The sequence below is a fragment of the Cupressus sempervirens genome, chromosome 6 (genome assembly GCF_028749045.1).
Source record: "Cupressus sempervirens isolate cs-2001-9-10 chromosome 6, ASM2874904v1, whole genome shotgun sequence".
Taxonomy (NCBI): Eukaryota; Viridiplantae; Streptophyta; class Pinopsida; order Cupressales; family Cupressaceae; genus Cupressus; species Cupressus sempervirens.
In genome coordinates this window covers 520105282-520249460 of record NC_143123.1, presented here as the reverse complement: position 1 = coordinate 520249460, position 144179 = coordinate 520105282, and positions in this window count along the sequence as shown.

The following is a 144179-nucleotide window of genomic DNA, read 5'->3' as shown; positions in this document are numbered from 1 at the left end:
TGCTCACCGATATAGTATGTTGTAAATATTGATGATTTTCATGTGAACATATTGCGACGATGTTGGGTTTTCTTTCTAGTTCTTTCCTAGTTGAGCTCTTAAACCAGCTTATATATATATATATATATATATATATATATATATGGCTCATCCACTTTTGCCAATAAAATAATAATAATATAAGCCCACCAATTATGTGCAACTCTTATTTTAATATCATTGATTAAATATTCATGATAAATCAATATTTAATCTTTAATATTTTAATTTATACTTTTTTCAACTTTCACATTTAGACTTTTTAAACCAAGTCTTTTAAATAAGAAATAAATATTTAAATAATTTAATTTCCCAATTAATTAAATATCTTGATATTATAATTCTTCCTTTTATTTAAATAATATTTAATAATTCTAATAATATGTGATTGATCTAAATATCATAATTAAACCTTTTACCAAATACATAACATAGTCAAATCCACATAAGCAAAACAATTCAAAACCCAAACTCAAACAACACATGCAAAGATAAATTCATGGTTTAAAAAGGGGTAGAGACTTAGACACGAGTCCTCCTTGTAGGACAAGCATGAACACACACACACACACACACACACACACACACCAAATAGCCAATGATAGGGAGTGATACATCATGTAGGTCCTAACTAGTAGGTGACTACAACTCCCTCCCTTAACCACATCAGACACGTCAAATAGAAAAGTAAAATAGACATGCACACCATACACATGCAAGTATGGGGTAAATACCACAATGAATCACAAATCAACTCATCAAATGCTCATATATAACAGTGCATTACAATGAATGTTAAAAAATCATCATTAAATGCATATCATCTAGCATTGTTATGAAAGCAATCACATTTACTAACTAAGAATCATTAAAGCAACATTAACATGTAAGTAATCATAATAATTAGACAACATGTGGAATATAATCAACTATGTAATCATATATGATATTCTGAAGTCATGAAATAACATCATACCATATATCTTTGAAACTAGCACATGTATGAATTAGGCCTAAAAGAGTTCAACACATATAATATAAAGCAAACTATGGGTGGGCATATTACTACAACCACAATTCAAAAATTATGAAAACTAATGGTTTGTAAGGTCTAAATATGTACATTGAAATTTTGTAATTATTTTTGTTGCCACTTCAAAAGGCCATTTTTTGCAGCGAGCCCTAAGGCTTGACATCTCTATGTTGCATGCTGGAATTGCATGAATAGTGGTGATTAGGAGACATAATTGAAGATAGGGAGGGAGTTGAACACCTTTGACACATTATGTGGGATGTGAAAAAATGTTAGAAGTAATAGCTATATTGGGTTGCAAGGATAAAGCCACTAGAATGCTTTACTATTAGCATAACAAATAAATTAGGCCTTTAAGCCTAATAGGTGTCCTAAAGAAGCAACTCTGATCAAATGGTGTGATCCAAACTTGAAACCTTGGAATATATTAGAAAGGCCAAATTGGTCACGAAATCTTTGATTTGTTTGAGGAGATTACTTGTTAAACAAAAGTGGCAATCGTAATATCTATTAGGAAGGCCTAATTGGCACTCACAAACCTAATAGGCCATTTGGGAGAAATTGGGTGTTTAGAACACATATGATCTTTTAAATGACCATAGTTTGGGTTCATTTGGACCAAGGAAAGTAATCCCAATTGTTGAAGTGTTGATGGGAAAACCCCTATCATGCTACTAGAGGATCTTCAAGTGCTTGTCATTAGCCCTTAAATAGTGTATAGGTCTAAGGGCCTAATGTAAGGTGAAATACCATTAAAAAACCTTGTCTCATTAAATTGGTATCAGACTAGGTTGATTTTTGGGGGAAAATAGTAAAGAGGTTTTTATGTCAATAAAGGAAATAGAAGGAGAATTCTCAATCATGGCGATAAATGTAAAACTTGCAAATAAGTTACAAGAACAAGAAGGAGACAACAAGTGGCTTAGAGAGGAGTTAGAGAAATTTAAGGACTAGATGAAGGTAGTGGAAAAGAACTTAGTGAGAGAAGAAATATATGGGGATAAAGAAGAGACCCCTTGGAAGGAATAAGAAGAATAATTAATGTAGAGAAAATGTCACTTTTTAATTTTTTCCTTAAATCTGTGGGAGTTAGAGTCATGGAAGGTAAAGAAAAAGTTGCCACATTTAGTGGAAAGATGGATGCATATATCATAATGGATTGGTTGGAAGCCTTGGAGAATCACTTTGAATGTGAAGGTACACTTGAGAGTCAAAAGGTGAAAATTTTCAAGTCTATGTTTAGGGGAGAAACCCTCACATGGTCAAACTTTGTTCAAGGAGAGAATATAGAGGCAAGGAGAAATATGATCATTCTTGGGAGGTAATGGTCTCCACAATCAAGTACACATATGTACCTAAATAGTATGAGGTACAGTTTCCTATGAAGAGGCAATATTTAAGATAGAAAGAAATGGATGTAGATACTCACACTAAGGAATTTCAAAAGTTGTGCATAAGATCTAGAACCGTAGAGGAACAATGTGTGAAAGTGGTCAATTATTTTAATGGCCTCACAATGAATATTTAGGAGGAAATAAATCTATTATGTCTTGATACCATACATAATTATTCTTAGTTGGCCTTAAAAATAGAAGAGAAGACAAAGAGAATATAGGAGTAGAATAGTAGAGGAAGGGTAAGAAACCACAAAGGTAGATTTGGAGGAAGAAGTTTAGGCTAGAGGTCCTTTGGTGAGTCTTGTTAAGGAAAGAAAGAAGAGGGATCAAGAAGAAAAGGAGGATAGAAGAGAAGAAGACCAAATGGTAGATGTTGAACAAGTAGATTAAGAAGAGGGTCTAGATGTTCCAATATAAAATGTTTCAATTGGAACTAGTTGGGGCATCCTACATATAGATGTCCAGAGAAGGCCTCTACATCCCATGATGGTGAAAGGAAAACCACATTAATCCAAGAGGATGTTAGCAGTGTGACATCTCTTAATATAGATGTGGCTTTCAAGGTAGGAGAAGCCTTGATTATCTAAATGACACTAATCAAAATCCTATTGGAGCAAAGAAGATTGGTTCACCATTAAGGAGAGATCTATTTAGAATTAGTTTCAAGATACAAGGTAAATTTTGAATTTTTTTTATAGATTATGGTTCTACAAATAACATAATATCAGAAGAAGTTGCAAATAAATTGAAATTTGAGACATTGCCCCATACCATTCCATTTAGGATTTCTTGGCTCAATAAGGAGAATCACGTGATTCTAAATAAGATTTAGGCATAGTATAGTTCAGCATTGAGGGGTATAAATGTAGGATTTAATGTGATATTGTCCATTTTTTCTTGTCATCTTCTTCTTGGAAGACCATGGAAATTTGATACGAAAGAATACTTAGATGGGGATAAAAATATCTACTCTTTCCAAAAGGATGGGGCAATATTAAAAAATGGAGTCTCTAGTAGAAGAATAAAACACAAGACAATTGGGGGGATGCGATTGTAATAGGAGAAAGGGATTTTGTAGAAACCTTGAAGGAAGAAGGGTTGGGTTATGGCTTGATCCTATACTGTAAAGAGGAAAAGGAAAAAAGAAGTATGTGAGGTAGATCCTAAAGAGGTTAGGGAACTTCTAGAAAAGTATAAGAATTTCATTACAAGAGATGTAGCTAATTCCCTACCCCTTTCTAGAGATATAAGCCATCAAATTTAACTCATTCTAGGAGAAATGCTTCCTAATAAGGCCTCATATAGGTAACCACACAACAAAATGTGAGGATGGCTAAATAGGTCCAAGACTTGTTAGACAAGAGCCTAATCAAACAAGGTCTTAGCTTATGTGTAGTGCCCATTGTTTTGGCACCAAAAACAGATGGAACTTGGAGGTGATGTATTGAGTCTAGGGAAATCAATATGATAACTGTCAGATATAGGTTTGACATACCTATAATGGAAGATCTAATGGATTGTTTAGGTGCAGCATCATATTTTTCTATGATAGACTTAAAAAGTAGGTACCATTAAATTAGAATAAGAGAAGGGGATGAGTGGAAAATGACATTCAAGATAGATGAAGGTATCTATGAATGTCCTTAATTCCATTTGGCCTATCCAATGCACCTAGCACCTTAATGAGAATAATGAATGAGGTTTTTCATAATTTTATTGGCCTGTTTATGGTAGTATATCTAGATGATTCATTGATATATAGTAGAAGAAAAGATGAAACCTCTAGACTTCGATAATGGTGATAAGAAGGTTGCATGAATAGAAGTTTAAATTAAATCCTAATAAAAGAGAGTTCATGAAATAGGAACTAGTTTACTTATAATTTTTGATATTCAAAAGGGATTTGAAAATGGATCCTTCTAAGGTGGAGACTATCTTGATCTGGCCAGCCCCTAGGAGTGTAGGTCAAGTAAGGATTTCTCATGGCATGGCTAAATTCTATAGGAAGTTCATTACAAATTTCAATCACATATGTGCATCTATTCTTGAGACCATCAAGGGAGGAGGAAAAGTAAAATTCATGTGGACTAAGGAGGCATATTAGAGTTTTGAACTACTAGAGTAGAGAGTGTCCAAGTACCCAACCCTAATATTGGGGTATTCACCATCGAGTGTGATGCAAGTAGCGTAGAAATAGGTCTAGTTTTAAGCCAAGAAGGAAGAGCAGTGGCTTTCTTTAGCTAAATAAGTCCAAAAGAAAATACTCATCTTATTTATGACCTGGAAATTTATGCCATGGTTCAAACCCTTAAGAAGTGGAAGCATTGTTTTATTCCTAAAGAATTTATTATATATACTAACAATCATGCTTTAAATTTATTGAATGGGAAAGAAAAGATTAGTCATAGACACATGAAGTGGGTGAAAATCCTTCAAGCCTATACATTCACTATAAAGCATGAAAAGGGTCAGACTAATAAGGTACCAGATACCCTTAGTGCAAGGGTATTGATAGTGCCAAAATCACATCTATAGAATAATAAGGTAGTTTTCCACCGATCTCCTTCTCGTATTTGTATCTGGTGATAGCCACTCTTGAGATCTATCTTTGTGAAGTACTAAGCTCCACTCAAGTAGTCCATAAGATCATCCATTCTTGGCAAAGGAAAATGATACTTGATGGTTATCCTATTTATAGCTCAAGAGTCTGTACACATTCTCCACTCTCCATCCTTCTTTGGTGCCAGTACTATAGGTACTACACATGGACTCAAGCTCTCTCGAATCAAACCCTTCTTCAATAGCTCTTGAACCTATCTGTTTAGCTCCTTAGTTTTAGTAGGAGTCATTCTATGAGCAGCCTTGTTAGGAAAACTAGCTCTAGGGATTATATCTATTTGATGACTGATTGGCCTTACTGGTCTCAATTCTTCTAGAACATTATAAAAAATGATATCTCCAAACTCACTTAATAAATCTGAAACTTCAAGTGGTATTTCACTACTGCCTTCCTTATCTTTTCTAGGAATCAAAGCATAGCACATATGCTGATGTTTCATGCCATCTAAAAACTTTCTTCCATCAACAAGACAGATCCTAACACTGCTACATACCTTTTCACCTTCCTTTACCATGGACTTTAGTTTGTGGTGAACTCCATCCTTTGTCAGAGAGTATGTGTTTGCATGACCATCATGTACTGCATGCCTATCAAACTACCACGGTCTTCCCAACAATAGATGGTAGACATCCATTGGAATAATATCATAGAGAACTTCATCATGGTAACTCCCAATTTTGAACTTTACTAAACATTGTTCACTTACCAGGACCTTATGATCATCCTTCACCCAAGTGATTCGATAGGGCTGGGGGTGTTTCTCCCTCTTGAGCTTCAGCTTAGAGACCATTGCTTCTGACACCAAGTTGTCAATGCTACCACCATCAATGATCACATCACAACATTTATTCTCACATTTTCACCTGGTATGAAATATACTCCACCTTTGTCCCAGTTCAATCTCACCACTTAGTAGGACCCTTTCATTTACTAAAGTCTCTCCTCTTTCTGCATCCTCTAGATGTGATGACTGTGCATCCTCATCCACATGAGCAACCCTAGCTTGGCCCTCAGCTCTCCTATCTATCCTTCCTTGTTGTTGAGGGCACTCAAAGGCATGATGGCCTTGTTCATTAAAATGGAAACATGTACCATAGAAACCTCCTCTTCCTGAACCTTGTCCACGTCCTCTACCTCTTCCTCTCTGATCTCCAAAGTTTTGATTCTCGTTCCTCTGGTTCTTGCTGGTACCCACATCTTCATTTTTCTTTTGGGTCTCATTTTAACCTTAGATGACCTACCACTACCCCTTCCTCCTTGATCATGCCCTCTTTGTCTCCCTTCAAACTTTTAATTTAGCTTCTCTTCAACTCGTAGGGAAAACTGATATGCCTCTTCAATAGTGGTCATTCTTACCAGACTTAATTCCTTCTGGATGCTAGGTCGTAACCCACTGATATAATGAGAAACCTTCTCCTTATTTTCTTTTGCATGCCCTGCTCTAGTCAGAAGTCAGTAAAACTCCTCTATATATTCCTATACTAATTTTCCTGCTTGCTTTAACCCATGCATCTTCTTAAACAAATCAAGCTCGTAGTCAATAGGAATAAACTGCTTCTTTAGTTTGTCCACCATGTGATCCCACCTTGTGATCTTCTCCTTTCCTCTTCTATTTCTTTCCAATTGAACCTCTTGCCACTAGATTTTGTCATGGCCTTTTAGTTTGGCCTTTGCAAATTTAACCCTATCTAGATCCCTGATATCCACATACTCAAAGTACTCTTCCAATTCATTGATCTAGTCGATCAACTCATCTGGTTTCAGATTTCCTAAAAATACACCCACATCAATTGTAGGTCTTTTCCAAAACTTAGTAATGGCCCTAAAAAGCCTCTCCTCTACCTGATTCAGAACTTCCCCTTCTGGTCCAATTTCTTCTTCTTCATTGTCGTCCTAACTTTTGTCACCTGCAGCAACATTTGTTCCTCTATGGAGCTCCTCCTGCAATGCTTGAACCTACCTTTGGAGGGCTCTAACCTCCTCAAGATTAATAGCTCTAGCCCTTCCACCATGCTATCTTCATGGAGGCATCTTCTTAACTCAAACCCAAAACCACATAGTCCTGGTGCAAAATGCCTCATAGTCGACACTCTGTCTACACACTCAGGAAAACCCGCTCTGATACCACTTGATGGGGACACAACCCAAGCACAGAATGGACACAACAAGAAAGGGAAAATTTTATTAACTATGAAAATATGCTATGTGATGTCCCCATATTAGTATATAATTTAAATAATAAATAAATGTTTTATATAAATTAATATTAATAATGATATTAAAATAATAATATTTTTATAAAGTAATATAATCTAATAATATAGTTGATATATTATTAAATTAATACATATTATAAAATAAATAATTTATATTTTGTGATATTAATATAAAGTTAATATAAATAAATAATTATATAATATTATAAATATTAATATTAATATTAATAATAAATAAATATTAACAAGTAACATTAAATAATAAATAAAAATTATATATATTTATATTATCAACAAGATATCAAATTGATATAATATTATATCAATTGACATAGTAGCAAAATGTAAATTATATAAATAACGAATATATTATTAATATGATATATTATATTATTATAATATATTATATTATTATATTATATTATATTATATTTGGCTCAATAAAACATAATAACAATATACATTGTAAGTGTATTACTCAAATTATTATTATATCATAAACATATTTGGTTAAATATGTAATATATATATATATATATATATATATATATATATATATATATATATATATATATATATATATATATATATATATATATATATATATATATATATATATATCTTGAAACTAATATTGATACAATTAATTGTAAATTGATTTGATTATGAATTGATTGATATAATATCAATCAATTCTCCCTTATTATTATATATCAAATACTTTATATATCAACTAATTAAACTTCAAATACTTTTCAAATAATATAATTGATATAAATTATATTGACCATTGAATAACTTCCAACTATGTCATGGGCACCATCGAAGAGACATGTTAATAACCATACATATCGGCATGTTGGTTCATCATGTTGCCTTGAATGATATTTGTATACTTATTTGAGTCTGATTGGACTGAAAAGAGGAACAACACACAGCTCATTAATCTTTTACGAATCATAGAGATTAAATTAGACATTCGACCGAAATACACCAGACAAGGAAGTATGAATAGCAACATAGAGTATCCCATTCATAACAAAGAAGTGGGATCAAATGAAATGAATTGAATTAGATGGAGGAGTATATCATCTAATGACATGGAATGAGAAAAGTCATCTATAACAGGGCAGACAATTGCTGCATGATGCTGGCCAAAGCACATTCAGCAAAAGAAGTATGAGCATTCAGATAGGATCTCACATCGGTATTAATGGAAAGGATAGGAGAGGTCATCTAAAGGAGTATATCAATATTACATGTATTGAGAAGTAGCAGTCTCTTTGAGACCCATCAACCCCTTAAATCAAAATCATGGGACATTATATATATATCATAGCTTTCGCTAAGTGAAGACAAATGGAGTGTTAACCAACATTAGTGGTAAAGCTCAATTTAATAAGGAGGACTCATAAGTTAAGAGGGAATTTCTAATAAGTTCCCAAGTTGATATATTAGGGGAGATTCCTAATTCCAAATATATCTTATATACAAAGTGATCATCAATTATCTCTAAAATGCACATTTATGCTTATTGGATTGCTCAATTGATTGAGAACTTGCCTTCATCAAATCAGGTTGCATATAGTTTAGTTATCAAGAAGAGCACTGCCATCTTGTATATTATAATATTTGTGAGTGTTAGATCAGACACTAATATGATGGCTACAAGCAATATTGGAGACAATTGCATACATAAAATCTACACATCAGAGAGAGAAATTATTGAAGTAATTATTTAAGAAAAAATCATAAATAAGTGAATGACCTAAAAGGGGTCATTACATGCGATTACACTTAGTGTAAAGGAATAGACTCCAAAACATGCCCTATGAGCTTACAATAGTATAAATCTGGAGATAATTTCTTCTTCTAGTACCTTCTCTCAAACTCCACTCTGAATTGCCTTTTACAATGCCAGAAATATCCTTAAATAGACCCCAAAGGGTTAAGGATTAGGAATACATTCTAGAAAGTCCTAGTTGGGATCCACCGCCAAAATGGAAGGCTCCAGAAGTCACTTTAGAAGTTGGTACAAAATTAGGAGAATCCAAAAATGGTAGCCAAACTTTTGGGAGGCATAACTTTTGAACCGTAGCTCTAATCGACGAACCGTTTACATTTTTAGAAAGCTCTCAGAGTGTTGTATAGCCTTATGGACCAGATTTTCTCATCCCCCATTTTTTGGCCCTATACAAGGTCATTTAATGCCTCAAACTTGACTTTGAAGATTCTTAGGAGGTCTCCAGAAACTAAAAAACTGCAATAACTTTCAAACTATGTAGCCTTTTGACCTGATTCTTTTTCTGTAATGTTCTAAATTACAATTTTAATACTCCCTCCAATTTACACCTTCTGATTCACCATAATTATGGCTCAATTACATAGTCCTATTTTTTTTGCATTTACACATATCCCAAGGTGCCTAAATACTCTAACCCAGAACACTAATAGTGGAACTGTGAGAGTTGGAACCTTTATTTGGCTCAAATGGGTATCCAAAAATGAAAACACATGAAATAGAAACTATGTCTAGGTACATTGTTTTTTGGGTGACACAGGGTTGCCCTTATACCTCTGGATGCTTATGCATCAATGATGTGCAGAATTGAACTTCAATTCTTTAGTCAAGTTCATCCACAAAGTCCTCTAGAAATACCCAACAAATTTAGTATCATTATTAGAAACAATACTTTTTAGGATACCATTTAGCCTTACGACTTCTCTGAAAAAAAAATCTGCAATATGTACTACATCATGAGTCTTGTGGCATGGAATGAAATGTACCATCTTGGAGAGCCTATCAACCACCACAAATACCTAGTTATTACCCCTTTGTTTCCTTGGCAATCTAAGAACAAAATCCATACTTATGTCCTCCCAAGGCTTCAATGGAATAGGCAATGGTTGATAGAGTCCAGTATTTTGACTAAATCCTTTGGCTATTTGACATACTTGACAACTCTACACAAACTTCTTCACATCTTTTGACAATTGAGGCTAAAAATAATGTTCTCTAATAATGTCAATGGTCTTCTCTTGACCAAAGTATCCTACCATCCCTCCACTATGCTTCTCCTAGATCAAGTTCTCCCTCATGGAACTCCTTGGGAAACACAATTGACTTCTGTTGAATAGCATACCATCCTGAATCATGTAATATAACCACTTGGTCCTAGCTAGAGTAATAGGTTCTTTACAAGCCTTCCAAGCCTTTGCAAAGTCAAGATCCTTAAGGTATAGATTCTTGAGTTCATCAAACCCAACCACTTCAACCTACATTACTATCATCAACAACTATCTCCTACTTAATGCATCTACAACCCTATTAGACCTTCTACTTCTATGTTTCAATACAAATGCATAGCTTTGCATGAACTCTACCAATTTCAAATGTCTTTGATTCAATTTACCTTGGCTATTTAGGTACTACAATGCCTTGTGATCAGTATACAAAACAAATTCTTTTGGCAACAAATAATGCCTCTATTTCTTTAAGGCCTAAACTATTGCATAGAACTCTTGATCATAAACATAATACTTCTTCTTTGCATCATTCAATTTTTCACTAAAATAGGCAATAGGCTCACCTTCTTGGCTTAACATAGCCCTAATAACACTTCCACTAGCATTGCAATGCACCTAGAACACTTTGTTGAAATCAGGAAGTGACAATACAGGTTGCTCTATCACCTTCTTGTTCAACAATTCAAAACTCGTGGGAGCTCCTATAGTCCACTTGAACTCTTTTATATCTCCCCTCATTTTTTCAATTAGGGGTGCTACTGAAATTCCTAATGAATTTCCTATTAAAACTAGCCAAACCATGGAATGACCTCACCTTAGTGGCAGACCTTAGACTAGGCCATTCCAAGATGACCTTCACCTTCTCTGGGTCCATTTTGAGACCTTTAGCTTATACAACAAACCCCAAATAGACTAACTCCCTTTTGAAAAAGCTACACTTCTTCAAATTAATCAACAATTTCTCTTCCCTTAACCTTTCAAGGACACTATGAATGTGCAATAAATGTTCATCCAAAGACTTACTAAAAATCAAAATATCATCGAAATAGACAATAACAAATTTTCCCAAAAATTTCTTTAGTACCTCAATCACAAGCCACATGAAGGTGCTTGGTGCATTGGTCAGTCCAAAGGGCATGACTAACCACTCATATAAGCCTCCTTGGTCTTGAATCTAGTCTTCCACTCATCTCCCTCTCATATCTGTATCTAGTGATGACCACTCTTGAGATATATGTTTTTGAAATACTGAGCTCCACTCAAGTAGTCCATAAGATCATCCATCCTCTACAAAAGGAAATAGGTACTTGATGGTTATTTTATTTATAGCCCAAGAGTCTATACACATTCTCCACTCTCCATCCTTCTTTGGTGTCATCACTACAAGTACTGCACATGGACTCAGACTCTCTCAAATTAAACCTTTCCTCAAAAACTCCTAAACCTATTTGTTTAGTTCCTCTATCTCAGTAGGAGTCATCCAATGAGCAGCCTTGTTAGGAAAACTAGCTCCAGGGACTAAATCTATTTGATGACTGATTTTCCTTATTGGTGGTAACCCTTCTAGAACATTATCAGAGATGACATCTCCATACTTACTTAATATACCTGAAACTTCAAGTGGAACTTCACTATTACCTTCCTTATCCTTTCTAGGAATTAAAGCATAACACATATGTTGATGCTTCATGTCATCCATAAATTTTCTTCCATCAATAAGACATACCCTAGCACTACTGCATACCTTTTCACCCTCCTTTATCAAGGGCTTCAATTTGTGGTGAACTCCATCCTTTGTTAGAGAGTATGTATTGGTATGACCATCATGTATAGCATGTCTATCAAACTGCTATGTCCTTCCCAACAATAAATGGAAGACATCCATTGGGATGATGTCACAGAGAGCCTCATCTTGGTAACTCCCAACCTTGAACTATACCAAATATTGCTCACTAACCTGGGCCTTACGATCATCATGCACCCAAGCAATCCAATAGGGTTTAGAGTATTTCTTCCTCTTGAGCTTTAGCTTTGAGACCATCTTTTCTAACACCAAGTTGTTAGTGCTTCCACCATCAACAATCACATCACAACATTTACCCTCACACTTGCACCTAGTACAAAAAAAAACTCCTCCTTTGTCCAAGTTTAATCTCACTACTCAACAAGACCCTTTCATTAACCAGAACCTCTCCTCTTTCTACATCCTCTAAATGTAATGACTATGCATCATCATCCACATGAGAAACCCTTGCTTGAGCATCAGCTCTCCTATTTTCCCTTCCTTGGCATTGATGGCATCTATAGGCACGATGTCCTTCTTTTTTGCAATGAAAATAGGTACTATGGAAGCCTCCTCTTCCTAAACCTTGTCTATGTCCTCTACCTCTTCCTCTCTAATCTCCAAAGTTTTGGTCAAGGGAGTTGTTGAAACCCTTGTTCCTCTGGTTTTGACTAGCAGCCACATCTTTATTTTTCTTCTAGTTTTCATTTTGGCCTCCAAATGACCTACCACCACCCCTTCCTCCTTGAAACACCCTATTTTCCTTCCATCAAATGTTTTGTTTAACTTCTCCTCAACTTGCAAGGAAAATTGGTATGCCTCTTCAATGCTAGTCATTCTAACTAGACTAAACTACTCCTAAATGCTAGGTCTTAACCCCTTAAGGTAATGAGAAACTTTCTCCTTGTTTGCTTTTGCATGCCTTGCCCTAATAAGGACTTAGTAAAATTCCTCTATGTATTCCTGGATAGATTTTCCTGCTTGCTTTAACCCTCACATCTTCTTGAACAAATCAAGCTTGTAATCAACAATAATGAACTACTTCTTTAGTTTCACCATGCAATCCCATCTTGTGATTTTCTCCTTTCCTCTTCTATTTCTTTCCAACTGTATCTCTTGCCACCATATTTTGGCATGGCCTTTAATTTTGGCCTTCACAAACTTAACCCTATCAGGGTCCCTAATATCCTTGTACTCAAAATATTCCTCTAGCTCATTGATCTAGTTGATCAACTTGTTTGGGTTTAGATTTTTCAAAAACATGCTGACATTAATTTTAGGTCTTTTTCATAGCTTGGTAATAGCCCTAAAAAGCTTCTCCTCTACATAGTTTAGGACTTCTTCATCTCCTTCCCCTTCCTACCCTCCCTTCTTTTTCATTTTTTTTCTCACTTCCATCACTGATGGAAATGTTCATCCCTCTATGGATCTCCTCTTGCAATGCTTGAACTTGTCTCTGGAGGGCTCTAACCTCAAGAGGAACAACTTTGGCCCTTCCACCATGCTCTCTTCATGGAGGCATCTTCTTGCTATATCAAATACCACAACCACACAGTCTTGTTGCAAACTACCTCACACTCGGTGCTCTGTCTACACACTCAAGAAAACCCTCTTTGATACCACTTGGTGAGGGCACAAACCAATACAAAAATGAACACAACAAGAAAAGGGGAATATTATTATTAGAAGAGATATGATATTACATTAAATAAATAAAAAATAGACTCTACGGCATGCCCTATGGGCTTACAATGTTATCAAATTCTGGAGAAAACCCTTCTTACAATACCTTCTCCTAAATTCCACCAAAAATTGCCTATACAATGCCAGAAATGTTCTTAAGTAACCCCAATTAGGTTTAGGGTTAGGAATAAATTTTAGAATATGTCATTTGGCATCCTTAAAAAACAAAAGGTTCTAGAAAACTCATTAAAGTCAGTGTAAAATTAGAAGAATCCAGAAATGGTAGTCCAACTTCTGGGAGGCATGACTTTTGATTTGGGACTCTGATTAATGAACCATTTATATTCTTGAAAATATCTCCAAGTGCTCTACAGCCTTATGGACCATATTTTCTTGTCTCTCATTTTTTGGACCTATACGAGGCTGTTTAGTTCCTCAAATTTGACTATGAAGCTCTCTTAGGGGGTCTCTAGGCAACTTTAAACTATAATAACTTTCAAACCAATTCTTTTTCTGTAGTTGTTTAAATTACGAGTATAATCATCCCTCCAACTTACACCCTCTAACTCATCATAATTATGTCTCAATTACAAAATAACCTATTTTTTACATTGGCACATATCCCAAGGTGCTCAAAAACTCTATCATAGAAAACCAATGGTGGAACTATGAGAATTGGAATATCTAATTAACCCAAGTGGGTATCCAAAAATGAAAACACATTAAACAAAACCTAACACTAAGCATATTTTTGGGTGGTACAGGATTGTCCTTACACCAATAGATGCTCATGCATCACTATCATAGGGTGAAAGACCATAAAAAATCATTACCTCCTCATCTTGACACAACCAATTGAAGCGGAGGTTTCTATGAAATCTTGCCAATTTTGTAATAGATGTGTGCACTGAGTTAGAGAATGACCTTTAAAATCTAAGGAAAATGGTTACAAAGTGAATCTCTTAAAAATATTATGGTAGAAAAGGAAGGTTATCTTGGAATGAAGATCAAGATTTATTTCAAGTCATAGACTTAGAAAATAGAAATTCTTTGGGATATGAAGAGAATGATCAGTTGAGTGTCCTAGATGACTAATGAGAGGACTAGAACAAGGATAATAGTGACAAAGCTAATAATAATTACACAAATGGATTTGATGCATCAAAGAGGCAATGATGAAGATGAGGAGTGGACTAAGGCCCTGAAGGTTATCTCTTCCCCTAAAAATTACCCAAAAAGATCATGAAATGAAGGTTCATTGAGGCATGACTTGGGAGGATAGGGATAACCTATAGCACAAAAAGATGAATCCTTATCCTTTAATGTACTTAGGAAAAGGGCATCACTTGAACGAGGTTTAGGAAAGGAAAACTTTATTCAAGGTAGAGTATTTTTGGAGACACAAACACACATGGGTACAAATGAAATAAAGATCCAAGAGAACCTAAGAGATGATCAGGGATATCAAATGAATCAATAAAAATAGATTAAAAATGGAACCCATGAGACTAAAAATGTGGTTTTTTTTAATGGCATCCCAAAGTCACTAACAAGGAACTTAAATAAATAACTTGAGGATGTAGATGGTAAAGGAGAAAGCTACAACTATGATTTTAGATACACAATAGATGATGATTTGGGTGGAGAAGATTGCCTAACACTAGATGTTTCTATAGCCATCATTGGAAAAGGATTTATTTCATAATCCATCTTAGAGAAATTTCATAGTAGAGTTGGTGGGAAGAAAAAATAAGGAAGCAAGTCAGTCACGACCCAACTTGAGTTAGATGATTATGCAATAGGTCAAACCAAACATAGGTAAGGAAAAGGGTACCCCCTTTCCCAAGGGAAATAAAGGTCCTTTTGTGTAATGTCAAGGGATTGAATTTCCCTAATAATATTCATTTGATCAAGTGATGTCTTATTCAAATAAATTAAAAAATAGTCACACTATAGGAATTAAAACTAAGTGGTGATGAAATTGGTTCTTTAACTAATCAATTTAGAAAATAGAAGTGTATGGAACTTATTGTTAGAAATTCTATAAAGGGAGAAAGATGGAAAAAATGGTTAGGTGGACTTTTTAACTATATCATTAGACATGAAGATAAATAGTGGGAGGGTTAGGGTGGGTGAATGCAAACCAAATAAACTTTATTAATTTTTAATGCATAATGGATAATGTGAAATGTTAGAAATATTTAGAATCATTGAGGGCGGGGGGGAGGGGGTGTGAATCAATTACTCAAGGTCTATATGTACCACTTGAATTATTAAACATTAAACACATCAATGTTTTGTTGGTCTTGCTTAAGTTGTTGTTGTTCATTCTATAATGTAAAATTTTCATAAACTTAACTTGTATTGCATAATGCAAAACATCAACACATGTAAAACATTCATCATAGTTTAACACAAGGATTTTACATGGAAACCCAATTTGCAAAAAACCACCAACAACTTGTTAGTCTTTTTCACTCTTTCAAAGTGAGCTCTATTAGGAGCCGAATTTGTTAAAGGTTTACAATACACACTGTTAAATGTGACCTAGTTAGAGGATTTAATCACCCTATTAGGAGTGGACTTGTAAGAGGACTTTGATGATTTCATTTAGAATGACATCTAATTAAAGGATCTACATAGACTGCTAAGACTTTCAATGATTGTTAGGTCAACCTCTGTTAAAAGGATTTCAATATAAACTATTCGCAATGAAAAGAAAGAAAACAATAGATTTTGATCTATGAAATTAAAACTCACTTTTTTTGGTTCAAATCTCTATTCAATCCTTATGTTGGTTCACTGATAAGCCTTTCATTGTCATCTTTGATCTTGATATGCTTGGACACCCTTCAAGAAATCCATCTACACTTCTCATCAACACTTAATCCTTTTTCTCAAAATCACTTATCAATAACAACATCACATCTACAAGCTTTCTCCTTTAGCTTTACATTCACAATGTTGTGTACTTTTGATCAACCTTTCTCTATACATGAAATTTCTCATACACACTGGTTGGGCTCATCTAGGCTTGACTGGACATGACACCAAAAATTTGATTCAGTCTCCCTTTCTATAGGAAATTATTGCTTTACCATTTTCTACATCCACTGTGGATCTTAGGGTTTATGATCAGCTTCAACTCGATTCAATGTATATGTACAACTTCTTGATCATCCTCTATTAACTTCTCTAGAATCCTTCTATTAGGTAGTTACCTAATCTTCACCTTGAATTTAATGATCTAACTCATAAATCGAATCTTCAACACATTTTACATCTCCCAAGAAATTAACTAAGTTGGATTGATGTTACAATACCTTTGAATTTTATCTTTTAATATCACTCAACAATCATTGAATTATGACACTCAGTCAACACTAAAATACTTGGATGTTCTTTATTACTTTCTAGCTTGGCATCAACTAACTTTCTTGGTCAATGCTAATGGTTAATCAATAATGGATTTACTCAGCACTAACTGTGGCTTAGTTGACACTAGCATTACTCAACACTCCTTAGTAATTTAGTCTTTTTCTTGGCATGCCTTAGCTTTCATGACATAAACAATTACTTTTCCTTATCAAAGTCTATCTAATCAAATATCCATTGTAGCTTCCTTTTCATAACTTCAACCTTTTCTCTAGGTTCTATAATTATGAGTAACTCTCAAATCCTCTTCATCAATCAACTAGATATGACATTTAGATTAGGTAGCAATATGTCTCATCCATATCTTTGACATCAATGAAAAAATAACAACTTTCCCAAATGTAAGTTTCCAACAATCTCCCTGTTTGGCATTGACGGAAATATCTCAAATATCCAAAGTACTAATAACTTAGTTACCATACAATCCAAAATATTTTCACTTCCATGAGTGACCACTATTCTTAGTTTGACTATGATTCTCATCCATTCAAACTATCAAACTCCCTTTGTTAGTTTTCTCTCTATCATGATTCTATAATCTTGTGACTACTTAGTCATTTCTCCCTCTTTCATCTTAGTTTCATTATAATCTCTTCCTCTTTGACAATAACTGATGGAGACACAACCCAAGAACAGAATGGACACAACAGAAAAAGGAAAATTATATTAACTGAGAAAATAAGCTAGTACAAACAGTACAGGAAAATAAACTTCAGTACATGCCCTAAGGGCTTACAATAGCATAAATCTGGAGATAATTTCTCCTTTCAGTACCTCCTCTCAAACTCCACCCCGAACTGCCTTTTACAATGCCAAAAATCTCCTTAAATAGACCTCGAGGGTTAAGGACTAGGAGTAAATTCTAGAAAGTGCTAGTAGGCATCCACCGACCAAATAGAAGGTTCTAAAAGCTATGGTAGAAGTTGGCACAAATCTAGAAGAATCTAGAAATGGTAACCGAACTTTCGGGAGGCATAACTTTTGAACCGTAGCTCTGATTGACGAACCGTTTACATTTTCGGAAAGATCTCAAAGTGCTCTATAGCCCTATGGATGAGCTTTTCTCATCCCCCATTTTTTGGCCCTTTTTGAGCTCATTTAATGCCCCTAACCTGAATTTGAAGCATTCTTAGGAGGTCTCCAAAACCCAAAAAATTGCAATAACTTTCAAACTGTGGGGCCTATTGACCTGATTCTTTTTTTGGAATTCTCTAAATCATGATTACATTCATTTTGCCGATTCGCACCTTCTAGTTTACCAAAATGATGGCCCAATTACATGCTCCAATTTTTTATAGGATTTTCAAACACACTGATAGTGGAACTATGAGAGTTGGAACCTTTATTTGACCCAAATGGGTATCCAAAAATGAAAAAACATGAAAAGAAACTAAGTCTAAGTACATTTTTTTGGGTGACACAGGATTGCCCTTATCCCTCTAGATGCTCCTGCATCAGACACCTAGGGTAGATTGAAAAGTGACCCTGTCACTTTATGAATGGTAGAGGAAATCCCAAATGGGAAACCTCAGCTGCTAAAATCCAAGTTGAGTCCTCGATCGATCGTCCTTTCCATTTGACCAAATACTCTTCATACTGCCTGTTTCTGGTACTCCTACCCACACAATGATCTAGAATGTCTTCTATCTCCTCCTTCTTAGAAGTAGGAATCGAACATGGCTCTAACACCAGCTCCTCATCTACACCATCATCATGATACTTTGTTAAATCTGCAATGTTGAAAATGGGAGAAATGTGAATACCATCTGGCAGCTCCACTTCACATGCATTTCCTGAGTCATGTTTCTTCAAAATTTTGCAAGGGCCAAATTTCTTCATTTTCAGCTTGTTGTAAGTACCAGATGGAAATCTTTCTTTTCGCAAGTGCACCATGACTAAATCTCCTACTTGGAATTCTTTATGTCTTCTGCTTTGATTAGCTCTAGCTTTATACTCTTGATTCATCTTGGTAATGTGTGCTTGAACCTCCTCATGTAGACGCTTGATATGTTCAGCAAATTCTTCCACTTCAGCACTTGTCCTCTCCCCTTGCTCTATCTTCCTCAATTCTGGTGCAGTCCATGGGCTATTCCCATATACAATTTGGAATGGTGATTTTTTAGTACTCCTATTTACAGAATTATTATAAGAAAACTCTGCTTGTGGTAGAATCAAATCCCATCCCTTGGGCTTATCCCCAACTAAACATCTCAGCAAATTGCCCAGACTTCTATTTACCACTTCTGTTTGGCCGTCAGTTTTTGGGTGATGCGTGGAACTGAATTTCAAGTCTGTTCTCAACTTTTTCCACAATGTCCTCCAGAAATACCCCACAAATTTAGTATCTCTGTCAGAAACTATACTCCTTGGGAGACCATGTAGTCTCACCACCTCTCTAAAGAACAAGTCTGCAATATGGACAACATCATGAGTTTTGTGGCATGGAATGAAATGTGCCATTTTGGAGAACCTATCAACTACCAAAAATACTGAGTCATTACCCCTTTGTATCCTTGGCAATCCAAGAACAAAATCCATACTTATGTCCTCCCATGGCTTTGATGGAACAGGAAATGGCTGATATAGTCCAGTATTATGGTTGAATCCCTTAGCAACTTGACAAACTTGACAACTCTGTAAAAACTTCTTCACATCCTGTGAAATTTGAGGCCAAAAATAATGTTCTCTAAGAATGGCAATGGTCTTATCTCGACCAAAATGTCCTGCCATCCCTCCACTGTGTTTCTCCTTAATTAGATTTTCCCTCATGGAAATCCTTGGAATGCACAATTGACTACCCTTGAACAACATGCCATCCTGAATCAAATAGTCTAACCACTTGGTTCTATCTACAGCAATAAGCTCTTTACAAGCTTTCCATGCTTTAGCAAAATTAGGATCCTCGGGGTACAAATTCTTGAGTTCATCAAACCCAACTACTTCAACCTGCATTACTGTAAGCAACAACTATCTCCTACTTAGTGCATCTGCAACCCTATCAGATTTTCCACTTCTATGCCTCAACACAAATGTATAGCTCTACAAGAACTCTACCCACTTCATATGCCTTTGATTCAATTTACCTTGGCTATTTAGGTACTGTAATGCCTGATGATCAGTATACAAAACAAATTCCTTTGGCAATAAATAATGCCTCCATTTCTTTAAGGCCTGAACTATTGCATAGAACTCTTGATCATAAACATAATACTTCTTCTTTGCATCATTCAATTTTTCACTAAAATATGCAATAGGCTTACCTTATTGGCTTAATACAACCCCAATAGCACTGCCACTAGAATCACAATCCACTTGGAACACTTTTCTAAAATTTGGAAGTGCCAAGACAGGCTGTTCTGTCACCTTCTTCTTCAGCAATTCAAAACTTCTCGCAGCTGCTGCAGTCCATTTGAACTCTTTTCTATCCCCTCTTATTGTATCAGTTAGGGGTGCACATATGCCACTGAAATTTTTAATAAACTTCCTGTAGAAACTAACCAGACCATGAAATGATCTTACCTCAGTAGTAGACCTTGGAGCAGGCCATTCCAAGATGGCTTTTACCTTCTCTGGGTCCATTTTGAGACCTTCGGGTGATATAACAAACCCCAAATAGACTAATTCCCTTTTTGCAAAGATACACTTCTTCAGATTAATTAATAGTTTCTCTTTCCTTAGCCTTTCTAGGACACTGCAAATATGCACTAAATGTTCTTCCAAAGTCTTGCTGAAAATTAAAATATCATCCAAATAAACAATAACAAATTTTCCCAAGAACTTCTTAAGTACCTCATTCATGAGCCGCATGAAGGTGCTTGGGGCGTTCGTCAATCCAAAGGGCATGACTAACCACTCATAAAGACCCTCCTTGGTCTTGAAGGTTGTTTTCCACTCATCTCCTTCTTGAATCTATATCTGATGATAGCCACTCTTGAGATCTATCTTTGTGAAGTACTGAGCTCCACTCAAGCAGTCCATAAGATCATCCATCCTTGGCAAAGGAAATTGGTACTTGATGGTTATCCTATTTATAGCTTGAGAATCTATACACATCCTCCATTCTCCATCCTTCTTTGGTGTGAGTACTGCAGGTACTGCACATGGACTCAGGCTCTCTCAAATCAAGCCCTTCCTCAACAACACCTGAACCTGTCTATTTAGCTCCTCTGTTTTAGTAGGAGTCATCCTGTGAGTAGCCTTGTTAGGCAAACTAGCTCTTGGAATTAGATCTATCTGATGACTATTTTGCCTTACTAGTGGCAATCCATCTGGAACATTATCAGAGATAATATCTCCAAACTCCCCTAGTAAATCTGAAACTTCAAGTGGTATTTCACTACTACCTTCTTTATCTTTCCTAGGAATCAAAGCATAGCACATATGCTGATGTTTCATGCCATCTAAAAAATTCCTTTCATCAACAAGACAAATCATAGCACTGCTACATACATTTTCACCTTCCTTTTTCATGGGCTTCAATTTGTGGTGAACTCCATCCTTTGTCAGAGAGTATGTGTTTGCATGCCCATCATGCACTGCATGTCTATCAAACTGCCATGGTCTACCCAACAATAGATGGCAAACATCTATCGAAATAACATCACAGAGAACTTCATCATGGTAACTCCCAATTTTGAATTTCACTAAACATTGTTCACTTACCAGGACCTTATGATAATCTTTTACCCAAGCAATCTGATAAGGCTGGGGATGTTTCTCCCTCTTGAGCTTCAGCTTAGAGACCATCTCTTCTGATACCAAGTTATCCATGCTACCACCATCAATGATCACGTCACAAAATTTATCCTCACACTTGCATCTGGTACGGAACAAACTCCTCCGTTGTCCTGGTTCAATCTCACCACTTAGTAGGACTCTTTCATTTACCAAGGTCTCTCCTCTTTCTACATCCTTTGAATGTGATGATTGTGCATCCTCATCCACATGAGCAACCCTAGCTTGGCCCTCATCTCTCCTATCTATCCTTCCTTGTCATTGAGGGCATTCAAAGGCACGATGACCTTCTTCATTGCAATGGAAATAGGTACCACGGAAGCCTCCTCTTCCTTGTCCACGTCCTCTACCTCTTCCTCTCTGATTTCCAAAGTCTTGATCATGGGAGTTATTGAAACCCTCATTCCTCTGGTTCCTGCTAGTACCCACATCTTCATTTTTCTTTTGGGTTTCATTGCGGCCTCCAGATGATCTATCGCTTCCCCTTCCTCCTTGACCACGCCCTCTTTGTCTTCCTTCAAACCTTTTATTTAGCTTCTCTTCAACTCGTAGGGAAAATTGGTATGCCTCTTCAACGCTTGTCATTCTTACTAGACTTAATTCCTCCTGGATGCTAGGTCGCAACCCACTGATATAATGAGCAACCTTCTCCTTATTTGCTTCTGCATGCCCCGCTCTAATCAAGAGTCGGTAAAATTCCTCTATATATTCTTGGACTGATCTTCCTTCTTGCTTTAACCCATGCATCTTCTTAAACAAATCAAGATTGTAGTCCATAGGAATGAACTACTTCTTCAATTTGTCCACCATGCGATCCCATCTTGTGATCTTCTCCTTTCCTCTTCTGTTTCTTTCCAATTGAACCTCTTGCCACCAGATTTTGGCATGGCCTTTCAGTTTGGCCTTTGCAAACTTAACCCTATCTGGGTCCCTAATATCCTCATACTCAAAGTATTCTTCCAGTTCATTGATCCAATTGATCAACTCATCTAGTTTCAGATTTCCTGAAAATACACCCACTTCAATTGTGGGTCTTTTCCCAAACTTAGTAATGGCCCTAAAAAGCCTTTCCTCTGCATGATTTAGAACTTCCCTATTGAATTCCCCTTCTGGTTCCATTACTTATTCATTTTCATCCTCACTGTCATCACCAACGACAACATTTTATCCTCTATGGAGCTCCTCTTGCAATGCTTGTACCTGCCTTTGGAGGGCTCTAACCTCAAGATTAATAGCTTTGGCCCTTCCGCCATGCTCTCTTCATGGAGGCATCTTCTAACTTGAACCCACAACCACACAGTCCTAGTGCAAACTGCCTCATAGTCGGCGCTCTGTCTACACACTGAGGAAAACTAGCTCTGATACCACTTGATGGAGACACAACCCATGAACAAAATGGACACAATAGAAAAGAGAAAATTATATTAACTGAGAAAATAAGCTAGTACAAACAGTACAGGAAAATAAACTTCAAAACATGCCCTAAGGGCTTACAATAGCATAAATCTGGAGATAATTTCTCCTTTAGTACCTCCTCTCAAACTCCACCCCGAACTGCCTTTTACAATGCCAAAAATCTCCTTAAATAGACCCCGGAGGGTTAAGGACTAGGAGTACATTCTAGAAAGTGCTAGTAGGCATCCACTAACCAAATAGAAGGTTCTGGAAGCTGTGGTAGAAGTTGGCGCAAATCTAGAAGAATCCAAAAATGGTAACCGAACTTTTGGGAGGCATAACTTTTGAACCGTAGCTCCGATTAACGAACCGTTTACATTTTTGAAAAGATCTCAAAGCGCTCTATAGCCCTATGGAGGAGCTTTTCTTGTCCCCCATTTTTGACCCTTTTTGAGGTCATTTAATGCCCCTAACCTGACTTTGAAGCATTCTTAGGAGGTCTCCAAAACTCAAAAAACTGTAATAACTTTCAAACCATGGGGCCTATTGACCTGATTCTTTTTCTGGAATGCTCTAAATCACAATTACATTCATCTGGCAAATTCACACCTTCTAGTTTACCAAAATGATGGCCCAATTACATGCTCCTATTTTTTTCGAGATTTTCAAACACACTGATAGTGGAACTGTGAGAGTTGGAACCTTTATTTGACCCAAATGGGTATCCAAAAATGAAAACACTTGAAATAGAAACTAAGTCTAAGTAATTTTTTTTGGGTGACACAGGATTGCCCTTATCCCTCTGGATGCTCCTGCATCAATAACGCCAAAGATCTCTAACTGTCTCAACTACAAATTCTTCATACATCTTAATTATGTATATTTTCCATGTTTGGTTGATAGTATTCATTTGACTATGACTGATCTTTGTATGTTGTACTAAAGTATTCTAACTTAGGCATGTCCCAAAGTAGAGTTGTATTGTACCACTATGTAAAATATGTTATGTAGCACATCTGATGTAATGCACCTTGGCTTCTTGAGTAGCCTTAGTTAGGGGAATGGTCCCTAATTTACCTCTAATATATTCATGAGCATCTTTGGGTAATGGTTTTGTGAATATGTCAATAATTTGTTCCTTTGTATTCACATATTCTAGCTTCACTTCTTTGTCTTGAACTAATTCTCTCAAGTGGTGATACTTGATAGCAATATGCTTTGTCTTAGTATGCATCACTAGATTCTTTGAAATGTTTATAGCATTTGTGTTATCACAATAAATAACTACTAGATCTATAATTCTATCTTTTATGTCTTTTAACAATTTCTTAATCCACATTATATTTGAATAGTTCACTGTAGCTGCCACATACTTGGCTTTATTTTTTGATTGAGGAATTCAATTATGTTTTGTGCTTGTCCATGACACCAATCTCTTTCCTAGAAAGAATGCACCTCCACTTGTGCTTTTCCTATTATCAATATTTCCTTCCCAATTAGAGTAAGTGAAAACCTTCCATTCAATTTTATCACTTCTCTTGTAGTATAATCCATAAGCTTTTGTACCTTTTAGATATCTCGTTATCTTTTTATAACCATCATGTGATTATGTTTAGAATTTTCTAAAAATTCTAGCAACAATACCAACTGCTAATGCAATATCTAGTCTATTGTGAGCAACATATTGCAACTTTCCTATCATGGATCTGTATAGGGTTTGGTTCACATCAGTAGAACCATCAGCCTTAGATAGCTTATGTCTTGTAGACATAGGTGTACTCACTAGTCTTGAATATCCCATACCAAAAGTCTTCAATATCTCTATGATGTATTTGGTTTGTGAAATGAAAATACCAAACTTCATTTGGCACACTTGTAAACAAACAAATAATTTGATTTCACTAGACATTTACCTTTTCATTTCATTAGCAAATGATTTACATAACACTTCTCTTTCTCTAAATATGATATCATCAACAAATATCTCAGAGAAAAATATTTCATTATTATTTCCATTCTTCAAGTATAGATTGTTGTTATCATCTATTCTCTCAAAACCAATTTTCACTATATAGTTATGTAACATTTTGAACCATGCTCTTGGTGCTTTCTTTGATCCATAATGAGATTTGTTTAGTTTGCATACCATGTTCCTCTTGTCTAGATCTACAAATCCTTAAGGTTGTTCAATGTACACTTCTTCCTCTTGTATACCATTTAGAAATTCAAATTTGACATCCATCTAATATTCCTTAAAGTTCTTGTAAGTTGAGTATGCAAGCAGAATTTTGACTCCTTCAAGTTTGGCCACTAGAGAAAAAATTTCTCCATAGTTGACTCCTTGTGCATAGCCCTTGCATTCCAGCCTTGCTTTATTTCTTGTCACTTTACCATTTTCATTGAGCTTGTTCCTAAAAACCCACTTTGTCCCAATGACATTTTTGTCTTTAGGTCTTGGCACTAAAGTCCAAGTATTATTCTTTTCAATCTAGTCAATTTATTCATTCTTGGCATGTATCCAATCTTGATTATCTAAATCATCTTTTATTGAGTTAGGATTGAACTCACATAATAAGAATGAGCCATCTTCGAGTTTTCTCCTTTTCATAATAGTTGATTCAGCATCTCTAATTATTTGATCAGGTTTATGATGTCTTCTCACTTTCTTCTTGGCTATTCTTTAGGTTCTTCTAAAAAAAAAATATCAAGTTCATTTCCTCTTCTTTGTTCTATTTCAGGTTCAAGTTTTGAATGCTCAATATTCACTATCTAATGATTGGTATTTCCTCTCTATGACTCAACATCCACAATTTGTTTCTCAGGACCCACTCTTTTTTGCTCAACAATTTGTATTTACACTCCATCATTTCCTATCTGATGGGAACTTGCAACTTGATTTGTCTATTCATTTTGAGTGTTGGGAGCATCATCATCCACATAGATGAATGCACTATAGTCTTCGAGTTCTTCATTACATAAAGCATCACCTTTTTTTTGCAAACTCATCAATTCTCACATTTTCACTTTCCACAACTTTGTTAGTGTTAGAATTTAAACACTTATAAGCTTTTCTTTTTGTGGAGTAACCTAAGAATATGCCTTGATCACTTTTTCCATCAATTTTTCCATCTCTATTATCTTTCAATATATTATATCTACTTCCAAGTATTTTTGAAATATTTAACATTGAGAGCATAACCAATTCATAGTTCATAAGGTCTAGCATTTGTACTTTTCTTAACTTGAACTCTATTTAGTGTATAGATAATAGTACTGTGTGCTGGAAAAATGTAAAAATTGTTGGAAGCTTAAGGAATCAAGCTAATCTAAAAGAAATTCACAAAAGCAACCAACAAACCAAAATTCCAACCACCTCTAATACTCAACAAGGGCAGCTATGTGTAGCCATTGTTGGTGTATCTTTGATGGAGGGTATGTTTGGTATGCTCTTACAAACACAACAATAAGTAAATCCCTTGTGTGGAAGTGCAAATGTGAGTATGAGTGCAAAGTGAATGTGCAATATGATCCTAGACTATATGAAAAGACAAATACATTCAAGATATGACTATGGAGGAAGTCACACTCAAAGGTATTCTATGATGCAATGAACATGAAATGATGAAAACTATCAATGAATGCAAGGTATAACTAAAATGAAATCTAAAACTAGAATGTAAACTAAATATGCATGCACAACAAAAACTAAAATGCAATACAAAATGTAAATCTTACCAACTATCAAATCACTAAGATGCAGCCTATGAACTCCATATGAAAATGTACCTATAATGCAAGCTCTCAATGTGGTGATTCTAGACTCAAAGCGACGACGTATCAATGCAATCCAATAATCCTCTCTATGCAATGCTTGATACAAGGCTTCTATTTAAAGACTCTTAGGAAACATCTAGCGGGTGTCTAAAAGATAAGGGTAAGGATAAGGATAAGGATTAAGCACCTTATCTCCTTATCTCATATCCTTAATTGGGAGGATAAAATGATGAGGTGGCACATGTGTGTAGAAAGTTCTCAAGTTGTAGACACCATGTGCTTAAAAGAAATGCAAACCCTTATGATGACAACTCATAAGAGTACACATACTCTTAGGCTTATAGATTAGGATAAAAGTTAAATTAAATGAAATTTAATTTAATTTAGGTCTAGAAGAAATTAATAGGATATGGAGGATTTTAAATAAATAAAATTTATTTAAAAAAGAATATGTGGAGAATCATGTGTTAATTTAAATTAACACATTAGAGCTAAGAAGTATTTAAATTAAATTTAAATACTTAGGCCAAAAGTGAACCTATTTAATTAAAATAATTTTAATTAAATAAGTAGAAGAATGTGAGCATTATTAATTAAATTAATAAAGTCATTCGGGACAATTTTTAGTGTATACATTTTGTCCCTCTTTGATGTGGTGTTGGCACGACATCATATCAAAGAAAATAAAATGCAGGTTGCCTCAGAGAAGGAAGGAGAATCCTAATGCCCCCTCACAGAAATTGTGCAAAAAAATACAAATTTGGGCAATTTTCGTGAAAAGGTTGCGGAACAGAAAGAAGGGAAAGAAAGAAATGAGAAAAACAAGATGAGTATATGGAGAAATCATGAGACAGACAGGGCACGGAGCGGAGAAGTGCGCAAACGGGGTCCACGGGGCCTACATAAGCCACCAAGGGACCCATAGGAAGGTTATTGTCACACCATGAGAAGAGCATCCAGAGCAGCTATGGACCCGATCAAGAGATTGCAGCTTCGTGAGTGCATTCGGGAGCACCAGAGACCAGCCGTGATGGGGGCACCGGTGAGTCATCTAATCCTCCTAGTAATTGGATAGGTAGACTAGGTTAGATGCATTTATGAGGCCCTAAATGTGGCAAAAATCGATCACGGGAAAAGACGACAGTCTCCACCTTGTCGTCTGCGCAGACGACAAAAAAGGGATACTGGTGCCTACGGAGACGACAAGGAACATCTCGTCGTCTGCGCAGACGCTAAAGCTACGACAAGACCAACAAAGATGATAGACTATAGTCTATCATCTGTGTGAGGGATGGCAGCATCGGAGATGACAGAGTTTGCCATGTCATCTTCGAGAGCAAAGCGAAGACAAAAACACAGGTTTTGCATAAGCACAGACCAGCGTCTCTGCGAATTGGCGTCTACGCTGATCAGCGTCTCCGCCGATCAGTGTCTTTGCCAGACACAACAAAAATAAGAAATGGCGAGCATAAGATGCCCCATTCTGAAAATGAAAAGACTGACTTACTGCATGTCCATGCTGCAGGAGGGCACGGTGCTTTTTAGGTCACGGGAGCACTATCCACTGACTATGGTGATACAGGAGAGACTGACAGACATAGATTGGGGACACGTGCGATTGTGTGGACTGGAGCATGTCCACAAGTGGCCAGACTTGAGAGCTCACACAGCACAGCTATCCGCTCTCATAGAGCGATGGCATACACCCACAGGGAGCTTCCATCTACCGACAGGGGAGGCCACCGTCACTCTCCTGGATGTATGGCGAATCCTGAGAGTGCCAATCAGAGGCACATATCCAGAGTATGTAGTTGAGGGAGCTGATCCCTTCCTGAGAGAGTATTTTGGTAGGCGACGATAGAGATTATCGGTACAGCGATCCTAATTATCCTAGCGAGGAGCTTTGGAGCAGAGACTACCGAGACTGGCAATATATCTAGCCTCTTTGATATGGTGGATGCTACCAGATCATGCAGGGCATGGGTGGCCTATTGGCTGGGCACGGTTGTTGAACACCCTATTACAGGGGGATGGCGAGGTCTACTACTGGGGACAGACCATCCTAGCAGAGTTGTACCATGATCTACATATGTGTGCATACCGGACACAGCGCACTATGGGACCAGGTCTGACACTACTGATGGTCTGGTCTTGGGAGCACATCGGGTTTACTCGACCCATCACATGGAGAGAGACTAGGCAGCTTGAAGAGCCATACGCATGCAGATATCGACCTCCTTTCTAGTATACATCGACAGAGTTAGTGGGATTCTGGCGCAGGTGCCTAGATGAGATCATCATGTTTGACTGGACTCCTTATGATGGAGTGGACCACTGGGGGAGAGTAAAAGAAGTAGGGGGTGAGGACGATATAGAGGATCAGATGTATCTCCCATTTACTTAGACCGATTGCTGGATTATTGGTCGATCTACGCACGTGATTATGCGATATATGCCTTCTCGGGTGTGACGGCAGTTTGGGCATATCCAGGATGTAGTTCCAGACAGATTCCTGTATCCTGTAGTGACCCATGAGTATGGTCAGCTATGGGGTCGGGGGATGACACTATGATTTTCTCGGGCATCATGGTTACCGCTAGATAGAGTGCCATGGGTTCATGGTCAGGACAGGGGAGATGCTGGTATGACACCGGCATATGCGCAGTGGTGGGAAGCACACCAGCCAGTCAAACTAACAGTGCCTAGAGTAGTTCCACCAGAAGAGTAGGCACAAGGAGAGGGAGATGGTGTAGGAGATGGGGGACAGGCTGCTATGGTAGTAGTTCCAGCTCAGGGAGCACAGCAGGGAGCACATGGTCACAGGGCAGTTGCAAGGAGGGGTGCCGTACCAGCATAGGTGCCACCACAGAGGGGAGCTCAGATATAGGCACAGGGATAGGTACCGCCACAGAGGGGACCTGAGGTGTAGGCATAGGCACAAGTACCACTACAGGCGCCTCCACAGAGACAGGTACCAAGAGAGGAGCCGGACATAGTCAGGGCTGAGCGGGATAGTCTGCGGGTAGAGGTTGCCAGGCTACAGGCAGAGGTACAGCTGCAGAGAACCAGAGAAAATAGCACACAGGAGGCACTAGCAGCCTTATAGGCACGAGTGGATGTCAGGGATTTTGCGGGTATGGCTGTGCGTGCTGATGCTGAGGAGCGAGCAAGGTTACAGGGAGAGGTGGCTACCTTGCATGCCGACCGAGCGACATATTAAGTTCAGGTTGATGAGTACTACAGGCAGCGTGATATAGCGAGGCAAATGGTTACACCGACGGCCAGCATGACAGTGATGTAGGAGACCATCTCAGCCAGATGATCTGAGGCATGGGTAGTACGAGAGGTAGCCTATTACAGGTCACTCTATCATGATGTCATACCTACCGACCAGCGGCAGCCTGATTTTGAGAGAGGGGCTAGTTCCTGGACCACGGGTGGTAGAGCTAGATCAGAGCAGTTAGTAGGGCAGAGCCGACCACCTTGAGGGGGTGACACAGGAGGAGAAGGACCCTCATAGCATGGCTCCTGGATTTTGTATAGAGATCTGATAGTTTGACAGATATGTGCAGATGATGCATTTGTACTATATGATTCTATATGCATTTGGACTATACAGACATTGATTCTTTTGTGATATATATAGATGACATGAGTTGATGATTCTATATATTTATGAGTATTTATGATGCATATGTATGGATTTTATATGATGCTTATAAGACTGACGTTTATGATGCAGGATGTGATGTATCTTTTCTATTTACTATTTGATGCTTAACATGTGTGATGCAGATTGGCTAGCGATTATGAGACTTATGCATTATGATATGTATGTGCCCCTAAATGTAATGGTGATGCTAAAATGAACTAGATTATCTAATGAGCACTGAGAAACTTAATTTGACGAATAAACTAATGCAATCTATACTAAACAATTAATGTAACTTAAAAGGATGAAAAATGAACACTCTATCTAAAGATGCAACCTAATGAACATCTGTCAAAATCATCATCCATAAAGATCCAGGAGCATAGCATAGGAGGAGGACATAAATAGAACCTTGTCTCAAGCATGACTCGAATGAAAACCTATACTACATGGACCCTAACTAAGTGAAAACAAGGGATTCTGTTGTGTTTATATGGAGAGCACACCATTATTTTTATTTTGCAAAAGAGTGTATGCATTATATGCTATAGAAGCATAAATGTTCAAAGCCCCTTTGCGTAATTGCCCCCATTGCGGCAGGCATTAATATCTGAGACATACACATAGTAAAACCATAAAAGACATAAAGAAAATACGAAAAACCAAACAAAAGAGACTTCATGACCAAGTAGTCATTTATCTCACAGTTCCTGCCAAGAGCCTTAAGTCTGGAAAAGTGAAAGTCCCTATATCGCCTATAGGAAGGACTCAACCTACGAGGAAATGTTGAATCAAGTGTTTTGTGATAATGTGATTGTGTGATTCTGGTAGGGGTTTGTGAAATGAACAAACTTCTCGAATCATAAGCCTCCAAAAAGTGATTTTATGTGTATCCAAGTGTGGTTACTATCGTAAGAGTGTGCAACAGAATGCGATTAAACAACCATTTGACAGGAAGCATTCAAAAATGGAAATGGAAAATGAGGCCTCGCAAACAAGAGGTCTTTTGTTGGATTTAGCAATAAGCGAAAGACTAAGAACTACTCTACACAAATGGAAAAGGGAATAATGGTAGGACATGAAAGGAAGGGTTCGGATAGAGAAATGGATTGGCATTTTTTTTTTTTTTTTTTTGGAGTTTTTTCAGGACTTTTAAAGACTGTACAAGATCTACAAATGCTCAAGCATAAAAACGCTTGAGATGCTGAATATTTACAGGTTCAGGAAGTGGATCACCCTCAGGTGTAGAAATCTAATATGCCTGAGAACCATACTTGGCTGTAACAACGAATGGACCTAGCCAATTTGCTTCAAATTTTCCTTTCCTTTCACGGTTCTAGAGATTCCTCATATTATGTTGTAGCACTAGATCACCCACATCAAATTCTCTCGGCTGGACCCTCTTATTATATTGTAGTTGGAGGCGATGTTGATACATGCAGAGGTGGTTAAGGGTGCGGAGGCGTCTCTCATCAAGGAGTGCCAACTCTTGCAAGCGAGCAACTCGGTATTCTTCATCGTATATGAGGTTTTGTAGAAAGACTCTAAGGGAGGTTAACTCAATTTCAATGGGTAAAATGGCTTCAAAACCATAAACGAGGGAAAACGGAGTGGCTCCTGTGGGGGTGCGGATGGAGGTTCGATAGGCCCAAAGTGCGGGAGCAATCTAGAGATGCCAATTATGGCCAGCTGCATCAACAATTTTCTTTAGGATTTTTAGGAGGGTTTTATTTGTGGCTTCAGCTTGGCCATTGCCTTGAGGGTAGTATCTGGTGGAGAAATGATGGATTATTCCAAATTTTTGGCATAACGTGGCTACCTCTTGGTTTTTAAATGGGGTTCTATTATCAGAGATAATATCTTGAGGTATACCAAAGCAGCAAATAATATAGTTTAGGATAAATTTAGAAATTTGCTTGCCGGTGATGTAGGTTAAGGGAATGGCTTCAACCCATTTTGTGAAATACTCAGTTGCAGACATAATATACTTGTGGCCATTAGAGGAATTAGGATACACTTGACCAACAAGATCAAATCCCCAGCAGGAAAAGGGCCATGGTGTGATGGTAGGTTGCAAGTCTTGGGCGGGAGCGTGTATCAAATCGCCATGCTGTTGACAAGGGACACATCTTTTCACAAAATGGTATGCATTTGCTTCCATAGTGGCCCAATAATAACCTATCCTAAGAAGCTTTTTCACTAACATAAAGCCACTAGAGTGGGCACCACAAATCCCTTAGTGAACCTCTTCTAACATCGTTTTGGCTTCATCTGAATTGAGACATCAGAGGAGGGTTCCATCAAAGTGTTTCTGAAAAAGGGTATCACCTATAATGGTATAGCGAGCGGTTCGGCGAATAAAGGTCTTACTTTGGTTTGGAGTGAGGGTTATGGGAATAATTTTATGATGTAGGTAGGCAAAAATGTCAGTGTACCATGGAGACTCAGGACCAACAATCTAGCACACCACTTCAGAATCATTTTGCTCATAAGCAGGAGTAACAAGATTCTCAACAAGAAACTCACATTTTGGACTATATTCTGGCATGGCAATCATAGAAGCAATAGTGGCCATGGCATCTGCTACTTTATTGTCAGGCCTTGGAACTTGTTGAAAGACAATTTCTGTAAAGTGTTGCTTAAGATTCTCAACTATTCGGCGGTAGGGCAACAATTTCTCATCTTTGGTGTGATATTCATCAGTCACTTGTTTAATAACCAGTTGTGAGTCTCCAAAGACAAGAAGATTCTTAATATTCAATTTAATGGCTTGACGCATTCTTGTCACTAATGCTTCATACTCAGCTATGTTATTTGTACAAGGGAATGAAATTTTGTAGGACTTAGGAATTAAATCCCCTTGTGGTGTTACAAACAAAACTCCTGCCCCCGATCACTTTTGTGTAAAGGATCATCAAAAAATAGTTTCCATGATATACTAGGGGCTATAGTCATAATGGTATCATTTGGAAAGTCTGCCACAATAGGGTGACTGCCTGGAAGAGGTGCTTCAGCTAACTGATCTGCAATGACTTATCCCTTAATAGCTTTACGATCCCTATACACAATGTCAAATTCACTTAGAATTAAGAACCACTTTTCTGCTCGACCAGTGAGGGCGGCTTTTGACAATAGGTATTTGAGTGGATCAATTTTGGCAATGAGAAATGTAGTATGATTAAGTATATAATGGTGTAGCTTCTGTGTACAAAAGACTACGGCCAAACATGCTTTTTCAATAGGAGTGTAATTCAACTCATAACCAACTAGTGTTCGACTAAGGTAATAAATGGCTTGTTCATTTCCATTATCATCTAATTGTGCCAAGAGTGCTCTTAAGGCAACAGAAGTAGCTAAAATGTACAAGATCAATGGTCATCCTGCTACTGGAGGGACTAAGACTGGAGAATTAGTCAAATATGCCTTGATTTGTTCAAATTCTTTTTGGCACAAGCAATCCCATTGAAACTAATTTCCTTTACGAAGCAAATGCTGAAGGGGATGAACTTTATTAGCTAGTTGTGACACAAATCTTCTGATTGATTGTAATCTACCTTGAAAACTATGAAGCTCTCTTAATGTGGAAGAAGGAGGCATATCCATGATGGCCTTTACTTTTGTAGGGTCTACTTGAATTCCTCTTCTAGATACAATGTAACCTAATAATTTACCAGATTTGACCCCAAATACACACTTTTTTGGATTAAGGTGCACTTTGTATTTTTCCAATCTTTCAAAAATACTAGTAAGGACATCAATGTGGGCTTCTCTAGTCTTGAATTTTCCTAAAATGTCAACATAGTCCTCCATTATGATGTGTAGAAGATCATGGAATATGGTACTCATCGCATGTTGATATGTGGCACCAACATTTTTCAAACCAAAGGGCATGACTTGATAACAAAAGGTTCCCCAAGGCGTGATAAATGTCGTCTTATGTTTGATCTTCTTCTGCAATCTTGATTTGGTTATAACCGAAAAATCCATCCATTAAAGACAACATCTCATGTCCAACTGTCAAATCCACTATAATGTCTATGTTGGGTAGTGGAAAATCATCCTTGGGACATGCGAGATTTAAATCTAGAAAATCAGAACAAACACAAATGCCCCCAGACACTTTTCCTATAGGAACAATATTAGAGATCCACTCAGGATAGTCAATGGGTCGAATGAACTTTGCTTCTAGCATCTTTTGTAATTCTGTCTTGACTAGAAGTGCTACCTTAGGATGCATTTTACGCAACTTTTGTTTTACTGGCTTAATTTTGGGATCAACTGTCAAATGATGTACCACTAAATCTATATCCAATCCAGGCATATCCTTATAGGTCCAAGCAAAGTTGATATTTCCTTTCTTCAAGAATATTGTCATAGCTTTTTGTTCTTTAGGACTCAAGGTGGCAGCAATGTAGGTAATCTGTGGATTATCTTCTGTTCCCAAGTTTATTGCAATGGTGTCTTCATTCAAAATGGATGACTTTTTTGGTGGCAAGGATCTGAATGGAAAATTCAACTCTCCCTCTTCTGGCACCTCTATGAGGTTTTCACCAAAAGATGCATCCTTTATTTTATCTTTTTCCTCATCCAAAAGCGCCCTAGAAGGGTTTTCACTAGAGGATGTTTCTTTGATTTTTTTATTTTTATTTTCCTTTTCATTTTTGTGACTAAGAGAGTTGATTTGGCTACCAAAGTAGGCTTTTTCATCATATTGGATCTCATGCTCGTAATCTCGAAGATTCTTAAGGCCAAAAAGTGCCATCACTGCCTCATCAGACTTACAAATATCTAGATTTGGTGGCGTATCTTGAAGGTCCCAGTCTATCATGTCAGGGTTAGTGAGAGGTAGATCAATGGATGAAAGGTCATTTATGGTAATGGTATGGACACGATTATTTAGGTCATCTTCGACGTATTGGAAAGGCACTTCAAAGAATTCCTCCTCTTCAGTCTCAGATTCAAAGAATTGCTGGAAGCCTAAGGAATCAAGCTAATCTAAAAGAAATTCACAAAAGCAACCAACAAACCAAAATTCCAACCACCTCTAATACTCAACAAGGGTAGCTATGTGTAGCCATTGTTGGTGTATCCTTGATGGAGGGTATGTTTGGTATGCTCTTACAAACACAACAATAAGTAAATCCCTTGTGTGGAAGTGCAAATGTGAGTATGAGTGCAAAGTGAATGTGCAATATGATCCTAGACTATATGAAAAGACAAATACATTCAAGATATGACTATGGAGGAAGTCACACTCAAAGGTATTCTATGATGCAATGAACATGAAATGATGAAAACTATCAATGAATGCAAGGTATAACTAGAATGAAATCTAAAATTAGAATGTAAACTAAATATACAAGATGCAAGCTACAACTAGAATGAGAGCTAAACTAGAATGTAAACTAAATATGCATGCACAACAAAAACTAAGATGCAATACAAAATGTAAATCTTACCAACTATCAAATCACTAAGATGCAGCCTATGAACTCTATATGAAAATGTACCTATAATGCAAGCTCTCAATGTGGTGATTCTAGACTCAAAGCGACGGTGTATCAATGCAATCCAATAATCCTCTCTATGCAATGCTTGATAAAAGGCTTCTATTTAAAGACTCTCAAGAAACATCTAGAGGGTGTCTAGAAGATAAGGATAAGGATAAGGATTAAGCACCTTATCTCCTTATCTCATATCTTTAATTGGGAGGATAAAATGATGAGGTGGCACATGTGTGTAGAAAGTTCTCAAGTTGTAGACACCATGTGCTTAAAACAAATGCAAACCCTTATGATGACAACTCATAAGAGTACACATACTCTTAGGCTTATAGATTAGGATAAAAATTAAATTAAATGAAATTTAATTTAATTTAGGTCTAGAAGAAATTAATAGGATATGGAGGATTTTAAATAAATAAAATTTATTTAAAAAAGAATATGTGGAGAATCATGTGTTGATTTAAATTAACACATTAGAGCTAAGAAGTATTTAAATTAAATTTAAATACTTAGGCCAAAAGTGAACCTATTTAATTAAAATAATTTTAATTAAATAAGTAGAAGAATGTGAGCATTATTAATTAAATTAATAAAGTCATTCGGGACAATTTTTAGTGTATACATTTTGCCCCTCTTTAATGTGGTGTCGGCACGCCATCATATCAAATAAAATAAAATGCAAGTTGCCCTAGAGAAGGAACGAGAATCCTAATACCACCTCACAGAAATTGCACAAAAAAATACAAATTTGGGCAATTTTTGTGAAAAGGTTGCGGAACAGAAAGAAGGGAAAGAAAGAAATGAGAAAAATAGGATGAATATATGAAGAAATCATGAGACAGACACGGCACGGAGCGGAGAAGGGTGCAAACGGGGTCCACGAGGCCTACATAAGCCACCAAAGGACCCATAGGAAGGTCATTGTCACACCATGAGAAGAGCATCCAGAGCAGCTATGGACCCGATCGAGAGATTGCAGCTTGGTGAGCGTGTTCGGGAGCACCAGAGACCAGCCGTGATGGGGGCATCGGTGAGTCATCTGATCCTCCTGGTAATTGGATAGGTAGACTAGGTTAGATGCATTTATGAGGCCCTAAACGCAGTGAAAACCGATCCCAGGCAGAGACGACAGTCTCCACCTTGTCGTCTGCGCAGATGACAAAAAAGGGATACCAGCGCCTACGGAGATGACAAGGAACATCTTGTCGTTTGTGTAGATGCTAAAGCTACGACAAGACCAACAAATATGCCAGACTATAGTCTGTCATTTGCATGAGGGATGGTGGCGTCGGAGATGACAGAGCTTGCCATGTCATCTTTGAGAGCAAAGCAGAGATGAAAACACAGGTTTTGTGTAAGCGCAGACCAGCGTCTCTGTAAACTGGCATCTGCGCTGATCAACATCTCTGCCAATCAGCGTCTTCGCCGGACACAACAAAAATAAGAAATGGCGAGCATAAAATGCCCCATTCTGAAAATGAAAAGACTGACTTATTGCATGTCCATGCTGCAGGAGGGCACAGTGCTTTTTAGGTCACGGGAGCACTATCCACCGACTATGGTGATATAGGAGAGACTGACAGATGCAGATTGGGGACACGTGCGATTGTGTAGACTGGAGCATGTCCACGAGTGGCTAGACTTGAGAGCTCACACAGCACAGCTATCGGGAGAGTCCCAAATACCTTTCTTATCATTGTTTTTTAAAGAAACAATAGACCACCAAGATAACTAGGTTGGGGGGGTGGGGGGGAGGCGGGAGGGGGGGTGGCGGGGGCGGGGGCGAGGGTTGGGGGTGCGTGGGTGGGGTGAATCAGTTATCCAACAATTAAAACATTTATCTTCTTTAAAAAAAACTTAACCATTCAATCAAAGTAAACAACAACCATAATAAGATGAACATAGACAATTACACCAGATATGTTAACTAGGGAGTCCCTTGATTAGAGGGAAAACCCATGTGGGAATGATGCCCACAAGATGTTGTACTAATATAAATATTCCTTGTTAGAGGATGGACCCTATTAGGAATCTATTACAACATTTACTACATATGATTCCCCATTAGGAGACTTTGAATCCCTATTAGGAGATTCCAACCTTGTTAGGAGTTGTTCCAAACCTTTTAGGAGTTGTAGTACAATGTATGCAAGAAGAGCCCACTACCCAAACATGCAATTTCAACTACAAGAAGAGCTCACTACTCAAACATGAAATTTAATGTTATTTTTCTCTTTTCTTTATTCTTTCAACTGAACTAATCACTTTTTGACCTTGTAAAGCAGGTCACAAACCTTGGATCTAAATATTAGACCCTGGATCACACAATAAAACCTTAGCAATGAAGTTTCCTTCACTTCCGCTTCGCTATGCTCAACTTTACATTCTGCTCTTTGCTGCTTACAATCACTTTTGATCAATATGATTCCACACCACATGATAAAGAAAAATTTTCTTCCTTTATACCAAGTCCATAAAATAATTCTTGAGTCTGTTATTAGACCTCATCAATTAAACATTATAGGACCATATTAAGAACATGTTACACTTAGTGATAACATTAATCTTCCATCTTGAAACTTGAATATCTTTGTAGATGCATAATATTATGATGAGAAAACTTAGCCACATCATCATCAACATGTCTTCTTCATATCCTCAACCTCGATTCTCAAAATAACAACTCTTCTAATAAATATAACAATTTGACAAGAACATGCCTTTGCAAACTCTATCTCAAAATAGACATCACCAAAAACTTACACAACGTCTTCTAGACTTATCATTTTTTTGTATGACATTAACTACATATACTAGATACTTAGAAGTATCTCTCATAACTTCAAATAGTGAGAATACTCAACTGGTCATCTGTACCAACTTGATCTTTTCATTGTTATTCTATCAAATACCATAGAAGACTGCTATGTTGACATCAATAAAAAACTTAGTCATGAATGTAACATATCATCATAGTAACATATCTACAATACTTGCCCATAGGAATATCATCAACATTCATGCTTTCAACAATCTCCCCCTTTGACATTGATGGCAACATAGATGGAAAACATCTAGCTCCAAGAATACCAAAAAGACTATTAATATTTCTTTTTGAGTCCTCTTCATCAATCATTCTCCCCCATTTGTATACCTCAATTTTCTTTCCATCACACTATCATTCCATGCTATACTTCTTCTTTCTTTTGTTTTCTTTCTCCTCATGATGTTCTTCCTTATGTTCTTCTCCTCCGTGATGTTTTTCCTCATAATGTTGTTCATGTCATACTTCTCCCCCATTGACATCAATGTCAAAGGTTTCAACAACAACTGATCATTACTAGCTCAAGTGTCCAAATACACTATTCAAACAACATCCAACAAGATTCCTAGATGATTTTTTCCATCATAGATACTCCCCCATATAGGAAGCATCAACATTTAGTGTAGAAAAATAATGGTGCTTTGTTACACTAGACTGATGCACTCTTGCATCTTCTATTCTGATGTAGGAAGGGGAATAACCCCTAGCATACCTTGCAAATACTCAAAAGTCTCTTTAGGAAGAGGCTTAGTGAATATATCTACAATATTCTCTTTAGTGCTCACATACTCCAATCTAATTTCCTTTTTTTCAACTTTCTCTCACAACATGTGATACTTAATAGATATATGCTTGGTCTTCAAATGCAACACTAGATTCTTAAACATATTTACTGTGCTTGTGTTGTCACAATGTATGACAATAGGGTTCACTAATTTCTATCCTTATATCTTTCAGCATCTACATCATCCAAACAACTTGATTGCAATTGTTTGTTGATGCAACATATTTTTCTTCCACTATACTTTGTAATGTACAATCCTTCTTCTTGCTTGGCCAAGAAACCAATCTTCCTCCAAGAAAGAAAGCTCCACCAATGGTGCTTCTTTTTCATCCATACTACTTGTCCAATCAACATCAGTATAAGAACTTAGAGTAAAATTATTAGATCTTTCATATCACAATCCAAACTCTAGTGTTCCTTTCAAATATCTAAATATCCTTTTGACTATTGCATAATGTGCTTCTCTAGGATTAGCTTGAAATCTTGCAATGTTTCCAACTACATTTGCTATATCTAGCCTTGTGTGAGTCAAATATTACAAACTTTCAATCATAGATCTATACTTCTTCTGCTCAATAGTAGGTGTCTCATCCTTTATAGATAACTTGTGTCTAGTTACAATAGGTGTTCCAATGGGTTTACACACTTTCAAACCAAACCTTTTCAATAAATCTTTCAAATACTTAGTTTGAGAAACAAAGATTAATTCTTTATTCTATACAACCTATAATTCTAGAAAATATTTCATTTCTCCTATCATACTCATATCAAACATTTTTCATCTCTTCTACAAACTTGTCACATTCATCATCATTTCCTCCAAATATGATGTCATCAACAAATATTACCAAAATCATCAAACCATCATCAATTACTTTCCAATATAGATTAATATCTATCATACCTTTGCTATATCCAAGCTTTGTCAAATTCTTGTCCAACCTTGCATACTAGGTTCTGGGTGCTTGCTTCAACCCATACAATGCTTTCTTTAGTTTGTATACTATGTCCTTTTCATCTGTCAAAAGACAATCTTCAGGTCGCTCTATGTACAATTCTTTTTCAAGTTCTTCATTTATAAATGTTGACTTGGCATCCATCTGATATACTTTGAATTTCTTATATGTTGCATATGCTAAGAATAATCCTACTACTTCTATTCTATCCACTGGAGCATAGGTCTCATCATAGTCTATTCCTTCTTGTTGTGAGTAACCTTTACATACCAAAATTGCCTTGTCCCTTGCAACTTCACTTTGTTCATTCATCTTCTTTTTGAATACCCATTTAATTCCTATCACATTTTTGTTTTCTAGTCTGAGGACCAATTCCCATGTCTCATTCTTTACTATTTGATCCAATTCATCTTCCATAGCTTTCTTCCAATGATCATCTTTACATGCTTCATCTACATTCTTAGGTTCAACTTGAGATATCAAGCATAGTTCTTCATTGACTCTACCTTTTTTCATCACACCTTTATCTTTTCTTCCGATGAACTACTTGGATGGGTGATTCTTTATCATATTCTTTCCCAAAGTATGAGTTTCTATCTCAACTCTTAGCTCTAATGAAGGTTCCAAGTTTTGCTCCTACCTTGGCTCTCCTTCATTTTGAAAATCATTGTTAGTCTCAAGAAACACTTCATCATTCCTTGGTTTAGTAATACCATAATCATTTGAATTGTAATCAAGTATTCTTTCTTGTATCCTAAATTTCTCATCAATTCTCACATTTGCACTTTCCACAATAGGCTTAGTTCTCAGATTCTAGCATCAAACTTATCAATATCATCATCTCTTTTGATATAACACTTACTAATGGAAATTCTAAAATACTTAACTATAGGTGATTGACCAAACCACAGTTCATAAGGGGTCATGTTTGTGTCATGTTAAACTCAATTTCTTTACAAAACATGTTAAACTCATTTGAATTAAATTATCCTCCTCTATCTAATCTTAAAAATTTAATCTTTATACCATATTCATTCTCAACTATATTCTCAAATATCTTGAACTTATCAAATGCCTCAGATTTCTCTTTAAGAAATGCAACCCACATCATTCTAGAAAATTCATCAACTAGAATCATAAAATATCTTTCACCATAGAATCCTTTAGTCTTTGTAGGACTACTAAAATCTATGTGTACAATCTCCAATTTTGTTTTAGTAGCAAACTTCTTGCTAGGAAAAGAAGTTCTTTTATGCTTTGACAAAACACACTCCTTGCAAATTGTATTAGTAGGTTTCACAGTCTTACACAAATCTCTAACTACAAGCATACTACTAGTCTTCACAAAACTGTTAAAGTTTATATGACAAAATATCTTATGCCATAACCAATTTTCATCTACCTTTGCAACTAAACATGTCATTTTAGTAAGATTCAACTAAAATACATTACCTCTAGATCTTGTTCCCATTCCAATTACCTTTTCATCTTTATCTTTGATCATGCATGTCTTTTCTATGAACTACAACTGATAACCTTTATCCACTAGTTGTCTAACACTCAAAAGATTGTGCTTCAAACTATCAAAAAAATATACATCCTCAGTATTAGTTTTACCATCAAGAGTTTTAGATCTAATACCATTAACTTGGCATGTTGAATTGTTTCCAAATCTGACAATGCCTCCATCCAGTCATATGATATGAACAACCACTATCATTCATCCAATTAGATTTATTTTCAACCTATGACACTAAAGCTACTTTCTCTAGACTTTCTTCTTTAATTGCTAAAAATCCAATTTCATCAACACTAGCACTTACTACTTGTTCATCAAAATCATTCTCTTCATTTTCATACAAACACTCTCTATCTCTTCTAGGTTTGTAATTTCCTTTATTTGTTTTCTTTCTTTTAGGAAATAGATGCATAATGACCATAGTCATAACAAGTCCAACATTTAAAGATCTTCTTACAACCTTTTTCTCTTCTTACTAGAAGGGCTACTCCTTCTTCAATTTTTCTGTCCTCATCAAATCTATTGCTGCTAGAAAAATCTCATCTAGTACTTGTGCTCCTTGATAAACTAGCTCAAATATTCAAGCCACAGAATGTTGTTTTAGTTCTGGTTAGTTCTTTGAACTGTCTAAGCTCATTCTCAACTACTTCAAGTCTTCCAAGTAATTTCTCCTTTGTGAAATCTTTGGCACAAGATATCAACAATTGTATCATTTGAACTACTGACTTAATTAAATGGTGGTGTTAAAATATTCAATATTTTCTATATAACCTCATCATCTTCTTTGGTTACTCCTTGAGATTTAATACCTATAGTAATTTTTGGTGTCCTGCCTACTTATGTTCTTACAAATTCATCTTCCATCATTTTAGCATCTTGAAATGCACAAATCCAACTTTGTAGCCTCAACTTCTTAGAATGTGCATCACCTTCAAAACTAGTTTCCAAAGCTTTCCAAATAAAATGTGAAGTAACAAGTGACTTTACTTGATTGTATTCAATTTCAAAAAGTGCAATCAATAGTGTTTCTCTTCTTTAGCTCTCATGTTGCACATAAAAAGATCTCTTTCTTCATCATTACAAGTTTCCAAATCCTTTTCAGCAATTATTGTCTTTGCTGATTTTGTCAAGATCCGATATCCCAGACCCATACACAATAGATGTGTCTTCATCTTTTCCTTCCATCTATCATAATTTTTTCCATTAAACTTTGGACTATCTTTCTTGAATATGCTCACCATGGATCTCCCAAACTTGTTAAATTTTATCTTCAAGGACCTAATGCTCTAATGCCAATTATTAAAAACAATAGTCCACCAAGATAACTGAGGGGGGTGAATCAATTATCTAACACTTAAAGAAATTATATTCTTTAAACAAACTTAACCATTCAACCAAAGTAAATAGCAACCATAATAAGATGCACATAAACAATTACATCGAATATGTTAACTAGGGAAACCCTTGATCAAAGGGAAAACCCTGGTGGGAATGATGCCCACAAGATGATGTACTAATATAAATATTCTTTGTTAGAGTATGGACCCTATTAGGAGTCTATTACAACATTAGTACATATGAGTCCCTATTAGGAGATTCCAACCCTATTAGGAGTTGTAATACAATGTATGCAAGAAGAGCCCACTGCCCAAACATGCAATTTCAACTACAAGAAGAGCTCATTCATCAAACATACAATTTATTGTTATGTTTCTCTTTCCTTTATTATATCAACTAAACTAATCATTGGCAGACCTTGTAGACCAATTCACGAACCTCAGATCCAAATATCAAACCTTGGATCAAACAATAAAACCTTAGAAATGAAGTTTCCTTCATTTCCACTCTGCTTTTCTCAACTTAGCATTCCACTCTCTCTATTGCTTACAATCACTTCTAATCAATACAATTCCATGCCACATGATAAAGGAAAATATCCTTCCTTTATGCTAAGTCCATAAAATAGTTCTTGAGTTAGCTATTAGACCTTCTCAATTAAACATTATAGGACCACATTAAGAATACATTACACTTTGTGATAAAATTAATCTTCCATCTTGCAACTTTTATATCTTTACGTACACATAATATTATGAAGATTGAACTTAGCCACATCATCCCCAACATTTCTTTTTCACATCTTCAACCTTGATTCTCAAAATAACAACTCTACTAAGAGATATTCTTTCTGTTATTCTTCTATCAGAGACCACAGAAGACTACTATGTTGACAACAATGGAAAACTCTATCATGAATGTAACATATAATCATAGTAACATATCTACAATACTCCTTTATAAGAATATCATTAGCATTCATTCTTTCAATATTTTTATCTTTAATTATTCCATTTGCTCCTTAAATAATATTAACTACCTCTTTAACTCTTGTGCAGTATTGTACTATGTTCTCACCTTCCATCATTCTCATATCATCAAATTTACCTCTCAGTGTTTCTACTTTGGCTCTTAGTACATTTTCATCACCTCTATATATGGTCTTCAATCCATCCCACATTTTCTTTGTATTTTCACAATCTTTTAGATCATCAAACTCAGCATAGCTTAGGGCTGAGGCAATCTCCAACATTTCTTAGTTGTGATCTAACTTATGTCTCACTTCTTCAACAATCAGAGGAGTATTTTTTACCTCTATATATTCATTTCTTAGAAAATTTACAACATCATAACTAATACTAGATATGTGTAGCTTCATCAAGGTTTTCCATGCATGAAAGTTCTCCTTATTCATCTTGGGTACATATCTCTTGTTTGCTATGATCTTTATCTTTAAGTTCCTTCAAAAATTTCTCTGTAAACACTTAGGTCTAATACCAATTGTTAGAAATGTTTAGAATAACTGAGATTGGGCAGGGGGGTGGGGATGAATCAATTACTCAAGGTCTATATGTATCACTTGAACTATTAAACATTAAACACATCAATGTTGTATTGATCCTACTTAACTTTTTGTTCGTTTATCTATACTGTAAAATTGTCGTAAACTTAACTTGTATTACATAATGAAAAACATCAACATATGTAAAACATTCATAAGAAATTCATCATAGTTTGACTCAATGATTTTTTGTGGAAACCCAAATCAGGTAAAACCACTAGCAACATGTCACTCTTTTGAAGTGAGCTCTATTAGGAGCCAACCCCGTTAACTGTTTACAATGCACACTGTTAAATGTGACCTGGTTAGAGGATTTAATCACCTTGTTAGGAGTTTCCTTGTAAGAGGACTTTGATCATTTCATTTATAATGTCACCTAGTTAAAGGATTTACACAGACTATAAAGTCTTTTAATGACTATTAGGTCAACCTCTATTAAAAGGATTTCAATACAAACTATTCATAATGATAAGAAAGAAAATAGTAGGTTTTGATCTATGTGATTAAAACTCACTTTTGATAGTTTGAATATCTATTCAATCCCTATGCTGGTTCAATAATAAGCCTTTTATTGTCATGTTTGATCTTGATGTACTTGGACACCCTCCAAGAAATCAGTCTACACTTTTCATCAATACTTAAGCCTTTCTCAAAATCACTTATCAATAACACCATCACATCTACAGGTTTTCTCCTTTAGCTTTGCATTCACACCCTTGTGTGCTTCAGATCAACCTTGCTCTATATAAGAACTCAATTATACACACTAGCTGAGCTTGTCAAAGCTTGACTGGACATAGCACCAAAATTTTGATTCAATCTCCCTTTAAATAGGAAATTTTTTCTTTACCATTTTCTACATCCATGATAGATCTTAGGGTTTATGATCAACTTCAACTCGATTCACTATATCTATACAACTTCTTGATCATCCTCTAGAAACTTCTATAGAATCCTTCTATTAAGTCTTTACCTAATCATCAGCTTGAATTTAATGATCCAAATCATCAATCTAATCTTCAACATGTTTTACATCTCCCAAGAAATCAAATGAGTCATCTTGGTCTTATGGTTCCTTTGAAATTGATCTTTTACTATCACTTGGCAATCACTAAATTCTGACACTTAGTCAACACTAAAATAGTAGGTCTTTATTTATATGTTTCTAGCTTGACATCAACTAACTTTATCGGTCGATGCTAATGCTCAGTCAATGCTAGATTTTCTCAACACTAAATATGGCTTGGTTGACACTAGCATTACTTGACACTCCTTAGTAATTTACTCTTTTGCTCAGCATATCTAAGCTTTCTTGACATAAACAGTTGCTTTGATTTATCAAAGTCTATCTAATCAAATATCCATTGTAACTTCCTTTTCATAACTTCAACCTTTCCTCTAGGTGCTATAGTTATGAGTAACTCTCAAATCCTCTTGATTAATAAACTAGATATGACATTTAGATTAGGTAGCAATATGTATCAACCATAGATTTGACATCAATGAAAAAACAATAGTTGTTCCAATGGTAAGTTTTGAACATGAATTTATTTCCAATCATGTGAGTTTTTAGTTGGACTAATAGGCAAAGAGGAGTTCTAAACATAGTATAGAATTTGGACATAGTCCCAACTAAAGGAAATTTGGACCATTCATAGGTTCAGGTCATTTTTCATTTAGTTTACAAATGCAAGAAGGTATAACTTCTAAGAGATGTCCTTTTAAATTTAAAATAACTTGGATGTTGATAGAGTATTACAAATGCTTGGTAAAGGATGAGAGGCTAAAATCTACAAAATTTGGAAAGGGAATAAGGATTTCATTTTTTTTCAAAAAGATATAGTACTTAAAGAATCTTAAAAGATGGAATTGAGTAGTGTTTAATAATATTTTCAAAGAGAAAATATGAATAGGACAAGATCTCAAAATATTGAATGAATAATTTATAATTGATGGGATGGAAGAAATTAATTTTTAAAAGGATAAACTATTGAATGGTTAATAAATAGATATCTTACATAGAGAAAAAACTTTTGGAGACAAAAAACTATTAGATCTGGATTGCTCCCAAGTAAGTACTTAGGTATTCCTTTTTTTGGTGGCTTGTGTAGAATTAACATGTAGAAAAATCTAGAGGATGAATTTTTTGGGAGGATGGTGTTTGTATAGTTAATGTTTAAGATTATTGGGGGGAGGAGGCGGGGGGGGTGGGGAAGGCGGGGGGCGAGGGGGGATAATAATCTATCAAATTCAAAACTTTCACCAACTTATCAAATAATGATCAACCAAAACAAATCTTAACCATTTAACCATACACCATATACATACAATGAAAACTTGTGAAGTTATCAATAATCCATACAAGTAACACAAACTCACTAATGTTTTTTACATGGAAATGCTTGGTTAGAGGCAAAAGACATGATGTGCATTAATACCTACAAGTATCTTCACTCTTCTAAAATGTACTTGGTTAAAGTATTAGCCTTATTACAAGCTTGCAACAATTCCCATTTAGGAGAAGACCTTGTTAGGATTTAATCGGTCAAGGAATTTTCTTCTAAATTTGTTAAGAGATTTACCCTATTAGGGGTAACCCAATTATTATTTCTAACTCTAGATAATGAGCCACTTGATCACACACACCATCCATGATCATCACACTTGCAACTATAAAATTCTATCATATAAATACACATCTCGATCTCTATGGTGGCCAATCCTTTAACCAAAAATGTGTTACATTTGAATTTCATCTTACCCCTACCAATATATATTACCAAATCCTTATCTATCCTTTACTAGATCCTCTTGATCACCAATTTTAACAACACATTGATTTAACAAAGAACATCAAGCCTTATACAATTTTCCAATGAACATACATAACTTGAAGAAATTTGACCGCAATGAAAAATGTATGAAAAATTCAACATATGTAGGAGATAATTTCCACATAAAGTCAAATTGTGATATTTCTATCAGGATTTAACTGGGTATTTTTTTGAGTGAAACTCATTGACCCATATTTAATGCATAGTGACTCAACACAAATCCATATCTCATGAGAATAAATGAAACACTTAGAACTCATTTAATCTAGGTGATGTTCATAGAGGTGAAGTATTGGGAATTCTCTAGAGGTCACCTATCCTAGTACTACTCCAACTTGAGCGCACTTGCAAGAAGAGTGAGTTTAACCATGGAAGAAACTCTGTAGTTAAGTGTGCTCAAGATGGAGTATTACTAAGATGGGCAACCTCCTAGTAATTCTTGGTGCTTCACCTCTATAAGCATCACCTAGATCCAATGAGTGCTAAGTGTTCCATTTATTCTCATGAGAGATGGATTCATGTTGAATCACTACTCGTGAAATATGGGTCAATGAGTTTGACTCAAAAAACTACATAGTTAAATCCTAATAGAAATATAAAAAGTTCAACATAACCCATTACTACCACATCATATGTCAACTTTACATCTTGAAATATTTACCAAAGTTTTCCAAATCCTACTAGTTGAGGATCAAACTTAAACTATTCTAAGAGCTCTTATACTCCTGAACACACTTTAACAAGTCAAAAAAAAAAATTTCCTATAAATAAAATCATGCAAAACTATAGAAATGACCACATAAATGAGTATAGATCATAAATCCTAAAATATAGCATCTGAAACACCGTAGATTTGATAGACCTATCTCTATCTATCACAAACTATCAAACTTGGTAAAAGTGTCACACTACAAGAAATCATAACTTTCTCCATACTTGTGTGTAATACATGATATCACACATACATCATCTTGAGACATTTTTTACTCTCCCATATCAACTATGCACTCTAAATAGAGACAAATAACAATCGTACACTTTATTTGTACATTGTGGAGATGAGAACAACATTTCCCAATTAATAGTTAATAGACAACCTTTAAGTTGACATCAATGAAAACACAATAATTGATCAATTCACCATCAAATATGCACTATATCATCTCTATAACATAATTTTCATCAGTTATTCCAAAATATGGATGGTTGGAAGAGAAGATGGATATCCTTGGCTTGAAGGATTTTAAATGCTAAAAATGGCTAATTTCAACAATCATAGTAAATTCGATGATGTGCTTGAAAATCCCTAATAAAGTTATTAAAATGATAGATAATAAAATGTTCAAATTCTTAGAGAATAGAACAAATGAGAAGAAAAAGATACCATTATTGGCATGGGAAAAAATTATACCTAGAAACAATGTGGTGTAGCAGGATTAAGGGACTAGAACTTAATGAACCCATAGAAGCTAAGATGGTCTAGAACATGTATAGAAAACTAGAGCAACTAAGGGTCAGAATTATAAAATACAAATATTTGGATTCAAGGGAAAATGACATAATTTTCACTATAAAAAATCCTCCTCAGGGTCATTTATTTGAAACTTCTTAATTTCTTGTAAGGAGGTTATGGTAGATCACTTGACTTGGTAGAATAGTAATGTTCAATAGGATAAGTTTTTGCAAGAATAAATAAAGTGTTATAAGGCTTTGCAATAACAAGGTGATATAGTTAAAATAAAGAACTAGTCTTAGAGAATTGGGGTGAGAAGGTGAAAAACTACATAAACATGCATACAAATTGTTTAGGAGATTTGTAGTGATGGAAGGATGTAGAGAACACGAATCCACCAGAGCATAAAAAATTCAACTCATGGAAATATTTGGAGCAAGGAAAGTTACTTCAAATACTAAGAAAGACAAAGTGGTTTGCTATGTGTGATGGATGGAATATACTTAGTAAAATTGGGCTACCATTTCTTGGAAAGAGCTCAAGTAGATGATAAGTAGTCAACAAATATATTCTAGGGGGAAATAATGCTTACCTAAGGATGGATTATTTTTGTAGTTGGAAAAAAGGGTAGAATTTTAACTAGAGAAAGAAGGAAAATATTGGGCCTTTATGTCCAACTAAATGTGTCCTTTGTGAATAATTAAAAGAGAAAAGTGATAAACTATTCCTTACATGCAATGTTATAGAATAAGTTTTGCGAATAGTTTAAAATATGCTAGGGTGTTAAGACCCCCTATAGAAAAAAGTATACAAAATTTTTAAGGAGTGACTACAATAGATGGAAAAATTGACACTTTAAAGCATCTATTCATTAAGTCCATCATTAATAATTTGATAAGTGTGGAAGGAGAGAAATAGACAAATCTCTAAATACAAAAATGAAGTGAGTAATAGATATAAATATAGAATTATTAATTTCATATATGAAGCAATAAGGGTTGTGGCTTCAAGGTAATTCAACTCAAAAATAATCTTTACATTGAGAGACAAAAAGAAATCAACTGAAAAATACTTTTTGCTAGAATTAAAATTAGGCTTGTGAATGTGTTGATATGGGTTAATCCATCATCTCAAGTGGTTGAAGATGTGTGGGGAAAACTAATTAAGGGTTGGTGTAAATTCAATCTTAATGGTGCTTCTAAAGGAAACCCATTCCTTTAGGAGTGATATTTCTCATTTGAGATTGGGAGGGTAACCTAAATGCATGCACGGGTGAAAGACTAGAAAATAATGTAGTTAAGGTTGAATAAATGTTACAAGCCATCCAAATAGCAAAAAGGTTAGGAACTTGAAAACTTCAAGTAGTAGGAGATTCACAAATAATAATAAATCCAATAGTTAAAGGTGGCATGCAAGCTTAAGATCTTCAGTATTAAATTGAATGAATAAGTGAGGAATTAGCTACCTTAAAATATTATAATTGCACATGTTCAAAGATAAGGTAATAAGGAGGAAGAAACTCTATCTAATTGTGCTTTATCATTTAAAATGGAAGAGACTAGTATTGAAGATTTCAAAGACTTATTGATACGTGATGGAGTCTTAATTAAATAACTATTACTTGTCCCTTACCCTTGAAAGACATTAAAAGAGGTTACATGGTTTGAAAATTACCTACAAGGATGGTGAAGTGGTTATGGATGAAGGATGGAGTAACATGTAACCCTCTAATGGACATCACATTTGTAGTGGGGGAATTCTAAAAATTTTGCCTTTAAAACTTAGCATTTAATAATTAAACTCATAGGTGTTCAAGTCTTTTGGAATGTGCATTTTGGCTTGAGTATGAAAGAATGGAGACAAATTTCAAGTTCACCTCCTCCAAGAAAATTAACCCATTTCATAGCTAGATGAGTAGACAAAATATTAATCTTTGAAGAGGAGAAATTAATAGATATTGTGATGATTATTTTAGGAGAGATGTTCAATGAAGTGGAGCCATAAAATGAATACATATGTTTGATAAATGATTATGGCTTGGGAGTTACAGTTAGGAGAAAAAGAGTACATTATCAAAGAGGTGATGTAGACCATTTTTCTATGATAATTTCTTAGGGGAATGGATAACATTCTTAAGTGATCAATTCAAAGCTTGATGATAAATACATCTCATCAAAAAAGAGGTCTAGAGAATATCAAAGGGACCAAATACAACCCATTTTGTAGTGGTTTGATAAGAAAATTAGGAGGAAAATATTAAAGGAGGTTCATCAGGGATATTTAGCACTAAAACTATTTGTAATGATTCACTTATTGGATAGAAACATTATAGAAATAAAGTTGGTAGTTAGGTGGATAGAGGAGGATGATGTGAGACAAAAACAAATGACTCCAAATGTGTAGAGAAGTATGACATGAAAAAATATTGGTAGAGGACCTAAATTTAGTAAGGAGAGATTGAATGAATGGATTTGTGAATAGAATAGAGAAATAAACTAGAAAAAATAGCTACCAACAAGATGAGGAGGCATGGAATGCAATGGATATAATGGATTAGTTTATATTTGTGTGGTTCTTTTTCTTTTTGAAGTTAAATCTTATGTAAATTATGGGTTTTATCTCTTTTTTGTAAACCATGTAGTTATATTTGGGGTTGACACCATGAGAGAATTCTATATTTTTTGTTTCTAATAAATTCAAATATGTTATTGTAATTTATGGGGAAGGGCTCATTATTGGTAAGGTAGGTGAAGTTTGTAGAGGTTTTGAAGAGCTGTATTTTGGAAATATTAGCCCCAACTAATGATGCAATTGAGAATGCAATAAATGTATGTAAAAGAGTCCTAATAGTTGTTTTATTGTCATTGTTGTTTTATCATCATTGATGTCATTGTTATTGTCATTAGTATTAGTCTTAGTTTATTAGACATTATTCTAATTTAGTAGGGTGCCATATTAATTGATTGATGAAGAGGATTTGATTGGTGAAGAGGATTTCAAGAAGTGTAAGGCCCCTCCTCCTATGTACTTATCAAATATGAATCCTTTGTTAAAACTGTTATAGGAGATTGTATCGGAAATGAAGTAATGTTTTATGTTGTGAATGTCCTAAAAGAAACTAAGATTAGCTGATTCATTCATGTTTTAGATACTTAGTGATTCAAGAACTACTACATCACCTCAATTGTTTAAAACATTACTTTTTACTAACGATGGTACGAAGTGTTTTCACCTTATAATGAGGATGTTGATTTTGATACCATGATGATTAAGTTATATGCAATTCAGATGGTACAGTATGCCCTAGTGGTGATGTTATGATGTTTAGGTATATGCATACCTAATGATGATTATACTAAAATTTTAAGTCTGAATCAATGAATAAAGTTATGTTATATTGATTATATAATTACTAATGACTAAATGTGTGTGTGCCAAAATGATGTAGGAGCATCCAGAGGTATAAGGGCAATCCTGTGTCATCCAAAAAAATGTACTTAGACTTAGTTTTTGTTTCATGTGTTTTCATTTCTGGATTCCAATTTGGGTCAAATAAAGGTTCCAACTCTAACAATTCCACTATTAGTGTTCTGGGTTAGAGTTTTTAATCACCTTGGGATACGTGTAAATGTCAAAAAAATAGGAGTATGTAATTGAGCCATCATTTTGATGAATTAGAAGGTGTAAATTGGCCAAATTAATGTAATTGTAATTTAGAGCATTCCAAAAAAAGAATCAGGTCAAAAGGCCCCACAGTTTCAAAGTTATTGCAGTTTTTCAATTTTTGGAGACCTCCTAAGAATGCTTCAAAGTCAGGTTAGGGGCATTAAATGACCTCAAAAAGGGCCAAAAAATGGGGGATGAGAAAATCTTGTCCATAGGGCTATAGAGCACTTCGAGAGCTTTTCAAAAATGTAAACAGTTCGTCAATTGGAGCTACGGTTCAAAAGTTATGCCTCCCGAAAGTTCGGTTACTATTTCTGGATTCTTCTAATTTTGTGCTGACTTCTAATGTGACTTATAGAGCCTTCTATTTGGTTGGTGGATGCCAACTAGCACTTTATAGAATGTATTCCTAATCCTTAGCCCTCTAGGGTCTATTTAAGAACATTTCTGGCATTGTAAAAGGTAGCTCGGAGTGGAGTTTGAGAGAAGGTACTGGGAGAAGAAATTATCTCTAGTTTTATGCTATTGTAAGCCCATAGGGCCTATTTTGGAGTCTTTTTCTCAGCACTAAGTGTACTAGCATATTTTTACAGTTAATAAAATTTTCCCTTTCTTGTTGTGTCCATTCTGTGCTTGGGTCGTGTCCCCATCACAAAATTAGAAAAGAGATTATTTAAATGAAAGATTTATGTTTGATTTATGTGACTATCCAGATAAGTTTTGAATATATGCATGTGATTTTCTTGAGCTACTGATGTGTGCAATGAGTGTGTAGGATATTTGAGTCAAGAAATCTAACAAATAAATGAAACTAAACCCTATGTACCATTTGTGGAAACCAGGGTTGAATTTGATGAAAGATGTAAACCCCGTTGTTTGTGTTTTATTTGTATCGTGGATTGAATGAATGCATCATATTGTAATCATTAAATGTAATGTTCGTAACAATGTTTTTATGGTGTCACTTTATACTCATGAATTGTATATGCATTCCAGCATGATAATTAAGGTTAACTGAGTAACCTAAAGATCTGAGTTAGACTAGGTTAGTGACCTTTTTGCTAATTAGTGAGTAATTTACTTTTTGAAGGTTGTTAGTAAGTCCTAAAATATTCTTAGCTTTTGGATAGGTCCCTAATTAATCCTAAAGGCCTAAAATCATGAAATCTAAGCACCCAAGGGGTATGGGTATGGGTTGGGGATATTTTCCACCCCCTTAGCCCCTTTTGTTGACTTTTATGGTCACTCAAAAAGTCCATTTTTGCTTTAGTGCAAAAATTGAATTTTTCACCATGGGTTGAATGACTTTAACTCCACCTTGAGGTTAGCCTTAGGTTTAGTTGAGTTAGAAGTCTCTAGAACTTTAGGCAAGTGGGGGCGAGTTATTGCATTTTAGAGGTAGTTGAGTTTTGATCTCTTTTAGAGGCATTTTTGAGAGGGTTTTGAGTGTTCACCCAACCTCTAGTTTTAGAGGGGAATCCAAAATTGAAGGAGAAGGAGAAGGAAGAGAATGCTCTTCTCAAACTTGTTCATTTGTCATAACCTGATTTTGAAGGTAGGAATACTTCATCTCATGTTATTTATGTTTTGTTCATGCTTAAGATATTGTGTTTTCAATTGTATGTTGTATGTGTGTTAAGTTTGTTTTGGAAAAGATTGAAACAGGTTTTCTTGAATGTCTTTTCTTTTTGTTTTGCTTTGAATTTTGAAGCGATTGTATGGGTTGTCTTGGCAATGCTCATCCTCAGATAGGGAAGAAGTGGCCATGACCAAGGGAAGGGCTTTAGTTGGACTCCAACAATGTAGAGTCTCTTCTCAAGATGAGAATAGGGAGAAAGGGTAGGGTGTTATGGCCCCCTACTCTTCAGCACAAACCATGTATGAGTTTTGGAATGTAAGAATGGAAATCCTTGTGATATTATTCTCGAAAGGGCATTTGTGGAAGAATTGAATTTCTTTAGATTTTATCCCCAATTGGGCATATGTTATGGTGTTGTGGCCGACGTCTCCTGTTGGAAAAATTCACCTTCTCCCTAGTCTAGTTCAATATCGAATCTGTTGTGCAAACCTAGGATGGGAGTGAATGTTTGATTGGTCTTCATGATTTGTTTGTTTGTTAGCTAGTTAGTTTTCATTCTCTCCATGATCTTTGTGATGCTTTGCAGAAAATGAAATGGATCCCTTGTTAAGGGCCAAGAAGAAAATTTAAATTGATTGTTGAAATTCAATTATGTTCGGGATTGAAATCCTGTGTAAAAATGTATTTTGAAGTTATTGTTGAAGTGGCAAGGATGTTAGGTTTTCTTACTAGTTCTTTCTTGGTGGAGCCTTGAACCAGGTGGTTTAATAGATAATAAAATAAAATTGAGTAGTATTCTCACTTATGAATTTTCCCTTGTAATTCAGTTTTATGTACGTGTGTATTGAAAAATGGATAACATGATGTTTCACTCTTTCTGCGGTATTTTTATGTTTCAAAATTGCATTCATTTGATTAGTATTAATTAGATGAAATGATGATAGATATAAGTTATGCAATTTGAATTCGAATTGCATCAAGTAAATTTAAAACTACATGAATTAAATATCCTCTCATATTTTCATATTTGATTTGGAAGGGAAAATAATCCTACGTTATTGTATTAACAAGACATTTAAACTCTATGTTATAATTAAATTTTTTATAAAAATAAATTCCCCTTGGTTATATAAATAAATTTGAAAATCCCATCACTTCAAAAAAAAAAAAAGACATTGAAAAAAAAAATGGGTCTTGAGAAAATTGTTCATTGTTAGACCCAAAAGGCTCTCTGCCTTTTGTATGAGGAAAAGTTTAATTTGTTTTTTTTACAACAGAGCATATTCTCAATAAAATACCTTTTGTAAAACCTTTATTTAAATTTAATCAATTTTAAAATAAATAAGTATAATTAAAAAAAAATCTAAAATATCCTATGACTCTTACCTTTACCCACACCTAGAAAACTTTAAATCTTAATTCCTAATTCTCTTCCCTCCTATGCCAAGAGTTGAAAAAGCCTCCAAGGTCAGAAAAAGTACCTCTCACATGGCCCTATGTCAGACTTGACATGACAAGTAGGCCAAGCTAGAAGAAAATGGGAATCATTGAAGTCTAGCATGTATTTAAGAGTAATGAAAAGCACCTTTTTGAAACTCTTTTTACCTCCACTTGACTTGGGAACTCAAAACTCTTAGGAGATCATGTTGCTGCATTTTTCAACCCTTGGGAAGAGTGTGGAGGCATGGGGAAGCACCCATTTCCTTGGGGTTAGGTAAAATGTTAAAGTGTTTGAAGGTTGGTGGGGTTAGATAGAAGGTAGGGGGTTAGAATAGTAAGTCAAGTTAGGAATTGTTTTATATTAGTTAAAAGTTAGTGGTTGTGAGGTGTTAGTAAAGGTTAGTTAAGGGTTAGGATATTTTTTTAAGTTTTAATGTTAGTATTAGTATTGGAGTTTTAACTGTGATAGTAACAAGAGGTAACCCATGTCCTTCGATGTATGAATATGTGTATAATTAGATTTAAAATAATGAATGAACCTAAGCTTTATATTATTTTATTAAATAATTAATTAGATCTGATTTTATTGTTATTAATATTTTGATTTTAAGGTGTTATCAGGACATGTTAATGTGTGTTTAATGTTTAAAAGGGGTTGTAAGATGAAATTGACTAGACATCTTGAGTTGGTAAATTGGATTATGTTTGAAGATGGAATGCACATTTTAAATGATTTAATAATAATTAATTAATTATTTTACCTAGTTTAAAAGTTCGTTTAAATAATGGACACAAAGTATTAAGGTAATTAGATGAATTTTTTTGAAATGATGAGACTATTCCACCTGAGAGATTGAACCAAAACACAAATGAATATGAAATAACTTGATAACCTAATAGAAAAAATGAAACTTTATAAACTAAAATAATGTGATTTATGGAAGGTTAAAATTAAGGTTTACTTAGTCAACAAAAAGGGTTTAGTCAACCCAAACTTTATGTTTGTATAACACCATGATTTGAGTGTCTCGAACCTGTACAGTATGGTCAGAATGTTATTTTTGCATCTTACTAAAAAATTAACCACTTCTCACTCTAACGCTTGGTCAAACCTTTCATAACTTTCAAGGTAACATGTATTAAACATAGTGGATTAATTAACTTAATTTTTTTTAAATAAAAAATAAAAGATAAAAAAATTGTTGGTGTGTTTTTGCCCCAAATTTTGGGCATGACAAGAAAGTATGTTGATGATAGAGTTGATAAGTACATTGTTCAATGGGTACTTTAATGAGTTGTATAGTGATAATGTAATGTTGTTGTTTTTTAAAATTTTGTAATATTTTAATTTATTGAGTTACACAAGCTATATTTAGTGACAAGGTTAAAGAAGGAAGACAACGTTCATCGAGTGACTATAGTTGTCATCGAGCATTTGGAAAAGCTAGTGAAAGTTCAATGCTACCCAAGTGAATTTCGTATTAACCAAGTGAGGTTTTAATCGAGTGAAGTATTATGTTCATTAGGTAACATAAAAAAGAACATGTTTGTAAATATGGAATCTAAGGGCAACTTTTGGAGGAATTAATGAATGTTCAAGAAGTTCAAAGGCATGAGTCAAAGTTTGCCACAAGATCTACAACTAGAAAAATGCAATGAAGATCTGATGATGGAGATTGAAGAAGAATAAGAATGAGCACAAATTTTAATGAAAGTTATATTTTCTAAGTGACTAAATGTAAGGAATCAAATATTTATGATTGTGTTTAAGTAGAAAAATCTAGAAGAATCCTAAAGTTGAGTGACTACTATTTAAGGAGAAGTTGGAACAAGTTTTAGTTACTGGTTGAATGTTGAATTTTTTGAAGATGAAAGAAGAAAATGAGAACTGAGAAAAGTTAAGAGAAGGTAAAAGTAGAGTTGAGGAAGAAGTGGAAGAAAGGAGAGAATCAACCAGACAAAGATTAGAAAGAGAGTTGTGAGTAGAACAAAGACTTAAATAAGAAAGGTAGTGCTAAACCTAATAGATCAATTTGTACTGTTAATTTCTAACAATTGTAGAAAAAATTCTCATAACTAATTGGACCTATAAAGTTTGTTAAATCCTATATGGAAACATTGATCAGTATTTTTTGTAGTCCTATAGAGCAGCCCACTCTTTAGACAAGATCAAGGAGTGATAATGTCTAGATGATGTTTTGGTGTAAATCCTCTAACTAGATCACATTAAAAATGTGTATGTAAACCTTTAACAAGGTTGGATCCTAATGGAACTTACTTTAGAAGAGTGAAAAAAATTGGGTTTCCAATCCCGAGCAGTTTTTCCCTTTATAGGGTTTCCATGTTAAAACTATTGGTGTCAAATGTGTGATTGTTGTTATGTTTCAAGTTGATTTTCATGGTATTTAGTTTTTCTGGAACTCAATAACAACTAGATAATAGGAAATTTATATTCTAATATTCAGTAATAACAAAGATAGTGAAAGAGTAGTTTGGAGTAAAATTGATTATAAGTGTTAATTGAGAAGTTGAATGAGATCATCGAGTAAATGCTTATGATGATTATATAGTTTTATTGGTATTGAAATGTTTGAAGCGACTACAAGATATCTAAACATGACTGATTCACCCCCCACCCTAGAACCCTTCTTAGTTATCTAAGATGTTGGGTATTGTAGGGTTTATATTTTTTTATGAAAAAAATACTATGTACTCATGCTTTTCTATCAATTAAATAAAATATATATTATCAAAAAAAAATTAGATGATCAAAATGAGTGTAATTTAATATCTTTAACTATAATTTCATAGCAATAAATCACATAAATGTATCTCATTAGTGTTGATGTAATATGTGGGGAAACACATATATAAGAAATTATTAATTTAATCTACAATTCCCAAATAATTGAGATAATATAATTGTAATTTAAGCTATGATTCCAAAAAAGATAATATTATAACCAATAGGATTAGCTATGTACATAAATAAACACATAAAATGAGATATTTATGGGATCAAGGGAAATTAGGATAATACATGGATAAGACAAATGAGTTGAATATACATAAATAGAAGAGTGACATGATGAAAGGAGACACCTAGCTAAAGTAGTTGTTGCCTACCATGGGCTACTTCTTGCCTCACAATTAAATTATTAAAAAAATTAGTTTGAAGGATACTCTAGTAATATACTAAAATATTTTTAAAAGGTACAAAAACTTAGTTGAACCATTTAATCTTGGATTAAAAATTTGATGGACATTATAATCATCTTTGATAACATTTATATCTCCCATATGGTTAAGGAAGAAAATGAGGTTTCTTAATCCCTTCCTAATATTGGGGCCTCCAGTAAATCATTAAATAGAGTAGTGAAGGGGTGATGCCAACGCAAATCAAAGACTTAATTATCTATGATAGACAACAAACTCTACCAATGAGATTAACTTTGCATAATGATGTGTGAGCTTGTCTTTCCTTTACTTCCCATCATTACTATATAATTTTAGTATTTTGTACATTCCCTTCAATGCATAATTAATAACATAAATAAATTTAGGGATCCTAACAAGGTTGTTAACACTATAATGATTAGGTATTTTACATGGGAAGAACTAGAAATAGATTGGATCCACTCACCTATGATAAGGTGGAAAAGAAAAATATTATTTGGTGAATTATTTTTAAAGGTGGGGTCTCATCATATTTAGAAGGGTTTCATGGTTTTGACTATAACCTATCAAAAATGTTTTTTAAGGGGTGGAAGGATAGGCCTATCAATTTGTATGCAGAAAAAATCAACATTATAGAGGAGTTGATAGTGAAAATGATATGATTTCCCATGAAAGGGAAGAAGTTTTTCAAGGATAGAAAATAATTTAATGTGGAGGTTCATGATTTTATAAAAGAAAAAGACAGAAAATGACTACTAAAGAAGACCAGTGGTGGTTATGAAGTGAAGTTCACCAAACCTTTGTGGGCTATGAAATTGAAGGTAATCTTTCAATACTTTAACTTGGATAGTCATTACTTTATTTTTTATGGGCATTATTTTTCTCTTTTGAATTACTTTAGACATAAGGATGAAATATTTTTTTTTGTTTTTTATATTCATTGGGGCTATGTATTAGAGATCACATACAAAACCCAAAAAATCCTATCTTGCAAGAAGGTTTAAGCATGTTGATGATGAACCATTTTAATTTTTCAAAGGGGAAAGCTAAGTTACCCTCTATTATTAAAAAATCATATAATGAAAACTCTATGGAAGATGGCTTAGATGATCCCTACTTTGAGGAGGGTGGATGTGTTGGAAAGAGATTTTATCAGAACATGGTATGGTGTTATTAATGGAAACTACAATTTCATTTTACAACTAATTTTGGTTAGAAGATTATTTACCAGAGGATTAACACTTAGATATATTTCAATTTAGGGAAGTTATTTTTAGACAATCATATAGTTTAGTTTAACTAGAATTATAGGATCAGAATTTGTGATTATAGAGCATTGATATGGACATATTGATATGTTTAATCTAATAATTTCAAGGTCTATGGAGATGTACTTATGAGGATACTCACCTTTGAGTATCATGTTGATAGTTTTTGTGTAGACAAAATGGTTCATTATTAGCCTACCAATTTGATGGTGTGTATGGAGGGTAGTTCCTAGTAAGTGTTACACTTTGATTAATCTCACACCAGAATATATTATTCTTTGGTTAGCATGCATCATATTCATATTTTGGATTATACTTCTTGAAGCTAACAAAGTTATGTTTTAGTTAAAGGATCATAAGTATGATCAAGATATGGATTACGGTGGGAAATATGAATTTATGGATGTGCTGGAATTCTTTAGAATAACTAAGAGGGGAGGTGAAATAGTTATCCAAGGTCTAAATTTACAAATAAAACTTTTCAATTCTTGGTAGACCCACATCCATAAAACCTTATCATGCATGTATCCATTAGATCGTACAATAATTAAACTTTGTAAGTTATTGTCCTAGGCCAAAACTACTTTGCAAAAATGTAAACATGAAACAACATAAGAAAATTCACACAATTTGACACAAGGATTTTACATGAACAACCAATTTGGGAAAAACCACCAGTAACATGCTACTAATTCTCACTCTTATGAAGTGATCCCCTATGAAAGACCAACCCTATTAAAGGTTACAATACACACTATTAAATGTGACCTGGTGAAAGGATTTCAATCACCCTGTTAGGAGTGAGCCTTATTAGAGTATTTTAGACCATTCCATTGGAATGTCACCTTGCATATTATAGATATTTGTTTCAGTCCTCCATTCTACTTGGCATTCACACACTTAAGCTCTAATAGCTTTTTCACCCTTCAAACATTCATACTCTTAAGCCTTCTTGCTTTGCATACCAACTATTGTCACTTCTGTTTGGTAGTGCTAAATAAAGCAATACCCTAGAGTCCTTGTCTTTCTTAGGTTCTCACACATGATAACCTTATCTTCTGACTAGCTATCTCTATAAATAGATAATTAAGATATTTTTCTGCTTAACCACAATCGTCCATTCTAGGATTAGGTAGGGTTAGGTAGGATACAATTAATCTACCCACTTTTCCATTTGGTTCCTCTAAAAGCTTCTTTTACAAAATTCCTTGAATTTTGTGCCACCAACTCATAATAGTTATCTTCCACACACTCCACACAATTCAAGAAAACAAAATAGTCAGCTCAGATTCATCAAATCTTTGATTTAACACATTTACTGGCACTAAGCATCAACATGTTGTCACTTGAAATTTATACTATTTAGTCACTTGGCCCAACACTAGTTCACTCGATAAACACTAAAGCTCATTGATGCTCGAAACCAACTAAACTTTACTTAGTGTACACTAACAATTGCTCAGCTTGCACCATTTTTTATCTTTTCTCAGGTACCTCTTGTTTTTCACTTGACTTCAATTGATTTTTTCTTAGCTTGCACTGACTGATCAATAAGGCTTGGTAGACATATTTCTTACTTGATCTTCTTTCATTCTTAACTTGAGTAATCTTTCATTCCAAACTTTAAGTAGATAAACAATACACTATAGTAGCAATGTCTTACTTGGTCTTAACACCTCTTTTACATACCAAATAACTCAACCTTTCTCTAGGTGTTATTGTTATCTCCTGTTTTCAAATCCTCTTCATCAATCAACTAAATGATATATTTAAGACCAAAATGAAAATTTCTCACCAACAGGTAGTGGGTTTGACATCATTGACGAAATAATGTGTGTTCTATTATAGATTATTCTCTTCAAAAAAATCTTATATCAATAATCTCCCTCTTTGGCATTGATGACAAACCAATACCAAAACAATCTTTGAAAATTCTCCCTCTATCAATGTAGTATATGTCCTTCCTTTGTGTAAGGTAATGTGAGCTTTTTCAAGTTCCTTTACTACTCCCTCTTTCTTATATCTCCCTCTTTAGAGTATCTCTTACTCTTTCTAATATTTAGGTATCTATCTCTCTTTGCTCTTATATTTCCCTATACTTATCTTCAAGTATTCTATCTCCTTCAATACTTTCTCCCTTTAGTACTATCTCCCCCTTTAACAAAAATGCCAAAGACTCGTCATCTTTGTAAGCAGATATAATCAATTCCAGATTCTCCCTCTGTCACTTTTTATGTGACTTTAAATCTTCTAATTCAGCTCCTTCATTACTTTAGGTAGCTTCTAAAGTAATATCTATTGCATCAAGTTTTAAGATGAAACATTTAGCTCAGTTAATGTAGGGCACTAATTATGCTTCTTAAGTATCTTTGGATAGGGGTATCACCCCTAGTTTACCTCTAAGATATTCATTTGCATAGTTAGGTAAAGCTTTTTGAATATATCAGCTATCTGTTCTTTTGTAGTCACATATTCCATTCTCACTTCTTTGTCTTGAACTAACTCTTTGAAGTAATAATACTTGATTGCAATGTACTTAGCCTTTTTGTGCATCACATGGTTATTTAATATGTTTATAACACTTGGATTATCACAATACAGTACCGTAGGTTCATTGATTTCCTCCTTCATACCTTTGAGTAGCTATTTGATCCATACCACATTTGTACAATTTACTATAGTAGCCACATATTCAACTTCAATAGTAGATTGAGATATGCAATTTTGTTTCATGCTAGTCTAGGTGACCAACCTCTTTCTTAAGAAAAATTATCCACCACTTGCGCTTTTTCTGTCATCAATTTTTCCAACCCAATCAACATTTGTATAGGCTCTCAACTGAAATTTTTCATTTTTCTTGTAGTATAGACCATAATCTTCTATTCCTTTCAGATATCTCATTATTCTCTTAACAATCATCAAATGATTCTCCTTAGGATTTTGAGAGAACCTTGTAAAAATCCCAATAGATAATACAAAGTTAAGTTTTCTATGCACTACATATTGCAATTTTCTGACTTGTACAATGTTTGATTCACATTAGCAAAATCATCATTCTTTGACAGTTTGTCTCTTGTCACTATAGATGTGCTAACTAGTTTTGAATCTTCCAATCCAAAAGTTTTCAATATTTATTTTACATACTTAGACTGAGTGATGTATATACCATACTTCATCTTATATACTTGCAAACCAACAAAAAAATTGATCTCTCCAAAAATAGACATCTCAAATTCTTTCTTCATTTCATTCACAAATGTCTTACATAATCCATCTTGACCTCCAAATATGATAATCCATCTTGACCTCCAAATATGATATCATCAACAAAAATTTCAGCTAGTAAAATACCTTTACCTCCTTCTATCTTCAAGGACAGATTGATTTTATCATTAGTCTTCTCAAAACCAATCTTCACAAGATAATTGTGAAGCCTTTCATACCATGCTCTTGGGGATTTCTTTAAACCATATAAATCTTTATGTAGTCTACATAACATGTTCTTATTTTTATCATCAACAAATCCTTTTGGTTGTTCTATGTAAACCTCTTCTTGTAATTTACCATTCAAAAACGTTGACTTCACATCCATTTGATAAACTTTGAAACCTTTGTATGCAGAATAAGCAAGAAAAGTTCTCACTCCTTCCAATCTTGCAATAGGAGAAAATATTTCTCCACAGTCTATTCCTTCTTCTTGTGCATACCCCTTGCAAACTAATCTTTCCTTATTCTTTGTGACTTCACCACTTTCATCTGACTTGTTTCTATACACCCACTTGGTTCCAATCACATTCTTGTCCTCTAGTCTAGGAACTATAGTCCATGTCTTTTTTTTCTCAATCTGCTCAATCTCTTCTTTCATGGATTTACTCCAATCCTCATTTTCTAAGGCATCTTTCACTGTCTTAGGCTCATGCATGCTCAAAAAACATGTATCACTTCTCAAGTTATTCCTTTTCATTGATCTAGAATCTTTATCTCCAATGATTTGTTCAATAGGGTGATGTCTCTTGATATAGTTTGGAAAACTTGGTTCTACTCTTCTTTCATCAATACATCTATCAACTTTAGAATCACTATGTATTTCTCTATCAGGTAATTCAACATCTCTTTCATGTACACTTATCTTAGAATCAAAATGTGCCTCATCTTTTATCAACAACTCAACTGCTGAATGTAACTCAGTTCCTTAGTGCAACTCAACATTCATTGTATGTGACTCAACAGTCACTGAAACTTGGTGTTGAGTATAAATTAGTTTACAACATCTTCATTAGTAGGCATACCTTCATAAAAGTATAAAAATGATTTTTACTCTTCAAGTACCTTCATAGGTTCAACTTCATGTACCTATGTATATTCATCAAATTTTATATTTGTACTTTCCACAACTTTTTTAGTGTTAGTATTTAAACACTTGTAAGCTTTACTTTGTGTGGAATAGCCAAAGAATATACCTTCTTCACTTTTAGCATCTAATTTATAATTCCTAAAATCCTTAAGAATGTAGTACTTGCTTCCAAATACCTTAAAATATTTTATATTAGGTGAGTATCCATACCATAATTCAAAAGGTTTTGAATGAGTACCTTTCTTGACTTACACACAGTTCAAGGTATAGACAAATGTACTTACAACTTCTCCCTAGTATTACAAAGAAAAGTTCTTCTCCGTCATGAGCATCCTAGTACAGTCCATTATAGATTCGTTCCTCCTTTTAGCAAATTCATTTTATGGAGGGGTCTTAGGAGCAGAAGTCTATCTTTTGATTCCTCTATCATTAGAAAACATCTCAAACTCATTTGATGTAAATTCTCCACCTTTGTCAGATCTTAGACATTTCAATCTTTTGCCTATTTCCTTTTCAACTCTAGCTAAATACCACTTAAACATTTGAAAAGTATTAGATTTCTATTTTAAAAACATAACTGTCATCATCCTAGAATAATCATCAACAAATAGGATAATGTACTTGTCAACTTTGTAGCTTTGCACATCAATCAGTCCACACAAATTAATATGAACAATCTCCAAAAAAATTTTAGAGGTATGATTCTTACTTTTAAAACTATATTTTTTCATTTTTCCTAACTAACATTGTTTTCATGTCATATTTTCATGTTTCTTTAGTTTAGGAAAACCTCTGACTCTTTTCATGTTACTGTTAGGATAAACCACAGACAGAAATAAAAACTACATGCAAATATAACCAATAACAAAAAATAATAGATCATACAGAAATGAACACAAGGCACCAAGATTTAACATGGTTCACCCAATCCCTGGGCTACATCCACCAAATATCAAGTCCGATCTTATTACAATCTAGTGATTACAACCTAATTACAATCTGTAATCCCTTACAGCTCAATACCGCCGCAAGAACTAATTTTGCATCACAACATAATTAAAAAATACCCAACCCTAAACCCTTTTATACAAGTATTAAACCATTGTAGGGTTATAACATGTTGGCCATAATTAGCCATAACTTTAGTGGTGAATCTACGAATCGTGAATAGTACCAAAAAAGTTTCTACGAATGGCAAATAGTACGAAAAAAAAAATTTGGTATAGTACTTTCATGATCAATCACCACAATCTAACAGTTACTGATATTAACTAAGTTATCAAAGTTAACATGACACAACCTCTTATGTCATAACCACACATCATCAAATTATACAACAAGACAAGTATAATAATTCATATCAATATAAAATAGATTACCTCTAGTCTAATCACCTTTCCCAATTAGTTTCCCATCAGTGTCATAGATCTTTGCTATCTTGTTCTCAAAATCAACTTTTCAACCTGAACTATTTAGTTGTGAGACACTCAAAAAATTATAGTTAAGTCCTACATAATAAGCATTCTCACACATGATCTTTTCTATGAGTTTGACTGATCCTTTTCCTTTATCAGATAGAGTGCATCATTACCAAATCTTACATTATTTCCAACATAATAATCAAGGGTTATGAACTTACTTTTTTCACCAATCATGTTATGTGAACACCCACTATTAATGATCCATTTGTTGCTCTTGTTTACATAAGACACTAGTGTATTTACCTCATCCTCATCAAAATTGTCCTTCATTACAACATACACACTTTATCATCATGGTCGTTAGATCCATCTTTGGTTTCCTCTTCAACAATATAGCAAGACTTCTTGCCTCTGTCTTTGTAATCTTTGTTGTCCTTGTCTCTTTTGCTTCTATAAATGTCTCCACTTCTTCTTCTTTTTTTGTTTGGACATCTAAAGGCAAAATGACCAACCTAATTGCAATTAAAACACATGATAGGTAGCTTACCTTTGAATTTTCCTTTGCCTCTATGAAATCATCTTGCAAGCAATGCTTCAAGCTATTCTACATCCCCCTTATCTTTATCACTATCTCTTGTTACAAGTACAAAGTTGTGTCCCCTTTCAGGCTGACTTATTAGAATGACTAAATTTGAGTATTTCTATCTAAAATTCATTTTTTTTAAAACATATGATCTAGATAAATTCATTCTAGCTAAGTTATATATGGTCTCACACTTTTCCAATTGGAAATGTCTATTAAATGCATGTTTTATACTAGTTTGTATCCAATTACTAAAGAAATCAAAATATTTTAGAAAAGTGATCTTTCAATAACTCTTACTATTTTTTATGATTTTTTTTTAATAACATATAAACACCATCCTATAGAGCTCAGAGTCAAGAATATCCTCATGTAGACTTTATAGTGTTTTAATTAGATATAGTATATTGAAATTAAAAAATTCCACAACTATGTATTTTAACACTCGAAAAGATGTCAGTTTTGAGAAAGAAAAAAAATATTAAATCATATCAAAAAAATCTAAAAATTATATGACATTCTAGAGGAGAGAGTTCTCTTCTAGAATGTACAATTTTTCTCTTGGTTAAAATAGATTTGTTTTGAAAAATGTGGTGGGAGATGAAAACTATTGATTTCAGGTGAGTTGAAATTTCAATCCTTATAAAAGAGAAAATATAGTTCTAAAGTCAATTTTAATTTTTGATTTTTCTAGATATATATGTTAGCTATATCATAGTTTGAGATTAAAGGTAAAAAATGTTTATTTGCATATAGTTTTGTGGTGGGAACTAGACCCCTAATTTTTAGCATTTTTCAACACCTAAAAATTTATGCATAAAAATTAGGAAAATATATCAATTCTTACTCCAAATAATTATTAAAAATTATAATCCTAAAATTCATCAATTTCTACAATTTTCATTAGTTTACTTTATTTCCAAATTCAAAATAATAATACCAATTTTATATCATTGAAGGTGAATAATTATACTTTTATTAGCCTTTTCCTTTACAAAAGGGTGACACAGGTTTGTGCTTTTACCCCACTAAAAATACAGTTGACCTTTTCCTTTTTCTCTTTAGGTTCTTTTAATGATAATTTAGCTTTGAAAGAAGATTAAACATTCTCATATTTTCAAGTTATCATAATTATAGAGTTCAAAGGTAGTGTGCATACCTACCAAACCTTCAAGGGATAGATCAGTACCAAGTATACATCTTAGTTCTTGTATGGTAGAAAATCTAATAGCATAGATGGGAAGAATTTTCCTCAATACAATATCATCATCAATGATACCATTAGCTCCTCTTATAGAGTTAGCAACATCTTTTATTCTACAACAATATTGAACAATGTTCTCAACTTCTTACATCCTTGTGTCATCAAACTTACCTCTTAGACTTTCATATTTGGCTCTCAAAACATTTTTTTCTCCTCCATAAATGGTGTGAAGAACATCCCATATCTTCTTTGCATTGCCATAATCCTTAATGCCATTGAACTCATAATAACTTAGGGCAGATGCAATTTCCAACATTTCTTGATTGTATTCTTTCTTCTTTTTCAAATCATCAAAAGTTGAGGCTCCAGAAGGGTCAACATGTTTAGTGGTGATGGTAGATTGTGCATGGTCTCCAAGACCTCCTAGGTGTAGTTTCATCAGAATTTTCCATGTAGGGAAGTTCTCCTTGTTAAGCTTGGGTACTTCTCTTTTCAACATCTTGATCTTTTGCTTCTAGTAGCTTCAAACTAATCATCTTTAGCATTATGACTCTGATACCAATTGTTAGAATTCTTTAGAATAACTAAGAGGGGGGTGAATTAGTTATCCAAGTTTCAAATTTACAAATAAAACTTTCTAATTCTTAGTAGACCCATATCCATAAAACCTTATCATGCATGCAACCATTAAATCATAAAATACTTAAATTTTGTAGGTTACTATCCTAGGTCAAAACAACTTTGCAAAAATGTAAACATGAAACAACATAAGAAAATTCACACAATTTGACAAAAAGATTTTACATGGAAACCCAATTTGGGAAAAACCACTAGTAACATGTTATTAATTCTCACTCTTCTGAAGTGATTCCCTATGAAAGGCCAACCCTGTTAAATGTTACAATACAAACTATTAAATATGACCTGGTTAAAGTATTTTAATCACCCTATTAGAAGTGAGCCTTGTTAGAGGAATTTAGACTATTTCATTAGAATGCCACCTTGGAGATTATAGATCTATATTTCAGTCCTCCAATTTGCTTGGTATTCACACACTTAAGCTTTGATAGCTTATTCACCCTTCAAGAATTCATACTCTTAAGCCTTGTTGCTTTATATGCCAACTATAATCACTTCCATTTGGTTACTAAATGAAGCAATACCCTACACTCATCTTCTTTGTGTTCTTGCACATGATAACCTTTTCTTTTGACCAATTATCTCTATAAATAGAGAATTAAGATCATTTTTTGCTTAATCAAAATTGTCAATTCTAGGGTTACGTAAGATTAGGTAGGATACAATGAATCTACCCACTTTTCTATTTGGTTCCTCTAGAAGCATCTTCTACAATATTCCTTGAATTCACCTCAAAATGGTTTACCTTGAATTTTGTGCCACCAACTCCTCATAGTTATCTTCTACACACTTCACACAATTCAAGAAAACAAAATAGTCAACTCAAATTTTTCAAATCTTCGATTTAAAACATTTACTGACACTTCACATCAACTATCAAAGTTGATGAAAGATCAACCCCACAGCTCCCAAGAATCACCTACATGCAAACACTTGTCACATAAGAGAGAAGAAAAAAGCTATGGAGGCAAGAATCACCAAATCCATAAAGGAGACATTCTTAATGAGAAAAAAAGTAGATTGTTATAATCAACAATGAATTAATCTCAATTGAATGTTTACAATGAGAGTGTGTCCTTATAAAGGAGATCAAAACCCTAAAAAGGTCTAATCTAGGTTGCATCATAATAATTAAGAAAATAATTAATTATTAGATGCCCAAAGTTTAGCTTAAGAGAACTAGAGTTAATTAGAAAATATCTAATTACTCTAACACCCCCCCTTAAGATAAACTTAGGGAGTAGCTAAAAACTTACAAAATACTACTGAAAGTAGATTTGGGTCCTAGAAAACAAGGCTTGATGAGGTACCAAAGCACAACCAAATCTCTAAAAAGTGGAGAAATAGAGAGAACCACATGGGAAAACCCCAACTCCAAAAAGAGATGGAAATAATGTTGAAAAGAACTACTGAAGGATTGAAGAAGCCTCCAAACTAGGGAATATCCCATAAGATATGAACAAACCACTAAAACATGTAGAAGCTACAAAGCTTTGTCAAAAGTAATTGTTGATATGAAGAACCTCCATTGTAATAGAACTTGACCAGGTAGAGAAGACTATAATTTGTATCAAATCAGGAGACACACAAAGGAAAACAACTGAACTCAAAGATATAGATGGCATGAAACACAAAAGCCTAAAGAGCTAACCAATCAAACCAAGGAAGTATGAGAAACAATAGAAGAACCCCACTAATGCAAACAAGGGTGAGGTGACAAGAAACTAGAAAAGTGGGGCAATAGAACTGCATGTCAAGGAACCATGATTAAGATGCATAAAATATTACATATGTGTATATTGAGGTGATCAATCTTGGACATGTCATGAGGCTAATGTCACAGAAGGGACACTCACTGGTGAAAGGAAGATGGAAAACAATGGCAAAACATCAACCCCTGTGGTACTTTATCATGATTAGTGCATGTATAATGAGGCACAAGATATGGTTAATCCGAAGAATATAGAAATTTGCATGAGTGTCCTCAAATGACACTGCTTGAATCAGAAGGCAAAATAAGGCAAAAACAACTAAGACAAAAATACAGATGTAATATGGCACTTTATCTTAGTGCATTTTTAAGAATGCATACAAATGATGTATAGCCCAGAAGAGATATAAGAATAATATAAAAGATAGTATAAGTCATGAAGAATCATTTGAAGCAAAGAAATTGATCCCCAGACCTGAAACAACCAAGATATCCACTAGAATGCAAAAAAGTAGAAGACTAAATAGAATGTACCTAGAGAAAAATTTTAGAAAACAACCAGCATCATTGGAAAATTCTTAGAAATACCTTTCCAACAATATAAATAATTCCCAAATCAGATATCAAATGCTCAAGATATGTCTCCTAGAGTGCAAAAAGGAACTCTAGACTTTGACAATAGAAAAAGCCATCAAAACAACATCAAAATTGAAAGTCTATTGTACCACTATGATAGGTTCAGAACCAACTTTCTAATGATATCTCATTTTTTTAAAATAGATTTTGTATGCCCAAGATATGTTCAAAAATGTGAAGGTCGGTCAAAGCAAAGCTCGAGAAGGTGATAGGAATGCTGGTGCAATATTGACATGGCATTGACATCCACAAGAGATGAGCCCAAATTTGATGGTCAAACAACCGTCGAGGCAAAAAAATGCCATAAAATGACCCTAGCCAGAAAAAATTCTAGCCACCAAAAACCTAGAGCCGAGCAAAGGGTCTATGCTGGATTAAAAGTTGGTGGCCAAAAGAGTATGTCTAAAAAAGTCCACAATCCTCTAGAAAAAGGCATGTGATTGAAAAAATAAAGTCAAATCACATGGGAATATCTAAGTCATTGATAATTAAGACTTGCAAGAGGCCAGTGCCAGAAAAAATTACCTGGTGGCCATATAATAAACATGTGGAAAAACCATCTATTCAAATGTCAATTAAACAAAACCTTGCCAAAACAAATATCATAAACTCCAGATGATATGGCAGGTTGAAGTTGCACACAACCTAAAGGGAAATAGGTGGACATCAACCTCAGGAGTAATGCAACGTGGTTAACTCACAGTTGTGCTTCCAAACCACTCTTGTTCACCTTGAAGTAGGATGCTCCCCAACCATCTACTCCATAAAGGATCAATGAGAAATCACGGCATAAGAGAAAAAATCACATACATGTATTTTATAGGATATGTGACCCAATCAAGGTATAGGCACAATCAAGCTATAGGACTCCAAGCTGAACTCACATTGCAAATTGCAAAGATTTGGAGAAACTACCAATGCACCACAATCCACCAAAGTAGGTGGAGGGAGCTAAAGATTGTGTGATGTGTGATAGGCATGTGGGAAGAGGTAGGCCTAGCTTGCAAAATGAACATCATCACCAATTACCACAGCCAATGGCTGTTAAAAACCAAAGGATCTGATGCAAAGCACATGTGATTGCAATGAAGGGACTGTTAGAGCCAAGGCAGGGTGAACCCAAGGTCGTCTTCTTTTTAAAAAAATTCCAACAATGATCTCCCACCCTCATCTATAAGAGCTTATGGAAAGGCCGAGGTGGAGAAAGATAAGTTGGGCCTAAGGTTGACAAACTTTAATGCACAACAAAAACACCACCAATCACACCAAATCTCCAGTATGATGAAAGCCCAAAACAAACAAGTGCTCCACCCAAAAAAAAAAGGTAACTAAAATGCAAATAGGAAACCATCGTCGCAAGTGAAGAATCCAAAATCTCCATATTAGTTCCCCCAAAAACTTTGTTCAATCCACAAACTCTTTCTCCACATAAACACCAAAAATCATGCCATAAGAAAGCTGATAACTAAAAGTCAATTTTTAAAAAAAATCTATCATAAGCCAAAGAATCACTAATGGGGGAAGACTTGATGAGGGTCATAGTAAGCATGGGCACAGTAGGGAAGATGCTACAAAGCTATCAATGCTAACTCTAGTAAAGTCTTTTCCCATTAAAACCACCTGCAATCATGGGTCACCGTTGTGTCCAAGGCATAAGCACAAAGGACATGCATCAAGCCTGAGAGATGCTCACCATCATCATCAGTTACTCAAATTGATAACAAGAAGAAAGATGTACTCTATCCAAGAAAACATTCGCAGAACCCAAAAAAAATGGGTGTAGATGCCAAAAGAAAATGTGCATGTGTGGTCTCCAATAAACTACAGGGTCTACAAAAAATAATAAACACATGCCAAAATCAAGCCATATGGGATCCAATGAAGACACCCAACAAGAAGATGCATCTCCCCATTCAATGATATCCACAAATGAAATGAAAAAACTTCCATAGCCTTGATTTGTATGCCTAGGTCAAAATGGCCTGGGTGCAAAATAATTTTGCCTCTGATTTCAACAGTGTACAAACTAGATGTATTTTATATGCAAATGGGGGTTTTTGAGTACTCTAAGCTCAACGGCAATGTTTTTATGTGCTCATAATGCTCCAAAAAATAGGTCCCCCCAAATCTAATACAAAATCCTTAAAAAGCCATAGATCTAAAAAATGGATGCCAAATCTCTTAAGAATAGAATAGGGGCATGAAGATTTGGACCTATAATACCATGTCAAAGTTGATGAAGGATCAACCCCATAACCCCCAAGAATTACTCACATGCAAACACCTATTACAAAAGAGAGAAGCAATGATGCAAGAGCATCTAGAGGTATAAGGGAAATCTTGTGTCACCCAAAAAAATGCACGTAGACTTAATTTTTGTTTCATGTATTTTCATTTCTGGATACCCATTTGGGTCAAATAAAGGTTCCAACTCTCACAGTTCCACTATTAGTGTTCTGGGTTAGAGTTTTTAATCACCTTAGGATATGTGTAAATGCCAAGAAAATAGGAGTATGTAATTAAGCCATCATTTTGGTGAACTAGAAGGTGTAAATTGGTCGGATGATTTTTAGTGTAATTTAGAGCATTCCAGAAAAAGAATTAGGTCAAAAGGCTCCACGGTTTGAAAGTTATCATAGTTTTTCAATTTTTGGAGACATCCTAAGAATGCTTCAAAGTTAGGTTAGGGGCATTAAATGACCTTGAACAGGGCCAAAAAATGGTGTATGAGTGATGCTATACATAGAGCTATAAAGTACTTTGAGAGCTTTTCAAAAATGTAAATGGTTCGTCAATCCGAGCTACGGTTCAAAAGTTATGCCTCCCAGAAGTTCGGTTACTGTTACTGGATTCTTCTAATTTTGTGTTGGCTTCTAATGCAAATTTTGGAGCCTTCTATTTGGTTAGTGGATGTTAACTAGCACTTTCTAGAATGTATTCCTAATCCTTAACCCTTCGGGATCTATTTAAGAACATTTCTGGCATCGTAAAAGGCAGTTCAAAGTGGAGTTTGAGAGAAGGTACTGGGAGAAGAATTTATCTCTTGATTTATGTTATTGTAATCCCATAGGGCATGTTTTTGGAGTCTGTTCCTTTGTACCAAGTGTACTAGCATATTTTCACAGTTAAAATTTTCCCTTTCCTGTTGTGTCCATTCTGTGCTTGGGTTGTGTCCTCATCAAGAAAAAAGCTATGGAGGCAAGAATTGCCAAATTCATAGAAGAGACATTCTTGATGAGAAAAAAAGTAGTTTTCCATAGTCAACAATGAATTAATCTTAATTGAATGTTTACAATAAGAGATTTTCCTTATAAAGGAGAACAAAACCCTGAAAAGGTCTAACCTAGGCTACATCATAATAATTAATAAAAGAATTGATTATTAGATGCCTAAATTTTAGCTTAAACAAACTAGATTTAATTATAAAATATCCAATTACTTTAAAATCAAAATGTTTTCACTCAAAATTTATACTATTCTATCACTTAGCCAACACTAGTTCAGTCGAAAAACACTAAAGTTCACTAATGCTTGGCACCAACTAAAATTTACTCAACATATAATAACAATCACTTGGCTTGCACTATTTGTCATCTTTAGTCAACACAAATTTTTGCTCGACTTGCATTGACTACTTGGCAGACACATTTCTTACTCGATCTTCTTTCATTCTTAACTTGAGTAATCTTTTATTCCATACTTTAAGTAGATAAACAATAGTAGATAAACAATACACTATAGTATCAATTTCTTACTTGGTCTTAGTGCTTCTTTTAGATACCAAATAACTCAACCTTTCTTTAGGTGCTATTTTTATCTCCTCTTTTCAAATCCTCTTCATCAATCAACTAAATTATAGCTTTTAGACCAAAAATGTGAGGCCTCACCCTGACCCATCATAGCATAGTGATACATTATTATTTTGATACTCATGACTCAATATGTCAAGACACTATTAGATACACTGAATATTATTATGTTATCTTATGTTATGTGATGTTTTACTTTCAGATATTTGATTTCATCATTTAATGCTTAATCAACATGTATATTGATGAAGTAAGTGAATGCAAAATTAAAACTTTAATTATGCAATTTTAATGATTGAGAATATGAGTAGAATGAGATAAACAACTGATTGTTTGAAAGATGGATGTTTTAATTTATGTGATTTCCCTGATACATTATATACATATATGCATGTGATTTTCTTGAGCTACTGATGTGTGCAATGAGTGTGCAGGATATTTAGCTAATAAATCTAACGAAGAAATGAAACTGAACCCTATGTACTATTTGTAAAAATGAGGGTTAAATTTGATGAAAGATGCAAACCCCATTGTTCATATTTTATTTGTATCATGGTTTGAATGAATGTATCATTTTGTAATCTTTAAATGTTAATTTTTCATAACAGTAATTTTATAGTGTCACTTGACACTCGTGAATTGTATATGCATTCCAGCATGATAGTTAGGGTTAATCGAGTAACCTAAAGATCTAAGCTAGACTAGGTTAGTGACCTTTTTTCTAATCAGTTAGTAATCGAGGTTAATTACCCTAATCAAGATTAGTGAGTAATCTGCTTTTTGAAGGTTGTTAGAAGTCCTAAAAGTTTCTTAGCTTTTGATAGGTCCCTAATTAATCTTAAAGGCCTAAAATCATGAAATCTAAGTACCCAAGGGGTATGGGTATGAGTTGGGGCATTTTCCACCCCCCTAACCCCTTTTGTTGACTTTTATGGTCACTCAAAAACCCCATTTTTGCTTTATTGTGAAAATTGAGTGTTTCATCATGAGTTAGATAACTTTAACTCCACCTTGAGGTCAGCCTTATGTCTAGTTGAGTTAGAAGACTCTAGAACTTTTAGGCAAGTGGGGGAAGTCATTTCTTTTTAGAGTGGTCGAGTTTGGGATCTTATTTAGAGACAATTTTGAGAGGGTTTTGGGTGTTCACCCAACGTCTAGTTTAGAGTGGAATTTAGAATTGAAGGAGAAGGAGAGGGAAGCAAGCTCATCTCAAATTTGTTCATTTTCAACTCAATTTTGAAGGTAGGAATCCCTCAGCTCATGTTATTCATGTTTTGTTCATGCTTAAGTTATTGTATTTGCATTAGTATGTTTGTATGTGTGTTGAGTATGTTTCTGAGGGATTGAAATAAGTTTTCTTAAATGTCTTTCATTTGTGTTTTGCTTTGAATTTTTGAAGGGATTGTATGGGTGTATTGGCATTACTCACCCTCAGATAGGGAAGAAGTGGCCATGTATGGGGGAAGGTCTTTAGTTGGACTTTGACAGTGTAAAATCTCTTCTCGGGACGAGAAGAGGGAGAGAGGGTAGGGTGTTATGGGCCCCTAACCATTAGCTCAAATCATGTTTGAGTTTTGGTATGTAAGAATGGAAGAATGAAAGTTCTTGAGTTTTAGCCCTAAAAGGGAACCTATTTTCGTGTTGTGTCTGATGTCTCCTATTGGAAAAATCCACCTTCTCCCTAGTCTGGTTCAATGTCGAACCTATTGTGTAAACCTGAGATGTGAATGAAATGTCTGATTTTGTCTTCATGTTATGATTGGTTGTCTCTTGGTCAGTTTTCATTCTCTCCTTGACCAATGTGATGTATTGCAAAATCTAAAATGGATCCTATGTTAAGTCCAAGAAGAAAATTCAAATTGTTATTGAAATTTAGTTATGTTGAGGAGATTTCTCCTTAGGATTGGAATCCAGTGTAAAAATGTTATTTAAACTTATTGTTGAAATGACAATGATGTTGGGTTTTGTTCTTGGTTCTTTCCTAATGGAGCCTTTGAATTAGATGGTCAATGAAAACAAAAAATGATTGAGTAATATCCTTTCTTATGAGATTCTCATATTTTCAATTATATGTATGTGTGTATCGAAAATGAGATAAAATGATGTTTTACTCTTCCTATAGTAATCTTATGTTTTCAAAATTTTACTTATTTGATTAGGGTTAATTAGGTAAAAATGATGATATAAAATTTTGCATTTTAAAATCAAAATATGATAAAGAAGATTCATTGGTATAATCGTATCTCATTTAGTTATTTTCATAAGTATTAGGAAGTTAAAATGTTCAACTCGATTATTCATGTTTTACATTTAATCCTAAAATAAACGTAGAAAAAAGTATAGGACCCAACAAAAAAAAAAATTCCCTTTGGTAAATTTATACGACTTAAAAATTCCATACTTAGTCAAAAAGATGACCTTCAAAAAAAAAAAAGTATTCCCTTGAGGTAGATAGTTCTAGATTTTGTATGGGAACAAAATTAATTTTTCTCCCTACAATAGAGAATCTTCAAATTCCTTAGATATTCTTTTCTTGACTTTATTTGATATTAAAATATTAAATTTTAAAAAAAAGGAAACAACAAAAAAATAGATATATGTATATTAAAATAAATATCCTAAATATCCTAGCAAACCTACCTACTTAACTTTTTAAACATAACTTTTACCAAGAAAACTTTATTCACGTTATATCCTATCATTATTCCTTCTTTCTAGGCAATTTTTTCAAGTGGTTTGTCATATAACAGATGTACTAGCAAATAAGAAAATATGTCGGGGGGGGGGGGGGGGGGGGGGGGGGGGTGGGGGGGTGGGTGGTGGGTGGCAAGATTTTATATGGGCTTTAAAACCAAAACCCACGCAACTCATAACAAATTTTTTTTTAACTTTAACTTCTAAGTCAAATTGAATTTGACTTTGCCATGCCCATTACAAACCTTGGGCAACATGTCCTACTTGAGAAGGAGGGTTCAAGTGAGCCTAGGAGAGGGTTAGTTAATAAAGTAGTTAGTGTAGGTTAGTGTAGGTTAGTGTGTTTATTAAAATATAGTTTTTATTTTTTTTTAAAGTTTAGTTTGGTTTTAGTTAAGTTTCATGTGATATGTATTTAATTTAAATGTTTTATTTTAAATATTAGAAACTAATATGTTTTAAATATTAGCTTGCTTTAATATTAGAATTTAATTTAGTTTTAGTTAGAATGTAGTATTAGTCATTTTCTTTTTCTAGTTAGTTTTACTATTTAGGATTAGTATTAATAAAATGTTAGTTAAGGTTAATTGTTAGTATTTAGTTTAAGAATATTAATTAGATTTTTTTTATTTAAAAGTTTAAATTCGAATTTAGTATAATTCAGATGGTGTTAAAATATTAATTGACATATTATTTATATTATTATTTTATCCTAGTTAGAAGTAAAGGATGTTTTATTGTATTAAGTTAAATAAAGTTTATTTTTTCGTATGATAGATGTGATTTTATATTATTTAGTGAATTCTTTTTATTTCGAATGTTTTGAATAATTAGAGTTAGGGCTATGACTTTAATATTTCGAAATAATTAGATTTGTATTTATTTAAATTATTATAAGAATAATTTAAAATATATTGTTTATTAATATTTTAAAAAGAAATGAAAACAAATGTCAAAATTGATTTGATAATGAAATTTTAATTTAACGATCTAGTCCTACACATTGGTTTTAAAACAAAAGGAAATGTCAAGGTACTGATTTAAGAACCTATTTCTATCAAAACAATCTTATTGAACCTAGTGAATTTGATTATTATTGTTTTAAAAAAAAATACGTGTGTTTTTGCCCTGTATTTTTGGGCATGATAAAAAAGAAATTGTTTCACCAACAGGTAGTTGGTTTGACATCATTGACAAAATAATGATTGTTCCATTATAGATTCTTCTCTTCAAAACAATTTTATATCAACATGGATGATGGTTATGATGCAAGAATATGAGTTTTAGTATGTTTGATGTAGAGACTTTGTTATATATTTTTCAATATTTTTCAAGCATTATAGATATATGCTAAAAGTCCATTCATTAAAGGATAGTAAGTCCAATTTTTTATTGTATTTTAATCAATGAACTTGATTGAGGGTTAGATCATTTTTGTACTTTATAAGTAAGCTCCAAGTGAGTTTTGAAATACTTGTTCATTCTCAAAACTTTTTATTTTTACTTGGGCCTTTAATAAAGTACTTATTACTGTAGTAGTGAGATATTTGTTCATACCATCCCCACAAGGGTTTTTACCTTAACTAAGTTTTCCTCAAACACATATGCTAGTGATATAAGTTCTTTGATTCGTTATGTGCTATGTTTTACTTTAATTTTCATATGCTTTATATGGTACCTGTTTAATCATTTTAAAGTTATTTAAAGTGATAGAATACTAATCCACCCACCCTAGTATTCTTTAATCCTAGCAATTGGTATCATAGATTTGTGCCTCAAAAGAAGTCTAACAACTTGATTAGAATCCTAATGGGATCTAGTAGAATTAAAATTCAGCTCTTAATTTCACTTGAAGATGTTGACAAGTAAAAAGTAGAGGACATTGAGTTGAAATAAAAATAAAAGAATTAAGTTGATGGATTTATCAAGACATTTACAGACCAAATGAACAAGTCAATATCTAAAAGAAAGGAACTTGTGGATTAGATGAGATTTTATGGTAGAATTGTTATAGAGGTTGAAAAATATCCTTTCAAGATTCTTGAGAAGGTAATGCAAGAAAAATAAGACATAAAAAATGAGATGAAAAATATAGTTCTGATGTTATCAAAGGAATTGAATGAAAGATAGGAAAATCAAGAAAAACTTGAAAAGAATCTAAAGACAAAAACTAGTGAATGCAATAAATTGAACACTCAAATTGGGAAGATGAAACTTGATTTAGATGAGATAAGGAATAATGACTAGGAATTAGAAAAAGATAGATGAGGTATTGAAGAAAAATTTGGCAAAAGCTAGGAAATCCAAGGAAAAATTCAAATTAAGAATTGAAAATATTGATAAAAAGTTGAGAGGAAAATACTAGTTGAAGGTAAGGAAGGTGTGGGTTATGATAAAGGAGAATGTTCAAAAATAGTAGAAGATAGATTATATCTAACTAAGAAAACTAAGGAGACACTTCTGAATTAGACTCAAGAAAAAAAAATCAATGGCAAAGGATCTACATGAAACAAACTTGACCATAAAGAAAAGAAATGCCAAAGTAATTAAAATTTCATACTGTTTTATGTATATTGTTTCACATGGTAGTAGTATGGAAATAGTTTTAAATATTACTAATCTATCTCTAGAATTGAGATAACATCTAATGCTAATGGAAAAAACCTTATATGTCACAAATAAAACAACTTTGGACACATTACAAGGAATTGCAGATTAAGGACCAATCTAAACAATCATAAGTATGTAAAATCAAGACTATTGGAATATCAGGATTACTGAGACAGGGGTGAATCATTGATCTATACAATTTCTCAAATTTTATCTTTAAACCAAAGATGTATATATAATGACTACTTCAACATCATTATTATGTGTTCTTTAAATGAAAGGTAAAATTAATAATGAGAAAAATGTACATAATCAGATCATGGACACCTTATTTGTAGTAGAAATTCCCTTAGGGAAAAAAACCACTTTATCAAACTACATAGTTAAGGTTACAAAATCTTAAAAAGTGAACTTTTCTACTATCTACTGATTCACCCGCTTAGCTCTAAACCATTGCTCCTCAAGTCTCCTTGGATTTTAAAACCCTCAATGGACAATTAGGATTACAATATCTTCCCCATATCTCTACTCCTCTCTTTCTATACACTCCAAATTTTCATGGTTTTGGGTGACCAACAAATTTTGGAAAAGGGATCTATTCTTCTTGGCCAAAAGAAATATTTTGTACTCAAAATTTCAAGGAAGTCGATCATGTCCCCCAACTATGACTAGATAAGAAAGGTGGCATCATTCTAGAAAGATAGGGAAGTCAAGGCTATAACTCTTGATCCCCCTCAACCTGTTACTTCTGTAAAGAATTGATGGTATGTGGGAAATACCACTATCTTCCTCCACCCTCCCATTTTTCTACCAAGAAAAATTTAATCCCCTTAGGAAAAAATCAAATTTTTATTCCAAATGACAATCCCTTGGTGCCTAATCTAGGCAATCCCCCCAACCCCAATTGAATCCCTTCCCTTTCCTACTCACAAATCTTGAGTAGATGATCTCCCAGATCCACCTTTATCCAGGGCATCACACATCTCTTTTAAACTCTTTTCCTTTTGGAGTGGTAGCAATGCACATGGAATGATCATTTGTTGGAATTCATCTTTCATAGAATAGGTAAGTATCTTACTCATTGATAAAAAAATATTATTGTGGACTATAATCATGAAGAATCCTTGAAATAATACTTTATAGAAAAAGGGAGAATAATAATTGAAACTTAGCCTTTCCTCTTTTCTGAATGGCCCCCTGAATTCAATCCCCTTTCCCATAAAATGAAAACCAACCCTACCTGGTATAATTTGGGTAGGCTTCCTATTTTTTTAATTAATTGGGAACCACTCTTATGCATTGAAAATTGTTATGCATCTTTCCTCATACATGAATCATCAAAGTCTTTTGAGGATGACTATAAGATCCTCCTCCTCATTAACTCTCTTTTTACCCCAGGCACAATGACTATTCATAATGATAATGCTGAATTTAGTTTCTCCCCCAAATTTTTTGATGGTGCTCCTGATCTAAATCGGTTGGTTCTTGTAGAGGGCTTCACTTCTCCTAAAATCAGCTTGCAAACCCTTAATTTCCAACCAATATCACCCTCTCAAACTTCTTATTCCATCTCTATTAATTTCCATAAGGAAGCTGGTTTTTATTTCAAGGCTCTCATACCGTCTGGTATGGATCCTTCTCTTATTACCCCTACTTATCATCTCTCCTCTCCTCCTTGTCATCCCACCTTAAGGCCAGTTATTATACCCAATGTCAACCCTAAATCTAGTTCCTCATTGTCCCCATCCCTCATTGACCTTGATTGTAGTGAATTTTCTATCAATGACATTGCTCAAAAATAAGATCTTCCCTTTTGTTTATCCCTTGTAGATAGAGTTAGGATTCAATCTCCTTGTTTAGCTCTATCAATCTCTCATTTAGTCGCTATAAATAAAAATTTGAACACTTCCACTAAAGAGGATGCTAGAGCTATCATAAACCCACTATAGATGAAACTACTCTAGATAAATTATTTAATTGGGAGAATTCACCTATACCCAATAGAAGGTTCAAAATGAATTATTAATTAGTAGGAACTAGAATTCTACATGCATGTTGCTGAGCTCAAGGCTAATGTAGTCATCTAGTGACACATAGATTATGAGAAAATTGTGATGGAACTAGAATCTATCTATGATATGATCAACATTAACCAATTGGTAGACATAAACAATCTCATATGCACTAGCCCTAAAGGGCCAAATTCTAACCCATGTCACCTTGTAATAGAGAACTCTTTAGATTCATAATCAAGCATTGACAACTTGGTTCATAGTTCCCCTATATCCCCACCTTTTCTATGCATACAAGACAACATACAAGGGAAGAAATCTCCTAACTATGGTAAAATTCCAAGAAGAAGAGGCAAGAGATCCAAGTCAAATCTGAGACAATTAGATGGTGAAGTTGGGAACTGAACTAAAATAACCTCACTATTTCATAATAGGAAGGGGAAGGGCCTCCCACCCTCTCAATGAAGATAATGCCATGGAACATTAGGGGTTGCAATGCCCCAAGCAAGAAATTATTATTAAAGTGTTTCCTTAAAACCCTATCTTCATATATAATCCTCATACAAGAAAAAATATGAACTTTGAAGAACTAGTTAGGCTTGATAGAAAGTTGGGCATTTGGAAGGTTTGGGACTACCCAGTCATATATGCTATTGGTGGCCTTGTTTTTAAGTGGAATCCAAAAGTGGTTCATTTCACCCCCATCTCAAGCCATCTAAACTGGGTGAGTGGTTGGGCAAAAAACTACTCCTCCTCCCTTTGCTTTATACACATCAACATCCATGGTCTCATATCCTCCTTAAGGAAATGTGAGTTATGGAGAGAGATAAAAAGCTTCCTACCAACACAATAAAAAAACAATGTCATTTTAGGTGGGGATTTCAACATCATTTCAAGTATGGAAGAAAATATAGGTCCAATTAGGAATTAAAATCAAGCCTCTAGAGATTTTAACCAATGGATCATGTCATGCAATCTTTTGGATATCAAAACCACTAATGGTGTATGTACTTGGAATAACAAGAGGTCTAGATTGGATCACATCTCATAGAGACTAGATGGATTCCTTTTTATGGTGACCTAGCTTCTTTAAACCATTTCCTTTCAATAGAGATAAGGCCTCTCTTGGGCTCACATTACTTCCCCATCAGACTTTTGTATCACTGAGGAAGATAGACCCAATAGAAAACCTTTCAAATGTGAAAACATGTGGTTTCAAGACAAAAAAAATTAATCTCCCTCCTAGAAAACTATTGGAATGAGGTTTCATTTCAGGGTTCCATGATGTTCTATTTTGTTTATAAATTGAAGAACCTTAAACTAAAAAGTAAAGAATGGAATAAACTTTTCTTCAATAACATATTTTAAGAGCTCAATAAAGTGGATATTGATATCATGGAATTAAATGAATAACTTTTGGTTAAAGGTATGGATAATGATTTATACTTCTAGGAAAAATAGCTTCTAAGTAAGCAAGTTGGCCTCCTTAGAAAAGAAGATTTTTTTTGGAAGCGGAATTCCAAAGAAGCATGGCTCTTTGATAGTGACAGGAATATCAAATTCTTTCATAACTCCAATATGAGAAATTAAATCAATAGAATCATGAAGATTATAAACCACCAAGGAATCATGGTTGAAGAACCTAAGGCTATAGTCTTGGAAGCCATCAATTACTTCAAGGATGTTCTTGAAAATTAGAATTTCTTTGATCTAACTCCATAATTAGCATTGTTGAACAACATTCCCAAACTGGTAACTAAAGGCCCCAAGTCCTTATGGCTTCCAAGATGATTTCCTTAAAAAATGTTGGCATTTATTGGGCGATGAGCTCTAGAATGCCATTGAAGACACCTTAAACTATGGAAATCTCCTCAGAGAAATTAATCACACTTTCCTCACTCTTATCTCAAATAAAAGATAAGAAATTCTTTTTGGAGACTTTAGGCCTATAGCCATATGAAACATGGTCTATAAGATCCTTAATAAAGCTTTGGCTAACAGGTTGAAACTCATTCTCCCCATCATCATCTCAAAGGATCAGACATGTTTCATCCTCGCTAGATCTATCATGAATGGGATTATCATGATTTAAAAACTCATTCACCCAATTCAAATGAACAAAACCTCATGCATGTTAGTCAAACTTGAGACTCAAAAATCATATGATAAGTTGGACTAGAGATTCATATGAAAATGTTTGGAGCCATTCAATTTCTCTATGTGATGGATCCATCTCATCTTCAGCTACATCTACTCTCCTAAAATTTCAATCCTCTTTAATGGAGCTCTAGAAGTATTCTTTGACATATCCAAAGGCCTTAGACAAGGGGACCCTATTTCTCCCTTCTTGTTTATAATTATAGCAGAGGCCTTTGGTAGACTAGTCAAAGTCTCTCATGGCTAGGGCATCTTACACAATATTAAAGTCACTGATGGAGTATTAAATATCACTCAACAATAGTTTACAAATGATACCATTATGCCTTCCCATTTCTCTATAAATGAAGCAATCTCACTTAAGACTACTCTTGAGTTTTATATAAAAGCATCAGGCCAAATTATTAATAGTAATAAATCAGAAGTCTTCTTTATTAACTAAGATTTGAGGCTTGAGGATAGGATTTGCAACATCTTGGGATTCAAGAAGGAGCATTCCCATGAAAATATGTGGAAATAACCCTAAACAAAGGTACTAGATTGAATAATACACGGTCCCAAAAAATCTTAAACATTAATAACAATATGGACAACTAGAAAACAAGATGGATATCTAATGTAGGTTGTCTAATCATAATCAAATATGTACTTTCTGCCCTACCCTCTTATTAAATTTCATGCCTCCCTCTAACCACCAAAGCTAGCTCTAAGCTAGAAAAGAAGACTAGAACTTTTTTTGGCAAGGGATCTCCCAACAAAAGAAGTTGGCCCTTATCAAGTGGGATAATATCTACAAACCCACTAACTATGGGGGTCTTGGTGTCAAAAATATTTTGTGGTAGAGTAAAGATTTTGGTGTTAAACTATTGTAGAGATTATTCAAAAATTCCAACATAAAATAGGCGCAGATAGCTTGTCATAAATATATTTATCCTAATGACCTACTTAGTATCTTCAAAATGAACTCTCCCCCTAGAAGATCTAGAGTTTGGAATTTTATGCTAGACAATAGACATATCATTAGTCAACTCCTAACTTGGGACATTTGGAATGGTCACTCTTCTTTGTTTCAGGATGATTTGTGGGGATGATACCCCCACCCCAAAATCAATTATCCCTACTAACATTGCCACCACCCTATTAAAAATATGGGGGTCCCACCTCATTAATTATATAATAATTTCTAATAACAACCATGACATTTAATGGAGTTGGAAATCATAGGATGATTCTCCCATCTCTTGAAAGGGAAAAAATATCTTGAATACAATTCATAAGGAATGGAAAAATTTTCCCAAAGCCAAATCTAGCAATTATAGTGTTCAAGATGGGTATAAAGTCATTTCATCCCAAATGCATTGGTCAGCTAAATAGCTTCCCTTATATTTATGTTTGGATATATCATGCTTACCTTGGGCTAGAATGTTATTTTGGACTATAGCTCAAAATAGAATCCCCACAATAGATTGGTTTAGAAATATTGGTTTTGAAGGACCATCCTAGTGTGCCTTATGCAAGGACTATGAAGCATCAATGGATTATGTACTACTATAATGTTTGTATGCTCACCAATCCTAGACATGGCTCTATAAAAATTGAATTTCCAATAAACCCTTCACTATAACTTATGAAGCTATCTTAAAAACTTACCAACTAAGTCCAAAAAAATACTTATGATGATTTTTGGAAATCTTCCCTGTCAATTTAAATATGGGAGCTTTAGAAGAAATGTAATAGAAGAATCTTTTAGGATTTCTTAAATGTGCATCTCTTCCTGATGTAATAAAATTGAAGGCAGTATCATAGAAAATATTAACAATAAACTTCATTTCATAAATAATCATGAGGGAAAATTCATGGATCAAGACTCTCTCATGAAAAAAGAATGGTTTGGTATAATTACCTCAACTTGTGTGGGGAAAGGAGAGCCCATCTCCAAGTTAAGTTGATAAAACTATGTTTGGGTTACCCCCCCCCCCCCCCAACCTTCTCAATTCAAACTAAACTTTGGTGGAGCCTCAAAAGGTAATCTTGAGACTACTAGGAAAGGTTTCATCATCCATGATTGGACTGGAAAGATAAGTGATCAATGTGCTAAGTAATCAATCCCACCACCAATAATGTAGCTAAATTAGAGGCTCTTGTAGAAGGTTTAAAGGCTTGTAGACTCCTCAATATAAAAAATTTGATGACAAATGGGGACTCCAAAATCATTTCAAATTCCCTTAGGAAAAAATAAATCCTATGCTAATTGGACCCTTAATTCTAGATTAGATAGAGCCCTATCATTCCTTGACCTCCTTATTACTTAAAAAATTGCCCAAAAATATAGAAGGAAATTCCAAAGCAAATTCCCTAGCTAACTTGGGTGTTGATGGCACCCTCATCCTTAAATATTTGCAAAGAAGTTTATCCCATGCTCATTTTTCTAATTCTTAAAACTTTTTATTTATCCACCCTTCATTTCATCCCTCTATACAGTCTCTTTATGATACCTTCCCTCATAATAATTTCCCATAATCATTAACTTGAGTTGTTTATCTACTCTTAGAAATTATGAATATATACCTTCTCACCATGTGGTATAGAGACATGTGTGATCCTTCTCTTCATTATTAATATCATCATTTAATGAAATACCTAATGCCCCATTGTACTTCTCTCCCCTATGATGATATAGAAAACCTACATGTTTTATGGGTCAATCTTTCTTTATATATCTCTCCCCTGACTATTATATAGTCATTGAACATCATGGACACCAACATTAGAGTGACAAGGAAAGAAACTACTACAATTATGTGGAAGGATCTTATAAAGTAGACTAAGGTTGATGTTATATGACTACTTTGAACATAACTTGATAGTGCATTTTGTGAGGAAAATTGTGGGTAATGACTTCTCTATGCTAGAAGAAATGCCTAAATCCAATTCAGAGATCATAACAATATTCATGTCCACCATTATGCATATTGGTGGAGACAGAAGGGAATTACTTGAATTGTTCAATGGCCTCTTTAAGGCCCATTTTGTGTTTGACCTTGGTGTTATTTTGGATAACATTGATGCAAACATCTGCATTCTAAAAGTGATGATTTCAAGGTGGTGGATAGGATAGTAGAATTTCAACCTATCCTAATTATCAAGAACGAAGCATAATTTAACTTGAGGGTTCCCTCCATTGGTTTGAACTAGTGGTTTCTCTTAGATGTCATGAATATTTGTAACCCTCCAGAATGACATGGTATTTCTTGGTTCCTACTTACACGCCATTTGGATGATAGAGAATACAATGTCAACTCTTCTTTTGATGAAGAGTAATGAGGATTGGTCATTGCTTTTAATTTCTTTTGGTTTCTTACTCTCATTGTAATGGTAAACTCTTGATTATTTTTATGATTCTCTAATACTTATTATAAATGTGTGTGTGTGTGTGTGTGTGTGTGTGTGTGTGTGTGTGTGTGTGTGGGTGTGTGTGTGTGTGTGTATCTATGTGTGTGTGTGTGTGTATGTGTGTGTGTGTCTTTGTGTGCGTATGTGTATGTGTGCATACACACATGCTCATGTGTGTGTGTATGTGTGTGTGGACCCCTTAAAACTATCTTCTACTTCTTTTTAGCTTCTCTAGTATATTATCATGTAGCTTATTTCTTTTGAGAGCACAATTATGATGGTTTATTAATTTAATTCTAACTATAAAGACTTTTATTGGCTATTATCTAGTTTTAGACCTTTAGTATTAGAAAGGGTTTCTTTCCACTATAACTATTTGGTTACATTATTTTGGGGGAAAAGAAACTTTATTTATTTCAGTTATTTCATTCTAGTGATAACTAAAAACCCATTTTATCATATTCTCATCCCGTTGAGCTAATTCATCTCTGCTCAAAGTTGGCCCACCTCCATTTGTCTTTGTAGAAGAGATCCTATGGAAATTTTGAAGAACTCTGGGGAAGGTGAGGTTTCTCTCAATATTTAATGGTTTTTTTGTATTCTCGTAAAGGATACCCTATAACACCCTACTCGAGAATCCAAAAGAAATAAACCTAACATGCTACAAAGTTTACTAAAGTATTTTTTAAGTTTAAACAACATCATAGTAACAATACAAAAGAAATATACACAAACAAAATATTTAGACATATGAAATTACAATATAGATTTCATTCCTCATGGGTTTCTTCATGTTGAGTCACATTTTAGAAGTGTTATTAATAGTTTGTCTTAATTAAAATGTCTATAATTATAAAATGAATAAACAAATATGTAATCTCATTTACATATTTAAGAATAATTGATATGATAAAGTACATCCAGATAACATCATCTATTACACATGTCATAGGTAAGAAATAATAAATACAAGTACATTAAAATACAATGCAACATCCATAGGATCTCAAATACAAGATATATAATACACTTAGATACAAAATCTAAATAGAAATATTTGGTATAAAAATAATAATAATGATGATGCAATTGCATCAATGACCATCCAACATCTTCCAATATGAGGGGGACCTAAATGGTAAGAAGACACTACCTCTCGACTGTGTGGTCACCTAATCAAGCTCCCACTCCCACCATGTAGGAGAGATGATGTATAATCCACGTACGGATATCAAATCATAAAATAAATCCTAGGAAAAGAATCTTAATAGTCAAATCTACCTCAAGGGCACACAACTATTGATAAAGAAAATATAGTCAAAGTCAAAAAGACAATCATCCAATACCAAAATCACCACATACCAAAGTCAACAATAAGATACCAAGTCCAAATCAAGTATTTAAAAAAATAAATACAAGATTGAAAGGAAACCACTTCCAAATCAAATGCCAAGTGTCTAAAGAATAAAAAATAACAAATAAATAACCATCATCAATAAAAGTCAACCATTCACAATAAATAAGATCCAATAATGAGTATTAAATTACAATAAAAAATCCAATAAGTACACCACCAGAGTAAAATATAAAAAACCATGGAGGAGACTTAGGCTACATACTAGGGAGTATCATCACATGGTCAAAGTACTTGAGTTACCCTAGACTGGTCTCTCACCAGACCCTAGACTCTCAAGTGTTGAGTTACCATGGACTGGTCACTCTAGACTCTAGACCCTTAATGTAACACATGAGGAACCAAAATAACCTCTCATGAATGAAGAAACTAGTCATACCTGTATCACCTAGATTAGTAGAGTAAATTGAATGCTAACTATTAAATGAAAGCATTAACAATACTAAGCAAGCTAACACTTAAAATAGGACCGAGGGTTATCACCACAAAAGGAAGCAAACCAAGAATGGTAGGCTCCTAATGGCATAACAAAATGATGCAATGGATTTGTACTTGATTGTAGGAATGTATGCTCACATGTATGCTCAAGCTTTAGATGGATGGATGGAGTGGATGAAGCTAAGTTTCAACAATGGATTCATGGAGTGATTTTGTCATTATAATGGTATTTTGGTAGTTTTTGAGCTCTCAAAATAGCATTATAACTTTGCATGGAAGGTGGATTATTTTAGTGAAGGAAGAGGGTTCAATTTATAGGCCAAGGGCTTAAGGGATGGAGGGCTAAGATGCAAGGATGGAAATATGGTGAGGGAGGGCTAGGATGCACCTAAAGGGGAGCACATGGATTGTGTTTGTTTAGCACCAATAGGGAGGTGACACTTGTCACAAGGAGGATGGGTGTGAGAGGATAGGATAAGTGTTGTTCAAAGGCTTGATGAGGGTGGTTGAGGATGTAAGAGTCATGAGTGAGGATGTAAGAGCCATTTATGGCTTTCTAAGAGCATTGAAGGCTTGTGGTTGGGATATTTTGGAGGGAGCTGATATTGTTGACTTTCTTGGTTTAGTAAAGTCTTAAGCTTACTTAGGGAATGTGACAAGGTTAGGGGGGGGATTAGGCTTGGGTTAGGATTAGATTAAGGATGTTAGAGATGTGCAAGTGGATGGCATTCATGAGGGTGGGTGAGTTAGTGGTTAAGCTAGGTTAGTATGGGTGTATGGGGTGGATTTAGGCCAAATAGAAGATTAGGGATAAGTTAGGGGCTATTATATTTGAGGGCTTTATTTATTAAAGTGATTTATTTAATAAATGAGGTTTTTGGAATTAGATAGGAGAATAGGATTTAATTGATAAATGATAGGTTATTTGATTTATCAATTAGGACTATAGATGATTAATTAAATTCATCAGCTAGGGGATGGCAAAGGATTAATTAAATAGGAATTTAATTAATGATGCCTTTAGAGATAGCTAAATAAGATTACTAAAGCAGTGTAATCAAATTTAGGTGTCTACAATACCTCTCATTAAGTATCATCTCATTCCCATCCTTAGTTTTTAAAAGAACTCAAGGCATGGGAGAGGCCATATCTCTATTTATCTTTTTAATGTGTTTCCCAAACATTAATTACTAGATTATCACTTATTACACAACTTACAATGAGTTACCCTAACAACCATTTTGGGCCTCGGCCCTCATTGTAAGCCACTCATATAGAATGCACCTAGAATACCTTCCCAAAACTCATAAATCACAATTGTGTCCAATACTACAAAAGCACTTATAATCAAATTCGGTTCTATGACAAGAAATCCAAAATATACATTGGTTCTCAAGAATCAAGTCATCATAAATACTCATCAAAATAAATATCATAAACATAAATCTCAATTTGAACCATAAAATACATCATAATATACAATCAAATAATCATAAAAGAAACCTCAAATGCCTCTAGTGCACATCCTAGTTTGGCCAACTAGTATACAAGTCACATAAAATCATCATGAAATAAATATCATGAGACTTAAACAAAACATAAGAAACACATAATTTTCAGCCATATGGTTTAATTTCATAAATTGTTTATGTTTAGATTGAGCCATAAGAATGCATTTATAAATAAAATAAGAATATGTATGTTTGCATAAATTGTTAAGCTAATATACTTAGTTAAAAGAATAAGTATTTAAATGTCAAATCTTTGTGTGCATAAAAAATGTCATGTAATATTATCATGTTATTTGTTTAAATAATCTTAAATCACAAATGACTTAATTAATAACATAACTGTATATTGTTAGATTTAAATATTAATATCAATTTCAATTCTAAAATATTAAATGACTTATAGTTAAGTCTAATATTAATATTTATTTTTCCTTTAGTTCACAGTGCAACTACAAATAACTCAAACTTGAAATTATAATTATAGTTGAATTATTTATAATTTCTCTCATAATATTATAATTTATATATAGTTAAGAGTTTTAGAAAGAAATAATATTAAAAATCCACTTATATTTTATTTATTTAAATTTTCAAAATAAATAAATAATAAATTTTTCAAATTTATTGATAATTTTTTTATTTCCAAAATTAATAATTAATAATAGAGATACAGAAATTGTTGAATTGATGGTGAATAAGGTGGGTATCTTCATCAGGAATGACTTGATCCCCTTTGAACAAGTTTACCAGCCTGTCAGGGTTTGTATTCTTCTAAGTAATCAAAAGCCAATTCCACAATATATAGTTTGTCATTCCAAATGGGGGGATCAGAGTCAAATTATTCATATTCAAGAGTCAAAGATAGTTAAGAAACATTCTTTGTTCTTGGGACATTTTAATTCAAATTGTCAAGGTGTTGTTCAAGATCAGATTATGGTATGTGAAGACCATTCATCTATGGTTGAGAAATGAAAATTTAGGTAGGTTGTTCAAAATAGTTTAGATACTACTGCAATCATTGATAACAATGTTGCCATTGAATCAGACTTTGGTTTAGCAAATGAGACTATTCCATTGATAGCAATGTTGCTATTGAATTAGACTTTGGTTCAACAAATGAGGTTATTGAGTTTCAGTTGTGCCTGTCCAACTTGGACAAGGATGGTGAATTTGAACAAACAGTTATTAATATGGATGAGGAAAACTGCAATAATTAAACTCTATATTCACACCAACCAATCCTCCTATCTATAGGACCTAGTGTAAATCATAGTAAGGAGGTATTCATTGATTCACAATTTAATCCTATGCAAGAATTATGATTTACAATAAGATCATAGAATAGTCATAAGTTTATGACTAGTAAGGGCTTGGTAAATTGTCACTTTGTGAAACAATTCCCAATATATATGCTAGGATTTAGCTTTAAAGATCAATTTCTTCTTATGGCTCATGCTCAACTTGTCCATAATATTTCAATTTGACAAATAATCTCTAAACAATTGATTCATCCAAAAAAAATTGTGTCAAATTGGAATAAGAAGATTTGGTCCATAGCAGATATAGTCACACATCAAGTTATGTTTATTCAATCCCCTTTGGAGATGTCTGTCCTGGCATGTACGTAGACTATGTAAGCAGTCAGGATGGGTAGAAACATGGAAGTTGAAATACAATAATTGGCTAAAGAGATTTCAACATTTGTTGTATCAAAAAAATTTCAATCAATTGAAAATGAAGTTATGAAAGAAGATATAGCTCAAATATCAATAGGTAGCTTTAAGGAAGCACACATGGAAAATGGAGATTTTCAGCTTGATGGGAATTTTAGCCTAGATCTAACAGATAGCTTTGAGGAAGGCCACATGGAAAATGGAGATCTTCAGCCTGATAGGAACTTTAGCCCAGATATAATAGATAGCTTTGAGGAAGCCCACATGGAAAATGGAGATTTTCAGCCTGTTAGGCACTTTAGACTAGAACAAATGGAAAAAGGAAAAAATTGGCTGTGATTCCACATTTGATTTCTCACAGACACTTTCAATTATGAAGTGGCCTGGAGATTAGACTCTAGTATCTAGCATACCAAAGACATGTGGGAGAAAGAGTAAAAGTATAAAAGCCAAAGAAGAAATTATAATAGGCATCCAATTTACATTGGAAGATAAATTTCAAATAGTAAAAAGAGTCACTAGAAGGACTAAATGTCCTCTGGTGGAAGGATGAAGATTATTACATGGAATGTCAGGGGTATCAATGCTCCTAACAAAAGAAGCAGGATTAAAAAATTGCTTGAAGAGTCCAAAGGTGATATTATATTATTACAAACTATCAGTTAAAAAATATCAAGAATCAATTGCTAATTGGAAGCAGTGGAAATTTTCCCACTGTCCTAGTGTTGGGGCCTCAAGAGGTTTAACCACTTTGTGGAACCTGAAGGTAGTTACTAGTAGATTACTAGATCAAGGTCTAGGTTGGCAATGTTTTCAATTTCACCATTTTGAAATTTTGATGACTATTTTTAATATTTATGGTCCATCTAGTTCTCTACATAAAGTTAAATTGTGAAATGTGATTTCAGAAAAAAAATAGATCTTTACCGAAACAAAATTGTATTATTGGCGGTGACTTTAATGCAATTCAAAATAATAAGGAGAAACAGGGAGGAATCTTTCCATCTTCTAAAGTTATGGAAGAATTTGATAACTTTATGTTAATGAATTGTTTTAGATTGGTATGACTAATGGATGCTTCACTTGGCATAATAGAAGAGATGGTTTCTTGTAAATTGTTGAAAAACTTGACATATTTATAGTCTCTCAAGCATGGAAAGTAACATCTATTATTTTCTTGGTAGAAATTCTTTCTCTTTTAGGTTTTGATCATTTTTTTATTTCATTATCCTTAGTTAACAAAGTGGACCAGGCTCTACCATGCCATAAATCCTCATTTAAATTTGAAAGAATGTGTTTTAGACACCCACATTTTTTGTCTTCAATTAGAAAATGGTGGGTTAGTGTTCCATAGGAAAAAGGAAATAGCTTTTTTTTTCTATAAGAAGCTTTAATATATTAAAGATAAAATCAAAATCTGGAACAAATAGGTGTTCAAAAACATCTTTGAGGAGAAAAACAAAGTGCAGAAAGAACTTCAAGAGATCAATGAAGAAATCATCAGTTGTAGTTTAAATTCAAATTTATTCTTATCAAAAAGAGAAGCAGTCCCAATGGATGGAGTTGTGTAATAAAGAGGAAGAATATTGGAGGTAGAAATATAGAGAATTATGGCTTAGTGATGGTGATTGCAGCACAAAATACTTTCATGCTTCAGCAAGTCAAAAGAAGGTAAGTAAATCCATTTTCTCAATCATGGAACAACATTCAGGTAAAAAGTTAGTAGATGAAGAGAGTATTAAAAGGGAAGGGGTAAGATTTTTCAAAGAACCTCTTGATCCATCAATGAAGATTGATGTCAATGAACATCATCTTAGCTCATTCTTAGAGGCAGTTCCAAGAATCATTTCAAATTAGGATAATGATGATCTCATGAAACCCTTTACTTTGGAGGAAATTTGGAAAATAGTACAATCCCTCCCCCCAGATAAAGCACCTAGTCCTGATGGTTTTACTGCTCTCTCTTTTTAGAAATTTTGGGATGTTCTAGGTTGGGATTTACTTTTTGTTTTAGAATATTCCAGAGGCAAGGGTTGCATGCTCACGAACTTCAATTCTACTAATATTGTTATCATTCCTAAGTCTGGTGATCCCCAAACCTTTGCTCATTTTAGACTAATTTCTTTGTGCAATACTATTGACAAAAATTTTACCAAGGCCATTTATTCTAGACTTCAAGTTTTGTTGCCTAATATCATTTCTCTAGAATAGGGTGGTTTTGTGCCAGGCAAAGAGATGTCAGAAGGGGCAATTGTGGCTCATGAAACTTTACACCATATCAAATAAAACCAAATCCCTTCCTTTGTCATTAAACTCGATATGATGAAGGCCTATGATAGAGTTAATTGGTCTTTTCTTTTGAAAGTTTTGGAGAAATTTGGATTCAGCAAAACTTGGTGTAAATGGATCAAAGCCTATATTTCAGGGGCTACATTCTCAATACTTATTAATGGTTCTTTGGAGGAAAATTTACAAATCTTCTCAAGGAATTAGACAAGGTTATTGACTATCACCTGCCCTATTTATTTAATGGTAGAAGCTTTTAGCAAGGCTGTTATTCAATCTCAATAGTTGTAGCTTTGGAAAGGCATTCAGTTTGGAGGAAATGATCTAGTAGTTACCCATTCATTATTTGCAAATGAAACTTTGTTGTTTGGATCAAAAAAATTTAAGGAAGCTAAGCATATAAAGTATTTATTGGATCAATACTCATTATTTTTAGGTTAGAAGATCAGCATGGCAAAATCAAAAATCTTCTTCTTTAATACAACTCCAATTATTGTACAAAAGATTAGAAAGATCCTAGACTTTAAGGAGGATAAATTACCATCTATATATTGGGGTGTTCCCTTTTTTATGGATAATCACAAAGCTTCTCATTGGAAACATATAGTTGATAGAATTAAAGCTAGAACTATGGCTTGGAAGGTAATATGGCTTCCATTATCTAGCAAAATTCTCTTGATCAAGTATATTCTATCAGCTATTCCAAATTATTATTTCTCTATATTATCTACACCTAGATTTATCATCAAGTAGATTGAAGTTATTATTAGGGATTTCTTATGGATGGAAAATATATTAGGTAATAGAAAAATTTTGCTTATTTCACTAAAGGAAATGTCTTTAGAGAAATATGAAGGGGGGATTAATCTTCCCAACCTGGTTGTTGGAATTTACAAGTGGGAAGATTTACTTCTAAGGGGGTGTGAATCAGAAGTAACTATATTTAACCTTTTCAAAAACCTTTAGCTGAAATCATTCACATGCATCTAATTCATCTAATAAACATGAAAGTAAAGGTATGCATGAAAATAGATAACACAAGAATTTGGTAACCTAGAAACCCTCCAAAATGAGAAGGTAAAATTGGGGTGGGGATGACACCCACAAACTATCATTATAGCAATATGTAAATATTTAAGGTTACAAAATTTTACCACTTCCAATGGTTTTCCCTATGATAGGTTTGTCCTATTAAAGACTTTACACCCTGTTAAAAGTAACCTGGTTAAAGGATTTACAAACATTCACTTGGAATGTTACCCTATTAAAAGGATTTAGTACCCTATTGAAAGGCTTACGACATGGCTATTAAACCAACCTATCATCATAGTATTTTCATTCCTAATACAATGGCTGGAGAGTATTAGAAAGTCTCTATCTAATGACTTACAATCTTCAGTTGTTGATTCCAGATCCTTGTTCTGCTTTGATCCTTCCTTGATTTGATTTTTCTCTCCTCAAAATTCTAATACTCTATTCTTAATCAACTAAATTTTTTAATGTTTTTCTAATTTGGATCCTTCCTTGATTTGATTTGTCTCTCCTTGAAATTCTGATACTTTGTTCTTGATCAACTAAATTTTGCAATGTTGTTCTGCTCTATCAAAGTCTTTACACCCCTTTAAACTTCATTATAATTCACCCATACACTTATTTCATATGCATATACAATGGGTTTTTTTCCTCCTTTTAAAGGCTTTAAAGACTTAGGGTTACGTATGAATTTACAATCAGTATTCATTCTTCTTTCCCTACTCAATTCATTCACTTTTCCTATTGGTTGCATGCCTTCTCCATTTTTTTATTGGCTACATGTTGATTGCAAAAGATTCAACCTTATCTTCAAGATCCTTAGAGATTCATCTTAAGTTGGTTTCAAAAATGGTTTACATCTAAGTTTGTGAAAGCACGAACTCATATGTTGATTATGTGTTACTTGACACTTACTATTTGTTGATGCTTGGCACATATAGGAATTTTGTCTTACTCGACTCCTATAGTAATTTTTTTTCACTCAACATCTATACTTTGCTTGGCACCTATAGTGACTTGGCATCACTTATCACTTGACACTAGAATCTTGCTTGGCACTTGAAGTTTACTTGATACGTATTGAATCTTTGGCTCAGCACATACTATAGCTTGGCATCTATATTATACTCAGCATTAGCTTGAGAATTGGTTAAGTGTGTTGACACTCAATTGTCAAAACCAATCTGAGACCAATGTTGGCTTTAAGGAATCTTACTTTTGGAGGTAAGTTAGTTTGGTCTATGTATGAGAAAGCAGAGGCTAAATGGTGTATGATCTTGAAAACAAAATATTTAGATTCTACTAACACTTCCAAAATCTTCACTAAGGATCATCTTACTAAAGGGTTAGTTGTTTGGAATTTTTTGGTGGAGTCCCGTGATTTAGTTGCTAGATATTTGACTTGGAAAATTAACAATGGTTTAAAGGCACTTTTTTGGCAGGATTCACGGAATGGCCTTCCTCTACTTTGTAAATCTCAATCCTTTAATAGTTGGAGTGATATTTTTTGTGTTGAATGGGGTTCTTATGTGGTAGATTATTTTTAGTTTGTTGACCCAGATTTAGGCAGAGTCACTTGGAAGAATCCAGAGAGTTTACCAATTCCTGACTAGATTAAAAAAGAATTTGTAAGTATATGCAACTCAAGAACTATTTTAGTAACAAATCTTCTAGCTATACTGATTTGGGCCCCACATTAGGAGGGTAAATACTCAATCAAGTTGGGATACTTAGCTGCCAAGAGTTTAGAAATTGGTAACAAGTCATTTCAGGCATTTAATTTTTGTTGGAATCTAGTAGTTTTACCAAAGGTGGGTTTCTTTTCTTGGTTAGCCCTAAAAAGGAGAATTTTGACAGGGGAGAAGCTATCAAAATTAAACATAGTCCAAAATATGAAATGTGTCTTATGTATAGAGGTTGAGGAGAATGTTGATCATCTCTTTGTTTAGTGTAAAGTGGCATATCAATGCTAGCTTTTCATCCTTCAAAAATTAAATTTCATTATGCCTCTTCCTAACACATTATGGGAAATGTTCCAAGATTGGCCAAGCTTAGCAAATCATTCTTACTACTCTTGTATTTGGAAGTGCATCCCAGCAATTTTTATTTGGACAATTTGGTGGGAGAGGAATAAAAAGATTTTCAGAAATTAACCTTCATCCTTAGAAAGTGTGTTGGTAGCATTAGAAGTCACAATGGGGGAAGTTGTGGTGGCATATATCAAAAGAACTCCGAAACACCTTATTGTCACAGGATGGAATATTGCACTAGCTAATAGATGGACAAGTCTACCATCCCCATCTTATCAATTCATTACTTCAGGTCCTTGTGGGAAAGTTAATAGAAGGGATGTGAAATGGATTCCCCCTGCAATGGGAGTTTTTAAGTTGAACTTTGATGGTTTCTCTAGAGGTAATCCTGGTGATTCGGGGGTTGGTGTGTGTATTAGAAATCATAATGGGTAGGTGGTGGGTATGTTGGCTCAAAAAATATTAGTTGGTACAAATAATAAAGCAAAAGTTATGGCACTCTTACTTGGTTAGAACTGGTGCTTCAGTTAAAAATAGACAAAATCTGCATTGAGGGAGATTAAACAGTGGTCATCAATTCATGTGTAAAGAATAAAATAGAGAACTACAAGTTTGGATATATCCTGGAAAAAAATAATTGATAAATTTAAATTGGTGTACTTTTCTCATACCCTTAGAGAGGGAAATTAGGTTGTAGATAATTTATCCAATTTAGGTTGCGACTTGCAGACAGGTGAGATGAGGATTACAAATTTTGTACCTACGAACTTTCCTAATTTATTTACCTTAATTGATCAAGAGAAAATCTAATAATTTTAATTGGGTTTTCTTGATCTTAATTCATGATGGCCTCACAAAATGAATTTTGGTTATAATTATTTGGTATTGTAAATGATTATATTCATGGTTTGATAATTCAGGATATCATGAGCTTAGTGATGTGTACTTTGGGCAACTATAATTACAGTGACCTTTGTTTTTAGGGCAAGTACAAAGTTGTTTTTGTAACTGATATGGATCTTAGATTTCTTCAAATTCACCATGGAAGTACATTTTGTGTAATTAAAAGTCACTCATGTGATCTATTCATGACAAATGAAAAAATTCACTCGCATTTGTACTAATATGTGGTAGTCTATGGTGTTATCCTTTATTACTACACTCATTTTCTATTTGTGTGAGTCAAATTATAAATTTTGTGGCCCTGGTTTCATTTATTGGAAGAAATCATGTTTTGTGGGAAATGGAGTTTTTAGAGCTTGGAAGCAATGTATCCAGAGTGTTCTTTCAAGGGAAAGGTCGTCAACATCCATGGCTCGGGAGCATACCAGATAGCGAATTGGAAGAAGTGATGAAGATCAAATGTGATACATGTTTGCATTGCTTCAAGCTCATTTTGGGTCCCTTAGTTCTAAGTTCTCCTTGCCTAAGGGTTATTCTTCCATCTCATATTTTATCTTGCTTCTTTACTTTTACCTATGACCTTCTTTAGGATCATGCCATTGTGGAGATTAATGCAGATAAAATTGGTTTTGGCAGATTTTTTGGCATGGATGCTATTATTGGAGCCTTATGATAGTATGATATTGTAAGGGGTGAGCTTTCTTTTGCTGGTGTTTAAAGCTTTTTCCATGATAGGGGTCACACTAAGTTTCAAAATTTCTTAGCATCATTTTCAAAATTTTTGGGAGAAGGGAATCTTCGATTAGTTAATTTCTATTTATGGAGGTACAAAACATTTTTAACACCATAGACTGTTGATGATTTAATCACCAAATCTTGAGCTATTGACGATATAATATCTCATGATCATGAGACAAAATTTTATAACTATTTGGCATGTCCTACTTCCATGTTATCGAGGAATTCAGGTCGCCAAAACATTCATATCATGCATATTGATAATCCTTTGGTGAGGTTGGATCTGTCATTGAGGGATGGCCCAATTTCTATGGAATAGGAACCATTTTGACATTATGGTTGTTCTTGCAGTTTTGGTATACTGCTTGGCATTCATATTTTGCTAGTAGTGGCAATTTTGATTGGCTCGGACAATGAAATGGAAGAATGTTCTAGTGGCATGTTTGGCTCAAGCTTGAAATGGGAGAATGTTTCAACGGTAATTTTATGTGCAATTATGCCTTGTATTTTGTTGAGGACTCCTAGTGTGAAGTTAAGGAGCAATGATAGTAATATTTATATTTTAACTTTTATGTTTAAACTATATGTTATGAGGCATTATTACATTCTATTTTTTATTGGGTTTGGGATTGATTGTCAATTGTTGGATAGGCTGGAAGAATTGTAAATATTGTAAATTTTGAAGTTGGTGGGATTCTCTCCTCTTTTTCTAAGACAATTCTTGTCCATTAATACTATAAATTGTATATATCGATGATTTGTAACTTGTACATATTGTGACGATGGTGGATTTTCTTTCTAGTTCTTTACCAGTTAAGCTCTTGAACCAATTTTTATTATTAATATATATTACATGGTTCATCCACTTTTTCCAAAAAAAAATAATAACCATTATTTTATTTTTTATTTTTTTAAATCTAAAAATTATATTATATTTTTATAAAGTAAAAAATAAACATGCAATTATTATTTTCACATGCCTTTGATCTTTTGAAAACATGCAAGCATAATATAGTTCATTCTCTATCTTGAATGGATTTGTTTTTATCCAATTTTCTATTGTTGAAATTCTTATATTAAAAAGGTTTTGAGATGAATATAAAAGTTATAGTTTTCTAATTTCTATAAATTTCAATGTGAATTTCCTACTAGTTACTTAGATCTAGATTTTCCAACAAATTTTAGCAGCTTGATTTTGTTGTTTATTTCTCATAAAGTTTCCCAAACAATATATGATTCAAATTTTATTTTCAAATACAAACTAGAATTGTTCTAGAGATATCATCCTATCAATTTTAAGAAATAAATCCTAACAACATCGCAGACACAAGGTAGAAAGATCTTCCAAAATAATTTTCATAAAGGGATTCTAAAACCTTGCCTCAATCTGACAACCAAAATTCTGAACAATCTAGTGAACACATGCAATCCAAATATTCCTTATCCTTTAATAATTCTCTAACTTCAATTCTCAGTTTCTCTCTCCAAAACCTATGTGTCCTCAAATGACCAAAGAAAACCTCTAATAAAGAGCCCTAACCTTACTTAAGGTTTCTAACCTCTAATTTAATAAAAAACCACAAACTTTTTTAAATATTATTTATTTTTTAATTTATTTAAACCTTTCATGGACACTTAAAGTCTCTTTAATTAAAACTATACTTTTCTTTTCTTTTTCTGCACTAATTATTTATGCAAAGCACTTTTAAAAGCATAAATTATTATTTTAATTATTGATAATTATTGTAGCTCATTATTTAAATGCAACTCTATTTGAATAGCTATTAATTAAATAATTACAATGAATCGATATTAAATCTTTAATATTTTAATTCTTTTTATCCAATTTTTCAAATCAGACTTTTAAATTAAAGCAAACATTTAATTAATTTTCAATTAATTAATTATTCTCATATTTTAATATTTTCTTTTTAATCAAATAATATTTAATAATTATCAATATTATATGATTAATCTAAATATTATAATTAGATCATTGACCAAATAAACCACATAGCCAAATCTACATAAAAGTAACATTAGCAAAACTGACCAAAATTCAAAATCAAAGAACGCACACAAAGATAAACTCATGGGTTTTAAAAGAGTTGGTAGTCAAATACATGTTCTCCTCAAAAAAAGTAATTAGGATATGGCTAGGATTGGACCTAAGCATTATCTTACCATTGAGTTATTGTGATAGGGCACACTCAACCTAGCAATTCAAGGAAGTCAATGTCTAATTCTTGCAACCTACATAAAATATGAGCATGTACATGTGCATATAGATCTAAGCTAAATAAGAAATGGTGGGGAGTGGTGCATTGTGTAAATCTCAACTAGCAGGTGACTATGGCTCCCTCCCTCAACCACATCAAGCATGTCAAATAGAAATATAAAATAGATACACACATCATACACATGCAAGTATGGGGTGTGTATAGTTGTAAAACATCATATTCTAACATGAGCATCTCATCACATGAGGATACAATAAATATCTTTTGAAGACGTGTCATATGACATCATCATGAAGTAATTTCATTAAGAAAGTAAGAACAATAAAAGCATCATAAATGCAACTATAAAATGACCTCTAATTGATATAAATCAATCACTCTACATTACCATATATTTCATTTCAAAGATTCATAAGAGTTGACAAGTTCATTGAAGGCCTAATGGGATGTAAACAATAAAATCTACAATGATAGAAAAGAAGGGGTATTACATCCTCCTCCCCTTAAAATAGGCTTACTCCTAGAAGCTGTCTATTACTACTAAGACAAGTAAAAGGGAAGCATACTACCCACAAAGTCATACATAGAGCTAAATAAGAATTTAATACTATCAAGTTTTCTAAATATACACATATTGCCACAAAGAGTAATATGGTTCTAGTTCAAGCATAAACCGAAAATCACATTGAACAATATATATCTTGAAATAATTTCTTGAATGTGTTTAAACTAAAATCAATAAATATGAAAAAAGACAATAAAAGTTTTATGTTACATTTGAACAAAAAGTTGAGAACATCAAACAAACCTAATTAATGCAACATTTATTGAATCATAATTAATGTGACATTTATGCAAACTATGTGATTCAAATATGTTTTCCTTTCTACATGAATCATAATGCACATGATACATACTATCATAGGCTCATAATGAACATGATAGAAATGATATTTTTCAAATAATGAGGCCAACAATATCTAACATTCAAATAATCATGAAGGAAAAATCTAAGTGAGTAAACACCAAGTTCAACAATGCATGAAAAGAACATCGACAATTTTCAATAGTGAATCAAGTATAAGAAACAATCTAGGAAAGGCACTTTGCAACTTTTCCAACTTGGATGGAAGTACAATGCTCCTCTTCTCCCAAGAATACCTTTCAAAGGAGAAGGGTCATTCCTAGTATGCCACCAACTCATATCATTTATGAGCATTATAGTAGGCATCATTAATGAGTACGTCCTCTTTGGGTGGTATTTCACTGGATTTACCACATTCTTGACCTCAAAAATATTCTTCTTTCATTAGTAACTATCTCAAATCCATTTCCCAAGTGTTTCATAATGAGTGAGTTATCCTAGATGGAGCAAGGTTTGAGTTTTCAGTGCAAGACAATAACAACGATGAGTGAGGAGGAGAAATTTTAGGTAAGAATTTGAATCCCTCTGACTATGTTGTTGTTCCTAATATGCAAATAAATGAGGTCATTAATAGTGAAATCATAAGGCTCAGAGATAGTACCATTTTCCTTGCGACCCAAGACATTAACATACTACCTGCTAAAACCTTTCTTAATGAATGGCTTCATAAAATTGGGCCAAGAAACTAGGTTTCCGATTCTTTTTCTTTAGGATGATTTGAAAGGGTTGTTCTTAATCTTTTCTAAGGACCCAAAATCACAAAAAAGTTTCATTGAAAGGTAATTTTGGAGAATAGGGCAATCTACTTTTCATGCAATTCTATAGTCTTCAGACACCATCAATGATGAAATCCTTTCTCTATCCTCTCTAAGATAGAACACCATTAGTAATCTTCCACCCTTTTTGTGGAATCTTTTTCCCCAAGCCATCAAACCTCTTGGAAAAGTAATAAGAATTGGCAAGTCCTCCACCCTTCTATTGTATGTAGATGCAAGGGTACTAATTTCTATTGACCTAGACAAAGACATCCCTAAAGATATTTATTTCATTATTCAAGAGTGTCATTTTTTATGCCCTATCTCATTTTTCAAGGGCCTTGACTCTTTCTTTCTTTGTAGGAAGGAGAGTCATTTGAGGAAAAAATGTCCTCTAGTTCATAAGACTAGTAAAGGGTCCTTCTCCCATGTAAGTGATAAGTATAAAGGAAAGAAATTAGTGGTGATCCCTACCCTCTCCTTGCTAAAGATTGACACCCCTCATGTCTTTGTTGATCTTTACATTGAACTCGATGATTTGAAATCCTCCTTCAAGCCACCAAACCTAGTTGACCCCTCTATGATATCTTCTTCTCCTATTTCTATCGATGTTCCACCCCCTCCCCTAAAACCATTGGTCTTCATCACTGGAAGTTTTCCCATATAACTATGCATGCTCAACAAATTTTCCTTTAGAATATCAAAAGATGCTTAGGACACAAGTTCAAGAATGATTCATCTCTCATCTTGTGTTACCTCCCCCTAAAGAGGTGGGTACTATTTTGAACAACCCTTACAACTCTCTTGAGAGGAGTACTTGCAAGAATACCCTTTCCACCCCTCCTCCTAATAAGACCAATTTTGATTTTTCTATTGACATTTGTAGTGGTGGACTAGATGTCAATATGTGTCCCTTTGACTCTATTGATAAGCTGAATGGTTATGACCTGATAGTAATCCTAGCTAAATAAGGCACCCCACTATAACATTTTAATATGCAGGTTCACAAGAGAATTGCTTCTAAGATAAGAATCCCCACTAAAGATTAATCATATGAAGGCATCAAATGAGATGGAATGAATTATATTTTGAGTGCAAAAAAGAAGAAGAGGATTCCCAAGAAAGGGATAATAGATAACTCAAATAGTGTACATGTATTTAGAGGAAAAATAGAGGGAGAACATAGTGGAAAGAGGAAAAGAGGTGGACCCAAAACATCAAGCATCTCATATAAACCCTCACAGATTTAGTTGAGTGACTTGCCTAAGTGTTTCAAGAAATTTAAAGCTAGTTTAGAATCTAATACCAACCCAACCAATTAATATGGCTAAATATATTTCATAGAATGCTAGAGGGTTAGAGTCCCCAAATAAGAAATATGTAATTAAGAGATTACTAAGATCCCACCATAATATTGATTTCCACTTACTTCAATAAATTAAAACTATAGGATTCTAGTTATACATTTCCCTTAAATGTATATGGAATGATGTCTCATCCTTCTTTACTAAACACCCAAAAGGAATAGGAGGCTCTTCCATCCTAATCATTAACAAATAGAAGAAGGAAATTTTAGATTGGGGTACCTCTCTTTGTAATAGAGTGGGATGGGTTATGTTGAATTACCAAGGTAAATAATTTGGAATATGTTCAGCGTACACAAAATGATTATCTAGAATGACCTCCTCTATGGAACTGGATGTGCTAGATGAAATATATTACTTGGATCATGGATGGGGACTTCAATATGGTAGAAAGATAGAAAGAAAAATGGGGTGGATGCAAATTAGAATGGACAAGAAATGAGAGATTTTTCGGACTAAATTAATGAGGAAATTTCACCTTTTTGACCCTCTAGCAGAGAACAAGAATGAGCACAAGGGTATCTAATACACCTAGACCAATATTTAGAAGGGTAGTAGAAGGATTTATAGTAGACTTGATATATTTTATGCAAGAAAAGACTCTTTTATCTTTGAACCAATGGAGGAGGGATCACTTGTCCAAGTTTATCCCTTTACCATGTTTGATCACAACCCAACGTTATCCACCATTGTGATGTTTAACCAATTCGTTATCCCTCCCACCAAATCCTTAGGATTCACCCTTAATACTTCCACTCTCAAAGATGTAGATGCTAATGTTGCTACCTACTTGATTAGATAGTATAACCATCAGGTGATCAATCATCCTAATGCTACCACTAGATGGAACACAATGATGAATAGCTAGATAAACCTATTTCAAACTATGGGAAAGAAGAAAGCCAAGGAGATGCAAAGAGAAGAGGAAAATATGAAAAAAGGTTGATTAAAGTTGAATCTACTCTACAAGACTACCCAGGTAATGAATAGGCACAAATATCATTAGCAACTGCTAGAGATTCCTTGAGAAGGATTCAATGTATTAGAATACAAGGTGCAAGAACTAGGGCTAGACTCAATTAGCTAGACCAAGGGGATAAAGTTTCAAGATATTTTTTCCAAATGTTGAAAACCAAGGAAGTAAGAGATAAGATTGAGATTATCAAGGATGAGGACATGGTAATATGGGATAGAAATGAAATCATTTAAATATTTTCCAACTATTATAGAGTCTTATTTACATCAGAAGACAATGGACAAAGTATGCAAGATGAAAGGAGAAGAATCAGGAAGTTGATACATGAAAAAGTGACATGTGATAGGAGTGCAATTGAGAGACCCATCTCCAAGGAAGAGATTGTGTAGGCCATACATTAGATGATAAATGAGAAGGCTCTAAGATCAGATGGTATACCTATGGAGTTCTATAAAATTCATGTTGAATGGATATGGGAAGATTTGTGCTTAATATATAATGAGGCAATAAGATTTGGATCATTGGGGTCTGAGATAAATGTAGGACTTATAAAGATGATTCCCAAAGATAGAGATAGGAGACTTATCAAGAATTGGATACCTATCACCCTATTTAATGTCTTGTACAAGAATTTGGCTAAAATTCTTTCCCTAAGACTCAAGGATATCGTGCCCAAAATCATAAACTTCACACAAATTTTCTTTGTTAAAGGTAGGTATATACTTGAAAAATTAATAAATTTTTGGGAAGCTATGGAGTAGGCCAAAAAGTCAGATTAGTAGGCATCCATGTTCCTCATAGATTATGAGAAAGCCTATGATAGAGTAGAGTGGAGATTCATCCAAATGATGCTTGAATGTCTAGGATTTTCATAAACATTTAGTAAAATGGTGCTAGTATTAATGGCCAATGCATCAACAATGGTTGAAATTAATGGATTAAAAGTAGAACCCTTTTCTTTATCAAGGTCAATCAGATAGGGATGCCCCTTAGCCCCATCACTATTTTTCATTGTTGTTGATAGCCTTCATTATATTATTAGAGATAGTTCTTTGTCCCTTAGGATTAAAGGAATCTCACTCCCAAACAAAGAGGAATTGATTAATGTCTAGTTTGTTGATGGCACTTCTCTTCTAATTGAATTATCTGAAATAGGAGGGTTAAGCCTCAAGGATCTTAGGTGGCATGGTATTGCATTGGCAGCAAAGTGGATTACCAAGGCCACCAAGGGTGATGAACCATGGAAGGTTTTCATTAGAGACAACATTGCTCGAGGCTTCCCATGTAAAGGTAAACACTAGAAAAACTTAAACCTTAATGACCTCCTTTTTGGAAAATTGAGTGTTACAATGGAGGCTATGAGCTATTTTAAAAACTATTTGGAAATCATGGGAGAACATAAGAGAATGGATAATAGGAGCATAATTAATTGATAATAACTCTATGGTATGTGGTGAAAAGTCTATCTCATGGAACTTAGAAAGGAAAAGGAGACCCCTTACACTATTGAAAGGATTCTCAACTAAGATGTGGAATAAATTGGGGATCAATAAATTCAGTGACTTGATTAGTAATGTGGGGCTAATCTCATGGGAGGAGCCATCTAGAAAATTTAAGCACCCTGCCACCCAAAGAAGAACTTATACTATCATTAAAGAATCCTAGGATGTTGCTAGAATCTCATTTTCTGTTGTTGGACCTATTGACAGACTCTCTTTCCTAAATTGGCCAATGACTCCCTATTGTTCTCTAGTAAAGCCAAACTTCTATATATTTTGCTTTCTTATTGTGATGAAATTTTCTCTCACCTCAATACTAGGTGGAACCTTAACCTTGAGGCCAAGGAATGGACCCAATGCCTCTCCTTCTTATGGTGTTGTCATGTGGAACCCAAAATCAAGTGCTTTTTATGGTAGACCCTTCTTCATAATCTTCCTCTCCTAGCCTGGTGGACCACCTTATACTTGCTATGTCTACTCTCAACTAGAAGATATTTCCCATCTATTTATTGAATACCTTTTTTCCAAGAAATTTTGGGGCTGGTTCAATATTCCTATGGGTACTCATATTCATATCCTTCATGCTCTAACTAGGCATATCCTTTCTACGTATGTGCTTTGTTTATTTGGATAAGTAGGAATGATGACATATTTAAAGGTAGGCACTAAATTCTTATTGAGTCTCTTTAGAGATTCACCATGTATAAAATCCTTGTTCAAGTTCACCTCAACTACAAAGTAAACATGAAGAAGTTTTTGAAAGTCACCAATCCATGTATAAGGACCCTGCTAGAGGAAGGTGTCAAGTATGAGGTGCAAGAAAAGGACTATGAATCCTTCAATGTTGATGCAACATTGAAAGAATTGATTGAACATATTAGGAGCAAGAAATAAATTAAAGGAATAGATGAGTAAGTTACTAATAATGCTCTCATCCCTATAGTAGGGCCAAGAAAATCTAGATCAAGGATCACTCATGTGGTTAATGGAATAGTTGACAACATCAATATCCCCATTATAAAAGTGGTTACTAAGAATGTGGAAGATGTCAATGTTGAAAGACCTATTTGTCTCATGGTAAGTACTATTTTGGGTGCTCCTAGGTTTCCATGGAAGGAAATTATGAGCTCCCTTACTTGTGTTATCAGAGATGGTAGTCTCAGACTTGTTTGGTAAGAGGACCCACTTGCTGAGGCAGCATGGATCTAGGAGTAACATGGATGATTATTATGTTTATATTTTGATATACATAGTCTTTTGATGGTTTTATGTCTTAAATACAAAGTTGAATAGACCCGGATCAATGTGCTTGTTTCTCTTTTGTTATTTTGAACTATTTGTAAACTATATGCTGAAAATTGGCATGATGTACTTGGTTGTGCCTTATCTTTAATATAGAAATAGTAAATCAAGTGTGACCAATGTCACAAATAAATTTTACTTATCCCATCATAAGAAGTTCACAAATTCAATGGTAACCAATCCACAACATGAACAAATCATAAATAACAAAAAATGGATTTGCATAAGAATATATTTCACATAACAAGTTGACTAATGGTAGCCACACTCTAGGTAGTAATTACTTCACAACATCCAAGGATCTAGTAAATTGGACATTTTAGAGAATGCACCTTAAACAAAATGAATTGATATATCATTACTAATTATCGCAAATTTATTTCATGTCATCACATGTAATTATGATCCCTACTTATAGTATTTATGACAATGCTAAATAAGATCCAATCAACACACATACGTCTCGGTATCAACCAGAAATCAATGTCACATACCAAGTGCATAAGTAACAAATTCTATCATACTAGCTCAATAAGAAAGAAAAAAATCCAAGTAAGCTATAAGATATATATATATATATATATATATATATATATATATATATATATATATATGTACAACCACCAATAAGAGACTGAAAATACATGTGCTACAAATCCAAATTGCATAGTTCAAAAGTTCTATTCTCTCCAATTTTATTATCTATATATTTTGTTGATAACTCATATTTTTAAATATTTTTCCAAGTTTAAATATTTTTTAATAGAAGATGCACAATAATCCCAAAGTTCCCCATGTAGAAACTCAGGCTCTAATACTAGATGTAATGCCCTGCTAGAGAACCCAAAAGAAATAAACTTAATATGCTACAAAGTTTATTGAACTATTTTTTAAAGTTTAAACAACATCAAAATAACAATGTGGAATCAATATACACAAACACAACATTTACACATATGCAATTACAATATATATTTCATTCCTCATGAGTTCCCTCATGTTGAGTCACATTTAAGAAGTTTTATTAATAGTTTAAGTCTTAAGTACAATGTCCATAATCATAGAATAAATAAACAAATACATAATATCATACACATATATAAGAACAATTTATATGACAAAGTACATCTAGATATTATCATCTAATGTACATGTCATAGGGTATAAAGTAATAAATACAAGTACGTAAAAATACTATACAATATTGTGTAGGATCTCAAATACAAGATACATAAAAAAGAAATCTATAGGATAAAAATAAGAATGATAATGATATGATTGCATCAATGAACCTACAACATCTTCCATTATGAGGGGGACCCAAATGGTAAGAATTCACTACCTCTTGACTCTATGGTCATCTAATTAGACTCTCACTCCAACTATGCATAAGAGATAATGTACAGTCTGTATACAGATATCAAATCATAAAATTAATCCTTGGAAAAGAATCATGATAGTTAAATCTACCTCAAGGGTACACAACTACTAATATTGAAAATATAATCAAAGTAAAAAAACTCAATCATCCAGTACCAAAATCACCACATACCAAAATCAACAATAAGATACCAAGTCCAACTCAAGATAAAAATAAATAAATACAATATTGAAAGGAAACCACTTCCAAATCAAATACCAAGTGTCTAAAGAATAAAAATCAACAAAGAAATAATTGTCATCAATAAAAGTCCACCACCCATAATAGATAAGATCCAACAATGAGTATCAAATCATCATAAAAACATCCAACAAGTACACCACCAGAGGAAATTATAGAAACCGTGAGGGAGACTTGGGCTACATACTAGGGAGTGTCATCAAATGGTGAAATTACTTGAGTTATGCTCGATTGGTCTCTCACTATACCCTGAACCCTCAAGTATTGAGTTACCTTGAACTAGTCACTCTGGACCCTACACCCTCAACATAACACATGTAAGACCAAAATGCCCTCTCATGAACAATGAAAATAGTCATAGCTCTCACTAAATATCATCTCATTTCTATCCTTATTCTATACAAGTACTCAAGGCATGGGTTAGGAAATATCTTTATTTATCTTTTTAATGTGTTTCTCGAATATTAATTACAACATTATCACTCATTGCACAACTTATATTGAGTTACACTAGCAAGAATTTTGGGACCCTACCCCCATTTTAAGCCACTCCCATAGGATGCACCTAGACTAGCTTCTCAAAATTCAAAAATCACAATTGTGTCCCATACTAAAAAAGCACTAATAATCAAACACGGCTTCATGACAAGAAACTATGTCATCTCTCACATGACATACAAGAATAAAAACTATTGTTTAGAAGCTCAAACCAATCCCAAATAAAATTTAAGTGAAACCAAACATCTAGGAACATAATTGAGACCAAAGAGAAACCATGCAAATCATAACATGTATCATGTCCATCTATACACACCTCTAGAAGTAAACTATGAAAGTATGTTCTCCTCCATAAAACCTTCACCAAGAAGCCATAATAACACCCAAACTAGACCATATAACCAATCATGGATGTAATCCTTATTGATCTATAAGCCTTGATGCCTATTAGTGTCCAACACTTAGTCATTTTCTTGGCAACATCGACCAGTCATCACTATGACTGAGCCATCCTAAGAAAGAAAAGCTACATGGACTTGTTTATATTTCACTACATGTCAAACAAGTCAAAGGTTGTCAAGCACCCTAGTAGAGATCAAACTACTATACATGTCGAGTGAAACGTATGGAGACTAAGTGATGTAAAGATAACTTATTCTGAGTGAATCAGTACTTGCCTAGCCTATAGAAGCCAAGGGACAACATGAATGTTAGTTATGACCAAGCATCAGAATATTCAATTGCTAAGTAAAATAGTTTTTGCATATATGTTTGTAATGGCACAAACACTTATGTAAATCATTTTAGATGACTTATATGTGAATATATGGATTGTAGAGATAACTAAGAAGAAATTTACTTATTTTATTAGAGGACATCAATCTATAGGAACACAAAGTAGCCAATCAGAAAATAAAAGGACTAAACAACAAAAGAATGAATTTTGGGTCATTTATCTTAATCTAGAACCTTCCATGATTATTTATTTAAGAAGGGATCAAACCCTAAATCATAGTGTAATGTGAAGGAAGATTGGGAATATGTGAAAAGGCTAAGGACAAAGCAAGGAAGACTAAGTTTGCTAGAGATATCAGATAGAGCAACCAGCAGTGAAGGGAAAAATAGAGAAAATCATATGAGGAGATTAGATTTAGACATTGAAGAGAAGATCTATCATCAACTTTGTGAGAGAAAACCAAAGGATTGGGTCATGAAACATTCTAATGATTGTATCAAGGAAAATCTATTAATAGAGTGGTTTTAACATACCTAGTTAAATCTCCTAATAGAGTGCTTACTTCATTCTAAGTTTAAACCCTTTAATCAAGGTGGACTTAATAGTCTTGTAATGCTTTTAACCAAGCAGGCCCCTCAAAAGGTAGATCATCAGAAGTGATCAAATTGTATCCCTAATAGGAAAAATTTATTGTTATAGCAATAAATATTTGTGGGTGTCATTTCCAACCTAGTTTTACCTTCACCTTGGAGGGTTTATGGGCTACCAAAATCTTTGTGTTGAGTGTTTACAATTTTATGTTGATGTATGTTAAGCATAGTTAGATTTTATTTTAGTTTTACAGTTCATGATTATATGGTATGAGATCTAAATATGAGATGGATTAGGAGTGAATATAGTTAATCAACTATCTTGTTTAAGAAGTGAAAGGTTTTGTAGATCCTAATTCACCCCAACTCCCCCTCCTCCCCTTAGTATCTAGTTTCCCAATAAGACTTCCAACAATTAGTATCAAAGCAAATTTATCTTGAAAGAAGTCTAATAGCTTGAGAGTTCAGATCTTGGAGATGGAGGCTTATAAATTGGGAAGATTATTGAGAATTAGATGATTGACATCCAAATCATATGAAAGCAACTTGATGCAAAAAAAGAAGAGTTAAGGAAATCTTTAAAGAAAAGGAAATCCATGGTCATTCAATAGAATCATACACTATATAAGGAAGTAGATACCAAAGGATTGCTTAACATTGGGAATTCCAATGAAAGTGATGAATCAATATCTGACCTATTGGAGAAGAACAACATTATGAGTGAAGAAATCAAAGGATTGAAGAGAGAACATGAAATCCAATTGGTAAGACTATGTAAAGTGACAAAACAAAAGAAGAAAGATGAAGAAGACAAAATCATTGTTGAAGAAGAAAAAAGACAAATTGTTGCCAAACTTGAAGAAAGGTCATCTAATGTGTAAAAGCTTACAAACAATTAGCTAGACACAATGAATCAATTGTTACTTGTAAATTAGGAGCTAAATAAAAAGGATATGGAGATTACAAATCTAAGATCACAAAGTGGCATACTGACGAATGAGTTAAGATCTGAGAAATAACTTTTGGAAAGAATGAATAAACCAAGTGAAGCTATAAGATACTTTGAAGGATTGATGAGATCACCAAGGTCATCTAGTAATACTTCTAGTCTTGGACATATCAAGCACTCTGCATCTACTAAGGAATGATAGTCATCCAAAAGCGAAGAGAAAAGAAATGTAAAACCTAAAGATAAAATTGCATGTCATAATTGTGGCAAAATGGGACACAAAAAAAATATTTGCAGAAGCAAGAATGGTAATAAATATCTTAAACCTAATTTTCCTAGTAACTATTTTAAATGTAAGAAATAAGGACATCAAGCACATGAGTGGAGGTTAAAGCCAAGTGATACACCTACTACACCTAGATTTGAGGGACATTGCTACATCTATCATAAATATGGACATAGAGCTCAAGAATGTAGATCTAAAGAAAAATCCAACTATACATCTATGAGGAAAATGCATGCACCTAAGCAAGGTAACTCTTACCACTGGGAATATAACATTTTATAGTTATCATTATTTTGAAGAGTATGGTCACATTCCATAAAATTGCATTAGAACACATTTCAAAGGAAATTATAAGAAATGGTTAAATGGAAGCTTAATTTTCTTTAGTTGTGACATGGACATGTCAATAAGAATCGCATGACCTAAGCACTAGCACCAAGAAATGAACACATGAAAGGAAAAGGAAAAATTGATATGGAACATACAAAGGAGATGAATCTAACCTGGAAAAAAATTTATAGCTGGAGGTAGTGGGTCAAGCGAAGATAAGATCACCCAATCTAATGGATCAAATGCTCACACCATATCCAACTAAGTGAAGGAGGCATGTAAGAATTTGTAGACTTGAATGATATATTACACGCCAGTTTCGAACAAGAGATGTGATTAAAATTCCATATCAACATGAATCAAGATGCACTAGGATGGACCTGAGAGAAGAATTGGGCAATCAATTACACTATCAAGTGTTGAGCATTAGTAATAGTGTTTGTATTGACTAAGCATTGCAATATGGACCAAAATTTTACAACAAAAAAGCTGATGTGTTGACCAAACTACATGGTGTTGACTGAACTAAGTAATGAAGATTCGATATTTGAAAGAAAATAAGAACACATTTTCTATGTGAAGACCGAGATAGTTGTAATGCACTTACTTCAATACAACACATTTATTGCAGACATAAATTGATAGATTGAAGATATATATCAAATTTTAAACTTTATTTTCATTTACCCAATGATTTTAGTGCACATAGGTGATTCAAAGGCAATCAAGTCATTTTTAGTGAAAGAACAAGTGAATCACTATGTGTTATTGGCAAGATTTGAAGAATTGAGTAAGTAATATTTAAGGTGTTGAATTAAGTTGATTTTGAATTTGTTGAATTTAAGTTAATTAAAACCCAAATTTATAAATGTAATCTAGTATACCTAGGAAAGAGATGTTAAAAGAGAGTAACACATAGATTGTGCAGAATGATTGATGTCCTCCACCCAAATTCACGATGTATGATGCAGCGAGAATCTAAGGGTACCCCTAATGGAGGTAATCTAGATCCCTGCAAATAATCACACAATAGAAACACAACAAAAAAGCAAGATCTAGTGCCAAATCATAACACTTTACTCATAAACATAACTATTTACATGTAAGATACTCAACTATAAGGCTTTCTGGGTTAGGGACAGATATAATAGCAATTAAAAAATAATTATACAGGATCCCTCAAGATCCAACTCACAATCCTAGTCCCAACTAGTCCAGATCTGGACACTCTAGTAGAAAACCCCAAGGAAATCTCAACTTGTGCTCACAAGCCCACAAACAAATCTCTTGGTTTACCAAGCCTCTGCTACTAGCCCTTCAAAGTTCACTCCTCCATTTCATCCTCTTCTCAAAGTTGGATGATTGACACTAAATACTCCACAAGACCCCATACTTATACCCAACTAAGCCATAAGTTAACCTACCCCATTACAAATTAAAATAATCCCTTACATCAAATGTTTTCATAAGCCACAAGTTGGCTACAACACAAATTAAATACCCATACATAAATTAAATCCCAAAAGTTGACTCACTGAAAACTCGAGCTCCACAAGAACCAAGATCAAACTGAGTGTCAGAGGAAACTATGTTGAGTGTTAGCATTCCACTAGACATAACCAAGATCCTTCACTAATCAACCACTAGAATGTGTCAAGTTCTCTAGAAGAAACCAAGCCCCTTCATCGAATGAGTTGACTTAGGCAACACTATTGTCAAGATCCTAGTGCAAATTGAGCTCCCAGTATCTATTGAGTTTCCCAAGCATCATTGAACATCTTCATTAACTAAGTTGCTTAGTTAACACAACAACCAAACCAACTCAATATTGACTAAGTTTCCTTTATTATTTGACTGAGTCCTCCAACTCTAAGGTCAAGCCACACCAACATGTAGGATTGCTAGCCAACCAAGGATGCTCCTGTATTAGACACCCCAAGTTCAAAAAGATGTTCTTAATAGATGGAAGAACATCTTCTGGGATTTAGCACATAAATCCTAAATTGGTTCTTCACATACATATCTTTCAAGTTCTCAACTTGTGCACTCTTTCCCTTGATCTTCTTCTGCTTCTTTATTGTTAGAATCTGATAAGATTAATAACCCAAAAAACTAGTGCAAAGAGTAAATATCTAAACTATGAATGCAAATGATACAAAATCAAAATAGCATCATAGAGTTAGTCTCCAAAAGAGTAATGCAAATGCTGGAAGCAAAATAGCATTAAGAGGATGCAAAAACAAGAGATGCAAATACAAGCCAGGTAGCATGCTTATATAGGCTAGGAAGAGAGAGGAGGTGGCAACACCAACCAATGAGGAGCAACCATCTATCGGACTAAAGATAGCAAAGTATCTTCCCAAGATAGCTAATGGATGCTCACATGTAGGAAGGTGACACCTCACAACCATTCACCTAATAAGACATGCTTTATTAACCTAAGTGAGATTATTAAAAGTGTAGGAAAAACTTAGCAAAATAGGAAAAATAAAAAACTACACTAACATTTATATCCTTCCTTAGTGTGCTATAGGTCTTCTTTCCATGTTGATCTCTAACCCCCTTAGAATCCTTCAACTCAACTTGACTACCAATACTCAGGTTCCTCTTAACAAGCTCTTCATTTTGCAAAGGAATCAAGGAATGTTTCTTGCCACTTTTCACAATTGTAAATACATTCTTAACACAATCATGTGCATCACTGCAATCATACTGCCAAGTTCTGCCAAGCAACACATGACAATTGTTCACACTTGACCCTTATACTATCCAATCTAGAAATTAACAAGGCACTGCTCCCTTATTTCCTATATAGGAAAAAATATGGATGAATGAATAGGGTTTAGAATAATGCACATGAAAGAGACCCTAAACAAGTATTTTACACATACATATAAATTATTATGATATGGAAATTAAATCTAGATAACTAATATTGAAATGAATAAATAAAAGGTACTTACCTCTGAAAAGAATTGGCTGAAAAACCCTATCAAACAAACTCAAAAACTATCAATTTTAGCGCTATAGCACTGAAACTATGAGATCTTTAAAACCTAGAAATCTTTTCATTTCTAAGGGTAGGTCAATCTTGATCCAGATAGTAAGGCACAATTGTGCCCCAAAAGGACAACCTTGACCTACACTACTTTGACAAAATAAATTTTCACAAATCTTACAAGATCGACGAAAAGGGTATCCAAATCTGCACTTTAATTCATTGTTCCACACCTATGCCTGCAAGAAAAATGGTTTTATTTTTTTAATGGGAGGTTTTCCTTGGTCAAACCCAAGTTTAGAATCAACCTTGAAATTAAATTGAAATTGAAATATGTATAAACAAAGTAAATGGAACTATTCACCTTGCTTATATTGAAATTATTGTCAAGGATTCAAATCCTTGAATCCAAAAGTATATATGGTCCAAATGAATGTAGAAATGTAGGTAGATGTCTCAAATAAATGGAATCAGATCTTCAACACCAATTTTGAATGTATCTTTACATAGGAAAAGGCTTGGATGAATGTGGATGGAGAAATCTTCAACAAGAGGGCTCCATAGAGATTGAATCCTTCAATAGCTAGCAATGGTCCTCCTTGATGAATTGGATCTTAAATGCTTGAACACTTGAATGATTTCATTATTGAGAATGGATTATCTAATATAATATCTCCTCAATGCTTCATAGTGAGTGGATGTGCAAGATAATGGTTAGATAAAATGAGAGAGGAAAGCTTCCTTATATAGAGGTCTAGGGCACAAACTTTTAGAGAAGGCCGACATAGGAGCTTTAAATCCAAATTAACATTAACCCCTAGAAATGGACCTAAATTAAAGGTAATTTAAGAGTTTACCATTTTAGAGACCAAAATAGCTGACCTAAAATTGGGAAAACAACTCTTTCTGAAACCCAACATCTAGAAATCATGGAACATTGAAATTTGGATCTTGGGTCAGGGTCGACTAGGTGGACCTTGACCCAAAAGGTCATCCTTGACCCAAAAGTCAAGAATCTAAATATTTTAGTCCAAAATGCTAGAAAAGTGTAGAAAGAGAGTGGAAAAGGTGGCAAAATAGAGGAAAAAGCTAGATCCAAGTCAAAGACCCATTCAAGGCATTTGGCATGACCCCAAACCACTTACTCAGAGGGTTAAACACTCCTAACATGGAAGTGCTTCCATTTTAAGATGATGCATTTAGCCCTCACTTTAGCAAGAGTATGGAATCAATGCAAACTCTTGGTAAAGGAGATCATAATGAAAAGATAATCTTATTAAAATTAAAGGGACAAAGGGACCCTCAAGCCCCTAGGGACTCAAGTCTTCTTCAACTCTGAGATTACAACAAGAGAGACATCACTAGGGGGCAAAAAAAAAGGGAGGGAGAGAGGAGTGGCTAGCTCACCCAATAAGATGTGTGTATCTTACTATGAACCACAAAATGAATAGGATGGCCCACCAAGAAAGAACTTGATAATAACCCCATAAAGTTATGCACCTTTTGATGGCTTTGTGCATGTATGTAGTGCATCTTCTAGCAGCTTTTATAAAGTACCCGTGGATCCATATACTCATATCACAATAGAATACATTTGTAAAATGTGTATCTCTTTAGGATTTAGCAACTTATGTTTGTTACCTTTTGAGGTTTAGCATATTTAAAATTGAAAACGTATGTCTCTTCAGGATTTAGCAACTTGTGTATGTTACCTTCTAAGACTTAACATGCTACATAATAAAAGGTTTGAACAAAAATGCATAATATAGAATTAGGGAGGCTATATATATGCCCCCTCCTTAAGATGGAAAAAATACATACTAATTTGACATGTTAAGGAAAGAAAAGAACAAGGATAAAACCTTCTTCAACATCAAGACCATATCCATAGACAACACTTAGTCCCGATCAAGAAGGTCACAACTCCTATGAGGCCATGGAACAGATGAATGCAAAGAGATATCATGTAAGAAGAGAAAAAGTAACCCTTGTAAGGGATAACACACTATTCAACTTCCAAGGTGAGAGATTTATCAACCATGGAAACCCAATTTCAAACAATGAAATAGGTTATGATTAAGGACATAGAGCTAATGCCCCTCATTATGTAATGGCATTTGAATTCACTATTTATGCTTACCACATGCTTGACCATTGACTCCTTGTTTAACTAGGAAATGATAACCAAGACCATAATGAGAAGCCATAGCAAAAGGAGTCAATGGAACTTCATTAGTCACTATGTCATCATTAGTATGTTTGACAATTTCATCATGGATAGAAGTAATTACAAAGTTGTTATGAAGAGCTTTAGAAGTAAAAACTCATTGTTCAAACTCTCTTTGTGGCTTCATAAAATCAAGATCAAAAACCTTATACTATCCAATAAAGGTATGATTACAATCCAATGTTCCCCAATCATCACTAGGAAGAGCATTAGAGGAAGAAATATTACTATTATAAATAGGAGTTTTTTGGTTTTGAATATTTAGATAAGGATTTACATCATCCAAATGAAGTGTATACATCATGTTGTTATTTATAAACTTGATTTTACGGTGAAGGTTGGAAGGAATAGCATGCATCTCTTGCAACCATTGTCTACCCAAAAGAAGGTTATAATTGAGAGGTCTAGGCATAACATGAATAGGTATATTCAGGATGAATGGACCTATTTTAATAGGTAACATAATGATTTTGAAAGTGCTCTTAGAAATGTAATTAAAGCCACATATACTAACATTATTTAGTTGAATAGTTGAAAGATCAGCTTAAATTTCTTTGAGCATGTCCATGCTACAAAAATTAAGCCTAGATCCATTATCAATCAAAGTCCTAGGAATTATACATTTATTTATAGTAATAGCCATCATAAGAGCATCATATTCATTTTGAACTTCTTTAGAAGGTAACTCCTTTTGAGTAAATACAATGTTAGGAACACTCAGTGTAGTATGCATGCATTGTAAGAAGTTATTGATGTTCTCTAGATTGGGAGGTGGAGTGGGAAGATTTTATAGAGTTTTTTACAAGGATTTATAGTAGGTAGGTGAAGTTTGAAGGAACTCCAATAAAGAAATCTTGGTAGGGGTATATTGCAATCGGTTTATCAAATCATACTCCTTTCTCAAAAGATAGGGTGGAGGAGGAAGAATGGGTTGAGAAGGTGGAAAAGAAGTAGAAACCACTAGATTAGGGTGAATTTTACTCCTTGTACTATATGAGTGGGATATAGAACCTTGGTCACTACAAGACTCTAAAGACTTTATAGATTTACCTTTGATAGTAATGTGAGGACAACCTTTGATAGTCAAAAAAGGTTCTAGTTAAACCATGTTAGTTGTCTCAACACTACAACCAAATCCATAAGAAGGAAGAAAAGAAGACATCCTACGAAAAGATGAGATAGGATCTTGATTAACCATAAGATCATCACTAAGATCATTAAGGGAATTCATATCATTCTTCACTAATGCCTCATCACTAGAAAGAATCCCAAATGAAGGTAAAGCATTTATAATGTATGCATAAGGGAAGTGTGTTTTAGAAATATAGTTACTATCATGTATGAATATGTCATCTATTACTAACTCACCCTCTTATATCAAAGCTTCTTCATGAGGAGGGAATAAATCAATTTCTTTATTCATGGGATCATCCAAAATGGTTTCATGAGAAAGAGAGTAATCAACATCCAAATCCAAAGGTTCATCTTAAATAGGAGGATTATCATCCCTATCAATAAAGGACATTTTAGGAGTGGCATAAATCACTAAAGCTTGATCCCTAAAGGGGGAAGAAGGAAAATTATATTCTAAAATAGGCTCATAGAAAGGACATGTATTAGGAGAAGAATTAATATCGATCCTCAACTCATCTCCATAAAGAGAAATATGATGGAGAGATAGATTAAGATCATGTTCTTTTTCTAATATATCCTTATAAGGTAATTCAAAAGAGGACAAAGAGACATCATATCCACTACACAAAGTCTTTCTAGGTGTAATACCATGCAATGGTAAGGTAAGAGGAGGATGTTGTGTAATCCCAAAAGCTATAGAAGAATGTTATGACATTTGTAACAACTTGTGCAACATGATAATGAATAAAGAAATGCATAAAAAATATAGCTAGATGCATTCAAATTAAATTTATAAGCATGAAAAGTAAATCAAACACCATAAACACAATAGAGCATCTAATTTCACAAAGTATGAAAAATGTAAATGTTTTTGGATTTTGATGAAATTTTGCAATTTTTTTGTACTTTTGAAATATAGAATAATGCACATGAAAGAGACTGTAAACCCATATTTTACACATACATATAAATTATTATGATATAGCAAGTAAATCTAGATGACTAATATTGAATAAAGAAATAAAAGGTATTTACCTCCAAAAAAGAATCGGTTGAAAAACCCCGTCAAACCATCTCAGAAACTGTCAATTTTCATGCTCTTATGTTGAAACTGCGAGATCTTCAAAACCTAGAAACTTTTTTCTTTCTGAGGGTAGTTTGACCTTGACCTAGATGGTGGGGGACAATTTTACTCTTGGGCACAATTATGCCCAAAAAAGTCGATCTTAACCTACACTACTCTAACAAAATTTATGTTCATGGATCTTGTAAGTTTGATGAAAAGGGTATCCAAATCTATACTTTAATTTACTATTCCACACATGTACTTGTAATAAAAATGGTTTTGTTTTCTGGATGGGAGGTTTTCCTTGGTCAAATCCCAATTTGGAATCAACCTTGAAATTGAATTAAAATTGAAATATGTATAAATAAAGTAAATGGAACTATTCACTTTGCTTATATTGAAATCCTCGTGGAGGATTTGAATCCTTGAATTTACAAGCACGGATGCTCCAAATAAATGTAGAAATGTATGTGGGATGTTTCAAATCAATGGCATTAGATCTTCAAAACCAATTTTGAATGTATCTATGCATAGGAAAAGGCTTGGATGAATGTGGATAGAGAAATCTTCAACAAGAGGGCTCCATAGAGATTGAATCCTTCAATAGCTAACAATGGTCATCCTTGATGAATTGGATCTTGAATGCTTGAACACTTGAATGCTTGAATTCTTTTTAATGGATCATGCAATATAATATCTCCTAAAAGCTTCATAGTGAGTTGATGCACAAGATAAAAGTTAGATAAAATGAGAGAGGAAAGCTTCCTTATATAGAGATCTAAGGCACAACCTTCTAGAGAAGGCTGACATAGGAGCATTAAATCCTAGTTAACCTTAATCTTTAGAAATTGACCTAGATTAAATGTAATTTAGGATTTTACTATTTTAGAGACCAAAATAGCCAACCCGAAAGTAGGAAAACAACTCTTTTGAAATCTGACATCTAGAAATCATGGAACATTGAAATTTGGACCTTGGGTCAAGGTCGAGGTCGACCTTGACCCAAAAGGTCATCCTTGACCTTGAGGTTTTCCTTGACCCAAAATTCAAGAATCTTAGGATTTCAATCCAGAATGCTAGAAAAGTGCAGAAAGAGAGTGGAAAAGGGGACAAAATAGGGGAAAATCTAAATCCAAGTGAAAGACCCATTCAAGGTATTGGACATGACTGCAAACCATTTACTCAGAGGGCTAAACACTCTTAACATGGAAGTGCTTCCATTTTAAGATGGTATAGTTCCAAAGCATGCTCACCTTGTAACCAGCCAATCCTATAAGGATAAGGATGTATCATTCTTGTCAAACCATGTTTCTAAACCATCTCCTTAGCAACAAGGTTATTAATACTGTAGACACCTAAATTTGTCCAAAACTCGTTCCTAGCCAATTAAATAAATATTCATTATTTATTTAATTCCCCTACCTTAATTTAATAAATTTTACATTTATTTAATTATGTTTTCCTTTCCTTGATTTAAATAAACTAAGGTTTATTTAAATCCTAGCCTTCCCACTTGCATCCTAACCCATTCCTTTTACTTAAGTACTTTGTTTACTTAATTAATTCCTTTCCTAAATCCCATTTGGAATTAAATATTGAATTTAATCTTATTTGAGCACATGGCTCCTACTTTTAACCCTCACCTAACCTCACTATCCTAACCAACCCATCATGCTAAACCTACCCACTTCCTTAATCATGCTTGCTTTGCATAATCATCCTAGCTAATCACCTCTAAATCCTAAGTGTGTTCTCACACATGTGTGATGAATCCTCACACATGTGTGAGAGATGTTCACACTTCCCTCATCCCTCATGTCTTGCATGTCTCTTGCATAGTTGTCCTCTTGCATGAGAGTCAAGGTGTCTCACACATGTGTGAGAAGCCATGCCTTCTCACACCTCTTGCGCACTTGTCCTCTTGCATGAGAATCAAGTTGTCTCACACATGTGTGAGAAGCCATGCTTCTCACACCTCATTGATCATGTCACCATCAAAGGTTTCTCATACATGTGTGAGAATATTGCCCCCTTTGAATGGTCAAAACCCTAATCCATGTGGAGTCTACTTGGCCTCCACCTCATTGACACCTCATCGATCCTAAGAAATCCTAGCCCTCCATCTTGCATTCAATCTCAACCATCCATTGCATCCATTTTCCTATAAATGGAGAGCTCTCTCCTCATTTTCACAAGCACTATCTACCCCATTGTTATGCTGTAGGAATTCTGAGCAACCACATCCCATGAGCAAGAAAATCATCAACCACTTGGTGATTTGTGAGGTTTGCATAGTGCTATTTTGATTTCATGTTATGCTTTTTACATGTTTATCTTGCATTATTTTGAGTTTTGCATAATCATGTAGGAATAGATGCATTAGTTGCTTAGTGTTATTCCTTGATTTTATTTTTATGCAACACAAATACTACCACCATCCAAAATCAAATTGTATACTTTACCACCAAACTTACAAGAATTCCATAGAAAATTAGTCCTTTGACAAAATTCCATTGTCCTCTGATCAATCAATACTCGTCAAGCTAGTAAACTCTCACCTTGCTCAAGTTGACTATATTGGACTTCAACCTCATTCACAACAACAACTCTCATGTCACTAGCCTTAGGAAATTCATAAAATCTATGTCCTACTTCACCACATTTGTAGCAAGTACCCTAAAATCACCTCTACCTATCCTTCTCTTCTTATCAACATGGCTCATCTTCTTCACTTGGTTTAGCTTTTGGCGAGCTATCCTACTTCTCCTTCCCTCTAGAATTACTTAGACTTTTCCTCTTCAACTTATCTTCTACCTTCAGGGCATACTGATAAGCATCCTCAAATGAATCAATCTTCAACATATCAACCTCATCTTGAATATTGAATCTCAAACCATTAGTGTAATGTCCCTCAATAGGACAAACATAATGTCATTTTATTTCTTCCAACTAAACCTTTTTAGACCATCCTTTTTTTTATATTTTTTATTTTCTTCTTCTCTATCCTTCGCGTTGCCTAATTCATATCATTTCTATATATCTTTTTTTTAAATGACATTTTCTCCCTAATGCTTATATTTAATTTTCCATTAGTCGTGACTCTTTATAATTAATCAATTATATTGATTCAGTAATTGATTTCATTTAATAAACTCATTCATGAATGCATTGTCTCTTTATAAAGAATAGATTTATATTATATGAATTTTTATATATATGATATTTATTATAATTATTTGTATTATATCCTTGTTTATTACTATTTTATATTTAAATATATTATTTTTTTTTAACTTTATTAGGTTGATTGTTATTTTTTTAGATCTCACTATATATTGTTACTATATCAGTAATATATTATTATCCATTCTTTAATAATATATTAGTATAATTTCATTTATTCATAATGAAAGTACAATATGATTTATATATAGTCATTTAATCTAATAATAATTTAGTACATATTTATTAAAATATAGTTGAAATAATTTAGTATAAATTCATTAAAATAATTATTATAACTATTTTATTTCATTGACCTATTTATCTACATTATCATAATTAGAACACATGACACATAATTTATGCTCTAATTTTGAGAATGGTTGTTTTGGGCAACAAGTTGTCTTGGATAATTGCTTTGGTTTCTTGAGGAATTTAACTTATTATGATGAGTTCATTGGTTAAAAGAAACATAGTCTTCTTCATGGCCTTAACCTCACTAACCATATTGTTCTCAAGTTTAGCAGTTGGAGAAGTCATTTTTCTAAAAGAATATAGTCTTTTGGGGCTCATACCCTAAATATGTAATTGTTGGCATTGGAGTAGTTGTAACCTATTGTAGTAAAGGTACTTGATTTAACAAGGGCATTTGATTGGGCATAGTAGATGCTCCTGCTAGAAATGGTGGTATAGATGTATTATTCAAAGTAAAGAAAGACACAAAGTTCCCTCCACCATGGGTATCTACCTGCTTCATGAATGTATCAGCCTCTTTGAAGACCTTTTCAATGGTATCAATGTCTCTAGGTGGGAGCCTTCTTAGAAAAATAGATGTTAATGAATCCATTATTTCGAAATAGATCTAGATGACCACCTCTTGTGGTATATTGTAAGGAAACTCCATTTTTTGATACATCCTATAGAAGTGATGATTAAATTGTGAAATAGTCTTATGGAGATCCCTCTTAATTGAGATGAACTAATGATGTAGGATAGCTGGATCAATATAGATCTTGAATTGTGCCAAAAACTTTCTCTAAAAAGAGTTCTAATCCCTTATTGATGTTGGTGGTAGATTGAGGTACCAATTGAATGTCGTTTCCCTCAAAGTGTAAGGGAAAAGGTGATAGACCACGTCCATATCTTAAATCTAGTTTTGATTACAAATTTCCTTGAAAATTTTAAGATATTATGTTGTTTGTTGAACTGTGGACAAAAAAAATTAGGATATTTGGGCAAGTCATATGTAATGGACTAGTTAGGTTCAAAGGTGAATTTTGGGCATTAAAGAAATCCATGGTGCATAATGATGGGAATATGTGAAGTAGAATGTAGAGTGGATGAAGATGATGGAATTTGTAATGTGAATGGGTGCAGCCTAAGTATCCATTTATCATTGTGAGACTTGAAATGATAACTGAGTCCCAAGAACTCATTTCCACCAGGTGAAGACCTTAAAGCTCACTGAAATAGACATAGTGGATTGAGATCTTCCAGTTTGTTAACTCTAAAAAAATGCATCTCTTGAAATCATACCTTCAAAAAGTGCACTTGCACACCTTTTGACAGTGACAGACTTAAAAAAATTCTTAACTTCCAAAAATTACAAAATTTTCAAAGAACAACTTGGGACTTTGGATAGAATGGTTAAAGGCCATCCTTTTAGCGCCACTTATGTTGAGCTATCATTTTGCATGATGTTGAATGACAAGGATCCTTATGAACGTGTCTCTTGAAAATTTTATTGAGGACCAACTCCAAGGTTCTAGGCAATCTTAAACCTATTAGGTGACTGGTTAGAACAATATCCTTGTAACACAAGGATTGGACATCCTTAAATAGTGATTCATTGCCAAAATTCATCATGTTTCTACTTAGAACATCATGCTAAACTCATTGAATGTATCAATTCAGGAATGTGAACTTGAGATAGTGACTGTAAAGTTTATCCTTTAGTTCTTCTCAATAGCCATCACCACTAAGGTAAAAGTAGTTGCTATAGGAAACTTATACTAGAAATTGAACTTACAAACTATTTCTCATCTAAGGAAAACATAACAGTAAATAAATAATGCTTTGAAATAAACTGATGCTGCAAGATACAGTCAATAGTTCTGCTACCAATGACTACAGGAACAATAATATTTAACAACTCAAAGGAAACTTAACTGAATCCTACTTAAACATGAACAAAGAATTCACCTTCCATGTGGGCCCACATAGAAGTGTGAATGAATTATAACTCAAAGGTTGAAGTGAAAGACTATCATGTATTCATTCAATAAAACATGAACACAGTATAGAATATCAAGATGTTTTACTCTACTGCTTGATTACAACATGAATTCCTCAAAAACATCTAACTCTTCTATAAACATAAGTTCTAACTTATTTAAAGGAAACTACGAAAAATAGAAGGCCTAAAAACTAGGTCTTCCATTACAGAACATAACAAATTTTAGTTTCAAGAGTGACAACATCATTTATGCAAGAAGATAAGCCATAGTCAATGCTTCAAAAATATAGGAATGCTCAGCAACTAGATTTTCTTGAACTAAATCAGCAATTGCAAAGTGATGAAAGGAGTGGAGCTATAAATAAACTCTGAAATAGTCACCAGCCTTGAAAGACCCACTTATTATTTAGTCCACACTCCTTACTTGACTTATTCTTCCTATAAGAGGTTAACACAAAAAAAATCCAAAATATGAATCCAAGGCATAGATCATAATAAGTTTTTCCTATTTTAATGTAGCCTTCTCACACAACTGTAGGAGGTCTACCCATTAAAGCTAGAGAAGAAATATACCAGATTTACCATGACATTCATTAATATATATATATAGTGGTATCTTTAAGTTCCATAAGCATCAAATATACATATAGTTAACACTTATAAACATAAAAGATTGTATCATGTTTATGAAAAACTATAAGATATTCAAGTCTATACTTCAAAAATCATAAACAAAACATCCCAAAAACTTGACTCATCATTCCCCCCAACTTATCCATTTTCTGGTCATGCAACAAATAAATTATTTAACCTAGTTGTCATCCTATAGTCAATAGCTATGTTTTTTCCAGATCCTCCCTCTGTAAAACTCCAGTAGAACCCTTTTTGTTCTCCTATGCTTCTTCCACCTGTCCTCTTCCTCCTACATGGTAAAGTTGTCTAGTCTTTCTAAATTTTTAATTAATGGAGACAATAAAAAATAGAAGTTGAAAGGCTAATGGAATCCAAAAACTGTATCTCTCTTCCCTAAGAGATGTACTGAGGAGCACACTAGGTTGCCATAGAAAAATCAAGAGGTGAATGTGGTTCTCTCTTTCTCACCTCCTCAAATAAACTATTCTAGTGCCAATGTATGGCATTTTTAGCCTTAGGTAATTCAATATTTTCCATCTATTCATATTCATTAAATGCTTCCTTCCTCATTGGATAGATGATCTTGCTACCTGATTGAGAGGGGGCTATTTTTTACTAGTTATAATAGAGAGTTTTAGGATCCTTGGCTTCAGGCCTTAGAAATAGGGGAATGTCTAATTCTAATTTTTTATAAACTTTAGCATGATTATTCCAATTAATTTCATTCTGTATTGAGAATATGAAGGCTCTAAGTTGAATATCACCAACATAAAATAAGGGATTCTAAACTTGATCATCTAGAACTGCAAGATTGTGAAGATAAAGTTCATACAACAAATTTTTGATGACTGCAGGAGAGTTATGGAAAGCTTTCAAAAAGTAGGTAGGCTCTTGTAACAAGGGAGTCCTATCCTACATAATGTAGTTCAATTGATAGTTCAATAATTTCTCCTTAAGAAACAGAGCATAGACAGGTGATGGGGATCTACAACCCATTAAGTTAGGGATTAAGGATGTAATTTTGTCAAGCTTTACACTTAATTGTTCTACCTTTTCCTCCTGAACAAGTGTTTCCTAATAATGACTATCTATAATTTTATTTAGCTCTTTCCTTTACTATTTCCATTTTTCCCTCTCAGAATTTAATTTCTTAGTCAATAGGAAAATAACATCTAACAAAGATGTTGGACTAGATTGAGCTGATATTGAACTATGGTGAGAATTATCTACTACTTGAGGAACAGATGAATTACCCGTGTTAGCACTTGTCCTTTTTAAAGGATCCATACAAATCATCATAGCTTTCTCAGGATTAGAGTATTGTTGAGCTGATGAAGCTAATGTTTCTAATCCTTCATTTGAAATTTTCTCAATCACCTTTTTGATAAGGTCCATATCAATAGCTAGATTTTCTTCAGAGGGATCATTCTTTACCATAGGATTTTTCTTGTAGGAGAAAATTTTGGTTCATCTTTTTCCCTAATATAACTATCAGAATCATCACTTTCTGAATCATCTCCCTAAAAATTCCTAGAGGCTTGTCCTTGAAATACATAAGCCTGCTCCTTCGAGTCAGAGTCATCTCTAATTTTAATGACTTCTGCATTCTAAGGCTTATCAGGAACCTTCTCCATTTTTTCATCATGAAATTCCTCAAATATGCCCTATTCCATAACTTTAGTCCATTGCTCATCTTGATGAGAAATTTCAGGCCATAAATGAACCTCTTGCTAGATATTTTCATTTTCTTCTTCCTTTGGCTCAAAATCCTAGGTTACTTGAGGTTCATTATCTGAAATCTCCTCAGTTGGTTTTGTTCTTCACCTAGCACTTCTTCTTAATGGAGTTTCCTCCTTCTCTAGGGCTTTCTTTTTTCTAAAAGTTCTTTTGGCTAAAGGAGATGCCTTACCCTGTTGGCTAGTACTAGGGTTAATTTTTTTGCTTCTTAAACTCTAGGGAAACTATTTCTACTATAGGGGAAACTTCAACCTTCTCTGTAGGAGTCTCCAATTCCTCTTTGTGAACTATTGAGGAATTAGTAGAGTTAGGGAAGTCAAAGGAATTAGGGCTTTTAATATTAGCTTCCTTTTTCTTTTTGGATGAAGAGCATTGTCTAATTTTGATAAAGTTTTTCTTAATTCCTTTAGCAGTTTAACCCTCTAACCTACTCTACACCCAACTGGTTTTGGAATAGGCTCCTTAAACCTCATAGTAGAAATTCCTCCCAAGAAATATCTAACTACTCCTACAAAGATTTTTCCACTATTAGGTTAATTAAGCAATGGTGAGGGACAGAGTTCCGTCTACTCTCTTATACTAGTATGGCTTTTTTTGATAAAATGCCAAATAGAAAACTAGGGACATTGATAGATCTAATATCATGCCTTAAACAACTCAAGAATTTGAAATGAACAACATGCAAAAATGAGTATCGCCCTTCACAAGTGAAATACTTAATGATAAAAATTGCACATTGTGGAAGTGACTCAGGAAGAGATAGTCTAATAGTACCTTGTTTCTTATTAATATTAATCTTTGGATCTCCATGTAGAGTAAATTGAGCTCTAGTGGAAATTGGGTCAAGATTCTCTACAAATTCTTCACCTTCCAATGGTAGTCCCATAACTTCTACCAAAATTGTCTGAGAAAATGGCACCTTCAATCTTTAGCTATTGCCACTTCATTCTTTAAGGAGTTGAGAAATTGAAACACAACCTCATCATCCCAGCTAGTTAGCTTCTAAAAATAATCTATCCATCCCCTTGCTTGAAAATGTGGCCTATAATTCTAGTCTTTGAGTAACGTATTATGCACAGTAGGCTCTCGTCAAATCAAGTCTCCTTCTATCATCTAATTTCTAGGGTACCCAAAACAAATTTGAAGGATAGAATAACAAACAACCACAAATTTCGACAAGAAAACTTGAAACAGTAGGTTACAAGATGAAATTTCTAGAGTAATGAAGCTCGAGAAATAAGAACTTATGAGTAAAATGAATGCAAATATTTGCATTATCATTTTATAATTACTCATAAATGTTTCCCTCAGAATTTTTTACATAACATTTCTTGCCACCTTAGTTTTATACATGTAAAAAATAACATGTAGCAAAAGGATTTGTAAAAATGTCAAATCATTGGTAGAAAATGCAAGTATGACAAGAGAAAAGAATAAATAAAAAGATTGCAAAAACATAATGGCAAAACTAATATAACTCCTGCCAGCTAAAATAGTGCAAGTGGTCCCCCACTTGCAATGGTGACAAGGCATACAAAAAAAAACATTAGAAAAAAAAACTAATATCGCATACCTTAGAATGTGTGCTAACCAAAAGTGTTGGTGAGGTGGCAGTTGCTATCCATGAATGAAAGAAATGATGAGATGGATGAGTAGTAGACTAGAAATGAAGTGGAAATTTATTATGGAGAATCAAATTTCGCAATGAAAGTGCTTACTATGATAGTGATAAGAATAGCTAGAGTGAGGAAGGCAAATGAGCAAAAAGCTCATTAGGAGATGTGATAGGAACCACAGCACCAGCAGCAAAATAGAATTGTTGTAGGAACTCCTCCTTACTGGCTTGTGATATAATTTCCACCTTTGACCATTGACCAACAATTTGTACCCAACCTGATCCATAGTGGAGAGTTGGACCACTCCATTTGGAAAGACTACAATAATTTCATACAGACCTAACCATTTGGTTTGGAATTTTCCAGGATTATGCTGATACATGGAGTCATAAAGGAGTACCTAGTCTCTAATAGAAAAAACTTTTTCCTAAACATACTTATCATGCCATTGCTTGCACTGGTTTTGTATATTCTATGTTAAGCTCCCTATAGTCAACACAAACTCTCCACTTCCCTCCCTTCTTAGGTACTAAATCAAGAGTGGAGACCCACTGACTATCTAAAATTGGAGAGATGAAGCTAGCATTTAACAACTTTTGCAACTCATTCTTGACTAGTTCCCTAAGAGTTGGTTTTACCTAGTGCTGAGGATGGAAAACAAGTCTAAATTCAGAGCTGATATAATTTTTTGTGAGTGTAGAGCTTAGGGTTTAGGCCTTTCATGTTAGTATAATCCCAAGAAAAGGATAATTGATGTTTTTAAAGAAGCTGCAAGACTTCTTACCACTCAGAGGAAGTTAAAACACTATCTATATTTAATTCCTTTTCTAAGTTGGCCTCTATCTTGGTGACCTTTTTTTCCATGGTCATTTGAGCAATTGGGAAAGACTCCATTTCATGAGGCAAAAAATCCAATAGTACCTAATTTTCCACTGGCTTGACATGCTCCTTCAACCTATGAGGAACTGGAAGTTCTTGTGTTGCAAAATGAGTAGGAGTAACAGGTTCGATTGGTATCTCAGTTGGCTCTATTAAAGTATCCTCAACTTTCGTAATAATAGGTTGTTGTGGAGGAAGAGTTATTTCAGATCTTAAATGGATGTTATTCAGGGAAATTACATAGCTCTACTGTTGTGTTGTTGGCTTAGCATTGTTGGGATTAGGAATAGGCTAAGCAAGCAACTGATTCTATTTAGGAGAAGTAATATTAGTGAGAGGAGGAGGCACCAAAGCTTTTTGGCTTGATTGTTGAGACCAACTATGTGGTTTTTGCCACCCCTATTGGGGTTTTTGCCAACTATTATATCCACTAGCTCCACTATGTTGTTAGTTTTGTCATGCATTATTGCTATTAAAATTTTGAAAAGGATCTTAGGGATTACTTGGTCTCAGACCCCATGACCTTCGTTGAGCAATGTAGAGGACCTCTCTATTCTCATCAATTTCTTTGAACTTGATAGGCATAAGTTGAGATTCTAGGCTTGTAATAAACTTGCACCAGCAAGGCTTTTCCTCCTCCCTACATTGTGGACAATATTTTGCCAACATTACATTAGATTCATCTTTCTTTCTCCTTGCTTGCATTGTGTTCAACTGAGTAGTAACTCCATTAATGATGTCTTGTTTGGAGTCTAACAACATATTGAATAACTCCATTTTTGATACATCTTTGCTATTAGAATTGTGAGGTAAGTCTCGCAAGCCTCTTCCTTTCTTGATGATAGCTCTAGAATAGTTAAGACATATATTCTTTAGATGACAGTGGTGAAGGCAATTGATCATTAGCATCATCAAACATGTTCTTAAATGGTTCTTCTTCTTGTGGAATCTCCAATTGGGTTTCCTCAAGTGCTAGATTTGAGAAACTCAAATGGTTCTTCATGATTAAGATTAGGTAGGAATCACCCAAGATGGTCCCTATGCCTATGCATGAAAAATAGAAAAATGCAAACTAACTTAATGACTTCTATGTCAAACTAAATTGACATCATCCCTAGAAATGATGCCAAAAATGACTGGTTAGAAAAATATCGTAGTAACACAAGGATTGGACATCCTTAAACAATGATTCATTCTTGAAATTCATTATGTTTCTACTTAGAACATCATGCTAAACTTATTTAATGTACCAAACTGGAAATGTGAACTTGAGATAGTGACTTCAAAGTTTATGCTTTAGTTCTTCTCAATAGTCATCATTACTAAGGTAAAAGTAGTTGCTACAGGAAACTTATACTAGAAACTAAACTTACAAACCAATTCTCATCTAAGGAAAACATAATAGTAAATAAATAATGATTTGGAAATAAACATATGCTACAAGATATAGTCAATGGTTCTACTACAAATGACTACAGATTTCAAACTCGTTGTAAAACCAAATCGTCATCTACGTTGTGTACCTTGTCCTCTGCGATCCCCAATTTTATCAGCTCCGTTGTGTGCTAAAAATGTTTATCATCTACAAGCTTTAGCATTTCCAAACTTGATCTATCATTTGCATCTGAAAAAATTACCACTGGACTGCAAACCATATACTCTTGCCTACTGTCATCTATGATATTTAGCATCTACAAAATCTATCGTCTGTGAGTTTCAGTGTCTACATTGTTCTATCATCTATGCTTGTCATCTATCACCTACAATTTTTGGCATATTTATTAAATTTCAAACACGTAATTACCTAACTAGTTGTTTGGTAGGGATTTCTAACAAGTTTGCATTGCAGGAAATAGACCTCGGAGAATATAAAAACTTAATAGTGATTTTAATCAATTGGGAAATTTATAGTGATTTTTATCACTCATAGGACTAGATGGTTAAATGAACTTGTATGGAATAACCATTTGTCTTTTGAATGTGTGTTGCAAATTAATATCTAAAATCCAAACACACTCTTGAATGCTCTAAGGTTAAACATTACATCCAATATTGAATGCCTTAAGGAGAATTTACTCACATTTCATTGGAATGTATGTTTAGATAGCAAACACACTCTTGAATGTCATTAAGGAATGAACAAGTTTTTCATTGCAATGCATGTTGAGGATAGTCAAACTCAATCTTGAATGCCTTAAGGAAATTTACATGCTTTCATTGGAATGAATATTTAGGATAGCAAAAACACTCCTCAATGCCTAAGGTTAATGAAGCTTGCTATGAAACATTTGGATTTGGTTCTTAAAATGAACTCACTCAATCTCGAATGACTTAAAGGAAATTGGTTTCATTTTCAGAAATTTGTTTATATGTACACTCAATTTACTTTTTGTTGATGAATCCATGCTTTTTATTTATTGTTGACAATGTTGTCAAGTTGGAAAGAATAATGCATTCTTAAACACGTGTGTCTTCAAGAGTAGATTATGAAACTTAAAGCTTCATTTGGAAAGAACAAGTGTCTTTTAACCTCGAGGCCACTTATGTATTCTCTCTTCTTGTGCCTTCAGGTGATCTTGAGTGCACAAGAAATCAGTGGTCTTGTTTTCTTTTTTTAGGAGGCCTACTTGGGGATTTCATCACCCCTTGGGACAACCTCAACTCCAATTTTCTAGAAAAGTATAAATATCAGGAGGTGAATTGTAAGACACCTCTCTTGGAAGTTAAATCTTGTCACTCTTGGCTAAGCTCCAAAGAATTTTATACCTTTGGGATGTGAAGGTGGAGATTTGGGTTACCATCTCCCCCCGACTATGTGGCATTATTTTCTTTCATCTACAGATTTGGGCCTCACATACCTTGTGTATATTGATGATTCCCTCTAGATAATCCTCATACATCATAGTGGCAGCCTTATTAGGATTGTCAATGTGTTCAGCGTGCTTGATTGTTTAAACATCCAAAACCAAAACCAAACATCAAAACAAGTTCCAAAAATGAGTGAAATTATGAGCTAAACTTTTAGTGAGTGAAACAGTGGTAAGTGGGTCCTCTTGACTCATAGTTATTTTTAGAAGTTCTATATTCAATCTAGCATTTGAAATTGGTTGAGTCTAGTTACAAGTTGTTGCAATTTTTTTGTGGTTGAAACTAGGTCTTGTTTTGTTCCTGCCATGACTGACCAAGTCAAAAATAAGAAGGTGAAATTGTCCAAACTATTTGTCTACAAATAAGAAGGTGAAATTTCCAAAACTATTTTTCTACAAGGAAAGGAAAAACCTAGCAAACAATGATAAAAAAATTTGATACGCTATCAAAGACATCCAGAAAGAAGGAGCTAAGGAAGATCATTATGATAGAATTGAGTACAATGTTAAGCTTTGAAATTGGTCTGCCTTCCCTGGAGTGAACCCAAGATTTTTGTTCCCAATAAGTGAGGATTAAGTTAACCATATAAGTGACCACAACACCTTCATTTTCCACATCTACCCCATTTTCCAAATTTCTAGTCTTCCATTTGCAAAATTTCCTCTGGAGATTTGAACCTTAAAACTTTGGCATAAAAACATCTTCTAAGATTACAATACTAGACATTTATCCATAAGCAAAAATTTTCATAGTTATACTCACTCATTTGGGATCACAAGTCCATCTCCAAATAGTGAGTAATCAATTTTGTGTCCTATCTTGAATAAATATCACTTGACCATCTTTGGTAGGAAAAAGATACTTTTTATCCTATAATCACACTTTGTTTGCTAAATCAAGATCTTTTGTTTACATTTAGGTTGTTGGCCCCTTTTATCACATAAGGTTCAGTAGACTCTCCTATGCATTCTTCTCTTTCTTCCATAGTCTTCCACCCATTGGTTTGGTCACTATTGTATGGTACATACACAAACTAGTATATTCACATTTAATCACATATCTCATTTTTTGGAATCATTAAGGTAAAAAGAGATGGAGAATTCTTTTCCTCCATGACCAACCTCATTGGGGGGTACATTTCTTTCTAGTTCAAACTTTGGCATACCTATCTTAACATCCACACAAGAACTAGATCTTTTCTACAATACCACTTTGGGAAGTAATCCACAAGATGATGAAGAAGTAGACCAAGAGGAAGACCCTATTAACAACAACAATATCCCTAGTGATGTCCAAACATTCCTTTCAGATCCATACAATTTGGAAATGGGAAAACAAGACTGAGATCTTCCTAAACTTGGTAAAAGATGGTATTAATGTTCCTACAAGTTTGATGAGAGCACCTTGTTTAGACAAATTATGAAGGGTGGTGCTCCTATATTGCCAAACACAACCCAAGCATCTAGCAAAGGAAAAGAACCCACGATAACAACTAGTGATATACCTACGTCCTACGTTTCAACACAACCAATGTTCCAATTGAGTGCAAAACATATTCAGCAAATCATTAGTGTTATGCCCAACACTACTACACATGCTAGTATTCTATAGTCCACCTTGACAAGTCCACCTATAGGATGCTTAAACATTGGGCAAGTGTCTACTCAACAGATGGCAATTCCAACACAACCAATGTATTCCTCTTATTTGAAAATGCCACCAAGTATGGTGAAAACATCTATGCCAATTCCAACGACTACATATCAATACATTGGCCAAAGTGGAGTACTTCCACCACCTCACAGTATGTTTGGGACTCCCTATAACTATGGAGGTGGATTTATAAATTCCCAACAGTCACAAATGCAACTAAACCAAGATCTAACCTAGAAATTGCATGAACTTCAAAATTTGGTCCATACCATGAACAACAAAGGGGTGAAGAATTTCTCTTTTGAGGAAATTTGTCCCTTTCCATTTGATAGATCCATTAACATGATACCATTTCCACCAAACTTTGAGATTCCTAAATTCAACAAATACATGAGAGAAACATGTCATGTCACACATCTAAAGGAATTTTCCATTTTGTGCCAAGAAGTAGCCTATAGTGAGGATTATCTTAAGAGACTCTTGACAAAAAGTCTTTGAGGCCCCAAACTAGAGTGTCTAATGAACCTCCCCAAGGGCTCCATTACTTCCTTCAATGATTTAATAGGGAAGTTTGTAGCACAATACTCTTACAAAATTGACCATCACACCTCATTAAGTGATTTGTGCAACACAAAACAATGAAATGGTGAAACATTTGCCAACTTTCTACAATGGTGGAGGCACCTTGCTAATCGTATGCCATATAAAATTGAGGATTCCCACCTTGTGGATATATTTATCAAAAATTTGATACCAGAAATGTCTTTCCACATGAAGATGGCTAGTCCTGAAGATTTTTCTACATTGGTCAAGAGAGGCAAGAACATTGAAAATTAACTTTTAAACAAAGGTGCCATTAAACATTATAGCTCATTATCCTCAAACAATGACACACACAACAATCACCACGATGGTTGTAATACCCCCAAATTGGCTCATTGCCATGATACCAATTCTGATCTATCTAAATCAATTCTAAAGTCCTATTTCACTAGGCAAATTCTTATTCTGAGTTTCGCTACTTGACTTAATTGTCAAATGCTTAAAACCCTAATCTGCATTAATCAGACTCTTTATTTAATTCCAATAGTATTGACTCATATTAGTCACATTAAACCTATTGATTAAGATTTAATTTAATTATTAAGTATTTACACTTTAATTAAATTAAATCATCACCTAAGGCTAATGTACTATGGAATTAAATTTATTTAATTTAATAAATATGCCTATTTTAATTAATTAAATGAAATTATTTAATTAAATAGAAAAGTTATTTCTAATTAATTAAGCAAAGTTATTTAATTAAATAGGAAGCCATTCCTAATTAATTAAATGAAGTTATTTAATTAAATAAGAAAAGTGTCTCTAATTAATTAAATAAAATTATTTAATTAAATAGAAAAGGTATTTATGAGAGCATATCTCATTTTATTAAGTAAATATTCTTTCTAATTCTTCTCTTCAGTTCAAAAATGGAAATTCTCAGTTCACTGCTGATCAAATTAGAAGTGACCCAGATCACTTGCTTTTACACTAAAGTCTATCTGAGCTAACTGACTCTTACACTCAGATCTAAGTTAGTTAACTCCCTTTAATTTTGGAATCTTCCACCTTAACTTAACTTCATCTTCAATCCTGACCATTGATTGAAATCAATCTCAACCATTGATGGATTCTAGGAAAATCTATTTAAAAGACCCTCATTTCTTCATTTTGAGAGGATGAATTGAATTGCTATCGAAGTGTTGTTGAAATTCATACTCACATTTGCTCACATTTTGCATGCACTTGCATCTTTAGTTTAATTTCATTTAGCTTAACTATGCATATGTTAATCCAATTTTTTTAATTTTGTTTTTAGATTACATTGCATATCTCATTTAGAATACTTTGCACATTCATCTAGACTACCTACATTTTTTTAAATCCTTCATTCTTAGAGGATCTGGTTTCTTACACCTTGATTTTGAGGATATTAATAGGCAAAATCCCTTTAGATAGAAGGCAATAGGTTGGCTTGCAGGGAAAATCTTGGGTGAACAATCTCATGTTCATTCCAAGATGAATCCGCATACAATGACTGTGTTGAAGTGTGTGTGTTAACAAAGGCCACAAATCACGCATACATTTCTAGCGCCCACCGTGGGGCTGAGAAAATCAATTTCTCTAGCCTTGCTCTAAATTTTTTTTATCATTTTTGTGTTCTCTATCTATATGATTCCGTACAGGTTCTAAATTTTTGCACAAGACTGTTCCTTTTCGCACGAGGATTCTGAATCTTCGTGCGAAGATTCTTTGTGTGTAGCATGAGAAAGTGCCCGAGCTCGTAAAACTTCATGCGGCACCTATTTTCTTCACACGGGCCGTAAAAGAATTTCACATGGGCCTGAAAATAATTTCGTACGACTCTGTCAGAGATCTTGCACGAGATCTTGTAATAGTAGCTTTAATTTTTGAGCATTTTTTTATCTTCAAATTATCTGATTTTACTAACGTACTTATCTTAATCTATTCTTTGGTTTTTGTTGTAGCCTAATTATTGTTTGCAGGATGTTTGCCAAAGATTCCTTCTAAAACCCACTTAAACATGGATTAACAATTTGCTTGCAAGATGATTGCCCAAGATACGCTTGTCAAAGATCAAATTTAAAACCCACAAAACAATTTGTGTCTTCTTTTCTTGCTTTCAAAATTAGATTAAATAGGGCTTGTGAACTTCTTAGGGTGCAAGACAAAAGAATAGGAGATTATGCTCTTCACCACTTAGAGGTCATGACCAAGGGTGAATCAAAAATCTAAATGCTTTCGAAAGATGGCATTCTAATAGAGGAAAGCAACTTAGTAGTTCTCCCAAACGAAGCCTTTAATGAAGGGATGATGATTTCCTTTTAAGGAATCAAAGTCTTGGAATAGGCCAAGGTGAGATTGATTAAGCTAAGTTGGTAATTAACTTTTTTTTCATGTTTGGGCAAGAAAGTAAGGTAAAGGAGTGTGCTCTTTCCCCTTGAGGGAAATCAGAAACTTTGACCCTTGCGATCAAACCACCAATTTGAGTTAACCCTTTAGAGGGCCTGTCGGAGTGATCCAACCTCCAAGAATGACCTAAGTGAGCACACTCCTTTCGCCAAAGATTCCAACTCACTATAATCAAGATTCTTTACAGAGAAAAAGACTCCAAAATTGGATTAATTTTTTCCCCTTAATTCTTGATATTGCATATCAAGGGGAAGCTCTATCTGTGCACTGGTTGGCGCTGACCCTTGGCTTGTTAAGCAAGTAGTGTGCACTTTTAGATGCTGGTGTGGGCTGCTAGCCTCAACTCCACTTGCGGAGCCACCAAGGATTAATTTGAATGGAAGCCAAGTAAAAACCTCTTAGTTAGAAGCCACCCGGTTCACCTCCGAAAGGAGGCATAATCTTTGTGCAAGGAGGGGGAAGAATCTCTCCTATAGAACTCACCATAGGCATGCTATTTGATGTTTGAAGGTGGTATACATGCTCATCCCCTACCACAAGGGCACTCATTCAGCGTATGCTATTGAGTCCTTTGAATATACAAAAAACACTAGTGCCCTCTAAGGGGTGATACAAGTGTATGAGGTACATGCATGCGCATAAGATGTGGGACAAAGGTTTTGCCTTCTCTACCAATTTTTGTTTCTAGGGATAAAGCATGTTTTTTATCGAGTCCCAAACATGTCCAAACTTTCTCAAACAAACTAAAAGTCAAGACTCCCCTGTCCCTCTGAGTTGCTTTGCCCTTAGTTGGATTATATTCGACTACTGCTTACTTCCCGTGTCTTGTTGAAAACACTTGCCTTGTTCAAAACTAAATGTTGTTTAAACACTTGAAAATCAACCTTTCTATCTATCTAAAATTTTCCAAATGAATCAACAATGTATCTGAATAGTCTGAAATTTTCTTTGAAATCCAACACTATTGTTAATCTGGTCCTGATTTTCATGCAGACTTGTACTTTTTCACATGAGAATTCATCTTTTTGCACGAGCCCATTCAGTCTTCGCGTGAGATCTTATGTATACCCACGTGAAATTAAACCACTATCATAAGTCTTCACGTGACCTATAAAACTTTCTCGCGCAAAATTAAACCACTGTCATGAGTCTTCATGCAACCCTGTGAACTTCTTCATGCAGCTTGCAAAAAATCTTTGCGCAAAATTCTGCTCTAAAACTATCAAATCAGTCAGTTTGATTAATCTGTGATCTTAGTCCAATCAGTTTCCTACACTAATTTGTCCTTTTCTATCTAAAAATAGTCCTAAAACAATGACACTTTGCTTAGCTGAATACTTGTTTCTTGTACTTTGACTGATCTCGTCTCTTGAGTTATCTTTTGTCTTCATCTCTTAAATGCTTGTCATACTTCATATTACGATAGTAATAACCTTTGGCTTTTCTAGCCTTAAAATTAGACTACTCATGCCTTAGTATACGGCATTCCTATCCTACCCTATTGAGACTTAGTCTTAGTGGAATACTTGTCTAGGTTTTTTGCTCTTTGCCCTCATCTATAATAGTAGCGACAAGGAGTGGAAATGTGTTTTATCCCCATAACCTTAGACGTGGTTGTGATAGGGTTCATAATCATGGTAGAGGTCACTTACCTTTCATTACACAATCTGTATCTAGTTCGGCTATTGAGGCATCTTCATGATCTCCCTCACCTGCCAGGTCACCTTGAATTTGGGAAACATTTTCTATAAACTTGCAACAAATTAGGAATCCTTTGTATCAAGAGGACATTGAGATAGGTAGAGGTCTTGCATCACCAAAAATAATGTTTGATTCCTTTTTCAGAGGACCTTTTGAAACACAACACACTAAAACTAAACATGTTCCTACAAATCATGAACCTAAACATGGTAGTCATAGTAGACATCAAGAACCACCTAGAAATGACAAAGAGAAAGGGAAAGACTATGACACTGATGAGGAATAGGAAGAGGTGGAAATACTCCCTAAACACATAGAAAATTTCAAAGAGACAAAAGCTTTCAAAAATTCATGGGAATCCTACTCAACGAAGAAAAAGAAAAGTACTTTCTCAAACTTGCCCAAGAGGGAGCTAAACTACCCTCTCATTTCGATGTGGAAACCATTATCATGCCTAAAGAAGAAACTAAGACTTCTAAACTCCAAAAACAATTGAAAATTATGCAAGATCAATTGGCTCAAATGATGCATGTGAAGGAGAAACCCATGAAGACATACACATTGGACACTCTTTGTTCATTTCCATTTGACAAAAGCATAAACATGTCACCTTTCCCATGAGGCATAGAGCTACCCAAGTATGACAAGTACTTTGGTACTACATATCCCCAAGATCACTTGCATGAATTTGGTGCTTTGTATATGGAGTTTATACACAACCAAACATACCTCATGTGTTTATTCCATAGAAGCCTAGGTGGTTAGGCTTTGGAGTGGTTCTCACATTTACCTCCTGGTATCAAGATGTTTGATGAAATTTTCAATCTATTTTTTCAGCAGTATTCTCATAACATACAACACCCTGTCAATATTCAAGACTTATGCAACCTTAAATAGAAAGTTGGAGAACCTTTTCTCACATTCCTCCAATGGTGGAGACTGTACACTAAGTATTCTCGCAAAATTCCAGAAATGAAGAAGCTTGACATTTTCACTAATAACCTCCTACCTAATTTTGGATATAAATTCCAACTTCAAGGTCCACGTACCTTTGAAGACATGATCACATAGGCTATCAATATCAAAGAATTTATGGTCAAAAAAGGTGAACTTACTCTTCAGAGAAACATAAAACAAGGTTCCACTTCCAACAAGGATAAAATCAAACATGTCAACAAGAACTAAGAAATTGTACATGATGGAGTCGTTGACAATGTCACACCCAAACCTGCTAAAGTGGCATTTATCTCACAGATGGCCTCAAAGTGGCCAAAAATGTTGAGAAACCTCCTCCTCACAACAAAACATCTGGGAACAAATCGAGAAATTCTTGGGCCACATGCCCTAAGAAAGAATATACACCCTTGGGAGAACCTTTGGATGTGGTTTACAAAACATTGCTACAACATAAGCTTATTTCACCAATGGATAATCCTCATCCCTATGATCCACAACCATGTCCACCATGGTGGAATGAAACATCATTCTATGAGTATCACCAAAACAAGGGACATAAAACTAGAAACTACATAAAATTGCGCCATAAAGTCCAAGACATGATTGATGTTGGTGATCTCATGGTAGATGGACATAACAAAAACTTGGATCACAAGGCGTTCAAAGAACCTTTCCCAGCTTATGAAAAAGGAGGAACTTCAAAACCACAACCCTACAACAACATCAACTATACATATTCCAATGATTGACAATATCATTCACATGGTTGAACTTGTGGATTTTGAATACTGCGATGTTATTACCATTAACAGCAAACAAGATGATGACAAACCCAAGACACCATTTGTCTTAACGGGCCCTACTCTCAATGCAATGGATAATGCACCCTCACAACACTATGCTAATGGTGTCACATGTTCTCATGCTAAGTTGGTGCTCAAAGGCCCTATACCTCTTACTTCAGATCTTGAACAACACAAAGACAAAGCCCTTGCTGGTCCATCTGGTAAAGTTGCAAAACCCACAAAAAACTTGACAGCAACTATTTATAGTGTTCTCAATCAATTGAAATGAACTAATGCTCAAATTTCCATCTTTGAGCTACTTAAAATATCGCCTGCTCACAGGCAGATTTTGGAGAAAGCCCTTGTGAAGGAAAATGTTCCTCAAGATCTTGATCTTGAGTGATTTCAATCCATGGTAGGTCACCTGACCTTGCCTTATCTCATGACTTTCTCCAAGGAGGATGATAACTCGCTGAGTCACCCACACAATCAACCCTTACATATTGAGGTTATGATCCATCAGACACATGTTCATAGGATACTCATTGATAATGGTGTTGGCCTAAATATTGTCTCTACTGCTCTCCTTAGACAATTGAATTATTCTGAGAACTTTATTGATCCTCAATGTAACATTAGTATCAAAGCATATGATGAAGTGGAATGAAAGTCTCTAGGTCTTGTGGTTTTTCCCATTCACGTTGGTCCTATAGAAAGGGATGTCATGTTGAGTATTTGTGTAAGAACCTAAAGGATGAAGGTGACTATGTCCCTATCACTATTGGGGAGTTCTATAATCTCTCACCATATAGCACTGACTCTAAGGAATATGAGTTTGACTCTCTTTCAGAAGCGACTACTGATAAAGACATTGACCAAGTGCATGTCTATGAAACCAAATCAAAGTGGGTGAAATTTCTAGGGTTAGGTCACATGGGTCAGATCCAACTAGTGTCCTAGAGTCATCAATTACTAACATTCGTACTCCAAGGCATTTGAACACACCTATGGATAAGGTTTTTGTAGGTCTCGAATTGCTGGTCCAAGCACTTAATGACTATACTATGAATGCAATTGAACCAACCACTACTCTCTCACTCACACATCCCGAGCTTATAGACTGGAACCCCAATGCATCTAGTGAAGTCCCCACATTCTAGAATGACTATGCTCTCACCTGTTACCTAAACGCTATCGAACCTATAATGTCTTCCACCAATGAGTAGAGTATCAACATGACTGAAGCTAACATCAAATATCTCAGTCATACAATTAAAAAGGAAAAATGCAAAAGGTCCAATGGTGAAAACCACATTGTGGAAGTTTCAGAACCAAAAAAAGTAAAAATAAGAGACGTATCCAAGGGTGAAAACCTCTCTAAGGCACCCACGGATGAGATATTTGATGCACTTCCCAATCACTTTCAGGAGAGATCATCAATGTTGATAGAGCCAACACAGCCAATTAACCTAGGCACA